At 44.8% G+C, this 144,179-nt stretch overlaps 3 protein-coding genes and 1 pseudogene across 4 annotated transcripts; 2 read left to right on the top strand and 2 right to left on the bottom strand.

The window, feature by feature from the left end:
- Nucleotides 1–9,582: 9,582 nt before the first annotated feature.
- Nucleotides 9,583–15,294, bottom strand: HSBP1 (heat shock factor binding protein 1). The gene is made up of 4 exons (XM_035120574.3): nucleotides 15,211–15,294; nucleotides 13,745–13,811; nucleotides 11,728–11,844; nucleotides 9,583–9,956 (listed from the first exon to the last, which is right to left on the bottom strand). Exons 1-4 carry the CDS (start codon nucleotides 15,253–15,255, stop codon nucleotides 9,946–9,948), a joined length of 240 nt encoding a protein of 79 aa, XP_034976465.1. The 5' UTR covers nucleotides 15,256–15,294; the 3' UTR covers nucleotides 9,583–9,945.
- Nucleotides 15,295–51,242: 35,948 nt separating this feature from the next.
- KCNG4 (potassium voltage-gated channel modifier subfamily G member 4) lies at nucleotides 51,243–62,655 on the bottom strand. The gene is made up of 2 exons (XM_035120403.3): nucleotides 61,893–62,655; nucleotides 51,243–52,025 (listed from the first exon to the last, which is right to left on the bottom strand). The coding sequence occupies exons 1-2, from the start codon at nucleotides 62,634–62,636 to the stop codon at nucleotides 51,243–51,245; spliced, it is 1,527 nt and encodes a 508-aa protein (XP_034976294.1). The 5' UTR covers nucleotides 62,637–62,655.
- Nucleotides 62,656–92,778: 30,123 nt separating this feature from the next.
- LOC118089943 (endogenous retrovirus group PABLB member 1 Env polyprotein-like) lies at nucleotides 92,779–98,339 on the top strand (annotated as a pseudogene). Its single transcript, XR_015950512.1, has 2 exons — nucleotides 92,779–93,252; nucleotides 96,079–98,339. The product of XR_015950512.1 is annotated as an endogenous retrovirus group PABLB member 1 Env polyprotein-like (transcript).
- A 21,704-nt stretch (nucleotides 98,340–120,043) lies between these two features.
- On the top strand, nucleotides 120,044–138,749 carry WFDC1 (WAP four-disulfide core domain 1). The gene is made up of 6 exons (XM_035119172.3): nucleotides 120,044–120,535; nucleotides 131,697–131,892; nucleotides 133,204–133,287; nucleotides 135,596–135,736; nucleotides 136,410–136,451; nucleotides 138,040–138,749. The coding sequence occupies exons 1-6, from the start codon at nucleotides 120,410–120,412 to the stop codon at nucleotides 138,096–138,098; spliced, it is 648 nt and encodes a 215-aa protein (XP_034975063.1). The 5' UTR covers nucleotides 120,044–120,409; the 3' UTR covers nucleotides 138,099–138,749.
- Nucleotides 138,750–144,179: the final 5,430 nt, after the last annotated feature.

The raw sequence follows: 144,179 nt of genomic DNA, 5'->3' as shown, positions 1-144,179 counted from the left end.
TGGCCGTGGTCCAATCCGCAACAAATTGCTTTTGTTCTTCCAATTAATTTCGCCTTCCGCTTAGTGTGCAGCACATGTATAATTAGCTCTCCGAAATGAGAGGGAAATGTTGTTCTGGAAAAAAGCGTATGAAATACCCCAAAGAGACCGTCCAGCCGGCTCTCCCCAGTGTTCTCCATCATATCTGTTACCACTTTAATTACCAGTGAGCTGCCTTGTTTAAACTTATTTTATGGATGAGGCCTTCCCCACTTATTAGGAAAGCAGCAATGTAGAAAAGTGGTGGGAAGTGTCACAGAAACTGCATTTTTTGTATGGATCTGACATTGTGCACATGCTCCCTTTAGCTGGGTCAGAAAACCCTGAGGTGTGAATGTCTGGATATAACATCCTTGCAGTGGGCGGGCATGGGGAAAGAAATAAAAACATAAAACGTTTCTATTTGGAAAACCTTGGCTGGCGTTTCCAAGTGTTTTACTTGAAAACTCAAGCAGACCAGTTATTCCCTACCTTTTAACATGCAGAATGTCTGCTATATAGACACTGTGGTGTAGTAGTTGGACTAGGATCTGGGAGAACAGGGTTCGAATCCTCACTCAGTCATGAAGCTCATTCAGTGACCTTGGGTCAGTCACTGTCCTTCAGTCTAACCTGCCTCATGGGATTTATGTGAGGGTAAAATGAGGATAAGGAGAACCATGTACACCACCTTGAGTTTGTCCTCCTCTCTCCTCCCCATCAGAATGCCAAGTTAACCCAGTTTCTGCACCAATGAAAGCTGCATTCTAACAGCCACAGACTTTGCCTGTAATTCTGGGAGATATGTGCTGCTCATGTCTCCTAATCTGAGACTCCAACTGTTTCAGTTTCCTTGATTCAATTTTCTCAGTTGCAGCAAGCTCTAGAGAACATTTCAGAAACATCAATTCTTCCCCCACTTCTGCTCTCATTGTCAATTGTCAGTCTAGCAACTGTTTTAAACACAAACACACTCCCCCATATCCAACTGGTACAAATTTATGGGAATTTAGAACTAATGTTAGCTTTTTCTCATATTCCTTTTTGTCCTCTTATGTAAAAGTTTTCAGAATTTTCAGCACTGGACAGTTCCCTCTCGACTACATCTTTGTTAATAACCTCACTTCTGATTTTATCCTGCCTGCTTTTAAGCTGGCTGGATACATATTTACTACAGCCGTCCTCAACCTGGTGCACTCCATATATTTAAGGGTAGCACTCTCATCAGCCTGGGACAGCTCAGCTTAGGTGACTGGGACTGATGGGAGTTGGAATGGGGGTTACCAATGTTGTGACTTCCAGATGCTGTTGAACTACAGCTCTCATGTTCGCTGGGGCTGATGGGAGCTGGAGTCCAGCATCTGGAGGGCATCACATTGTCTACCTCCAACTAGAAGATGACAAATTAGATGAGGTTTCGTTTGCTACATATATATTTCGCCTTCATCCAATGCCATTCAGAGTTACTAAAGCAAACACAATTTTTAAAGAGTAGATTGCTGGCCTCTTTAGATATAGATGTTGTGGGACTCCAACTTGTATCAGCTCCAGCTACCATGGCCAATGATCAGGAATGATGAGAACTAGGGGTTCAACAATGTCTGGAGGGCACAGCGTTGGATACCCTAGTTTTAGATACTGATGCAGCCTACTCTAGTGATTCCCTCTCGCAATGGAACACCCACAAGTTCTTTTTAAGCTCCTGATCATTCCTGTACCACCACATCCTTACCTCCCCCATGTCACATGTGATGTCAGATATGGGGTGGGTAGATGTGATTGTGGGGAAACAGCTACAGATCAGGATCCGTGCCAGGCCTGATTAGGTCCACTGTCTGGAGGCTCCCCATCTTTATCCTAGAGCTCTATGGCCTGGCTCCTATTTGAAGATTATTGACTTACAGCACAATTGTTGCCAAGGTGTTTATTCCAGAATCCATTACAATGCCCACATGTAGATCAGACTGCAGGTTACACAATTCAGAAGTTCATAGCAGAGCTCTAGGACACATGGCTAGTGTTAGACATTGTCTCAGCATTTGACATGCCCCCTGAGCTCCCCCTTTGGAGAGTGGGGTGGGCTCAGTAATTCACATTATTATCATCCCAAGCCTTGGAAGTCCCAAGCACTCCTGCAAGTAGGCTAGACTTGCTCATGCTGGCACAGCCAGCACTGCATTGTTGGATATGAAGGAAAAGTTGATAAAATTGGTTCACTGTCTGATCCAACCTCAGAGCCTCCTCAGAGGTGTGGAGCACTTCTATGATGAGAGGCAGTGCCAAAGACAAGTCAGGTGGCTGCTCCTCAGTTCTCAGGATGTCTGATGGTATGGGGCCAGGACCTTTATTTGACAACTGGTTCAGTCCCTCCCTGGTGTACAGATCAATATCTCCCAAACCACTGGGCCCCACTTCAGGATCCACTTCCATGGCCTCATTGTTCTGCTCACCGCTATGAAGTTATTTCCATGGGACTAATGACACCCAAATCTTTGAGTTACCCCTGGAAAATTGGTTGCCATGACAGTATTTTCTGTCCTTTGGTGGGCTTATCGGGAGCTGATAGCATAAGCTAAGTTGATGTACATCGATACCTTCCTGATTTTTCCTACTAAAATTAGGTTCACGTGCCATTATTATTGTTTTGCCACTTTGCAGAATTCATTCTGCTTCTGTAAGCTGCTGAAGAGCATAACAATTTATGCAAAATAACAACAGCCCCAAAGCAAAGCAAAGCAACAACAAAGAGAATCCACCTCTCCATGCCATTATAATATGAGTATCCTTGGACTAGTTTTTTTATGACAGCACAGACCACAAAATGGAAAGGAAGAGTGGAAGAGACATAATTACGCACTATCATTACTGAGCGCTAAATGAGCCCCATGGAGCATAATGCAGAGGAGCATGCTTCCTCATGGTGCCTTTAGTTCCCCAGGGGGGTCTGTTAAGTACTTTGTAGTTTCTCTCCGCCAGCCTGAAAAGCAGCCACCACTGGGAGTAGAGCTTAATGTCCAAATTCCCAAATCATTTAGAGCAAGAAATATGTTCATGCTTGACTCATGGGGAAGCAGAAATGTACATATCAGAATTCAGGATGGGATGCCTGATAAACAGATAACAACTAAAGAGTCTCCAGTGCCTTTTATCAACCAGGCTGCACATATGATTTATGGATAACTAGTGATAAAACGTTAAGGGAGTTTTGCTCTGGAAGCAAAGGTATGTTGGCCAAGGAGGAGCTGTCCAGTGCTGAAATTCAGGCAATTGTTTATAGCCTAAACTAAAGCAGGTGGCGCAGGACGCAGTAAACCACAGAGCCTGGGGCTTGCCGATCAGAAGATTGGCGGTTCAAATCCCCATGACGGGGTGAGCTCCCATTGTTTGATCGCAGCTCCTGCCCACCTAGCAGTTCAAAAGCACGTCAAAGTGCAAGTAGATAAATAGGTACTGCTACAGCGGGAAGGTAAACGGCGTTTCCGTGTGCTGCTCTGGTTCACCAGAAGTGGCTTTGTCATGCTGGCCACATGACCTGGAAGCTGTACGACGGCTCCCTTGGCCAATAACGTGAGATGAGCGCTGCAACCCCAGAGTCTGTCACGACTGGACCTAATGGTCAGGGGTCCTTTTACCCTTTACCTAAAGCAACCTCACTCTGCTTGTGGCCCTCCACGTTTTGTGGGACTACAACACTCATCAGCCCCAGGCAGCATAGCTAATGGCAATATATTATGGGAGGTGTAGCCCAACATCATATGGAAGAAATCTGACCTAGAGCATTGGCACTGAAGAAAAAGGGCCAGTTTAAAGGCAATGGCTGTGTGCTCCTCTTCTGCCTCCTATTGTATACATGGCTTAGTGGAGAGGGGAGGTAGGAGACAATGCAGCTCTGAGACTTTTTCATCTGCCAGAGCTCCAGGATAATTGATGAGCCCCTTTTCTTGTGGCAAATGATCCATGACCCATTATCACCCCCACAAAGAGCAGCAGTGTGTGTGTGTGTGTGTGTGTGTGTGTGTGTGTGTGATGATATGAAATGTATTAGGATCTGTGTAACTGCTATCCAATGCCTACTGTGAGTCAGCTCAACTGAACTCAGTGATGTTTATGTCTGATAGGTCATAGCTTGAACGAGAGATCTGTGGCTTGCCCAGATCCAATATAATCTATCTCGTAAACACGTTACCATTTACATGGTTAGGGTGAAAGCAGGGACCCCATTAAAAAAAAGGAAAGAAACAACCAGCCTATGTTTGATTTCTCCCCTCATTCTTTGACAGCTCTGCTTTCCTATGCCTTACCCTGCTGCCCATCCGCAGTATCTGCTGCCTTTGGCAGCTGCCTCACTCTTCCTAATGGTTGGGTCGGCTCTGCTCTGCTCTGCTCAGAGTTCAGGCAAATTGTTTCAAGTTCAGAGGCTAGTAGCCCATCCGCTGCTCCTTGGAAAGCTTTGCACAGAGGCCTTTCTCATTTTGCCTGGAGGGAGGGTTTCATCACAGCTGTGCAAGGCCCACTCATGGTTGCTGCAGGAAACATCTAAGAGGTAGGGTTATAATCTCGTCCTGAGTGTCTGCTGTTGCCTCCTTTGAATCGCAGCCCAGATATGGCGGCTGCTTCGTTTTCAGTCCTCTTCTTCCCCTGTCCTTCATCTTTCACATGATTTAATTTCAAAAGAGCCACAGAAAGAGAGAGAGAGATCACAGCAAGCCCCGAGCCCCTTCGGAGCAAAGCAGAGGTTCAAACGGTGGTGTACAGAAGAATTTGTTGAGCCCTGTTCACTTCCTTAATGGTAAACACACTGCCTAGTTTAATGATCACATTTCAAATCCACATGTGGCCCATTAAAGTGGTAACATCAAAGCTTCAGAGTAAGAAGGCAACAAGATAAATAATTGGAACAGACTCTGGTTTTTTTATTAAAAACAAAAAAAACAGGGACATTGTGCACTAGAGGGCAGTATCTGCCATAAAACTGCAATCTGGATTTATGCTTCTAGAGAGGATGAGAGACATAAAATCAGCTATGGCCAAACTCCAAGGAGAGGAAAACAGGTGTCCCTTTGTGCCAGGAACCAGAACTGTCATAGGAAGATAGGAAACTGCCTCAGCCCAAGTCACCTGGCTTGTATTGTCTACATCAGGGGTGGCCAACTCCCAAGAGACTCTGATCTACTCACAGAGTTAGAAACTGGGAGTGATCTACCCCCTTTGGGGGGTTCAGGTCAAAGCTGTTGAGGTTTTTTAAGGAATGGAAGCCCTGTTTTGGGAGGTTTAGGTCAAACTTGTTGAGCTTCTTTTAGGAAGGAGGGAGGCCCATTTTTGTTTAGGGCTTCAGGTCATAGTTCAGCTTTTTTTTAGGGAGGAGGAAAATTTTGGGTGAGCTTTTTTTAGGGGTGCCAGTGATCTAGCAGTGATCTACCACAGACATCCAGTGATCTACTGGTAGATCACAATCTACCTGTTGGATGTGCCTGGTCTACATTGACTCACAATGGTCCTCCAGGATTTTGGGCAGGGATCTCTCCAAGCCCTACTTGGAGATCACAAAGGGTAGATCAGGTCACTATGTCAACAGAGCTGGATCACCCATCAGGGATTACTTGGGTGAGCAGGTGAGTTTTAAGCAGGTAACTAAATGTCAGTCCTGAAGGCTTCTGCCTGCTGTTCATTGGAAACACATTCCAGGAACGGGTGCTGCCACACTAAAGGTCCTACTCTTAGTGGAGCATACAAATTTGCTAATGAGAAAGGATGGCAACCAGTCATGAAAGAACAAGGCCAAGGGATTTTGAGTGCAATTAAAAAACAAACGAACAAAATAAAATCTATCTATGCTTTCCAAATCAAGGGTTTAGAAGACTCTCTCTCCCCCCCCCAGTTGTACTTGCTTTCCAATGTAGGAATGTTAAAACAAAAGCTGCCAGTGTGGTGTAGTGGCTAGAGTGTTGGACTAGGACCAGGGATGCCAGGATTCAAATTCTTACTCAACCATGCAGCTCATTTGGTGAGCCAGATTCTTAAGTTTAACCTCCCATGGTTCTTGTGAGCATAAAATGGGGGTGGAGAAAGCAAAGCATACCACCTTGAGCTCCTTGAACGAAAAGTGGGATATAAATACAGTAAAACAAAAACAACTCCGCTTTAGAAGTCCAAATTACTCAGATTCACAAACGAGTTTTGTATTTTCAGTTGTAGCTCAGTGGGATTTCATTGCAAAGAGCTGGTGCACCCAGCTGGGTGTCATGGAGCGCTGAGTAATCAGAGATCAAGTGGTGTGTTTGTGTTTGTGGATCAGGGCTGACTGTAATCATGGAGTACATTGTTTTTGGTGTGGGCTGATTACCATCAGTTCTGTGCAATCACTTTTTTACTTCAACTGATGAACTGCAAAAGAAAGAAACATCAATTGCAAACTTGATCTTTCCAGGCACAATTCAAAGTGTTGGTGCTGACCTTTAAAGTCCTAAACAGCCTCAGCCCAGTATACCTGAAGGAGCTTCTCCACCATCGTTCTGCCCACCCCACTCTGCCCCACTTTAGCTAAGGAATGAGGAACCTGTGCTCCTACAGATGCTGTTTGGACTCCAAGTCCCATCATTCCCAGCCAGCATGTTAAAAGATTTGGGGTGATGTGAGATGTCATCAGTAGCAGGCAGTGTAGTGATAGTGGTGCTCACCTGACCCGGCAGTCACATCTGCTTACTGGGGAGGTGGAGGGAGGTCATTGCAGTGCAAACACATTGGCAGAATCAATCTGGCACTCCTACTGATGTGTTTGCACTGCATGAAATTCCACACTACCTTACCCTTCCTTCTCTAGTTCCTGGTAACCATCAGAGGCTCAACTGTCAGGAGGTCAGGTGAGCACCGTTGCCCCACCATGCCATCTGCTATTGGGTATGGAATCCTTCAGGCAAACCAAGAGCAAACATTGGTTAGTTTATGGTTTGTCTCCAGTGAGACAAACCATGGGCCTAACTTTGGACAGCACAATAAGCCAAACCCTGATTTAGCTCACAGTAGCACTGGAGGAGCAATGTGGCCACAATCTCCTCTCCAGAAATCAGTGTGCTCACATAAAGCTGGCTTACTGCTATTTGTGAACTGGGGCACTGTCACAGCATTCCTGCCTCACATAAGCATTTAAGAGTAATCAATCCCTTTTGTCTCAGACCAAAGGCCTATCCAGCTCAGCACTCTGGTCAACAGTGGCCAGCAAGATGCTCCTGAAATGCTCAGAATCAGAATGACAAAGCAACAGCCCTTCCCTGCTGTTTGCCGCCAGCAACAGGTTAAGAGGTATAGCGCCTCTAAACATTGAGTTTCCATTTAGCTATTATAGCTAATAATATAACGCAGGAGCATTGCTGGATCAGAAAAAGGGCCTATCTTGTCCAGCATCCTGCAGCCCATACTGGCTGACCAGATCCCCCTGGCCACCCCAGACCCCATGGCAGAATAATTATTCACTCTGCAAAGACTTCCAACCAAATGTTATTCACTAAAGACACAAGATCCGCAGCGTGCATGTCCTACACACAGATCTAGCCTTATTTTAGAGGAATTTCAGCATTTTTATTAGACAGTTCTAACAACAGGACTGGAAAGTCTAAGGCTGGTGGTACACGATGCATTTTCTCCTATCTCCTTTTGTTTTGTTAATACAGCTTAAGAGGAGTTCCTTGGCACCTTGAGTAATAATAGTGTCCACCTTATCACCAAAACAGACATGAGATGTTTTATGAGTGGCACAAACAGATGATGAACAACGGCTGATGTTGAGGGGTGGAGAAGTATCTTGCATGTTTTAGACAAGGTGGGGGTTATTACAACTTCCAGCTATTTACCCCAAAGAATCCTATCTTCATCTCTTTATTTTTTGGTGCCTATTAAGAAATGTTCAACTCCTAATGAAATGTTCAACCCCTAAAGGGGTTCTACTGCTGGGAAAAATATATAAATGAAAAGGTTCACAATGTATTTTAGAGCCCTCTACAGCTATTACCTTGAGTGGATAAAGAAGACCTCTTACGGACCATATTTTCAGTTACACTATGTAGATGGAAACCCACCTGGTTCTCATCAGGCTTGCTGAGCCATTTCACAAGCAAGCAGTTAAATGGAGAGGGGCTAACCAGCAAGAACAATTGACATATAACCTGACCTGTCATGGGAGGGGTCCTCTCTGTGCTATCAGCAGCTAAGATTCAAAGCAAGCAAGCATAGGAGCTTATCATATGCCCCATCTGCACAAATATGTTTAAAGCAGAATCATGCCACTTTAAACAGTCAGGGATCCCCCCAAAGAATCCAGGGGATCACAGCATTCCAGTTGTTATGAGACCCCTTTTCCCCTCCCAGAGCTGCAATTCCCAGCATGGTTTATCAATCAATCTCTCTTCCCATGGAACTCTGAGGCTATACTGTGTAAGTAGGTTGCCACAAAGTGTCCCAGGAAGTGGATTCTTAGGCTGCAATTCTAATACACTTGTTTAGTAGCAAGCCCCACTAAACAGCGGGATTTTCTTCTGAGTAAATATGTATAGGATTACACTGTTTAAGAGTTATAGTCTTCCAGCTGTTGTTGGGAACTCCAGCCAGCATGACCAATGGTCAGGGACAATGCAAGTATGTGGTGAGGCCAGAGCTTCCCAATCTCTAGCATAAGCAAATGTTATATTTGCATTTACGTTTACCCTGGTGCAAATGACATTTGCTTTGTAGAATGCTGGATTGGGGTTGCGGCTATCTTGTGCTAGAGCACCTACCTGCAGCAATAGGCCCCGTCTCCTTTGCTGCACTCTGCTGGGATATAAAATCAATCAACAGCAAGATCCTTGACTAGATTAAGTGTGACTGGTGAAATTCCCTTGGAGGGCACAAGACACATGGAAAAGAGGGGGTAGTGATTGAAGGTGCATGAAAGGATAGAATCCTGAAGCAGGCGGGGCTATTTTTCAGTCACCAAGCCAGGAACAAGGTAGGCCCATTAAGCACAGGATCTTCACTGATTCACATTGGATTTGGGATGGTCTTCACATCCTGCACCCTAATTAAGGAAGAAGGGAGCCCAAGATGAGCTGCTGGGATGTCCCAGTAATACTTCCCTTTTATTTTATGAGGAAGGCAGAACCACCCACCCCCAAGTTAATAACAGGTCTAAACAGGTAATCTCCATACCTGGGAATAAACTAGAGGGATATCTCCCAACTGCAGAAGCCCATTTCCAGGGCAGCAATGCCTGCAGCTTACTGAAATATGACCTTAATATATCATTTGCCCCAAACCACAAGCTGGTATCATGAAGAACACTGACTGATAATAAGAAAACTAAAAAGAAGAGTTATGGTTCATGCAGCCCAATTCCCCCAGAGCAGATTGCTTGTTGTATTAAATCCATTACTAACAGGGCAACATACTGGCACAATGACAGATTTTAGAACACGGTGTTTTCATTCTTGTACTCCACTCCACAAAAGTGCCTCACATGACAAATTTGTTGTGCAAGCTGATGGAAAGGACCACAGTCTTTAGCCACATCATTGAAAATAATTACAAAAAGGCCACAAGTAAAAATGTTTTCTTTTTCTTTTTAAAAGTGCAACCTCACAAAAGCCCACTCACAATGTTAGTATTTTCAATTCAGCTCTTATCAAATTCTGCAATGCCATCAAATTCTGCTTAAATTACTGAAGTTTATAGAACGTGTTACATTGAAAAACTGTGTGAAACCCACAAATACACAAGAAACCAGAATAGAAATTGTTCCAAATCTAGCTATACAAGGTACATTAAGAATGCAAGTTCTACAGCAGTAGAAAAATGCGTTTACATATTAGCAGTTGAAAGAAAAGGAAACAAAACAAAAAGGCTGTCTTCAAATCCCTGTAGGCTTGTAAAACGCTTCCTTCCAGCACCCATCGTAGATTATTGGCAAGCTGTTGAGGGGATTAAAAAGTAAGACACATTTATTAACAAGAATGCTACCAGAGAAAACTATCAATGTTCATAAGCAGTGTTAACAATGTCTGCATCTAAAAATACTTTTAACTGAAAAAATAATGTAACAAGTAGAGTCCAAGATTAGGAACGAGGATCAAAAACACCACTCAGCTATGAAGTTGCCAGTCCTTGACCTTGTCCCAGTCACTTCCTCCCAACCCATCCTATCTCTTAGGGCTGTAATGAAAACAAAAAATAGGCAGAGAACTACATATGCGACCTTGGGGTTATTGGAGGAAAGAACACAAGGAGAGCCTGGCTGCTGACGCAGGCCCAAATCCCATGAGCTCCCACATTCTGTTCTCCCAGTGGCCAACCAGATGCCCCAATGGGAAACCCACAAGCAGCACCTGAGAGCAAGACAACTCTCCCTGGCTGCAATTCCCAGCAACTGGCATATAAAAAGCAGGATAAACACTATAAAAAAGCAAGCAAGCAAATGTTCTGACCATGCAGCCCTTAATGTGGGAGGCAGGCAGGCAGTGTTAAATCTGAAAGGAAGTGTGGTTACGTGCTAGCAGTAAACACATTTTCTGAATGTGGATTATTCTTGTGTAGCCAAAACAGAGCCATCCAAAATAATCCAGAGGCAGGGGGGAATTCTCAAGAAAACCTTGGGGGAGGGAAGAAATATGGAAGGAAGGAGAGGCTCCCAAAACAGCCCAGAAAGGACTAAGTATGCTCAGTAGTCATGGAATGCCAGCTGATTTTGTGGATGGTGAGGGGAGAAAATCAGGGAGAGAAATGTAATGGAATATCCTGGAGGTGGCCATGGGTGGCTGGCACACTGCAACAGTTTGTGGTAGGTTACGCTTGTTTAAGAACCTTATTAACTAACTTGTTGGACCACTAAGACAGGCCCAACACTGGCCAGTGTGATTTCTCTGTAGCTTGCAAGCAGGGCATGAGGTGACAGCTGTATTCTGCCAGCTGGTATTCAAAGAAATATAGCTCTATGGGCTGTATAGCGCACAAGTGACTACTGTTACTATCAGCTGTTGCTATCCACAAGACTCTTCTCCACGCAGCCACAGCTACACCTGGTGGCAAGAAGTGTTATCCATTTATTTCTTCTATTTACAACCTACTGCCAATAATACTCCAGGAAGTATTATTCTATTAAACTTAAGATACTCTGGAAAACTGGGGCATGGCACCCGTCCAGATGTTTAGCAAGCCAAGGCCTATTTAGCTTTAGTACTGTATGCATCTGGTCTGTGAATCAGCTCCTGTTCAGAGGGGTAAAATATTCCAACCTTTGAAAACAGACATTCCAAGCCTAGCACTTTGATACTTTCAGACCCAATTCAAATACAGGACTACTTTTAGTCCTTTCTGGTAAAGAGGTGGTGAATTAGTAGCTCACCAGATGCTGTTGGGTGCCAACTCAACCCCAGCATCATGGCCAATCATCAGGGACAATGAGAGTTGGGAGTCCAGCAACATCTGGAGGTTCATGGGTTCCCTATCCATTTTAGCAGGTATTTCCCCTCTCTCTTACAAGAAGAAGAAAACAAAGCAATATAAGATTGTGGTGTTGGTGCAACCCATCTTGTCCCCTTCATCTGGGTTCCCAATCCACCAGCTGAAAGCCACTCTGCTTAGCCTGCCTGCTTCCACAGTCCCAAAAGATAGTCTCAGCTCTCAACATGCAGCCCTGCTTAACTTGTTCTGCAGACACTGAACTCATTTGAACATGATTCTCACTTGATGTTTTGGTAGCAGGCGCCTTGTTCTCGCCTTCCAGCTCCTCCACTCCAGCTTGCGTCATGAGATCTGCGATGTTCTTCTCCAGGTCGTCGATACGGCAGCTCATGTCATCAAGTGAATCCGAGTTAAAGAAAACAGACTGGAGAAATGCAAAAGTGGAGAGACACCACCTGACCCTCAGAAAGCATAGTCCCTGGTGTTTTTATAACTAAGTAAATTGAGCCTCAATATAAAAATCAATAATGAAGGTTTCAATGTTATGTGTAACTGGCACTGGTACAGTGGCCACATATAACACATCCCACACTTGGAAGAAATTGGTATTTTAGCGTGGCAGCACCTATGCTTTGGAAGTCTTGCTTATTGAGATCAGGCAGACGCCTTCACAGTACTCTTTTCGGTCCCTGCAAAAAATGTCTTTGTTTAGATGTGCCTACCCAGATATTTAAAATGTGGTGCGTTTTTAGTCTATTGCTTGTTTTTTTTTAAAAAAACCATGTTTTTAATTGTTTTTACTAATAATTTTATTGTTTTATTCTCTTGTAAACTGCTTTGAGGGTTGTTGTTTTACAATCAAGCAGTATATAAAAGTAAGAACTGCTCAGCACCTGCTGAAGCGCTAACAGCTTTAGAATACAGCCCACAAGCAGGACATGAGGCGTCTTCTAGTTGCTCCCAGATGACTGGTACTCATCAAGTTGTTATGACTAGTAGCTATATGCCAAGAATTCATCATTCACTTCCTGCAATCCTGCCAGAAAAGACAATCCTGGGCTAGGGGGAGAAATAATATATTATCTGGTATATGGCAGCCCTCTACCTTCCCTTCCTTTGTCTTCAAAACTTAGGCTCCATCACATAGTGGTTTAACCATCACTCACTCTTCCCAGGGAACTCTGGAAAATGTAGCTCTGTGAGGAGAGATGGTGTAGTGCAAGAGGAATTCTGGAAAAAAGTTTAACTTTGGGTCCCTGTTCTGTTCAGCTTGGGGAGAGAAGCCAAGGTTGGTATTTTGGGAAGGTGCCTGGCTTTCGTGTCTGGCGCTCCTTTAAGATAAGCTTTTCTCCTCTTCCCTTAATTGCCTTGGGAAGGTAGGGAGTGACCTAAACTCCTCGGATGGTTGCTAATCAGCTGTTGCCCAGCTGCAGTGAATAGTTGACAATTGATTTATAGTTTTGGTCTTTAATCATTGGGTCTTTACTGATTAAAGTATCCCTTCAATTGGTTTAAAATCACACTACCTTGTGGGGTTAAGAGGGATATATACTCAGCGTCTAGAGGTGCAAGGGGCCCTCCTTTGGCCACCTTTGTCGATGTAAATGCCTGCCATTGAGAAGATTGCTGGAAGTCTGCCAGAGTGTTCGTCATGCCCTTGTTGGAGTGCAGGGACCTGATGGAGAGACTTTGTACTTTAATCTTAAGATTGAACTTTTATGCGTAAGTACATTAGAAAGTAATGCCAATTTAGGTTTTGTTTTATTTGTATGCTTATAAGAAATGTGCACCCTGTTTATAAGTATTTTAGTTACAATAAATACTGAAAAGTAATTCTTGGTTGGTCTTACTTGCCTTTGAATGAGTGAAGCTGAATCCAGAGCCAGACCATTCGACCGCTACTAGGTATTTTGTGAGCTAAACCGTGCAACCCATATAAGGGGCAGAAGGAGTCTCCCTAAACCTTCTAAGTAATAGCACAACTGGGAGTGGTGACAGCCTACTGTAACTGTATTGCTAAGCTCTAAACCAGCCCCTGGCTTTATTTAAGTTCCCGCTGGGGTAGAAGGGGCGGCTAAGGAGTTCTACAGATGGAGTCTCCGAATACTTCTCAGCACTTTTAACAAACTACAGTTCCCAGGATTATTTGGGAGAAGCCATGACTGTTGAAAGTGGTATGATACTGCTTTAAATATACAGCCTTTGGAGGGGCCAAGTCATTTGGGGGATTTATAGAATTCATCCATTTTGTACATCACACAAAGAGCTCCATTTAAAAGATGGAAAACCCAAAGGATATTCCGGCCAATAATCTGGTCAGACATGGTTTGAAACTTGTCCTGCATTTGCTGCAGCAGTGTCTGCACCTGATGAGGGAGAAAAAATAGTTTTGTTTTAAACAGGAAATATCTGGGTCCACAGGATTTTAATTTCTTAGCCCCCACGTGCAGTATTTAACCCAAGGGAGGCCCAATACTAAGCTCTACATGTGAAATGTTTCCATCACAATGTCTGAAAGTGAACACTGGGTTCGGACAAAGGTCCCAAGCATACTTGAGCTACGTATTAAAGTTTTGAAGCGTTAGTTATGTGAAAATATCTCTTCTCATGGAAACTGCCAGGCTGGTAAATAGCAAATTATTATTTGGGGGGTGCTGGCTTGTCAATCCAACAAACATAAAATTGCAAAGAGCGTCACCACTGATAAAATATTATATATGGATGTTTCAATTTATCTTGCTAGGGTGGGATCCCAATGATTAATGATACAAAATGCATCCTGAATAATGCTTCTATAATGCTCTGGGCCCAATTCAACGTTTTGTAGCCTGAGGTGGCCGAGCCTACTCCACATACAAAAGCTGACTGGACTACTGGACTGCAGCTGAATCCATCACTGGTGACAAGACAGCAATGCTAACACTGGTATGAGGGCAGAGCACCAACTTAGCAAGCCAAGGGGTAGGGCATGCAGCATACACCCAGCCTTGCCCTCAAAAATCCTACACTGTAAAGGCTTCCTGCCCCTCAGCATCTGCCCCTACCAACTGCACTGTAGGAAGTACCCTAATGGATTGTTGTATTCTAAATATTGGTATTAGTGAATCTTTGTTACTTCCAAACTGCCTGAGAAGGATCTGCTTTCTGAAAGGCAGGATGTAAATAAATTTGTTGTGTACATGGTGTATACAGTATAAAAGAAAGGGGGGGCGGGCAGAATGTGTGTATGTCTTAGGGCATTTCACAACAACTAAAACAGAATATTAAGATATATACATTATATAATATCCATCACATATACATTTCTCTCTGGAGTAGTCATGAAAATAAACTACACAGCGCAGCCCCCACCCCAAATATCCATAGTAACCCCATCCCACCCCATTGCTACCCCAATCTCTATAACAGGCATCCCCAAACTGCGGCCTTCCAGATGTTTTGGAGTACAACTCCCATGATCCTTAGCTAACAGTGGTCAGAGAAGATGGGAATTGTAGTCCAAAACATCTGGAGGGCCGAATTTTGGGGATGTCTGCTCTATAACAAGCAGAGCCCCCCTCGGTTTCCATGGCAATCAGACCCACCCTGAACACCCCTGCCCTCGTCTCCATGGCAACCCCCCACTGCTAGGTAGGCCCCGCTTCTCTCTTCTCCATGACAACCCTCGGCCCCACTTGAGTGGCCCCAGTCGGTCTCCATAGCAACCGAGATCCTTGCCCGCCCGCTCCCGGCATTCCCCTTTCTCTGCCTTTCTTGCCGCCTCACCACGGCGGTGAGGTCTTGCACGGTCTTGGGGTCCGTCTCGGCCATGTCGGTCCTCTCCGGTTCCAGCCTCTTTTCCCTCTCCAGGCAACGACTCCAGAAGGCGCTTCCGGCCTCGCCTACGAGATTTCTCCGCCCTCTTTCGCTGCTCCGAATCCGGCTTCCCTGCCCCAGGCCTCGCGAGACAAAACGGACAGGACGAGGTCGAGAGATTACAATGCATTGTGGGAGACGTAGTTCACCCCGTTGGATGCCCTGACAGGTTTGTTTGCGTGTCTTTTGTTAATATAAATTATTTTCTTGTATGTGGTTGTGCTTAATTATTATTTTAGAATTGGGTTTTGGAACCCGTTCTGGCCAAGAAGAAGGATTAAAAACCACAACAACCTTTCATAAGCAGGAAGGGGGGGAGAGAGGCAGAGCCTTATGGGAACTGGAGTGTTTTTAAACATCCAACGGAGTGGCATCATAAGGGGAGAATAGCATTGTGGGGAATGTAGTCTCTCTGATTCCTAGAGGAAGGAACGTTTAGGGCACTCACAGTCTCAACATAGGAAACACTTGAAAGGTCGCGCCGCTCTAAACCTTTCATTTCGTTGTTGACCTATCTTTATCTTTTGCATTAGGAATCTAGAAAGTCTTTAGAGTTGAGATCAGAAACGATCAGAGGGACTCCAGCCATGTGTGACTCTACACTTTTCGCTATCTCTGTGGGACCAAGAGCTACCATAGGATATGAGCACTGTGGGAAATGGAGTCATGGGTGTACTGAAGGTATTATCAGGTGCAGGCAGGTGTTAACTCAGAAGTGATATTTATATTCATAGATGCAGATTTTAAAATAAGTTCTACAATTGCTAGAGAAATAAAATATGTTTTAAATAGAAATGCAATCATTTAACTTTAAACTAGACTTGGACCAGAAAGCCCTTGAAATAGTGGACACCACCACACAGAGAAATGTCTGTAAAGCAGGGTTGCCAAATTAGAAACATCCCAGCTGCAAATAAAACATTTTGAATGTGTTGTAAAGTGCAATATACAATTGTGACACTAGTTGGCGACTGTGAGCTATAGCAAATCTGATGCATTTTTCAAAACGATTTTTTTAAAAAAGCATTTTCACAATGTTTTAACGTGTGTAGATTCCACCCCAGACTGAGATTTCAGGACCCAAACCTGAGACTTAAGGGTACCCCCTCATGAAGTCATGGGGTGGTATCTGGAGATAGAGGTTAATTGAGAGATGGGGACAGAGGATAGGAGACCCCCCACCCCACCCCCACCCTTGGAGTACCTGTGCTATAATTTGCAGCCAGCTCCTGTAACTTTCCACCCATAACTCAAATGCTGGGTATAAGTTTCCAGTCGGTTGAGATTGTTTTTCCTTTATCGTTTCCACCATCATTTTATTTTCGCCTTCTCTATTAGATCATATGTCACAGATGCAGAACCTGTGACCCTCCAGATGTTGTTGGACTGCAACTCCCATCAGCTCCGGCAAGCATGGCCAAAGGTCAGAGAATGATGAGAGTGGTAGTGCAACAGCATTTGGAAGGCCATGGGATCCCTGTCCTTGGTATATGACATTGTTACAGGAAATTGCCTTGATGCCATCCTGGCGCTGATTAGAATAGGTGCTCCCTCTTCATCCTTACACAGATGGCACCAGCTGGCAGAAGTATGTGCACCATCTAAAAGCAAGCAAGTACTGTCCTAGACGGATATGCAGAGCAATCAATTTATTTGATTGAAATTATAGAGATAGGAGGTACACCTGAGATCATCTAATCCAATCCCATGCTGATAACGTTAATCAGCTGCTATGACATCCCTCAATGGTAGCCATCCAGCCTCTGTTTAAACATCTCTGACAATGAATCTGTTTTAGATTTATTTTCCTTGGGGAATCTTCTCACGCTTGGTTAGTCAAAGAAGCATTGTCAGTCCATTCTTATTTGACTGCAGCACATGAAAGTTTGGAAATGTAATCCTGCTGCTTATTTTGATGCTTTGAGCATAGTCTTTCATGCTGTGCAGGTAATCTGGAATCAAAAGGGGAAGCCATCTGTACAAACAGTAGATTCTGCGGTGAAAGATTATCTGAGTAAGGTTATGCAGAGGTTGGGCACTCAAAACAATATATGTGATTAATGTGCAGTAGGGACTTTCCTTCAGTGTTATCTTTTATTATTTCTAATGCAAAGAGGCCAGTTGATTAAAGAGTTTCTGTTTTTAATAGAACTGCTACCTGCGTAAAAAAAAAAGTTGTGTTGCAATTGCTTTGGAAGGCAATCTGCTGAATCCATTGATTCCTTTGAACTCATCTGCTGATATCATGTAGTCAATTGCCAACTAAGGCTACCACACATTTGTTGGAGGCTGTACATGTTTTTCCATAGCTCATCGAAGCAGCCTCTTTCATTGGGTTGCTTACTAAGCCCCTTTGTCTCTCCTACTTTATATCCTTTTAGTTAAAACTTAATTGCCACTTGCCTTGTATTGATCTTTCTTAATACAGTTTGCTGCTTTGGGGATGCTGTTGTGCTCAACAAACCTATTCTGCACATTAACCTATAATCTATTGTCTTCACTTAATTGCACCCCTGCAATAACAGGCTGGAGAAACAACTGTTAGCATTCACTGCAGAGATGCGAGTAGTCTAGATTTACACCCACTATAATCAATGCATACCATCCAATATTTCTCCAATGAAAGTAGGGACGTCCCATTCCATAATGATAATTTTACTACAGTATTTATACCCCACACATCTTACTGGGTTGCCCCAGCCACTCTGGGCAGCTTCCAACATATATAAAAACATAATAAAACATTAAACATTAAAAAACTTCCCTATACAGGTTACAGGTAGGTAGCCGTGTTGGTCTGGATCGAAGTAAAATAAAAAAAAATCCTTCAGTAGCACCTTAAAAACCAACTAAGTTTTTATTTTGGTATGAGCTTTCGTGTGCATGCACACTTCTTCAGATACCTGAAGTGTGTATCTTCAGATACCAGAAGTGTGTATCTGAAGAAGTGTGCATGCACACGAAAGCTCATACCAAAATAAAAACTTAGTTGGTCTTTAAGGTGCTACTGAAGGAATTTTTTTTATTTCCCTATACAGGATTGCCTTCAGATGGCTTGGGGCTCAAATAATTCCATACCTTCCAACATTTCTCCAATGAAAATAGAGACATCCTAAGGAAAAGTGGGACATTCCAGGATCAAATAAGAAATTGTGACGGCTTTCCTAAATCAGGGACGCCCCTGGAAAATAGGAACACTTGGAGGGACTGTCAATGGAGTTATATTTCTTGCATGTGGAGGAGCAAATAGTAATCAGAACTCAATTTGGCTACTATCTATTCCAGAAGCATCACCACCTTTGTCATCTTTCTTATAATGTGCCTTATCTGCTTAAGTGTGCACAGGACACAATTCAATGTGGCCTACAAATCCAGAATCCGATAAGGCTAACTCATTCTGTGTGTGTGGACCCTTTTGTAGCCAAAACAGCACACTCTTTGCACAAAAGAAAGGTATCAGTGGGTGTGAGGGACAGGGGATATCGCGAAGTCCCTCCCCTCCTGAGTTCAAGCCCGTCCCCGAGCAAAGGGGAAAGCAGGGAGAGTTCCGATTCCAGTGGGGAAGCAGGAAGTCGTGTCCGAGGCTCAGGCAAGGTAGAGGAGCCAGGGTCCCAGGTGGGACAGGAAGGGGCAAGTAAGGGGGGAAGACCCATCCCCCCAACTCCAGAATTACGCAGGAAGAGGAGGGGCAAGAGGATGGGTCTGCCAAAGCTTTTGTGTTGGAGAAAGACGCGCCAAAAGCCATTAGGAGGTTCTGAAACCGACTGACAACATCGCTCCGTGTAAATAGCAATGACTTGAGCACTGTAAATACGCAGCACCAATAAAAGAATAAAATGCAGAGCTGCGTAGCGTCGTTACTCTGAAGTAGTCCACTCCGGCCACTGTGACAGCAACCTCCTAATCATTTTTGGGCTACTTTGGAGTTGCCGGGATGAGCGTGTCAGAGGCGGAGAAGTGGCGGCAGATCGCTGAGCAAGCCCAGCTAGAACTGCAACAGCTGTCGCTGCAGGCGCAGGGAGAATTGAAGGCAGCTAAAGAGGAGACTAAGAAGGTCCAGGACGACCGGCTACAACTTGCGGAACAGGTGAGAGAGCTCCAGGAAAAAGAGCAGCATTTAAGGGCGGTGGCGGTAGACCTCCAAAACAAGCTGGATGCAGAGAAAAACAAGGCGGGAGGGGCACCCCAAGTCCAAGTGCTGCCAGGAAGGAGAGCCGGGACCCTAGTAAGCAAGTTCAATGGAGACCCGAAGGAGTTTCAGGGCTTTGAGACTGAGATTGTGTATGCTCTTGAGCTGCACCACGATGAGTTCCCTGATGATGAGCACAGAGTAGCGTTTATTGTGGAGCACCTTACAGGGGCGGCCAGGGAGTGGCTAAGACCGTTAATTGCAACAAGGAATCCTTGCATGAAGAATGTCAAACTATTTCTAGAAGGTTTGAAAACGATGTATTCGTCCGATAGTCATATGGACCAGACTAAGGAGGAACTTCATAATTTACGCCAAGGAAATATGACAGTTCGCGCGTATTGGGCGAAATTCACCATGCTGGTGCACAGATTGGGGTGGGATCTGGAGTCTGCCCCAATGCAAGCGGCGTTTTACTTGGGGTTGCATGAGGAGGTGAAGGATGAGCTCTCGAGAGGTCCAAAGCCCAGTAATATGGATCAACTGAGCAAAGCGGCTCTGGCGGTGGGGGTGAGGCAGGAATCCAGATGGAGCGACAAGCAAGCAACGCGCGCAAAGCGGGCTTGGTTCCCACGGTCGCAGGAGAAGCCACTCCCTCAACAACCCTTTCAAGCCACGCCTGGGGCCAGTCAGGACCAGGAACCCATGCAGATTGATAGCGCGCGCGCGCGGGCTTTTCAAACCCCAGCGGCGCCAAGACGCAAGGAGGGAAGGGGTGGGAATTGCTTTCTCTGCAACTCCCCCCAGCATCTCGTCAGAGACTGCCCACATCGCAGGGAGTGGCAAGGAAAGGCGGGAACGGTTGTGCCCTCCCCCACTGACGCAGCACCACAGCAGGGAAACGGGAAAGCCTGGCTGCAGGAGACAAGGGGCGGCAGCCAGGCACAGTCAGCAGACAACAGCCCCAGCCCACCCACCCGCACAGAGAGGAGCAGAGCCAGCCCACCCCTCCCAGAGCAGGAGTGGTTCTAGAAGTGACGCTCACGCTCCCAAATGGCTATCCATTGACGGTCCTCGCCCTAATTGACAGTGGTGCCTCAGCCAACTTCTTCTCGAGAAACTTTGCAGAAGAGCACCAGATCCAGCTTCTGCAGCTGGATTTTCCTCTGCACGTGGCAACCATTGACGGCAGAGAGCTGCTGGGAGGGGCCATCACTCATCAAACCCCCCCCATGAGAATGACGGTTGGAAGGCACTCAGAGACACTGGCATTCAACGTCACCACCATCTCAGACCCCCCAATCGTTTTGGGCATGAGCTGGCTGGCGCGCCACGACCCCTCCATAAGTTGGCATCAGAGATGCATCACTTTTGGATCGGACTTTTGCCTGGAACATTGCATGCAGCACCAACCAGGGGAGGGGCCTCCGATAGCCACGGTGGCCACCATGCACGTCAAAGGGGGTGAGGCGATACCCAAACCATACTGGGACCTGCAGGAGGTCTTCAGTGAAGCGGAGTCCGACCACCTGCCCCCACACAGGCCTTTTGACTGCCAGATCAACCTGGTGCCTGGGGCAACTATACCCCCAGCCAAGCTGTACGCCATGTCAGACCAGGAACTGGAGGATCTGCGCGCTTTTATCGACAAGAACCTCAAGCGGGGGTTCATCAGAGAAAGCAAGGCAGCAGGGGGCAGCCCGGTCTTCTGGGTGGACAAGAAAGACACGCAACAGCGCCGTCTGGTGGTGGATTTTAGACGGCTGAATTCGGTGACAGAGCCAGTGGCTTTCCCCATGCCCAGAGTGGATGATCTCCTGACAGCGGCACGCAGAGGCAAGATTTTCACCAAGCTAGACCTGAGGGGGGCGTACAACTTGATCAGGATCCGGGAAGGCGATGAGTGGAAAACCACGATGTTCACGCCTCTGGGCTCTTTTGAATATCTGGTGATGCCCTTCGGGTTGCAAGGGGGCTCAGCATGCTTCCAGGCCTTCATGCACCACGTCCTGGGGTCCCTACTCTTCAGGAAATGCTTGGTCTTTCTGGATGACATCCTTATTTACTCCAACGACCCAGTGCAGCACGTGAAGGACGTCAGGGAGGTGTTACAGCGCCTGAAGGAGAACCACCTGTATGTGAAGCTGGAGAAGTGCAAGTTTCACACCAAGGAGGTGGACTTCCTGGGCTACAAGCTGTCAGACAAGGGGCTGGCAATGGACAAGGACAAGGTGCAGACCGTCCTGGACTGGCACAGCCCCAGGACGCGCAAAGATGCCCAACGCCTACTAGGCTTTGCCAACTTCTACAGGAAGTTCATCAAGAACTTCTCTCGAGTTACGGCTCCCATCACTGACTGCCTGAGAGGCAAGCAGAAGTTCAGGTGGACACCAGAGGCGCAAGCAGCGTTCGAAAGCCTCAAGAGGGTGTTCGCCTCAGACCAGAACCTGTTCCACGTGGTTCAGGACGCGCCCCTACGCATTGAAACAGATGCTTCTGATAAGGCTGTGGGCGCCATTTTGTTGCAACTGGACGCCAACAGAGAGTGGAGACCCTGTGCCTTCTTCTCCAGGAAGTTGACCCAGCCCGAGCGAAACTACACAGTTTTTGATCGGGAACTTCTTGCGATCCACGCGGCGTTCCAGCACTGGAGACACTTCCTGGTGGGCGCCAAGCACCCCATCCAGGTGTGCACAGACCACAAGAACCTGGAGTTCTGGAGAACTGCCAGGGTGCTCAACCAGCGGCAGATACGGTGGGCGGAGTTCTTCTCGAACTTCAACTTCTCCATACACTACATCCCAGGAGAGCAGAATGTCAGGGCGGATGCCCTCTCCCGCAAGCCAGAGTACATGGAGGAGGAGGCGCCACCAGCCCCAAGGCACATTTTCCCCCCGTCGGCATGGTCCTGCGGAGCAGCAGTGGTGAGCGAGGCAGAACTCACAGCACTGACGGCAGCGGATGAATTTGCCAACCGCATCTTCAGAGAACTGAGAGGGGGGAGGGAGCAGGCAAAAGACTTTGCAGAACGCAGAGGGCTGCTTTTCTACAAGGGTGCGCTGTACCTACCCACCACCCAGCTTCGACGTACGGTCCTCAAGCAGATGCACGACAACCCTACAGCGGGGCATTTTGGAAGGGACAAGACCACTCACCTAGTCATGAGACACTTCTGGTGGCCAGGGGTGAGGGAAGATGTTCGAGACTATGTAAGGGGCTGTACCACCTGCCAGCGGGCGAAGGTGGTCAGAGCAGCGCCACCAGGGTTGCTGGAGCCCTTAGCCACACCACACAGGCCGTGGGAAGTGGTGTCCATGGACTTCATCACAGATCTGCCTTCGTCCAGGGGTAAGACTGCAGTGTTGGTGGTGGTGGACCTCATGTCCAAAATGTGTCACTTTATACCGTGTGCCAGGGCAGTCTCGGCAGAAGAGACAGCCAAACTGTTTGTTGATCACATTTTCAGACTGCATGGATTACCTTTAAGGGTTATTTCGGATCGTGGCCGCCAATTTGTTTCCAGGTTCTGGCGGCGGCTCATGAACCTCCTGCAGGTGGAGGTCAGCTTGTCGACGGCTAGACACCCGCAGACCAACGGACAAGCGGAGAGGGTCAACGCCATTCTGCAGCAGTACCTGAGATGCTACGTCAGCCAGCGGCAAACGGACTGGGTGGATCGCTTGCCACTAGCAGAATTTGCCTACAACAATGCAGTGCACGTCTCCACAGGGGTGTCGCCCTTTAAGGCCAATTACGGGCGCGACCTCAGATCTTTCCCAGAGAGGGAGAGGGAGGAGGAGGAGGAGGGCCCACAGGCTGAGGATTGGGCAGAGGAACTGGAGACGGTGCACCAGCAGCTCAGAGAACACTTGGAGAGGGCCAAGGAAGCGTACAAAAAGGGGGCAGATCGCCACAGGCGACAAGGGGAGGTCATCAGGGTGGGGGACAAGGTGTGGTTGTCCTCGGAGGGCCTTCCCACCAGAGGGAGGTGCAAAAAGCTGGCACCCAAATGGCTGGGCCCCTTCACGGTCACGCAACAGGTCAACCCGGTGGCATACAGGCTGGCACTGCCAGAGGACATGAGGGTGCATCCAGTGTTTCATAGATCGCTGCTGTCGCCGTACAGGGAAAGCAGCAGGCTCAGAGACAGCGAACAAACCCCCGAGGGAGGGGGGGAGAGGGAAAGCAGGGAGCAACTCAATGAGGCCACGGCCATCCTGGATTCAAGGTGGGGGGTGGGGGGCCTGGAGTACCTCATGGCATGGGAGGATGCTCCACCGTCCCAGAATGAATGGGTTCCCGCCACTCAGATACAGGAGGAATTCTTGGTGGAAGAATTTCACGCCCTCTTTCCCCACAGACCCAAGCCCTGGCACATGGAAAGGGAGGGGGAGGAGGAGGAGGCACGGGAGAACAGCTCACCATGGCGCTGGGAAGCGGAGTTTGAGGAACCAGAGGATGAGGTATGGGTGTCGCCAAGATCCACCCAGTCAGAGGAAGGAGCAGCTTGGCAAAACATTTTTACCCCCACCAGCTCTGACGCCACGGACTTTTTGGGATTCCCGTCCTCCCAGGCGGAAGGGGGGGGCTCGCAGGACTGGGGGGAGGTGTTCACACCAACGGGCTCGGAGAGCACCGAGTTTTTAGGCTTCCAGTCGTCACCGACACATGGGGGGGGCCTGGGGAGGGGTGAAGGAGAGCTTGGGAGGGGGGTGGATGTGAGGGACAGGGGATATCGCGAAGTCCCTCCCCTCCTGAGTTCAAGCCCGTCCCCGAGCAAAGGGGAAAGCAGGGAGAGTTCCGATTCCAGTGGGGAAGCAGGAAGTCGTGTCCGAGGCTCAGGCAAGGTAGAGGAGCCAGGGTCCCAGGTGGGACAGGAAGGGGCAAGTAAGGGGGGAAGACCCATCCCCCCAACTCCAGAATTACGCAGGAAGAGGAGGGGCAAGAGGATGGGTCTGCCAAAGCTTTTGTGTTGGAGAAAGACGCGCCAAAAGCCATTAGGAGGTTCTGAAACCGACTGACAACATCGCTCCGTGTAAATAGCAATGACTTGAGCACTGTAAATACGCAGCACCAATAAAAGAATAAAATGCAGAGCTGCGTAGCGTCGTTACTCTGAAGTAGTCCACTCCGGCCACTGTGACAGTGGGTTTGTGGGAACCCCTAGTATAGCACAGGTTTAAAAAGAAATTGGAGAAGAAACTTTGCAGAGGGGAATCTGAAGAGCTCAATAAGAACCAAACATGCTCATTAGGCACAGAATGCTGACTGGCAGTGGTGGGTGGTATGGAAATCACAGGAGAAGGGAAATGGAATGGAGTATCTTGGCAGGGGGGCTGGCTGGCTAACAGACAGGCTGGCACACTGATCTGGAGCACTGCACATTGCAGCTTTTTGTTGCAGGCCCCACTTATAAACCATTAACAATCAATTCCCCAAAGTCAGACTGAGACCCAGAGAACTAGGTAAATCCAGGAAAGGGAAACAGGAAAAAATAACATCCCTGGAATGCTCTAGAAATAAGGCAAATTTTGACTTGATGTGTGCATAAGAAGAAATGTGCAGAAGCCAGATGAATATTTTTGAGGAGGTGTCATACTGTACTCCAGGTGATGCCCCCAGGGGCTCAGTTACAGCATTTTTAATACTTTACCAAACTACTCACCAATGAGGACAGGGTTGCTGGTGCAGCACAGTCCAAACCGCAATGCTGAGCGGCAAATAAGGTAGCTCCTGGTTCAAATCTCATATCCGCTGTAAGTAGGCTTAAGCAAGCTTCTCTCTCTCATCCTCCCATCTGCAATATATTACAGTACTTTATAGCAGGGGTAGCCAATGTGGTGCCCTCCAGATGTTGTTGGATTCCAACTCCCATCAGCTCTGAGCTAATGGGAGCTGTAGTCCAACGACATCTGGAGGGCACAATGTTGATTACTCCCATGTGTAAGGCTTATAAGCAGATGAGGTGTGTGCTTGGAACACTTGAAAATGCAATGTAGATTGTAAGCATCACCATTATCACCATCTATGCTGAAGGTGGGCAAAAGGATATACACGAACCTTGGCTAATACTGACATTCACGAACCTAAATGCTGTCCAGGTTTGCTCTGTATTCATCTAAGAAGGTCTCTGAGAAAAGCAGAGCATCCATAAATGTAATTTAGGATAGTGTTGAGCTGGGGAGGGGGAAGGAGAGATCATCGGCTGAATGTTACCCTGTTCCTGAGCTCTTAAAACCCTGTCCCAGATGGAATTAACCTGGGTCGACATGACATTTGAGCAATGCCGCATTCTTTATCACTTCAGTTAGTTTCCTATATGTTGCTGCTGCTGCTGCTGCAGTAGCAGCTGTCCTCAGATGGGCACCTGGGAATTTGCCGTCTCCTGATGCCCAAAGGCACCCTGAAGGAAAGAGAGAGAGATAAAAAGCAGCAGCAGCATATATGCATATATTTATTTTGTAAAAATTAGCACCATCAATATCATTTCCACCAGTGATCATATGCGGGAGGTAGGGGTGGGGGCAAGGACTACTATCCACAATGGCTATGTTTTGCCTTCACTGCCATATGCGTCTGAATACCAGCTGCTGGGAACCACAAGTGGGGAAAGCGTTGTTGATTTGTGGACCTGTTTTCAGGCTTCCTATTGGAGTATCTGACTGGCCACTATGGGAACAGAACACTGGACTAGATGGGCTCTTGATCATGATCCAGAAGGGCTCTTCTTATGTTGTTATGACCCAACAGGATTCATTCTGTGTCTAGAGGACTGCTTTAATCACTCTAAACAGAAAATAGATTTGCACACCACCAAAAAGTGCACGTTCTTTCAAAATGTAGTTATCTTAAGGGTATGTGGGAGGCGGGCAGAGATGTTAGTGATTTGAGTTTGCAGGATTGCATGGCTCACTCTGTGCTATCTCTCTCCCTACCTACCACACTTTTTATTCCCCACCACCACCACAGTATGATTTCCCCCTTCAGGGCTTACCATGGACCACAAGGTTGGGGGAATCTTTGACCCACAAGCCCAATTGGGCCCAGCACAGGTCCGGGTTTGGCCCACAGATCCATTTCCCCCAAACCATAAAAACCTAAAACCTGCAGTGTTGCAAGTCACCACCCATCAGCTCTCTTGTTCTAAGGCAGGCTTCCTCAACCTCAGCCCTCCAGATGTTTTTGGCCTACACCTCCCATGATCCCTAGCTAGCAGGACCAGTGGACAGGGATGATGGGAATTGTAGTCTCAAAACATCTGGAGGGCCAAGGTTGAGGAAGCCTGTTCTAAGGGATGCTAATTGGAATGCTCTTATTGCCAGAGAAATGTTTATATTAAGAGTCATGCGGCACAGTTCTAAAGCCGGACAGTTTGTTCGATACTAGCATCTCAAAAGGGAAATTACATTACTGCATTTTGTGCAAGAGAAGCAGCATTTTGGTGATTACTTTTAGATCTGCTAGATGCCATTGGCACGTAATTTATCTGTGCTTTGTGTAGTTGGTGCTGCGTGTCTTGTGTAGCAACTAAACTGCAGAGTCTGTGAGCTGCTGTTTATGATTCCTGCATAAGAGTAAGATCTAGCAATTCAGAAGGTTTCTTTAAAACAAGAATCCTGCTGTGAAACTGTGTTTTACATAAGAACCTCTCCAGGGAGGCGCATTGGTGCACAAGGAGATTGGAACCAGAGGAAAAAGTTCTGCAAGGTCATTCCTTTCCTAGAAGCCTTGATTCCCAACATTGTGCCAGCGGGTTCAGTGGTGCCTTAGAAGTCATCCTTGGGAGACTTAGAATACTCTAACCCAGGCATAGGCAACCTTGGCTCTCCAGATGTTTTGGAACTACAACTCCCATGATCCCTAGTTAACAGGGCCAGTGGTCAGTGATCATGGGAGTTGTAATTCCAAAATATCTGGAGAGCCAAGGTTGCCTATGCCTGCTCTAACCTCTTCTACTCGCTGCCCCCTTGGTCATGAGGTGGTGAATGTGGTTACGTTTTTCTTCCTTGAATAGTACATAGAATTGAAGGAGAAAGTTGGAAGAGTGGTGTCCACTTCCAGCTCTATGTGCTTTTCATGACCCAGATAAATGGTGCTGGATCTGACTTTTGCCCATAACTCTTGGGAAAGCTGAATGGGGTGCTGTGTGTGTGTGTGTGTGTGTGTGTGTGTGTGTGTGTGTGTGTGCGCTTTCTCTCTTAGTGTCTCATGGCATGAAGGCTGATCTGAGGTAGTGGGGGGTAAGTGAGCAGAGCTAGCTAGGGCTGGGAATGTCCCTAGCTAGGGCTGGGAAACCCTGGAGACCTACTTCTAGTCAATGTGGACAATACTGAGCTACATGAACTAATGGTCTGATTCAGAGTAAGCCAGCTTCCTGTGTCTTGGTGGTGGTTTCTTGGGGTTTTGTTTTTTGCCACTTCAGGTATTTCTATCAACATTTTTTTTGGTACCTTTGCAAGCATCAAGGTTGTCCCAGTACCTTCCTTCATATCCCAGTGGTCACATTTTAGCTCCATTTCTGAGTTTGCTGTTAGAGAAGGTGATCTCCTATTCTATCATGAAAAAGCTGAGAAAGGTCAAGGTGTCTGAAGGTGCACAAAGCTTGTGGCAGGGGAGATATTTGGAAGTGGCGCTTGCAAATATTTCAAGTTCTGTTTTAACTGCAGGACATGCCATCAAACCCTGGGAAGGCATTTTAAGATCACACTCACAATTTTCTTTGTTTCGCCTTGGCGACTTGAATCAAAGGAATCCAAAACTTCTTGGAAGCATGAAAATGAATTTTTAATACATCAATTACGATGTGGGTAGTCAAGGGTGCAAAGTATTAAGGAGAAAGCATGTAGAACGCATCCATAAGCCTAGAAGGAAGGAGGGGTGTTCCTTGAGGGCTTTCAAATATAAATGAAGTTGTCAGAGTAATATTAACGAAAAGGATATAATTAGAAATCAACAGGCACAGAGGAGAAGGGGAAACAACAAGCTAGACGCAGCCTTTTCATGAATCACATAGCGCTGAAATGAAAAGCTCAGGGGCAGGAGATGGCACACAAGACTAAGGCCAAAATAAATGGTGATGTCTAGGGGAAAAAGAAACACTACTCTTATTTTTTTCTTCAAATCCTACAAATATTTCAAGCTTTACAGTTGGTTTTCAGTAGGGATGGGTGAATTGGTCAATTTTAGTTTCTCTCTGTCTCTCATTTTCCCCATCTTATTTATTTACGAACACAATTTCTATACCACTTAGTATATTTAAAAAATAAATATCTAAGCAGTGTATAGAAAACCAATGCAACAACTGACAACATAAACAACTACCGGTACCAATGTACACAGATATAAAACTGTTACATTACAAATTTAGTAATAAATATAAGCCAATATCAATTCATTTACATTCTGACACATCCTCGCCTCTCAGCCTCCTGGCTCTCACTCAGGACTCCACCCACCTAACTTGGCTCTCACCCAAGAACCAATCAAACTCTTAGCTCACTCACAAAAGTCTTGCAAAGAGGAAGGATCCTGGAAACTGCTGGTGTCACCCTTGTCTCTCACTCTAGGTTTGCTAGAGTGGATGGAGGTTTCTTAGTCTGCCCACAATTGTATCCCATTCAGCAGTCAACTGCACTCTCTAAAGTCCCCTACATGCGAAGACAGCCTCCAGTAGTAACCAATAGTGGGTCGAACGGTCAAGAAGGCAGTTAATGCACATGCTGCAGAGGGAAATGAGGGGCAGATGGGGCTCATCAACCTGGGAATGTAGCCCATCTAAAAGAAGGAAATCTCTTATCCTAAACCTCCACTGTCTTGCAGGACAACTTTGGGAGAAGGAAAGGCTAAGGAGTAAAGCCTCCACAAATCTGGAGTGCAGTCCCTAAGATGGTTGGATGGCTCCTTGTGTGCCTCCTTTCGGGAACTCTTGCTGGTGCCAAATGTATTGCTCAGTTTTCCTTTGGAGGGGTCCCTCTCAGCAAGGCCCAGGACCTCCATACACATTGCCCAGGCTTGTGCCCTGAGAGGTCACTACTGCTAATGCAGCAAAAACAACACAGAAGGCAGCAGTTATGAACTCAGCCACAGCAGGCACTGTAATTCTCCAACAGTTTGACTCACCCCCAGAGGTACATTCCATTGTCTCTTGAGACAGATGGATGCCAACAAGGATGATACAAATGAACGTGAACTTCTTCCCCATCATTAATTTTCAAGTTATGTTCTTGGAAGCTGAAGCTGATGTATTTTTCTGCTGGGGCTTGTTAGCATAACAATGCTAACGAACGATGGAATTATACTCGATTTATTATCATCTCCTCTCTACATCCATGCATTGTGATATCCATGGTAAGGTTACAATGTGTCATTAAAAGTGATGGGAGCGATGCAAGCTTTCAGCATGCCTAATGATATCAAGGGGAATTTCAGGTATAAATGCAGACTAATTAAAGGCAGGAAAGGGGTTTGACTGTGAATCACAGGCCAGCAATTCTAGGCTCAGGGATGGGTAACCTCATACCTGGGGGCTAAAGGTGGCCATCCAGACTTTTCTTTGTGGTTCTCAGGACTCTCCCCAGACCTTACTGTCTGCTTAAGGGCTTTTACCTGGCCAGAATGTGTCCTTGAGCTGTGATAATGCTTCTTGACTGCCTGGATGGATAAATGTGTGTGTTTGACCATTGACTTGTACATGGCTGGAAGGCAGCCTACCATACGAAGGTAAGAGTCACAAGCATTGCTCCAAATAGTTTTTTGCCTCTGGCCCCACCTACCACTGGCCTTTGGTCCCTGCAAGGTTACCTACAGAAGGAGAAGTTCATCATCCCTGCTGTGGCCCCGGCAGAGAGAGATCCCTGGTCTTAGAAAGGGAGATGTGATGACAGCGTCTCCTTCTCTGCTGCTGCCACAGTCTCTGTTCTCCTGGCCCTACCAGTGACAGAGCTTTGATGTCCAAAATGGCAGCATACGGGGCAGATTATGGAAAATAGAAGATTGAGGGATCACTGAAAGTCTGCCATACAGAATATGGAGCAAGCTTGTTCTCTCTTGCTCCGCAGAGGAGGACTGGAACTAATAGGACTGGAAATGATAGGGATCCTGATTTCAGTAAACCATCGGGGAACATTCCCAGAGTTGTTTACCAGTGGAACAGGCTGCCTCTGGAAGGCTGTGCTGTCATTCACTAGAAACCATTTGTAAGGGGTGCTGTAGTTGCATCCTAGATGGGGAAATTGCACCCACTGGGGGAAATGGCAGGAGATGCAAAGCCAAAAGATATATAGCTGGGATATTTTTTTTAAACAACTCACATCATTCCTGACCATTCGCCATGCCATCTGGGGCTGATGGGACTTGGAGCCTCCCATCCCTGGTATGAGCGCAGTGATGAGCACAATGACTGTTTGCTACAATGGCAATGAGTGATAAAACAATCTTCCTGGCTTTGCTCTGCTAATTTAACACCGGTAGGAGGGCATGATAAAACCCTGGTCCCAATTATTCCTAAATGAACAGGAGAAAGTTATCAATAAATTCTAGTGCTGCAATTTCACGCTGCAGTCCCCCTTTGATATTTCTTTCTTTTTTATTTTTAAACTGTTTAATAACATTGACCTTCATTCAACTGAAAGTCATCATCTAGTCCTGGAGGTGTCACAACATCTTTTGTCAATCTTCTTGAAGCAGGTGAAATATATGGAGAAAGTGTATAGACAGAAGGTGTCCTGTTGCTCTCATAATATAGAATCCTTGGGATAATCCAAAGCATCTGAACAGATTCAAGACAGACTAAAGGAAGGACACCTCCAATGGCACATATTTAAACTATGGAATTCTCTTGTACAAGGCGTACTGATGGCCTCTAGCTTGGGTGGCTTTAAAAGATGATTAGACAAAACGCAGGATGAGGCTATCGGTGGCTACTATCCACAGTGACTAGGTTCTACCTCCACTGTCAGAGGCAATATGTTTCTGAATACAGTACCAGTTACTGGGAATTGCAGGTGGAGAGAGGGCTATTGTGCTCCAGTTTTGCTTTAGGGCTTCCCATAGGCATCTGGTTGCCCACCATGGGTGGCATTCCACTACGTTTTACTCAGAGTAGAGCTACTGAAACTAATGGGCCTAACTTAGTTGTGCTCATTAATTTAAGTGGGCCTACTTTGAGTAAAATTCCACCCTGTGGAAACAGGATGTTGGACTAGATGGGCCTTTGACCTGACTCAGCAGCCAAACTTGTCTTATGTAACAGGAGGAATCAGCCTGCAAAGATAGGACTCATGATGCTAAACTTCCTCACAGGAGCTGGTCTTTGACATATCTGTCAGCTTTGTGTAATGAACGTCCCACTCTGGGGTTAAGAGATTTTATGGTGCTGATGGTGGTTTTGGAAATAGCAGGTGTTTTGGAAATTAGATTTCTGATAACAAAAAAGGTGCAAATGAGTGGATCCTACAGATTGCATCACCCCCCCCCTTTTTAAAAAAAACATAGGACCTCAGTGGTTTCTTGGTCTAAAACCCGCAGGGTATAAAATAATGCAACTTTGCCTTCCTGAATGTGTCGAAGTAATTCTGAGGCCCGAACATGTTGTCCCCTTTCTCTCCCGACAGCAATTAGCTCTTGTAAAATCTCTCACATGTGCTCAGAATTTGTAAGGGGATTTAATTCTTGCGTTCCTGCTGTGAGACCTACTGCGAGTTCTTCCCTCAGCCACTCTGAAGACTCTCAAGGTCAGCCGAACCTAGAATTGCTGTGCTGAGGCAAAATGTCCACTCTACTCTGTTTACAGAGGCTGCAAAAATTGGGGAGGTTTGGATTTCAGCAATGATGGGGGAGGGAGTGAACAGGCATAAAACATGGAGACTGGACCATTAGGGCAAATGGGGCACTGCCCCTCCAACCTGAGTCTGCATTTAGCCAGCACTCATTTGCCTTGCCTTCTTGCTTACAGCCTGTCCATAGGGTAACCCTGCCTATCAGTTTCTGCCGCCTCCTCCTCAGTCTCAGTGTTGCCCAGTGTTGTAGAGCTCAGCAAGGAGGACAATGGAGGCAAAGCTACAATAGAGGAAGATTTAGGGGAGCGAGACCAGTTCACCTGCACAGGGCACTGATCGGAAAAGGCACTGCAGGAGGCACCACTACAATGACTTAGAACAGAAGACAAGAGGTGGGGGGCAAATGTTGGCATCACACATGGCACCACTGAAATTTGAAAGCCCAAGGACTGCCACTGCCACCTGTCTGTCCCCTCCCACCACCTGGTGGTCAGGTGGACCAGTGTTGGAAGTTTGAATGCAACTCAGCTTGCAGAAGAGGGGTTTGCATGGGTTAAAACAATAGGGTTTGGGACTGCCAGATTCCCAGGCAATCTCTTGCTCCTCCTTAGACTGATACTCTCAGATTGCATCCTGTTTTACAACTTCCTCCTCTTCCTCCTCACACTTCTCTCTCAGATCTCAGGATCCAAAAATCCAATCTTGCCCACCGGAAACTTTCTGAAAAGAGGTTGTATTAAAAGGACTCGTGATTTCTAGTGGTGGCAGTGGAAAGTGTAAGTAGTTGTCTTGTAAGTGGAGGAAGGGCAAGAAGAGTACAGTGGTACCTCGAATTACAAACACCTCGGGTTACAAACGCTTCAGGTTATAAACTCCGCTAATCTGGAAGAGTTACCTCGAGTTGAGAATAGAAATCGTGTGCCGGCGGCACAGCGGCAGCAAGAGGCCCCATTAGCGAAAGCACGCCTGTAGTTAAGAACAGTTTCAGGTTAAGAATGGACCTCTGGAGGGGGAGGCTCAGGAGTCACAAGCGAGCAGTCCACTGTTGCCCAGTTTTTAAAAACTCAGAGCATTTATGTTTCACAGGGTGCGAAAGAAGGGCTTTGCACCTTTATACAATATGCACGTGTGCTTGGGCCCAGGGTCTTTTGCCTCACCATCCCCACTACTAGCTCCCTGTTGCTACTCAGCTTCAAAAAGAAAAGAAAAGAAAAGAAAAAAGTGTCCCCGGATTCATTGGAAAAAAATCTGGTAACCATAGTCTATATACAACTAGGTTTTACTCAGAGTAGACCCATTGAAATTAACGGGCCTAATTAATTTCAGTGGCCTATTCTTGCATAGCAGGGGTTGGACTAGATGACTCTTGGTCCTCCCAACTCTACAATTCTCTATGATTCTATTCTGAGAAGCTTTGTGTTAATCTGACATTAGGAAAATGATCTCACCTTTACTGATCTCCGTATGGAGGTACTGATAAGGTTTTGAACCCCAGAATTTCAGAGTACGCTGTGAACTATAAATTTGTCGAAGCATAAATCTCCATGGAATCATTACTGTTAAAGTCACAAAACTTCAGTTTGGTCCAAAGGGGAAACTTAGAGACAGCTGAAAAAGTTCTGCTGTTATTTCCATTGGATATTCAGCCTACAGGGAGATTTTCTAGGTGCCATCTGTGCCGTGCTATGCAAAGGATCAGGAGGCATTGATCAAATGCTATAGGAGCATCAGGCACAAAGCTCATTTGCTAGCATTCTGTTCGATGCGATAATTGCTTTTCAAACTTCATTAACAGGAAAGGGCAAATTACCAAAAAGTTCCTTACAAACTCAAGGGAAAGAATTTTCTGCTTGCGGTTTAGTCTTCAATGGCAATCCAAAATTGCCAAAGACAGATTACTGCTAGGTAGTGTGTTGGGGTGGGTGTTGGAAAGAGTAAGAAGGAACTAATGGAGCTACCGTATCAATTGGTGATCCCTCAAAGCAGCCTTCCCCAACCTGGTGCCCTCGAGACCATTGGTTCCCAAACCATCCCCCCACCCCTCATCTCCCACTTGAACATTTCTGAGGGTCTTGGTGGAGCACTTAATGATTTTTCCACCTGTTGCAGTAGTTCTAATTCCATAGTAGTAATGCAATAAAATGTAAAATAAGAAATAAAAGGAGCAAATTAAATACAATTAAAAATCAATATGAATTTTCAATGTGATGGATGTGCCATTGTTCATCTTCAACGACAAATCCGCAGACGTAGACCACAGATTGGAAACTCTGCTGTAGATATTGTTGGGCTACAACTCCCATCAACCTGACTACTGGCCTCCTGTTTCCCTGGATGGTGAATAGAGAATAGTGTGTGTTGAAACGAGGCTTCTGTACAAAAAAATAAAATTTGCATTCATTGATTTGCCACTTTTGCTTCCGGCCCCAGGGAGCTTACATTCTCTGATCTAATATTTTTCCTCTTTCTTAATCATCATAATAATTATTAGCATTTGTATGGCTGTTTCAAGTATACAAAGCACTTCCTGTGCACTATCTGGTTGCAATCCTTACAATTTTATAAGTCTGTACTATTATTCCCATATTTCAGATGGGAGGGGGACACAACTGAGGCTGAGAGCAAGGGGCTTGTGGAAGGGAGTGCATGGCAGAGATGAAATATGAGCCGTCTCTGGTTCTTCACGATTCATAACTCAGCCAATATGCTGCCCCATATCCTGCTGTTGTTTTGAGTAACAATAATGTGGCTTTTTAGAAATGTACCTTGGTCCCCCATCTCCCAGCTAGGAAATCTAAGAAAGGAGGTGGGGAAGAGAGAAAAGAGTTTGCTACAATACCATACAAATAAGTCACCACATAAATCTGTTATATGATGCAGACCAGTGTGATAGCAGGGCATAACTTTTTAAAGCTGAGAGCCTTTCCTAATTAATTATTTCCTTTCCAGAGGGCATCTCATTGAAGTTGCAAGAAAGTCACAATTTGGCAGGTTTAATTAAAAGCTTCTGCTCTCCCTTCCCCCTTCCCCCTCCCCTCCCCTCTCTTTCCCTCTCTCCACCTCCCCAACTAGAGTAATGAGTGAAAATTTTATCCTGCAAGCTTAAAGCAGACAATGATCAGGATTCCTGGGCAATGTGTAAGTCCAGAATTCTGAATCTGAATCATCCACAGTTCAAGATCACAAGCCTGGTTGGGGGGGGCACATCTGGTGTGTGTGTGTGTGTGTGTGTGTGTTGTGTGTTGCAAGTGAAAAGACAGGACTACATTGGGTGAATACATGGAGGGAGGGTGAAATGAAGCTCCTACTATGGTTTTGTTTTATATTTTAGGTAAGCAATGGAGAACCTTCGTCTCTCCAGTTGTCATCAAACTCCAGCTCCTATCCGCCCCAGCCAATGATCAGGGCTGATGGTATTTGTAGTCCAACAATGGGCTCATCGATAGTTCCACTTGTCCCGAGCCTAGAATACATGGGTCTGAACAGTTTTGCATTTATCCTGTGCTTTCTTGGCACAGGTCCACGTGGTTTTCTGTTTGCCCCACTGCTTTCCCCAGGAAAGTGCTGAATTGGCTCAAACATCTGTTTGTGGAAAAGCCAATTGACATTTGCTCCAATTCAGCTGTAAATATTGGGTTTTCCTGGTGGAAAGTAGCAGGACAAGTGGAAGTCTGAATGAGCCCAATGTCTAGAGGGCACTTCATTGGCTACCTCTATGTCAGGAAATGGATTGTAGGAAACTGATTCAATGCCACAAAGCAGCCTTCTCCAAACTGGTGCCTTCCAAGTGTTACTAAACTTATCAGCTCCAGCCAGCACAGACAATGTTTGGAGATGATGGGTTGTAGTTCTGTAACATCTGGAGGGCTACAGGTTCCTCATCCCTGTTTCAGATGAACACATATATTCTTTCTAAAGTGCAATGAAGTCATTCTAAATTGGCATTAACCTTCCCAGAAATATTTGTGGGAAGTATATACTATTAAAACTTGCAGTTCTGTGTTAATATACAGATGATAAGCTGTCGTGATTGATGAGTATGTGGAGCAATCAACCCCCCCTCTCCCTCCCCCCTCTTTCTTTGCAGTCCTTGCATTTGGGGTTTAATAAGTCACACCAGGAGAAAAGACCCATATCCCAGAATGTGGATACAATGATGTTATTAGGCCCTGACTGATAAAGCTAAGAAGATTCAACCTTATCTCATTAATTAGCTGAGTGTCCTTAGCCCCAACGTTTGGCACATGTAAGGGCCTCAATCCTGAGAGATGCTGAATGCCCTTGATTTCCATGTTGCTTCAGATTTCCAGGAACCGACATTGCTCAGGTTTTCCAGGAATTGTTCAGGAGTAGACCCACACCTGCATTTAAACACCATTGAAATGAAGATATGAGTAAGAATATATAGTAGCTCTATATAAAATAATCTTGATCTCCTTTGTGGATTTTTTTTCTTTCTGTTGCTGGGGGTTGTAGGTTCCATACTCTGCTGCATACTAATTAAGTACCCAAGTTGCAAATTCTAAATGCTGTTCGGCAGTGACCGAAACAGCTCCAGGATGTTCTGGGGACAAAGTGAGAAAATAATGTGTCCAAATAAGAAGAATTACAAGGTGAAGGACATCACTTTAAAGGTAGTCTGTAGTAAACTAGCCCTTTCTTTAGAAGCTCAGTCATTTCACTCATTCTCTTTCTATGGATCATTCTAACATTATTTTGAGCATCAATGAAAGGCAAAAATGAAATTGCCAAACTCGTACCAACACTGACCAGAGTGGCACTCTAGTGTAGGCCATTTCCAGAAGGTGTTTTTATGGTGGACACTGATCTTTACTACGGAAATATTCTTATACATCACCCACAACCATTACCAGTAGAAATAAATTATTGCACCAAGTTATGATGCAGTTACCCGTCTTCCTATCCTTACATAAACTCTTAATCTTTTTATTTTAAAAAATGTTATTCTGGTCCAGTCCTTGAGAATACAGAATGTCACAGTCATTTTGCTTGAAATAATCCTGCTTTTCAATAACAAAAAAAATTCCTAAACTTTTCTTGCTCATTTGCTAATTGCAGGTGCCCACTGGAAGAATCTGGGTTGAGTATTTCATCTGATATGAGTGATAAAAATAGAATACATGAATCATTCCAGTACTTTAAATTCACAGGAGCATCGGGTTTTTTTTTTCCTTCCTTGAAGAGCTCTGAAAGGATTCATTGGCATTTCCGTTGCTCCTGACAGACAAAGCTGAATGCATTTAATTATAAGAAATAATTTGTCTTTGTGTGTGGAGGCGAATAGCTAATTCCCCCCCCCCAAAAAAATTGCTACTCTTGTCAATGTGGGCCCTCTTCAATAATGTTTCCGTGAAAGAACTTGCAAATAAAAAGGTATTTATTTGTGGCATTCAAAATATGTATTTGTATTTAAAAATAATAAAAGCCAAATGGTAAAGCTGTGCTGCAACAAACAAACAAACAAACCATAATCAGTTTAGGTTCAGAAAATAGTGGCGAAAATGATCAAGGGAGTGGAGCAACTCCCCTACGAGGAAAGATTGCAGCATTTGGGACATTTAGTTTAGAGAAAAGGCAAATTTGTGCATTTCTCTTAATATGTGCATTTTTGCAAGCAATCCCCCCCCCCCCATAATTCATCTTTGGTATATTAGTTTCACTAATGTGTGTTTTTGTTCCCAGTCTCCCCTAATAAAGTCTTCTCCTGCACCTTCTCCTTCATTGCTAAGTTTGGAGAAGTGAGAAATTTCCAAGGATAGCTGTGCTTCCATTTGCGTATTAGTTCAAGAACCGTAATTTAGATTCATGTTAAAATGTAAATTGAGCCTCATCCCTGACAGGCAAGTTGTCCAGAACCCAGAAAAGCAAGGAGGTGGCTGCACAGGAAGAGGGAGGGCAAAGACATCTGGAAGACCCTGTCCTGCTCTGCAGAAGTGCAGCTACCCCCACTGTAGGGGTTGTGACATTGCAGGAACAATTTACGGAGGGAAGATCAATATTGTGTGCAAGTCAAAAATTAACTCACAAACCTATTCCCCCCTGGGGAATTGCATCCCCACTCAACACCACTCTGAAGGCCTTTTGGTCTCAGTGGGAAAGTATGGTTCTTACGAACTACATATCGTACAGATGTTGGGTAGAGCCCACTGGGACTGAGTATAGGTGGCAGCTGAACGTGCCTACAGAAGGAAGTGAGGATGCTACCGTATGCCATGCTTGAACTGAAACTTTTGAGACCAAAAACATCATCAACTTGGTCTTTGCTGGCCTTACCATCATTTATTTAACTGCATTTATACCCCATCTCTCCTCCAATGAACTCATTCCTCCTCCCCAATTTGTCCTCACAACAACCCTGCGGGTAGATTAGTCTGAGAGGCAGTGACTGGCCTAAGGCCACCCAGTGAGTTCCATGGCTGAGTGTGGATTTCGATCCTGGTCTCCCAGGTCCTAGTCCCACACTCTATAACCAGTACACGAAACTGGCTCTGCCCAATCTTCCTAGTCTGCATTTCCAAGGGCACTGCTTTTGTCCTTTCGCTCGCATACAATGTTTGATTTAGATGCAGATGCCACTCTCTCCTGAGTTGGGCTGTCTGCAAGGCCCAGGCCCAAAGCAGCCATATCCATTAAGAGCCTTACTGAAGAGTCATGATTGTTGGCTCACATTGCCAGTTGGAGGGAAACTGTTGTTCCTTGGAAGAACAACGAAAGTAGTTTGCCTTTCCACCTTCCTCCATTAAAAAAAAAATCACTATTTACAATCACCAGGGGTGTTGTTACAGGGATAACTACCAGTGAAGAATGCTAGTAAATGTTAGATTAACACCTGCAGGAAGCAGCTGGAATGCATGCCGTGTACCAAGCGGTCTTAGAGTATTAAATCTCCCACCTATGTTCTGAAAAATCAAGACTGAAAAAACTTGTCAGAAATGTACAGAGTATCTCATTTTATCTAGAAAAACAAATTAGTTCCTGCTTCTTCATTTGGGATTTACCCATGGGCCCAGCTTGTATTTGGATAAAACTACCCAAACTCTGCTAGGATTTCATAAACCCAGCAATGGAAAACCTTGGAAAAATCTAAATTTGTCATTGTGGCATAAGAATAGTAGCTTTCTTGTGGTTAGGTGAATGGGGGCCCTTCCAATGGTACAGCCACAATATAGAAATGTACATCAAAAAGTTGATTGCACACCAATGGATTGGAGGAGAGAACAGCAGCAAGAATTTAATATTGGTTTTAAACCCTTGCTATACAACCTGGGAAATGTTTTGTTTGTTTGTTTGTTTGTTTTGTTCCTGGCTGAATGACTATGCTTTCCATAGAGATTAGCTTATGTGCTGTTATTAGGAATGCACTGATTCAGTTTTTCAGATGACTGGAAGATTAAAATCGGCATAATCTGCACAAAAAAGTAGGACACTGTTCTTTGCTTCTCATTAAGAGAGAAATAGTAAAAGGGAAAAATCAGTAAAGTCTTGGTTTTGCAATCTAGCTAAATGGGAAAGATCCTCAAGTTCACAGTCCTGCTCAGGTGCCCCCCACTAAGTATATGTCATTTTCATATTGCAGATGTACCATTGGAAGGGCAGATATCAGCCATGTTTTTATAGATGTTGAATGGGCAGGGTAGGCATAGGGTAAGATATATTCAGAAGGCAAGTCAATTTTCACCAGTGCAGCCAGTGTCAAGCTCCTTGGTTGGGGGGGGGGGGGTCACTCTGGATGATTCTCTGAGTCCCTTCCAATTCTTTAGATCCTATGCCCAATAGGGGTTGAAAGCTGATGGAGAATTATTAAGTGCCTTCATCAGTATCCTAAAAGAACGGGCTAGGCTGCAAGAGCCTACAACTAAATGATGTTGCTCTCCGGACAAATGTGTAGGCCTTCCCCCCTCACCTAACAGCCACGGGGTGAGAACAATAGGAACTTAGTTGTTGTGAATTGAATAGAAAACAAGCTGAGAATTTGTGGACATCCATTGTTGGAAGATTCAGGACTGATACTTCTTCATGCAGTGCATAAAGTAGTTAAAGCTATGAAACTCTCTCCCACAGGAGGCAATGATGGCCACCAACTGGGTTGGCTTTAAAAGAGAATTAGACAACTTCATGGAGGAGAGGACTATCAGTGGCTACCAGCAATGACTGACATGCTCTGCCTCCACAGTTGGAGGAAGCAATGCTTCTGATCCCAGTTGCCAGAAACCACAAGAGGGGAGAGGGACCTTGTGCTCAGGTCCTGCTTATGAGGCTCCCACATGCATCTCAATGGCTACTTCAAGAACAGAATGCTGAAGTTGATGGGCCATTGGCCTGATCCAGTAGGCTCCTATTATGTTCCTATGTGGAGCTGGACACAAAGACATGCATTGCTCTGTGCTGGATCCAAGGCTGTGACTCGCGGAGAAGCATGATCTTTCAGCGTGTTAATGCTGTGAGCCCCTCCATTCTGCGTTCAGGTTATATATCGGTGTAAATAAAAACCACATATCCTAAAGAGAGCACAGCCTCTGCTGACCTCCATTCCAAGAAAATCAAACTCTGAGTAAGCACCTGGAACCTCTGGAGTCCTTCGCTGCTCAGAGTTTGGGGCAGCATGTAGCAATATTTTCATGGTATTAATTCAAAGCATTCTTGTGTGTACACAGCACTTTTGTAGCAGTAAGATATTACACCTATCCTTTAAGGCAGGGGGGATTTTCTTTTGAGTTTTGTATCTGGAGGGTGCCAGGTTGGGGGAGGCTGGATTGGGCGGGCCATGGGAATTCCTACACAATAATTTCATCCCAATCAGGCTCTGCCAGGCTGCACTAACTGAACTTTTGAGTCAGAACAAAGGCAAACAGTTTACCATCAGGGAAATATAAAATACCAAGATAAAAATCAAAAGCTCAATTGATTTCATTATCTAGGATTTCAGGCTACTTTAAAACTCATGAATTTGGGGGATTAAATTCTGACCTTCCCCTTTACTTCTCCTGAGGCTTAGATTGGCAGCAGCGTGCATGAATTTACTCCTGACCCACTTCTCTAGGAGTTTTGCAGGATATGGTTTTGTTTAATTTTCCTACTTTCAAAGACATATTTCCCCCCTACTGAAAAAAACCACAGTATCTCATCTATTGTACAGGACATAGTTGTGTATTTTGTGTTCTCATTTTGTATATTTATGTTGTGAACTGCTCTGTGATCTTCGGATGAAGGGTGAGATGCAAATTCAATATGAATAAAAATAAATAAATAAACTTAATACTGCATTTATGAACATAAGAATCTGCCCTATACTGAGTCAGATTGGTGATCCATTCTAGCTCAGTGTTGCCTACACTGACTGGCAGCTGTTCTCCATGGTTTCAGACAGGGAGTCTTTCCTAGCCCTACCTGGAGGTGCCGGGGATTAAACCTGGGACCTTCTGGCATGCAAAGCAGATGCTCTACCACCGAGTCACAGGGTTCCCCCACATTCTACTCCCCCACATTCTACTAAGAACCTATCTTGGCAGGTCGGGTAAACTATCGTAGTAAACAGTAAACTAACCACCTGAAAATAGACTTTGCATTTTGAGGGTTGCATAGGAACAAAGGACCTGAGTGTAAGTCACTTGTTTTTCCCAGCAGCTGGCTTTCTGCCTCCAACAGAAGAGGTAAAACATAGTCATTGTGACTAGTAATTTCTCATTGACTGTGCCTTGTTAGGGTGGAACAAGCTACATTTCCTGGTACAGATTCTGGTTTCTCTATGCTGTTTGCACTAGGGAAGAGCAAAGTATAACAAGGAGGAGGGGCAGGTTGGGGAGAATGCAGCAAATTACATGCAAATACAGCCACAGGGCTCTAGAAATCCCCCCCCCCGGGGGGTACAGAATAAAAAGATACCATAGGGTATACAGCACTAGTAGCACGCTACCAGCCTGATAGCTGCTACTGTAAAAATGCTATTGCTGTGAAACCTCCATGATTCAAGGCAGGTACGCTTAATAGCAAGCCCGGGTGATGCTTTGGTTCCTTTGGGAGACAATTTAAAGCTGATCTACCTTTTGTTCTTCCTTCCCCAACTTTAAATGAGGTAGCTCAATCCAGCACTATATATTGGCCAGTTTTACAACTTGGCAATGCTTCGCTGCGCCTTTCAAGAGGCTGGATTTTGCTACTTTAGTCACAGGATAACAATCCTGTTCAGAAATGCAGTCAAAAGTTTTTACCCTGTCATCAAGGACGTTTCATTCAGTCTCGCACCTCCCCCTCTTCACTCAATCTCCTCTAGTCTGCAGTTTCCTATCAACTGCACCTTATCTAGCTCTGAAATTAGATGTCATCCTTTTAATTTCAGTACTTATACTTGTGAAGTAGGTATCATAATTTAACCATATTAGAATCTCTGCATCGATTGTATTCAGTTGGCCATAGATTTGCCTACTATTAGGGGGTTCCGGTTTCCGCCTGCAGGAATGGCGGACCTGTTTTCCATCTCTCTGACCTTCGTAAGGAATTTGGCGGTTGCTAGGGGAGTAAATGGCAACCCCCTACCCTCTCCGGGGGTTACGGAGAGGGGCCGCTGGCCCGCGATGCCCCCAGACCCACTCCGACTGTTTTTGGAGTGGGGGGAGCTTGGGCTGAGCACTTACGACGGCCAGGACTCCCGGACGCTAATCTGCATGGCGGGGATTTCCATGGTTAAAGAAGATAATTAGGCTTAAATCTATGGACATACTTCAGAAGGAGGGGAAGAAGCGCTGTTTACTGCTGAGAATTTTATGCTGCTGAGCGAGAGGAGTCAAAGAATGTACGGCATCTGGAAGAAGGATTGATGGGGACGGAGCGATAAGGGAAGCAAGTTTTTATTTTTTCTTCATATTGTTGCCTCGTATCTTCCCGGACGCGATGTCCTGGCTTGTTTGGAGTGAAAGAGAAGCAAAAGACTGTGTGAGTTGAACTCTATAGCTGTTGTTATTGAGCATATTTCTTAAAGATGTGAAGTTGCCGATGAGAAAAGCCCCCCCCTAGTCAGACGGAAGGAGTCCTGGACGCGTTCGGAGGATTTATGAGCTGTGACGCACTTTAAATTGGAGCAGCGACCTGAAGCTAAGTTCAGCTATAGGGCAAGGAGATCCATTAATTTACCAAGAGTTCATGGTTGGATGTTTGGGTCTCCTGCCTGAAAAAGCTGTAAATTCTATAAAGATAAATAAATCGTAAATCTTCATGGCTATGAGAGAAAATGAAAGTGATTTGAGCCTTTTAAGATGGCGCTGCTACTCCGTCGCAACAGGGAGCTCCACTAAGAAGATTTATGGGGAGGCTGGACTGATTAACTCACACAGGAGAAAGAACATCTGTGAAACTTCGTTTGACATTTATCTCAGCAGCTGGAACAATTGGATGAAAGTGGAAAACATCTAGGTGACTGTAAGGGGAAGATTTGGAATATTATGAGCTTGGAGGACGATTTGAACTTTAGAAATAAGACGGCAGTGGACAGTTGCGAGGAATTCCCAATTTCTTGAAGCATGGGAACCCAAAAATAAATTATTTAGATGATTTGGCATAACATTCGGTTTGATTGATATATATATGTGTATAATTTGAAATATTGAATGTGATATAATTGGTTTTAATTGGAAAATTAATAAAAATATTTTTTTAAAAAAAAAAGATTTGCCTACTATTAAAGAGTCTTGGTAGAGAGTTGGGTCAAATAATTGGTTCCAAGGTCTGAGCAGATGTTATAAAATAATCAATGAGATCTCTTCAGTGTCCTCAATGTTCAAGCATGAAAGATGTCTACACTGCTCCTAACATGTGTAGGTGGAAATTGTAAGATTCGTGCACCCCAAAATCTGTGGTAAATGGATTATGCAATCCCACTCTTCATTTATTGGAACGGACATCCATAGGTTCCACTCCTATATAGATATTATAATCAATTTGCATTCAGGTAGGTGGCCGTGTTGGTCTGACGCAGTCGAAATGAATAAAAAAATTGTCCAGTAGCACCTTAGAGACCAACTAAGTTTGTTCTGGGTATATCTGAAGAAATGTGCATGCACACAGAAGCTTATACCCAGAACAACTTAGTTGGTCTCTAAGGTGCTACTGGACAATCAATTTGCAGATACTGGACATGCCAAAGGGGTGGGGAGCACAGTCAGATGATGACCCCCCCCATACACACATTGATTATAGCAACTGCACAGGGCTAAAGTAAAGCTTTATTGAATTGAGTATCATGTTGTACTAGGACTTTGCTGGGGAAGGGGTAGCAGTTGCAAGAGTCTCTTAAGGCAAGAATAGGCAAATCAAAACCATGGTCAGCTCCCAGTGGTTCCTGGTGCCTGAGATATTGACCATACCTATTGGCTGTATTGGGACGTGGGTGCCGCTGTGGGTTAAACCACAGAGGCTAGGGCTTGTCGATCAGAAGGTAGGCAGTTCGAATCCCTGCAACAGGGCGAGCTCCCATTGTTCAGTCCCAGCTCCTGCCAACCTAGCAGTTCAAAATCACGTCAAAGTGCAAGTAGATAAATAGGTACTGCTACAGCAGGAAGGTAAACGTTGTTTCCGTGTGCTGCTCTGGTTCGCCAGAAGTGACTTTGTCATGCTGGCCAGATAACCTGGAAGCTATACGCCGGCTCCCTCAGCCAATAAAGCGAGATGAGTGCCGCAACCCCAGAGTCGGTCACAACTGGACCTAATGGTCAGGGGTCCCTTTACCTTTTTATTGGCTGTACACCCTGGGACTGCTGCCTTTAAAGAGGCTGTAGCCAGTTCTGCATATGTGTGTTCCTCTGTGGTTGTAGAGCAGGAGAAGCTGCAGGGGACTCACCCACAGAGACTGAGGATGATCTAAGAGCCACTCCCTCAGACTGAGATGGTGCAGGAGGGGCAGGCAAAGGCTAAGGAATGTGCAGGCACAATAAGCAAATGATGGCTCCCTTCCAAAAGCAGGGTTTGCAGGTGCCACTGAACAGCTGATCAGTCCTGCTATCGATCACCCCTGCCACCACCAATCAGTCCTGCTACCATTATGCATACAGTTAAAATCAAACTGCACAGGCAAAAACCAGACACTGCCAATCAACTGATCAACAGCACCTGAAAACCCTACTTTTGGACAGGGAGTTGTGTCTTTACCTGCATTGCACTTGGCATCATATATTACATCAAATACGCAGCAGGTGGGTGTGGTTTGGAGGAAATGACATTATGGGCCAAATTAGGTCTAATTACACCCTCAGGCCACAACTTTCCAACCACTACATTGCATTGGCATTTTGTCAGTGATTTCAGGTCAAACTCAGGATATAAGGTAGACTTTGAGGCATGCAGGATCAAAGTTGTTTAAGTCAACTCTATTCCCACTCTCCAAATTAAGATGTTGTAGAAACTTTTGGGAGGCCTTCATTGGCTTAAAAAATATGGGGAAAGCATCCCTGAAGTTGATGCAACAAAGAGTGCCTTTAAGCTAAGTGAGGCCGCTTGCCAGGCACCTAAACTGCTCTTTTAATTAAAAATGGTCATGAAATTATGTGAGCAGTGGTACTTGGCCGATCCAATATCTGCCAACGATAACTGCCTGTACCAGGCAGAATTAAATTACACATGAAGAACTAAATGTTCCTTTCAACATATTGCTTCTTTCTGGAAGAAGAAAAGGGAAACAGCATGAAAGAGGGAATCTAAGAAAAGAAGCACCAGAGCACAGTCTGAACTCACCAAATGGAGGCTGATGGAATCAACATATTGTAAAGAAGCCAGAAACTCTTGTACAATGCTTTTAGCCCCATTGAGATGTTTTCCTTCTGACACCATTCATGCTTATTTCTTGTTGGGGGCAAACTACATGCCATATTGATTGCATGTGTGCAATTAACTTGCACATTTTCTTTAATTTACATAACTGCTGCACATTTTCAGTAAGTGATAAGAACAGAAGAAGAGCCCAGCTGGATCAGGGCAGTGTCCCGTCTACTCCAGCATCCTGTTCTTAAAGTGGCCAGCTGGATGCCTGTGGGAAACTCACAAGCAGGACTTGAGCCCAAGAGCACTCTCCCCTCCTGTGATTTCCAGCAACTAGTATTCAGAAGCATTACTGCCTCCAAATGTGAAAGGCAGAGCATAGTCATTATGGCTAGTAGCCATAGACAGACTTCTTCTCCATGAATTCATCTAATCCATTTTCAAAGTCATCCAAGTTGGTGGCCTTCACAGCCTCCTGTGACCCACTCACCATTATCTCCCCCAGTGCTTCTCAGCTGACAGAAGAAGGCTGGATTGCAGGGGGGGGGGGAGACATTTGGAGGGTGAGTATCTTCTTCATCATGAGATGGGACTGCATTACTATGAGCGAGTCAACAGCCTCCAACACACCACAGATGAAAATAGAGACCCACTTGTGTAACACTCCTGTTTCCATGCCAAGGAGACTGGCTGAAACCCCCACACCCTTACTCATTGCTGAAGTCGCTGTGTTCATTTCCTCTGCAATAGCCTGCTCTCTTTGCTAGCTTAAAAGCCAAGAGGCTGTTTGTTCTTTTGATTAAAGATATGCCAGAAAAACAAAATGGCTCAACAATCTGTTATCAAAAAAGAAAGAAAGAAAGAAAGAAAGAAAGAAAGAAAGAAAGAAAGAAAGAAGAGATTCAAACAACATGTGAAATGGCAGACTGTGTGCTGTCTACCACCTTGATGTTCATGCACTGTACATGAGTGTGCTTTGGAGAAAAGATGCATCATTTCCCAGGAAAGAAGTCTTAGATAAGTCACTCTCTGCCTTATTCCCCCATCTGCAGTATGGTGACACTTACTTTACAGCAGAGCTGGGAAACCTGTGCCTCTCCAGAAATTGTTGTACTAGAACTCCCATCATCTCTGGCCATTAGCCACACTGGCAGAGGCTGATGGGAGTTGGAGTCCAATAACATGTGGAGGGCAGCAGTTTCCCCAAACATATGTTATGGAGTTGCTGTAAAGATTCTAAGAAGAAAATGCAAGCGATTGAAAGCATGGTACTAAATGTTAATATTATTGAAAAGCCTTAATCTGGGACATTTATTTTCTTTACAAAATACTTCCTTTACCATGCAAGATGTTATCACAGTTCAGATAAACAAGACATTTCTTTCTAAAATTCTTTCTTCATTATCTCAACAAATTATATGTAAGAAAAATTGTTTGCTAGTGTGAAAAGTTGATGGAGGGCAGGCGGCATGTCAAAGCGCTCCCTATTATTTTCTTCCTTGAACCCGAGTGCTAAGCAAGTCATTTGTAGTGCAGTCCTTGTACAGATACAGATCAGTAGACTGCAGGAGGTTTAAAAGCTTCCGCAGATGGGTGTTTTTTGCCTTTGGCTTCTAGGATGCAGAAATGCATCATCGAAAGCTCTTTGATATGCTCAGCGCTCAGCATTTTATAAATGGCCAAGATATATAAGTTCTATGTGAACCTGTTCCAGTGCTTTGATGTCACGGATGGCTGTAAAGGGCACTGGAAAGTCAGAGGCAACTACAAAGAGCCTGTACAGCTGAAATAAGCAAAAGTGTCCTCCTGCTGCCCCTTTCTGTCTTTCCCAGAATGGGGGCCTTGTTGTAGTTTGTCACTCATTTAATCAACATGATGTGAAAGTTGGCGGAGGGCTTAGGGTGCCATCCGCCAAATACTCCTGCTGCATGCATGCTCTTCATTGGGTTTGGGCAGGACTCTTGTGCCATCGACAATGGAACTGGAATCAACTGAGATGTCAACTGCCAACTATCAGAGAAGAGTCAAGAGCTGAGGAACTGTAAAGTCAGGAAGGGGAGCCTGTGGTCTCCCAGGGGCTGTTGGGCAACAACATGCATGCCCATTGGCCATGCTGGCTGGGGTGAGTGAGAGTTGGAGTTCAACAATATCTGCTTAGGAAGATATACCTAGGAAGTTGCCATATCCCAAGTCAGTCCAATGGCCCATCTTAGCTCAGTTTTGTCTATACTGAGTGGCAGAGGATTTCAGGCTTAGAGGTCTTCCCTAGCCCTACTTGGAGATGCCAGGGACTAAACCTGGCACCTTCTGTATATGTCAAGATATTTGCCCTTGAACTGTGACCACTTTCCCAGGGCCATGGATATCCCTATTCCTGCTGTAAAAGATTTCCTGCCTTCTCCTCCTGGGCTTTCTGGGGCTTTGTAGATGACATAAGATCTGTAGAACACAAGCTTTGCATTCAGCTTCAGTCTCTAGTATCATTAGTTAAAGCAGGGGTTGTCAACCTGGTCCCTGGTAGGGGGTTCTACAGCACAAGCTGAATCCTTCCATCGAGCACTGGTGGGCAGTAAGGAAATTTTACCATCAAGAAAGATGCATTAGTGGGTGGTAGGTATAAAAAGGTTGACTACCGCTGAGTTAAAGGATGGTAGGAAGCTGAGCTGACCTTGGAAATCCTCTGCCAGTCAGAGCCAGGGCTGACCCAATACATTTTGCCATCTGAGATGAATGGCAAGAAAGCAGTCCTCCACTGCTGAAGTCCATGTTACAAAGCCAACTAGACTGGTAGTTAAATCCTATTTCAGCACTGATGACCGGACAGCACCCACCACAGCAGTAGGCTAGCTGTGAACTGCAGTGCAAGACATGTAGCACACAACATTTATGCCACCTGAGCAGCTACCCCCTTCAGCCTAATGGTAGGGATGCCTCTATCAATGAAGACATGACTGGACTAGATGGAACAATGATTTGACTTGCAATAAGGCAGGCATCATTGTATGATTGGTGTCTGATCTAGCTCTTGGATAGAAGTTCTGTGTAAAGCCTTCTTAACCAGAGTGACTGCTGGTAAAATTTACAAATTGGTGCCTGGTGCAGTGTAAATTTTTCTCCCTCTCCCCAGGACTGGCTCCAGACATTAAGTCAAGGCGCATAGTACCCAAGGCTAGCCAAGTTATTTTGGCATTTGGGGCAGGAAATCCTACAAGCTCATCTCCCTTTCCTGGCACTAATAAAACAAATGAAACAACTAATCATTTGCTGCCCTTCCCTGACAGCCAAAACCAGCTGCTTCAGGTGGCCGCCTCATTCTGCCTAATGGAAGGACTGGCCTTCCATAAAAAATGGAATTTTGGTTCAGCCAATGATGTTGATTGGCAGCAGGTTCAGGACAGGATGAAGAAAGGACTTCTTTACATGGCATGGCATTAATTTATGGGCAATTGGACAAATTATTCGAGACTAAGCTATCAATCAAAGGGTGTTAGCCACGATAGACTCTCTAGTTAGTATGCCACTGAATAACAATTGGGGTGTGAGAGCAGAAAAAGGAGATGGCTTCTGGGCTTCTCAGAGCCTCTGGTGGTCCACACTGGGCAACAGAATGCAAGACTGGATAGACCTTTGGTATGATCCAACAGGACCCGTCTTGCATTCTTATGTAACCTCTCTCTGACTCACGGATGGAAAATCTCAGGCCTGGGAGTCAAATGCATCACCCCTCTCTGTCTAGCACTTGGTATTCTTCCCAGGTCACACACCCCTCCCTAACAACAACTCCCTACAGCAGGCATCCCCAAACTTCGGCCCTCCAGATGTTTTGGACTACAGTTCCCATCTGTGTTTGCCTGACCAGAATGTATCCTTGAATTCTGAACATGCTTCCCACTTGCCTGGATGGAGGGGTGCACATGTGTGTGTAAAAATTAGCCTGCTATACCAAGTCAAAATTTCCATTTATGCTTATGCCTTCTTTTGCACCTGGCCCCACCCACCTATGGCATGGTTGCCCACCAGAGAATGTGGCTTCTGGGCTATGTTCACCACTCCAATTCTAACTGCACATGTTTAGCCTCTTTACAGTGCTATCCTGCATGTGTCCACTCAGGAGTAAGTCCCATTCAGTTAAATGGGGCTTACTCCCAGGAAAGTGGGTCAGGATAGCTTACTTTTACTGCTCTGTGGGCTGCCTATCCTGTGATACAAATGGTACCTCGTGTACTAACCTAGCAATGGAGTGTCTTTCCCTCCATGTCTATTTGGTTGGCATGATGTTTCCACTTGCCTTGATTACTGGACTTTGCAACTCTTGAGACTGGAAACTCTGATAATGTGCATACATATTTTTGGGAAAGTGAGATCTGTGTGATTCTGTGCACTCATTTTAAACATGAAACACAATCTCTGGTGTGCAGGGAAAGGTCAAAAGTCAATATCCAAAAAGTCTTTCAAGGTATTCCAGGGTCTTGTTCATTTGGTTTGCTCATTATCATCCTCCCTTAATGTAAGGAAGCCTTTCATGAAGAGTGCCTTCTTGCTCAGCTAGCCTTCATAATGGGTTAAGTTATCTCACTCTTATACCTGGTAAAAAGATGCATCACCACCTATCCTTCGGGTAGGGGATACCTCTCTATCTGATCCTCAAAATTCTCCCCTCTCTGTCCCTAACACACCCCACACCAGCCCTGCTCCACACACCCCTGAAGTGCTTTTACCTGGCCAAAATATGCCCTTTAACTTTGATAATGCCTCTAGTTTCTCCTGGTAGAGATGGGCACATGTAGAAACCTTTGGCTTTTGCATGATTGGAACATGGCCTGTTGTTCCATCCACTATTGCACCCGGCCCTGTTCGCCTTTGTCTCTGTCTCCACCCACTTTTTGCCCTGGCCCCGCCCACCCCTGGCACATAGCTTCCAGGAGGTCTCCTATGAAGGAACATGACCCCTGGGATGAAAAAATGGTTTTCCACCCCTGATCTAGTCTAGAGTCACAGCTTGGTGTATGTCTCACTCAGCCTATAAGCCAGACTCCTACGTGGGGCTCCTAACACCATCAGCACTCTTTAGTACCCCAGACCCTCCCTGCTATTGCTGGCACTGCCTGAGCATTGTTTGTTACTGTTCTCAGCAATGTGCTTTAAGCTTCACCCGGGCAGACTTTTGCAGAAGCAATTGCATTTGAAAATGGCGAATTGCAAGCCTTGGGCTAACTGCTTTGCTTTGTGCATTACAGTACACAGGTTATTATTATTTTGCAGCAGGTTGTTCATTATCCTTTGTAGATGTACTTGATGGGTGAGCCAGTTGCATCCGTAGTGAAGCTTTCGCTCTCGTTCAGTGTGTCACTCTCACCAGAAGTGTTGGCGTTCTTTAGCCTCATGATTCGGGACTGTAGCCGCTCATGCTCCCTCCTCAGCTCGGAGTAGGAGTGGGAGAATGTGTGGAATATGGAAGTGGCTGGGAAAGCCATAATGAGTATCCCACTCAGGATGCTGCTTAGGGCAACCATCTGGCCCGGGACGCTCCTGGGTACCATGTCCCCGTAGCCCACTGTTGTCATGGAGATGATAGCCCACCAGTAAGAGGCAGGGATGCTGGTAAACTCCAGGATCTTCCCAGATTCGTTCTCTGCAAGGTAGACCAGGGGGGCAAAGAGGGTGACAGCCACACACAGGAAGAGCAAGAGCAGGCCAAACTCTCTTGCGCTCCTTCGGACGGTGAGGCCCAAAGTCTGCAATCCCAAAGAGTGCCTAGCAAGGCGCATGACATACAATATCCTCAAGGCACGTAAGACCCGTAGCACCAAGCCCACCTTCTCGAGGTACGAGCTCCCGCTCGGCCTGCTGTCCTTCTCAGTGGGCTCGTCGTCCAGCACAATGAGGGATGCATAATATGGGGAGATGGCCAAGAAGTCGATGATGTTCAAAGGACCTTTGAAAAACTGGCATTTGCTCTTGGCCTGGATGAATCGGAGGCAGAACTCCAGGGAGAACCAAGCCACGCAGATGGTCTCAATGATGAAGATGTAATAGCACTTTTGGGAACATTCACCCTGCGTATGGAAGGGGGAAAGAAAGAGGTCAGAATGAATGGACGTCACTCTCAGTTAAAAAATATAAATCCGAAAAATACAACAGAGGCTGTAATGTATACCGTGTGTGTTACCCAGTCCTAGTGATGAGGGAGAAGTTTTGTTTGCATCTTAATGAGAAGCTATCTCATTCACATTTCTTGAACCACAAGAACATAGATATCCTTTGGAATTCACACTTCTCAGAATATTATGGCACAGTTCTTCAACACAACAATGTGTGCAAAAATACACTATATTAGAGGGGAATGTGTATAATATCAGTTCCTAGGGCTCCCCAATTCCCAGGGCTCCCAAGACTCAGAGTAGATAATAAACATCTCTTGATCTCATGACTCACCCTCCTACCAGCCATCTGCTACATTTGGATCTTTACATGACTCTTCTGGGAAAACGCTTGCACATAAAAGGGATATAGGAACCACCCATTTTACCTTGTTATTATTTATTATAGATTTATTAGGCCACCAGTTCAGCAGCTTCCCATGTGCTGTGATCCCTGCCACTTCCTATGAGTCTCAGTAGCCACCATTGCTCATACAACCCACAATCTGACAGCACCTTTTGTTGGTATATATTGGATGTTTTATTTCTATTAGTTGTGGATGTTGATGTGGCCCTTGTCTTTAAGGCAATGAAGTTGTGTGCATGCACGTAATACAGAAATAATTTTCAAAAGGTGCAAGTGGTTGGATGATTTATGGAAGGCACTTTGTGACTAACCAATGTTTGTAACTGACCAGCTACAACTTTGGTGAAGTTGCAAACCCATTGAATCCAGCTTCCAACAAGAGGTGGCTTGTGATAATTCCTTGCCTAGAAGAAAAGGCGGGGGGGGGGGAAGGAACCTTCTACCATTTACGCATTTTGTAATTTTGTATCTGCCTTGTCCTCAACCCTCTTACAAGCTGGAGCTTTTCAAATCCCCCGACTGCACTGCTGCCATGAGGATTGCTGAGTCACTTTTCCTGCATTGCTGCTTTTGTTTGAATACTTAAACCAGGCTCCAGTTAAATCAAACTGTCCAAGGTGAGAACTTGAGAATAGAAATGGAAAAAATTAAGTACCTCCAATAGGTCACTTTGGCCTTGGAATATGTGGTCGTAAGGCAATATCATTAAACCACAAAGGCTTTTGTGGGCAACCCTGAATCCCTCCTCTTCATTGAATAATGAATCTGTATATGCTCGGAGAGAATTCCAACATTTCCTTATGGATCACTGAGAAGGTATTGTTCAGCCATATCATTTAAAAGCAAAGGTTATTCAGTAGCGCTGTGGCAAGAATGTCTCCTGCAGTTTTTGGTTGTCCCCAACCCCCCCCCCCCAAAAAAAATCTCCATCAGATTAATGAGAAAAGAAATTGCATTCGGAAATTATCAATGGGGAGAGAACATTTTGGTGAAATTCTCAAGGGTGGGGTGGGGTGGGGGGGTTCTCTTTGTGTGTGTGTGCATTCGTGTGCATGTGCACTGACCTTACTTTTGAGGTGGCCAGGTGGTGCCTGTGAGCATCCTCTCTCTTTTGTTCTACAAATCATGGCACCAGGGGTTTTTGCTCTGCAACCTTCCCTGCTTCCTTCACTTTCAATCAAAGCCCACAAGAAGGCATCGTAAAGGAGCTCACAGGGCTTTTTCAGATCAGGAAATGTGGGAAGCTGGGGAGGGTGCAGAGCACTGGGGAAATGGGTAGAAATGGGAGGAAAGAAAACACACTCACACATACCACCCTTGCTCATCTTGAGGTTCTAAAGAAACTCTTAAGAGAATGAGGCAGAAAAATGGAAACCTCTTTTAGAGATGAAAATCTCTGAGAAATGGGTGTTACAGATTTCAGCATATATATACAGTCATACCTCGGGTTACAGACGCTTCAGGTTGTGCGGTTTCGGGTTGCACACCGTGTTGAACCTGGAAGTACTGGAACGGGTTACTGTACTTCTGGGTTTCGGCACTTGCGCATGCACAGAAGCGCTAAATCACGCTTTGCACATGCGCAGAAGCACCAAACCATGACCCGTGCATGTGCAGACGCAGCGCTGCAGGTTGTGAATGCTGCGGGTTGTGAACGTGCCTCCCGCACTGATCACGTTCACAACCCGAGTGTCCACTGTGTACACACACACACACACACACACACACACACACACACACAAAAGATTCACTTAGGAAAAACAATATTATGAGCACTCTTCTTCAGTGGGCATTTTTGGGTGGTGGCAGTGATAGAGATATGAGTAAGTAGGTAAGGCCAGAAGGGCAGATATTTCAAAGATACATGAGAGACCTTGTTGTGTAGCAACTAGCATGCTTGACTAGATAGACTTGGCTTCAAATCCCCACACTACCAGGACACCTGCTAGACGATCGTGGACCAGTCAATGTCTCTCTAAGACTAGTAACAAGTCCACCTTACAGGACTGTTGGCTAAAGTCCAAAGGACTGTGTGCGCTGCCCTGAGATCCTTGGAGAGGGTCAGCAGTGCTACACATCACTGACAGCAAGCCCCCAATGATGCTCACCTGGAATGCAATCCCTGAGCAATACAGTAGCCACCTCAGCAGTCTCAATACAGATGTGTTTCTGACCTTCATAACTACCCTCTGAACATAAAACAAATGTCTTTTGTAAGCAAGGAAGAAAGGGTTTGGTTTTGAAACTTAACAAGTATCTTCCTCCCCAACCCCCGGTCACCAAGACTGTTTTGGAAGGCTCTTCCAGAATTTCACAGGTTTTGTAATAGCAGCACATGCTAAGATCCAAAAAATATATTTAAAAAAATGCCTGATGGAGATTTGGCATAGCACCAGCCAATATGTTACTAAACGGTGATTACAAGAGCAGGATGAGACTGGATGGTTTAACCATCTGTGACCAAAGATAGTAGAGAGGCAAAATCAACTTTCCATTCATTTTATGGTCTCATCCTCATGTACAAGCTGGAATGTGTGCAGAGAAGGGCGACCAAAATGATCAAGGGTCTGGAAATCAAGCCTTATGAGGAACGGTTGAAGGCAATTTGTTTAGCCTGTTAGGAGACTGAGAGGAGATTTGATAGCCATCTTCAAATATCTAAGGGGCTGTCACATGGAGGATGGAGAAAACTTATTTTCTCCTGCTCTAGAGGCTAGGACCTGCACCAATCCCACCAAAAGATCCAATTCCCTCAACCATTCCTGAAACAGAATAAAATAGAGAAACCATAACAATAAAACCATTAGTAACTGTGTCATGCTATAAAATGCCAGGCATAGAAAGCACAATTATAAGTTTGCTTAAATTAGTCCCCAGTGCAGTATCACAATATTTAGCCACCCTGGAAGAGGTGGAAGCTTTCTGATCTGAAAGGAGTAAAAAGGCATAAAATGCATCCAATCGTCCTGGGACTTCCGTAAAAGGGATTCAGAAAAATCTTATGTACGTTGCAATAAAAGGAACAGTACATAAGAACCAGATATATTGATTCTCCCTCTTCAGATTCACAGGGGCATTTACATTGACAAGAGGTTATTTTTTGGAACCTCCCCTCCAGAACTACTGATGGAAGAACATTTAAATGCATCAAAGTAAACGCATGCTGGAGAGCCACTGCCAGTCAATGTAGATCAGGGGTAGGCAACCTAAGGCCCATGGGCCACAAGTGACCCATGGGGGTCGTTTAAGTGGTCCACGAGCTGCCCCCGAACCGAGCTGCCCGCTCGGTGAGTCCCCGCGCTAAACCGGCATAGCGCGGCGGCACGGGGACTCGCTTCCGCAGTGCTGAAAATCCTGTCCTGCACAGACGGCAGAAATTGTGGGACTCTTCTTATGTTCTTAAAACCTCACTGTGGCAAATTTCAACTCCCAATAAGCAGTGAAATTGGGTCTTTGGTTGTTTCATTTGGGATGCATTCCAGTCAGAGGACCAAGGGAAGGTGCTAAACCATTTCCTCTGTGCTATTTTCCCCTTTCCCCTGTTTGTTAGTTGCCCCATTAAGGGAAACTTATGTGTACTACGCTTAATCCAACTATGGTCTCAGTTTAAACAATCAAAGATAAGCGTTTCAATCTTAAAAGTAATGTGCTGTTTCTGATTATTTTGCTATGGTGGTGGTGGTGATGATGATGATGAATCATTCCTCTTCTCTCTCATTTTAAAATTACCCTGTGCATTTGGGATAACAATCCAGAAATATTATGCGTGGGTGGGAATGCTGGGGGAGACGCAAAACATGGTGCTAAAGCCCCTGGATTAAAAGGATTCTGACCTGCTCAACGAATTGACCCATGGCACTGCACAAATATCCTGGGTGCTTGTTTGCACTTTTCCCTTTTGTAAAAGGAAGTTATTCACTTCTTCCACAGCAGAAGACATGTTGCAGATGGCTTGCTCAGTTTTAAACACTTCCCCCAACCACCCCAGAAGAAAATCAGACCCAAGACATATGTGTTTGCATTGAAAAACAGCCTTATTACAACCTAATTTTTTGTGGGGAGAGAATTAAAAGACTGAATAGTGGGTGGTGGGGATTTACAGTTCAGGAGCTCTGGGTCTTCCTTCCCTCAGTCTGAAAAGAAAAGCTGCACACCCAATGAAATTTGTGCTTCTGTGCAAACTTAATCTGATGGTGCAAGTTGTTATGCAGCATGGAAATTTGATTGCTTAGTCACCATATGATTAACCAACTTTTTTAATAAAACAAAAACAGAAGCAAAGAAACAATCAGTTCATAGCCCTAAAGTGAAGTGTATTAACATCTCATTTGACACATTCTGGGGTTAAGGCCTGACATTTGAAATAAGTTCCATCCTAATGCTCTAGGGAGGTCTGGCACAAGTGAAGCCATTTTCCTAGCTCTTACCACTGAACTTAATTCATGTAAGAATATAAGAGCCCTGATAGATCAGAGCAGAAGCCCATCTAGTCCAGCACTGTCCTTCCTGCAGCTGGCAACCACATAATTTGCATAAGCCCTTCAACAGAACATGAAGGTAAAAGCCACTCCCTAGGTCAGAGGTTTTCAACCTTTGGGGTCCCCGGCTCCCTTGACCAGCAACAGTTGTTCTGCAGCACCCCTGTGGGGCTCAGGAGCCCAGTTATGTCACCCCTTGCCTGCAGAGCTGGCAGCCTCTCATCCCTTTTCAAACACCCTCCCTTGTTTCCTCAGCCTCCTTTCCTCTTCCCTCTCCTTGGGTGTGCTCTGGGCAGCTGCTGCTGCCATCCCAGGTCTCTGAGCTCCCCCCCCCCGCCCCCAAGACAGGTGCTACCTCACACTCCCCCACAAGGGCCTGGAAAGCACCCCCTGGCTAGCCCCAGAGACACCCAACGCCTGGGGAGCTTGTAGCCAGGGCTGTTGCAATGAACAGCTATGCAAGCCTTTAGGAAGCAGAGATACAAGAGGGCATAAGAGGAGGGAGGAAAGGAAAGAGGGACAGAGAACATGGCACCCCTGACCCCTGACCACTATTCAAGGCACCCCAGGGTGTCACAACACACTAGTTGAAAACCACTTCCCTAGGTTGTTTCCCAGCCTCTGCTATTCAGAGATATACCATTCCAAGTAACAGACAGGGAATTGTCACCCAGTTCTTTGAAAACCAGCCTGCTTCTGGTCCACAGTTTTCACTGAGAGATGCCAAACTCCATTGCAGGCCATTGGTGCAGTTACATCCAGCATCCCTATGAATGACTTGTCAGGCAATCAAGTGGCCTTTTTTTCTTTTTCACACCTCCCACAGTGTGCTAAAATGTGGAAACAGTTGTACCGGTTGTACCGCATGATGCATAGTAAAAGCGGGGAGAAGTAAATTAATCACATATACAGTGAGGCTATGTTCTCCTTTATTTTGTTTCTGCTAACACAGTCATCCCACACACGTTTAGTCTGCTTGAGTTCCACAAGGCTTTCCACCTCTTGGGCTGATCCGACATGGGCTACAAAACAGCATACATTGGCCATAAACTGACATGCCCCATTTGTCCTTAGGATGTCACAAGCAGGCTAGGCATCTAACTGATCTGAATCATATGCTAGGAAAAAGCTTTGCAAAGGATTTTTGTGCCTCTTTGGTGTTATAATTCATCTTTAGAGCAGTGCACAGATTTCAGCCTCATTGGGTTCACGATTAGTTGCTTTACTGAGACAGACCTCCGCAAAGCTCAGCATTTTACAGCCTAAGGGCCACATTTCCTTCTGAGCAGCCTTCCAGGGGCCACATGCCAGGAGTGGGGCTACCCACCTTTTTGCCTTGGCTCTCCTCTGCAGGATGCTCCCCCCACCAGGTTGCCCAGGTTTCAGGAATGCAACTGAAAAATCTTACCCACTCCAGCTTTAGAGGGTGGGGACTTCCTGACAGTATGAGCTATTTGACAGTGGAATAAACTGTCTCAAAAGGTGATGGACTCTGCTTCATTTGAGGTTTTTTAACCAGGGGCTGGAAGGCCACCCAGCAGGATTGTTGTAGCAAGGGACTCCCTGCATCAGCACGGGATAGACGATGACCTTGAGGTTCTTTTATGATTCTCCGATTCAAACACACAAAGCGACAGAAGGCTGGCAAAAAGAAGCATGATATTTTTAAACCAGCTTTCTAGAGTTCTTTGTGAAGTACAGTTTCTAGATTTTGAATCTTAGCTCAGTGGTTGAGCATCTGCTTTGCATGTAGGAGGTTCCGGGTTCAATCCCCGGTGGCATATCCTGCTAGAGCTGGGGGAGTTTCCTATCTGAAACCCTGGAGAGTCACTGCCAGTCAGTGTGGGCTCTGCTGTGCTAGAGGGAACAGTGGTGTAAGGCAGCTTCCAAGGTGCCTATGAACCAGCTGCTACAGCTCTGCCTTCAACCATTGTTTGATCTGAGGACATTAGGATGTGATGATGCTTTCCCCAAAATTTGCATCTTAGGCTGATCTTAACCAGCCCTGGTCTTGTGCTTTTGTGGGGTTGGGGAGGGTTTGTGATCAGCTGGCTACCTTAGGAAGGTGATTCTGATTTGCTTGTCTGTGGTTTTAAGTACAGGTTGGTGCAATGGGAGTGGGATATTAACTGTTCTGCATTAATTCACATGATGCAGCAATAGTGTGATCTCGCATAGGTGGCAGCTCATTTTCTCCTCTCTCTTTATCACCAATTTTGTGCATTTGACACAGGTATTATTATGCATGCCTTGTAGGAAGAAGGTGTAGATATCTTTATGTGCACATCTTTATAGACACTGTTTTGGTGGTAGTGGTGGTGTCAATGTGGTTATTTTGATACATATTGCACCAATGTATTCGCACATTAATGATGACTTCAGTGTATCTCATAAGATTGCTCTCTCCAGGTACCTTAAAGGCAGATGGTGAGGGTCAGAATTGTTCTTCTTATTAATGCTACTCCTCTGCTGCTGTTACTACCACTAAAGTCTATTTCAAAATACTCAAGTGATAAAGAGAGAGACCAGATTCTCTGTTGGAAACAGAGTGGCCTTCCAGATGTTGTTGGACTACATCTCTCATCAACCCTGCCCCTTGGGACATGCTGGTTGCAGGCTGATGGGAGCTGGAGCCCAACAACTGCTGGATTTTCACAGATTCTCCATGGTGGAGGTTTGTTTGCCAAAGCTAAACCACTGCACCACATAGGTATGTTAGAGAACCTTGTGGGCATTCTTTGCTCAGCCTCCCAGAAAGTCTCCATAATACTAACTTCTCAGCAAATGTGCTTTGGATCAAACTGAAAAAACAACACTGATTGAACTACAAAAGAAAATTCTGGCACTTTAACAGGCAAAGCTTGCATTCCTAAATATGCTTTACTGAGAGTAGGTGCATTGAAATAGGATTGCCATATTTTGGGCAAAGTTATTGAGCTTTTTTTTTTGTTTTGCCCAAAGTTGTTTCCAACAGCCAATTGCTGGCTATGTCTGGGCCTGGCAACCCTAACTGAACAGAAAGGGACTTACGTCTGAGTAAACATGTGCTGTTCTGTAAGAAAGAAAGAAAGTTTGTGCCAAAACTTTAATTGACTTACTTTAGTTTTTTATTTATTTTAAAAATACATTTTTGCAGAAAAGATTAGTGAATACTACTGGCTTTAAAAGAATCAATGTAACATTAAATACAATCAAAGGGAAAGACAGTCAACTGTAGCCTTTTTCATTCCTTTTAATACAAAGAACATGCATTATTTTTTTTTGAAATTGTTTTCTAAAAATATATATTGGCAATATAGCCAGTAGTGAATGGACTGGCTTCCTTTCCATTTAACATTTATTTGCAAACAATCAATCAAATGCAAAACCAATAATTGCTTAAGGCATCCACAAGCCCTGTCTAAGGAATCTTGCCCAATTTCAGTGGCTTGACGGATTCATTGGTGATGAAAGGGCACCCTATACATACTCAGAGGCACTTTTGTGTGAATATAGATTTGTTCTCCAAGGAGTGGTTTATAGGTTCGGTAGTTCTATTCTGTGTTCCTGTACAATTAAAATGGTGTCTGTGAAAAGGTGTTTAGCAGAGGCAGGAATGATTTCCTTCCACACCAGCCAGTTAGAATATGCAAAAGTGTTACTCTCTCATTTCACAGTTTCTGAGCTTGCTCTAAACTGAGCTTATTGGCAACCTTCATTTCAAATTAAACCCTGTTGCTAATCTGGGAAAGTTCTAACATACATTGATGAACCATTTGATTATTTTCTCCCTGGACCACCTCATTCCCCCACCCCCTAAAAAAACTAGATTTGTCTTCATGCTGGACATAATTCTGCCCACACACACACACACACACACACACACACACACGAGCCACTCTTGACAGATAGGGCAGTTTCCCAAGAAGTACTTTACCACAACAAACACATAAAATTAGCAGAGAACCAGCCTGGTGCAGTGGCTAGAGTATTGAACCAGGACCAAGAAACCTGTGTTTGTTCATTTGCTTGTTTTTGTATTTATACCCCAACTTCTCACAGCCCTTTAAGGCAGGTTAGAGTGAGAGTTGGTGAGTGGCTCAAGGTGACTCAGTGAAAAAAGAAGCCGGGAACCCAATCATCTAGAGAAATCCCCTACCCCCATATATGTAGTTATATGCAAGTGGAGCGTGCTAACACAATGCCCCTCCCCATCCATATGCATATTCATTAGACACAGCATTGTATTCACATGGGGACAGGTGAACCTGTGTGCATAGGGATCAAGCGTACAACATTCAAAAACAAAAGAGAGGAAAATACATGAGTGAATTAGTCCAAACGTAGGCATGCAGTGCAGAATATCATGGTGCAACTAGTGATGTTGATGGCAATAGGAACAGAAGAAGAGCCCTGCTGGATCAGGCCAAAGGCCCTTCTAGTCCAGCATCCTGCTTTCACAGTGGCCAGGCAGATGCCTGCAGGAAACCCGCAAGCAGGACCTGAACACAAGAGCACACTCTCATCCTGTGGTTTCCAGCAACCGGCACGCAGACGCATTACTCCCTCTGACCATGGAGGCATAATAGAGGCTAGTGGCCATTGATAGCTTCATCCCTCCATTAATTTATCCAGTCCTCTTTAAAAACCATCCAAGTTGGTGAGCATCATTCCCTTCTGTGGGAGGGAGTTCTATGCATGGAACCGGCTTTGGACCATATAGCTCAGTACTGCCTATCACTGGCCAGAAACAGCTCTTGTGGTTCCAAGCAGAGGCCTCTTCCTGCCATACCTGGAAATGGAAAGAATTGAAACTGCAAGCAAAACCGATACTCTACCACTGAGCTATGATCCTTCTGAGTGGAACAACACTTTCCCCACTTATGAAACCCAAGAACTCCCAGCATCTGCCTGTGACAGTGGAGAGAGAGCATGAATACAAAACAGGGGCTTACTCACCCTGTCTTCTTCTTCCCTTAAGTCCGGCATGGTGCTGACACAAAGGCTTATTGCTGTGGTGGCCACAAAGAGGATGGAGAGGCAAGCAAAGATTTTCCCCGGGAGGCCCGACCGGGGGTTTTCCACCATGTCCCTCAGCTTGCTCATAAACTGGCCGGATTTGGTCTCCTCTTCCAGGACGCAGGCTGTCACTTTGGTCATCTGCATTTCCTCCTCTCTGCGCACCTCGGCCAGCTCCTCAGCCTTCTGGAAGAGCTTCCGGAAGCAGCAGTTCTCCAAGTTGGACTCCTCAATCCCCCAGTACTTCAGCTCCTCCTGGAAGGACAAGGCACAGGTGTCATGGAGGAGCATCAGTTTCCCTGCTGTGAGGAAGCTGACAATCACCCCAAAAGCATTGGGGTTCCGGTCAAAGAAAAACTCTTGCGTGTCTTCATCATAGTCATCACACAGCTGGATTATCTCTTCGTAGCTGCTGCAGAACTTCAGCTTGCTCAGCCGGGATGCGGGGAACTCGTCCAAGGTGCTCCAGGGCAACAGGTACTTGATGCCGCCAACGTTGACCATGATCTCCCTCTTCAGATCGACTGTCCGGAGCTGATCTGGGTGGTAAATCCTCTGGGCCCGTTGGTAGTGAACCCCTTTGGCGGGGGGAGTCTCAACCACTGAGATGGGAAACAGGTGGTTCAAGGAAGTGCAGGAATTGTAGCTGTAGTCATGGTCACTGCCTCCAGAGAGAATAGGCATCTCTGAGGGTTGTCACTGGAGCTCCAGCACAGAAGCAGCATCAGAGCCAAGCTGGCTAGGGAGGTGGAAGTGGGAGGGAAAACAGAGACAGGATCATGACCATTGTGAGATGAGGAACATAGTAACATAAGAAGACCCCTGCAGGATCAGGCTAATGGCCCATCTAGTCCAGCATCCTGTTCACCCAGGTCTCTGTGGACAACCTATAAGCAGGACCCAAGCACAAGAGCACTCTCCACTCCTGTGATTTCCAGCAACTTGTATTCAGAGGCATACCACCTCTGACAACAGAAGCACAACATAGCCATAGTAGCTAGCAGCCCAAATTTGTCGAATCTTCTGTTAAAACTACCCTAGCTGGTGGCCATCTTTTCTTCCTGTGGAAGTGAGTTCCACAGTTCGGCTATGTGCTGCATGAGCAAAAGCATCTGTCTCTCCCAACCAGTTGTTGTTGTTAGAATGTTAATACTGTACCAGCTTTCTTTTCAACAAGAAATGCCAGGACAGTTTGCAAACAAATAAAATCCAACAACAAAACATCCCTTTACAGTGGTACCTTGGGTTACAGACGCTTCAGGTTACAGATGCTTCAGGTTACAGACTCCGCTAACCTGGAAGTAGTACCTCGGGTTAAGAACTTTACTTTACAGGATGAGAACAGAAATTGCACAGCGGTGCAGCGGCAGCGGGAGGCCCCATTAGCTAAAGTGGTACCTCAGACTAAGAACAGTTTCAGGTTAAGAATGGACCTCCAGAACAAATTAAGTTCTTAACCTGAGGTACCACTGTATTTGCAAGGAGCGATTGGGGCTCTCAGGCCCTCCTGGGCCTCTCTATCAGGCTCTCGGGACTCTCCACAGACCACACACGAGCCATACCCTCTCACTGGCCTGGTTTTACATCCTCAAGTGCTTTTGTCTGGCTGGAGTGTGTCCTCTGGACGGAGAATAGAGAGGGATATGTGGGTGTGTCCAGAAACTAGCCTTCTGCACTGAGGTAAATTTCACCTCCATTGCTCCGCCCACTTTTGCCTTTGACCCCACCCACCACTGGCAAGTGGCCCTTAGGAGGTTGCCCAGAAGCTACCTTCAGAATGCAGGGAATGCATCCCTCGGGCTGAAAAAGGTCCCACACCCTTTGTTTGTGGCACACCTTAGCTGTTTCTGCTGACACATTATATTATTGTTTTGTTTTTGTTTTCTAAAAAGAGGGGTAGCCGCTGGATTCAATCAAAGCTCATTCCTGGGAAAACTTGGTGTATAACCTTCAAATCTGCTTATATATTGAAGTCCTCCTCAGTGACACCCTGGTGGAGAAGCCACTCCTGTAGTGTGAACAGAAATGTCACAGTGAAAACAATGCTGGGGTCAAGCCCAAAGTCTTGTTTGGGTCCAGGATATAGACAAGCTGGAATGTATGCAGTGGAGGAGAACCAAGATGGCAAAGGGTCTGGAAACCAAGGCTTATGAGGAAAGGCTGAGGGAGCTGGGGATGTTTAACCTGGAGGAGAGAAGGCTGACAGGTGATATGATAGCCATCTGAAGGGCTGTCCCGTGGAAGATGGAGCAAGCTTGTCTTCTGCTACTCTAGAGGGGAGGACCCGAACCAAAGGGTTCAAATTACAAGAAAGGATTACCTTTTTAATGGTATGAGCTATTTGACAATGGAATAGACTACCCTAGGAGGTGGTAGACTCTCCTTCAATGGAAGGCCATCTGCTAGGAATTCTTTAGTTGTGATTCCTGTATTGCAAGGGGTTGGACTAAATGACCCCTGGGGTACCTTCCAACGTTACAATCCTGTACTTTCCAGCAGAGACCAGCCAGATGCCTCCAGCAGGACATGAAGGTGATGTCTTCTTCTTTGGCTTCATGCTTTCATATTCAGAGACATGGTGTCTCTGGATGTGAAAGTTCTATTTAACTATCAAGCTCAAAAGCTTTTGGCAGACCAACTCAGCCTGAGTTTGTCTAATCCTAATAAAATAAAATAAATCTAAGCACTTTCCCCCCACCTCACTAGACCCCAATTCCATAAGTTAATCATGTTTATATGGGCAGGATTTATTTTTGCCTGCCCTGAATCTGCTGCAAATCAACTTCATTGAGTGATGGCATTTCAGCAAGAAATCCTTCTAGGTAGTACAGAGGTACCTAGGATACTCTCAGGGATTAATTAACACGATGGCAGTTTGTCTGTCCTAAGAGAACAGGTGACAGGGCTTACAAAGGCTGCCCATCTTAGCTGGAAGTTCTAAATGTTGCCCTTCTGTTGGTGATGTTTTAAAGTTATACACATTTGCACACCCTGAAAAGAGAGAGAAGCAGAAATGGCAATAACATATAAGTGAATAACTTCTCAAGGGTTTGACAAGTGTCTAACAGGATTCTCTTGAGCATCCACAGACTGGTTCCATTTTACATTCACAGGGAGACAGGAAGCTTCCTTTATACTGAGTCAGACCATTTGTCCATCTAGCTCAGTATTGTTGACACTGACTGGCAGCTGCTCTCCAGGATTTCAGTCCAGAAGGTCCCTACCACAGCTCTACCTGGAGATGCCCGAGATTGAACCTGGGACCTTCTGCATGCAAAGCAGATGCTCTGTCATTGAGCTACAACATGCCCCTTCCACATTTTACCATGGATGGAACAAAAGCAAATAGAAAATCAGGGAAGCCTGAAGTTTTACAGTTTCTGAGCTGCTGTGAATCATGAAAAGCATAGGAGGAAGCTGAAAGTTAGCTTATGTTCCCCACCATAAGCTGAAACAGCAACGATGTATGGTAGGGCTTTCTGTGCATTTGATTTCTTCACATAAAGTATCTTATAACCTTTACAACAGCCCTGTAAGGTAGGCCAAATATCAATAGCCCCATATTGCAGACTGTGAGGCTGAGGTTGATGTTCATCCTCTCCTTTACACAGACACCGTGTGCAGCTGGAATTCTGTCTCATTATTGCTAAATACATACACGTCCCCCCTCCCCTTCAAGTAGACATTGCACAAAAGCAATTACACATACAATGCTGAGAAGCAAACCCCCTTGTTGGGAAGTAAGCACAAAACCCCTCCAGTCTTATTCCTCTCTGCCTCTGGCTTGCCATCCCTCCCGGCGCAGGCTGACAGCATTCCAGAATGAAGTTTCGCAAAGTTACTTACTGCGCTAAACACAGGCTGCGTCCAGGTCAACTGTCTCCCCAGCAGCAAGAGCAGAACACATTGCAAGGACTTATTGCCATTCCTGGGTGATGGAGAAGCATCAAAGCACATTTGTTGCCCTGATTCCATAGATGTAATAAAATTGCTCTTTGCCAGCATCTGCTTCTTGATATTCTCTGTCTCCTTTATAGACTGACCCCCTCACTCAAAGACCCTTTCAAAAACTTGGAAGGCATGCCTGAATCTTCTTCGGGAACTGAAAAGAGAGACAAAGTCTGTATTCTCCCTCTCTCCGCTTTTCCTCCCTGGAGGGCTGTCAGTGTGGTCCTCCTGACAGAAGGAGGAGGGAGGGAAGAGGGAAGGGCTTAGACATAATCTCTCCCTTGTTCTCGCTATCCAGCATCCTCCAGCCCTTCATCCTTAGAGCAGACTGCAGGGCATACCAGCAATTCAGCAGCAGTCTGGAGTGGAAGCGGAGAGACCCAACACATGCTCAATAATAAATTGATGCTGACAAAGACAGTTTCCAGCTCTGTAACACTCACCAGTGTTTTTATTCTCTATATCCTGTCTTCCTTTCACCATGGAATTCAAGCTGGCATACATAGAATCATAGAATTGGAAGGGACCCTCAAGGGTCATCTTATCCAACCCCCTACAATTGAAGAATCACAACTAAATAATCCCTGACATCCAACTTCTGTTTAAAAACCTCCACTGATGGAGAGCCCACCATCTTCTGAGTAGTCAATTCCACTATCAAACAGCTCTTATCATCCGAAAGTTATTCCTAATGGTTAGTCAGAATCAACTAGAGAGTTCACACAAGCAGTTGTTCACATCATCAGTGTACATCCAAGATGACTAAATTGTGCAAGATTGTCCCTTCTTTTCAATAATAGCCACTAATACGTAGAAGATGGTTAGGTTTATGAGCAATGATGACTGGTGGCTACAAACTATTGAACACACACACAAGGTCTCTAATTTGGCGAGGGCTGGAGAAATACAATTTGATTGTAATTAGAAAAGGAGACATTGATGATGATGATGATGTCAATCTGACTGGGTTGCCCCAGTCACTCTGGATGGCTTCCACCAAAATATATGTGTGTGTTTGAGTTCAGCCTGTTGGAAATCCCAAGACTCTAGACACTACATTATACCATGTTTCAAAATAGCCAGCACATAGGCTGTATCATATCTACATTTGCCTGTCTGATTATGTGATATGGCTCAATAGTAATTTGATTTTCTTTGAAAGAGGAATCCTTCTGAAAGGGATGTTGTGAAATCTGCACAATTAACATTCTTTGGGGCTTGCACCCCTTAGGCAAAAACAGTTGCATAATTTCATAAAGAGACATTATTTATCAAATACAACACTCTCTCATGCCTACCACCTAACCAACATCCTCACCAGTTACATTTGTACAGTAAATGATTTAACAATAATACATGTGTAATTGGTTTCCCCGTTCTCCATTGCAAGCAGAGACATTTTTCAAGCTTATGTCATCACAGAGAAGGCTAAGTATGAATGAAATTAAATTTGGGAAGGCTAAGGGGCAGGCATGGTCTCAGGCAAGACAGAAAACCTGACTTGGTTAAAAATCCAATCTTCTCTATGATCACCTCCAGGCCCTCAGTGTTTTGCAGAAGGGATTCTTCAAGCACATACCAGAACAGTGTTTGGGACTTTTTACTTTAGAGAAAAGGTAAGTCAGAGATGGCATGATAGAACTTTATAAAATTATGCATGGCATGGAGAAAGTGAATAGGAAAAAAAGGTTTTCTCCCTCTCTCATAATACAAGAACTCATGGAAATCCAATGAAACAATGAAATGTTGGGAGATGAAAGAAAGCAATTCTTTATGCAGTACATAGTTAAAATAAGAAGCTTGCTCCCACAGGAGGCCATGATGGTCATCAACCTAGATGGAAGAATAGAAAAATTAATGAAGAAGAAGTCTATCAATGACAATGGCTATATTCTGCCCCGACAGTTGGAAAGAGCAATGTTTCTGAATACCATTACTAGAAACCACAGGAGGGGGAAGTGCTCAAATTCTGCTTCCAGGTTTCCCACAGGCATTTGGTTGGCCACTGGAAGAACCAGATGCTGGGCTAGATGGGTCATTGGCTCTTCTTGTCTTCCTAATTCCCAAAGCAGTTTAACAGTCCCCCTTCCCAGGGAACTCTGGGAATTGTAGTTCTGTGAGGCGAATGGGGTTTCCTAACAGCTCTCAGTACCATTAACAAGCTACAGTTCCCAGGATTCTCAGGGGAAAGTGATGACTGTTGAAAGAGGTATGATACTGCTTTAAATGTATGGTGCAGATATGGGTCTAATTTTCTATAGTCTTCCCACCACCACCACAATCACCAAGGCAATTCACTTGAAGTTCCCCTCTCCACCTATTTGAATACCAAGTAGTTTTGTTCATAGTCAATAAGAAAAACATCAAGAGGGTTGATAGCAAGTATACATTGGCTGCTTGCTTTTTCTTCTTCTCAGCATGCACATCCAAACTTTCATTTACTCTTAATAGCATTAGTATAGATTTTGCACTCTATATGCTTTGACCTGCTCGTTGATGCAGGAGATGTTTCCGAGCTATAAATCTTTAGCGTGGACACAGCCCCCCCTTTTCCAAATCAAGTGTAAAGCACACTGCGGCTGCCAACATGCCATACATTTAAAGCACATTTTCCCTCTACACACACACACACACACACACACACACACACACACACACACACACAGAATACTGGGAACTGTAGCTGGTTATAAGGGTGCTGGGAATCGTAACTCATGTGGCTAAACTATAGTTTGCAGGATTCTCTTTTGTAGGGAAAATATGCTTTTGATGTGCTTCAAATTTACGGTGTGTGCACAGCCTGTGATTGCAGGGCTTAACTTGTAGGATTTGCAACTAAATGTTGCAGTGTGGAGCCTTCCCTGGTCAGGATTCCAGCTACTCCATTTAAACTCCCCTCCTCCCCAATTCTTAACCCTTCCCAAACATTCCATCAGCATTCCCTGACTACTGAGGATGCTCAGACCTCAGTCAACACTTTATGGATTTCCCCTTTTTTGATTGGGGCTTTATTTCTCTCTTTTTTTAAAAAAAATGGGGGAGCTCTGCTAGCAGACAACATGGAATATTTAAAAGGTTTAATAGCCTATATTCCCATGCTATACTGCTGCTTGCTTTTGTGACTTTAAAACTCTGCGGCAGAGTGTGCTTTAGCCATTCACTTCTGATTTAGGGATCCAGCCAAGTCTTTTATTAAGTACCCCACATGGGTGAGCTATACATCTGTTTCCTCACACATTTCTGATATCATGAAATCTTCTGAAACACTACCTGAGGAGTACATTCCTAGAGTTTTTATTGGAGGAAAATTGATTGCTTTTGTCTACTTGCTCCTAATACTGGACTGTAAAACAATTACTATACAAATTCAGCTCTGTGTTTATGATGCATTAAATGTCAGGCAAAGAATTATTCTAATCCTTAGAGAATTCAGAGGTGATCTGTTTGAAAGGAGCACTAATAAAAGAGAGGCCTGGTTAACAAGAGGTGCATCACAAAATTCAGGGAAGTGTGAATTATAAAGGTATTCCTTTAAAAGTTTTTGTTTAGGGAAGTGGATTCAGCCTAGTGGTCCATTAATTGAATGGGGAACTGCCCCACCAAACTCAGTCTGCCTTCAGTCAACCCTTGCCCTTCCTTCCTTCCTTCCTTCCTTCCTTCCTTCCTTCCTTCCTTCCTTCCTTCCTTCCTTCCTTCCTTCCTTCTTACAACTAGTCCAGGAGGTGACAGTGACTAACCACACTGAGGCCTGTGGATATAGGGCAGTATACAAATTTAATAAATAAAAATAATCAGTGCCTTTCCCCCCCCCCCAGGGGGTACTCAAGGCTATGCAATACCGACACCTCTTTTGTTTTTGGTGTTGTTGTTGTTTTGTTAAAAAGTGTGGTACTTACTGTAACAACTTCATGGTGACTACTGGCATCTATTTTTCTAGAAAAAAGAGCACTGAAAAAATAATAAAAATAAAGCTGCCTTCTCCTTAGTCTCAGCGTTGCCCCTTGTAGAACTCATCAGGGAGGAGGATGGGGACAAAACTAGAATTTGTTGGCTCTGCCTCCTCCTTCTGTGATTCTCTCTGCCTTTTGCCCCCATCAGTCACAAGGGGCACCAGCACCTTGCTTCGCCCCACTGTAGAACAAATCAAGTGATGATGCTGATTCCCAGGTCTTAAGAATAAGGGTTTGTCCACACTTCCACTTGCTATCTAGACATGTATCCAAGCAGTTTTGATCCACTGCTTTCCCCTGGAAAATCCACTCTTTAGTGATAAATTGGAGCAAACGTAAGTCTGGAGAAAAGCTGATTGATGTTTGCTTCAATATTCCATGCTAAAGATTGGGTTTTCCTGGGGTAAAGTACCAGGACAATGACAAGTCTGGATAAGCCCTAAAAACAATGATGCCGATGATGCTGCTGATGATAGATGATTCTGTTGGTTTTGGTCAGCTGAGTTGTCCTGAGCTTGTTCCTGAAAATATGGGTTTATGGTTCTGTAATTTCAAGGCTGAGAATGTGTGCATGGTTTGTGTTTCACATCGGTACATCTCATCATATTTTGACAATTTTAACACCCATTGTGGTGCTATTAGGGAAGGAATTTGGGGCCGATACCTAGGGCCCACTCAGTAGAATGAGCAGAACAGCTTCCAAATGCAGCAGAGGTAGCTCACTCAATTGTGGAGTGATGCAATACACATTATCCTCTATAGAGGGGGGTTTCATAAGACCAATGAATTATCTCATTATCTACTATCTCCTCGAAACTAGAGATGCCAGGGACTGAACTTTGAACCTTCTGCAAGCAAAGCATGTATGATGCCACTGAGCCGAAGGTCCCTGAGATCAGCAGAAGCTTTGGAAACCAGTGTCTGAATGTACAGGAAGTAAAAGGCACCTCTCAATTGATGCTTCTTGGCCAAAGAATCCTCGGGAAAGCACTATTAACATAGAAAATAACTCTCCAGTTACAGCAGCTTGCTTTGGGGTGACAGATGTGGCTAATTCCCTTTCCTCCGTATGAGAAATCAAAACAAGTCATTCTACATTTAGGAAACATTGCATCTGCAAGGATGGACTGCAGCCAGCCAAATCGACCTTTGTGGTCCCTCCATTGATTTCACAGTCTACAAGTTCTCTGAGTTGTCTCTGAGATCAGTAAGTGGCAACCTAGGTAAGGCTCTCGCAACCTCTCGCACCATCAGCCAAGGTCTCTAAACTCTGGGTCCTTAACTTCTCCTCCTAGCTACAAAAGAGAATCAGTTTCTTAAGTCTCCATGATATGCTCAAGGCTGCCCTGTGAGCTTCAGGGCTGAGCTTCAACCCCAGAGCCATCTGACTCTCTGGGGCAGAGTTACCCATGCAGTTTGCAACTGACCTAGAAAATTACTTGATCTGAAAGCATCCTCATTGCAGGGGGTCCTCCTTTCATGATTCATCTGGCTCAGTCATTCCTGCTCAGTTGAAAAGGATTCCCCCTTTGCCCCCTTCTGAGAGGCCTGTTTTTGAGGAATCCCTTATGAGTAGCAAGCAGTTTGTGAAGACAGCTAGACCAACAGCAGAGCCTTAGAAGCCTGTTTTCAAAGACCCCCTCTCCTCAAGGATATCATGTTTGTTTTGAAAATCGATCTGCTTGGCTCTATCTGCCTGGTAGGGAAGCTGTTAGGAGCTCTAGTTACATCCAATTCATTTCTCTTACTCTGAATCCACCTTAATGATACCTGCAGCCAAGTTGTCTGCAGTTCTAGCACCCATTAAGTGGTTCATCTCCACCTTATTCTGTTATCCATCCCCAGGAGTTCACAATGGCCAGCAGTTCCTGCTGAAAGCTGCTTTACTGCTTTGAATGTGTAGTGCAGCTGGGGCCTCAATATTTACAAACCCCCTACTTGCTCCATGTGTACATAGACCTGCAACTCAGGATAAAACTTTGTGAATCTGATTAAGTGCGCTGCAGTCCATGAAAACTATGGTCACAATAAACGTGTTTATCTGTGAAGAGCAATAACACTCTGTTGGTGGTGGTGGTGCAATGGATTAACACCAAAAACCTCTGATGGGACATCTCAGGCCATCTCACAGCTGAGAAGAGCAGAGTTCTCCCTCAATCACCAGCTTACTGGGTACTTACCCAGATGCTTAGGGTTTGAATTTAAATGTGACTATTCATTTTTCTGTCCCATAATTATCTTACGAAACTAGAAGATTAAGCAATCATATGAATGCACAGATGCAGTTGCTTGTTGTGCTAAGTGAGGCAAACATATTGGACTCTTGCAGAGAGTTATCCATAGGGGGGAGTGGGGACCTCCCTAGTTTCATGATTTGACAACAGAGCAAGTTGTGGGGAGTACAATAAAGCAAAATAAAATATATACCCAAGGTTGGAAAAATAGGCCAAGACATATGACCCATTTTACAGAAAGAGAAGTAAGAGACTCAGACTTGGCATTTAGTGCAGAGGTGTTGTTGCTTTCAAAAAAATGTATATAGCTTCAGCTTGTGTGTGTGAGGGGGGGAGGGAGAGAGATTTATCAAGATTACATCAGGTACTAAGGGAAGAGGTAACTCCTTTCCTTTGCCACAGACTTCAGAACAGGCAAATGTGTCAGTTTCATTTTTTTCTCAATTTCTCACTTTTCCACTCTTCAGGTAACATCCCCTCATCAGTTTGTGATGATGATTATTATTATTCCTATTAAAAATGTCCTCATGAAATTTCATCAGCGTTTCAGTAGGAACCTCAACTGATATGCCCATTTCTGTATACAATTGTGCCAAATATAACTTTTGACCAGAAGATAATGTTATTTCTTTCTGAACAGCTGTCCTAGTGGTGTACATAACTTCTCTGCTATCATTCTTAAGGTTTCCTGGTTCTAGTCCTCATGGTGCCTGAGTCCATTGTGCACATTGCTATAAAGCCATCCATAGGAAAGGAAAAGCCAGCTTCCTCATCCTATCTTCCCAGTTGCTGTTTTTCATTCCCAGCCTCCTGATGCATGGACCTGGAATGTGGTGAGTTTTGATAAGCTGACTCTGAAAGTTGATTTACAAGTTCCTTCCAGCAGCACCTTAGAGACCAACTAAGTTTGTCATAGGTATGAGCTTTCATGTGCATGCACACTTCTTCTGATACCTGAAGAAGTGTGCATGCACACGAAAGCTCATACCAAAATAAAAACTTAGTTGGTCTTTAAGGTGCTGCTGGAAGGAATTTTTTTATTTTGTTTCGACTATGTCAGACCAACACGGCTACCTACCTGTAGCTTGATTTACAAGGAATTGGTTGTTGTCTGCACTTTTGCTAAGAAATTATATATGCAATAAAATGGGTAAAGCACACAAAGAATGTAAAACTCCAATTTGTTTTTCTTCAGGGAGAAAGTCAACATCTGCAGGGCTAATAATTAAGATCTTTCTAATAGCTCTGGGGCTTTGGAGCAAAAAACAAAACAAAACAAAACAAGTGTTCTTCACCTCACTTGCTCTGGAGCACTGCTGTTGATGTGTTTTAATCAAGTTCAGAGAGTTGAAAACAAGGTGGCATGCCAAGGTTTGAAGAACGGGTATTTGAGCTAATCCTTGTCAGCTTTTTCAAACATAAATCTGCCCTTTGACAAAAGCTAGCTTTCCTGCTTGCCTCTCATTGCCCCCAGCCTTTGTGCCCAGGCGCATGAGATACTGAGCAATGCAAATCAGAAAGCAGCAGGGGCAAAATTTGGAATTGGGAGCCTTGTTGAATCGATGTGGACTTTTAGAAGACATCTGAACACAGCCCTGTTTAGGGAAGTTTTTAATGTTTGAAGTTTTATTCTGTTTTTAATGTTCTGTTGAAAGTCGCCCAGAGTGGCTGGGGAAACCCAGCCAGATGGGTGAGGTATAAATAAATTATTACTATTATTATTATGGCCATATCTCCTGCTTTGCATAGTGCAGTCCTCTGTTTCAATGTATCCTCTATCTGAAGGGTTGACTGGTCCAAGTCCAGTTTAAAGGCAAATAACCCTAAGGAGAACCTCAAAGCTGCCCATCCACAACTGACACCTGCAGATTGTGCAGGCAGACAAGTCACCTGGTTAGAGGTTCCCTAATGTAGTGATGGGACCCAGGTGGTGCTGTGGGTTAAACCACAGAGCCAAGGGCTTGCTGATCAGAAGGTCGGCGGTTCAAATCCCTGCAATGGGGTGAGCTCCCATTGCTCAGTCCCAGCTCCTGCCCACCTAGCAGTTCGAAAGCACATCAAAGTGCAAGTAGATAAATAGGGACTGCTCCGGCTGGAAGGTAAATGGCATTCCGTGCGCTGCTCTGGTTCGCCAGAAGCGGCTTAGTCATGCTGGCCACATGACCCGGAAGCTGTCTGCGGACAAACGCTGGCTCCCTCGGCCTATAGAGCGAGATGAGCGCCGCAACCCCAGAGTCGGACACGACTGGACCTGATGGTCAGGGGGCCCTTTACCTTTACCTTTTAATGTAGTGATATGTATTGCATTTAAATTTATAGCAGTTATTTCTAAATTTACTGGAAACCACAGGAAGGGAGATTACTGTTGCACTCAGGTTCCTGCTTGCAGGGTTCCCACAGGCATCTGTTTGGCCGATGTGAGAATAGGCTGCAAGACTAGATGGGCCATTGGCCTGATATAGCAGGTTCTCCTTGTGTTTGCATGTTCTTAAGACTTCCTGCAAACACCATGCACTTCAAGGTGTGAGTTACGTGGAGGTACATCAGTTACATAGGCTGCAATCCTGTATACTAGGGATGAGGAACCTGTGGCCTTCCAAATGTTGCTGGACTCCAGTTCCCACCACCCCTGACTACTGGCCATGCTGGCTGGGGCTGATGGGAGTTGAAGTCCAACAGCAGGTTCCTGCTTGGATATACACTTATCTGGCAGGAAGTCCCAAGGGAGTAGAAAGCAGAGCCATCCAAAGGATTGTACTGTAAATCAGAGGTGTAGTGGTCCGGATTTGTGGGGGAATTGAAGACTCATTACTCCCTCTACAGCATGGCCCAGAGCTGCCCAATCAGCATGAAAGGGGAGCTTTTTAGCCATTCTAAAAAGCCATCCCTTTGTGCTGATTGGAGCTAGTCAGAGTGAAAAGAGGTTATAGTCAACCACTGATGATTGGCTCCTAGCATCACTCTGGAGAAGGTGCATGGGAGCAACAATGAGAAGGAGTTGTTCTCTGTGCTCCAAAGCTAAACATTTAGGAGCACCAGAAACACTTGGTGCTTCGGTTTCAAGAGAATGGTGCGCAAGTTCTGTTATGTACAATGCAGCTTCAAGGAAAACACAAATTAAGTCACTCTGAAAAGAATATATTGGAGCACTCCAAATCATTTTTTCGTGTACGTGAACAGAAAACAGAATATCTGGTTGGAAGGCAGCACATGGAGATCGGCATTGATCATTGCCATGCATCCCTAATTGTTATTATTATTGTATAAGTATAAGATTGTTATATGCTCTTTGAAGGAGGTATGGCTGTGAGGGGACGGCTGTGAGGGGGCATAGCTTTGCTTACCATGAAGGCACCCTGCACTTCTGAATTTGCCACTACACTGCTGCCATTAATGAACAAGACATCCATGTGTTAGAGACCTGAAGAAGGCTAAGCCTCAAATACCTCACCACAACAGATATGGTGTATGACCTTGAAATGTTTTTGGGATGACTGTAATTCTACCGAGTTCACAGTTCTGTAAACTTTGAAGATGAATGAGAAGGGGAAAGGCGCACATCAGCTCAAATGAGGGGAAAAATGGAAACGATAATTGAAAATTAAATGAGTTGGAAAAGAAGAACAGATGACTAGTTGGGGAGGGGGCAGAAAATAAAAGCAATACAGAAACTCGGGGGTTAAAATGCCAAAGGATCAAAGCAAACAGAACAAAAGAAATATGGAAAATAACATAAAAAACCAGTAGAACCAAGGGGGGAAATATCCGCTTAAGAGGAGGGGGAAATCAAAACCAATTCTGCTGTAATTATATCTATTGATAGAAAGTTATAGCGAATCATGATAGGATGCATTAACATGGCAATTTATTCAATTTCCCTGACATTTCTCTAACTGTTAGTTTCCACAGTATATCTGGGCTTTCACATGATGTAAAGGCCACTTCTGGATAACTAATGAAACATAGTTCGTGTTCAGTGCTCATTTCCATGTTATTTGATTCCGGGGGGGGGGGGATCTTTTTGCAGCCCCCTTAACCTGGAAAATTGGAGGATTGAAGTGAAGAAATTTGGGGTGATATTCTTTTCAGTTCTTCATGTGGTTGTCAGGGGAAAACAGAGGCACACATGTAAAAAAAAGGGGTGGGGGAATTGTCCAATGGCATTTGTTGTGTCACACCACACCCACTGTTGTAAATGAAATTGCACATGACATGCCAGTATTGGTCAAAAACCCACAGCAGATAGTGCAGTGTGGAAGGAACGTAAGGAAATGGGATAGAAGCACCAGGGCTACATTCATGCCATACATTTAATAAACTATCACACCACATTAAACAGTCATGGCTTCCCCCCAAAGAATTCTGGGAGCTGCAGTTTGTGTTGTGCTGAGAGTTGTTAAGAGGCCTATTTCCCTACAATTTGCAGAGTGGTTTAAAAACCAATCCCTTTTTACAGGAAACTCAAGAGATTTATGGCTCTGGCAGGGGAAGAGGGGCCTCCTAACAACTCCCAGCACCCTTAGCAAACTACAGTTTGTTAATCAGAAAATGAGCTTTCAGAAGGGAGAACCCTCATCGCTGCAGATTGTACATTCATTCCAGGAGCCCGATTCAAAACTATGCCCATTGCAGCTTTGTACGTGGCAAAAACTGAAGGGAGGTTGCAGCTATGGGTTGTTGTTTATAAAAATGCAATTGGCCCTACATGTAAGGAAGATCTCTTTCTTCACTAACAAGAGTAAAGCTCTCCAGAGCAGAGCGGTGCAGGACATCTAAATATTTTATACAATGAATATTTAATACTTGGAAGATTACCCCTGAATTTAAGATGGCTAAAAAAAGAAGTCATCTGTTTTTTTGCTGCCACCCCTTAAACTGTGGAGGCATCAGGATTCCACGATAACAGATTACTTGAGAAAATCATTTGTGTTGATGGAGGGTGTGTTTTTTTTAATTGGGAAATTAAAATAATGTTGTTTTTAATACATGTTTCAGTTGACACTAAAGACCAGTTGCTTTAGAACTCTAGATACTGAAACTCCCTGTGGTTTTATCAGGAGTTCCGGCATAAGAAATTCAGAACGGCAAACAAATTTCCCTGAAAGACAGATTGCTCAGCACTGCCATAGAAAGTAGCCTTATACGGAGAACGATCATTGCTTCATCTGGTCAAGCCTGGACGTGAAATGGCATTGAAACAACTCTCAACCAGCTTACCTGAAAGACCAGTTTCCCCTCCATTTCCTGGTAAGGGCACTGAAATAAACAAATGGAATATGGTTATCAGCTTGTGGTGATATGGAGGTGGTCTTTTCCACTGGTGACACCAGTGTTATGGAATACGCTCCCTGCTGAAATATGAGAAGCTTCATCTGTGTTGGCATGCCATTGGCTTTCGATGGTTCACCTGTTTTCATTGGCCCTTCCTCAACCTGGGTCTCCTGTTTTAACTGCTGTGCTGCCTTGATGGGATTGTTTTATTCTATAGTTTAATCATGCATGTTTATATCTTGTAATGCTGCCTAATTGGTTTCTAGACTTTGTAAACCACTTAGAAGCCTATACTGGCATTCGGTGGTATGTAAATTAAGAAATGATCATAAAATAAACCATGTCTCAGATTCCACAACGCAAGAAAGGTAGGATATAACTATACAAAAATACAAATATAAAACAGTACTTCCTCCTCCAGCAGACTTCTAGTACTCTGAATTATAACCTCCATTACTTATTGAAGTTAGCTTTCTAGACATACTATGCAGGCAGAACACTGTTGCATTTGATAAAATAAAGAAAACTAACCCTTCCTAACTCATCTTCATTTCCAGTACAAGCATCTCACAGTTCTCTGCCATCCATAATTAAAATGCAAGAGTCTTCCTTTCATTAATAGCTAGGAAAGAGACACAGAGTGCCTTTGTACCTGCCTGTAATGTAATCAGTCCAAAGTCTTGAGTAGATAGCATTGGTTTCTAGGCTGTTATTGGGCCCAATTTGCAACACTCATTTTAAAGAAAGCTAGTGTGGTATACAGTATTGTAGTAGTTAGACTGTGGGACTAGGACTTGAGAGACTGTCCTGTGTATATCACACAGAAGGAAGGAAGGAAGGAAGGAAGGAAGGAAGGAAGGAAGGAAGGAAGGAAGGAAGGAAGGAAGGAAGGAAGGATACTTTGTGGAGTGTCATGTGTCGTGTTGTGCTGTGTTGCTGTTGACTTTACATAGCTTTTGGTCTTATGGTTTTATGACTTATTTTGTTTTTGTTTTTCTTATTGTAAGCAACCTGGAAAACTATGTTATGGGGTGGCATAGATAGATAGATAGATAGATAGATAGATAGATAGATAGATAGATAGATAGATAGATAGATATAGATAGATGATAGATAGATAGACAGACAGACAGACAGTATCTAAGAATCACAGGTAAATCCAATATGGTGCCTGATTTCACCTGCCAACCTGCTTTTTCATACACTTCCTCAGAGTATGGTCTGCTAATGTTTCTTCATTGCAAAATACTTGGTGTAACCTGTCTGTTTTATAGGAGGGAGGAGTAAAGCAACATATACCTCTGGCCTTTGCAATAGCACTTCCTCTCCTCTGATCAAAGTCACAGATCCTTTTCATGGGTGGCATCATTTCCCCCAACTTTCCCAAGTTCCACTTGAAATTTCAGTTCAGAGACCTGAGAAAGTGACACCTGCTTTACTTTCCTGCTGTCCTGGCTGGCGGTGACTTTTATTTCTTTGTCACCTCTATTGGAAGGGAGAAAATGGCCAACAACAGCCCAGAAATAGCCTGACCTCCTTTCCAATGAAATGCCAGTTGCCTGATCAGGCTAATAGGCCCCAGGGGTCCTACCACTGGCACTTTCTATTGCAGACCTAAAGGAGATATATAGCAGGAGCATTAGGAACAGCCATCTGTTCCCTGTACACAGCGGTGGTGATTTGGAACCTAAGCCAACTTCGCTTAAGGAAGACATGGAACAAGTAGCTCATCAATAAGAGATGGGGCTGAGTAAAGAGAAGGGACTAGGTAGGTTGCTTGGATCGCTCAGGTGGTTTGTGATACACTGATGTATCAAATTGTTGCTCTCTTTTATTGCTCTCTGACAATGTTGATGATTGCTGCTGCTTACTATGATTGCTTTGTTGCTATTACTGCTGCTACTAGCACCATTATTATTATTATTATTATTATTATTATTATTATTAGATTTGAAAAGAAACCAGAGTTGGTGCTGGTGGTTGTTATATTGAATGAATACCCTGCCCTCCCAAACGAGTCCAAGGTGACAAACACATTAAGAACAAAACAATATTTGTCAAAGCATTCTAAAAACAATTTTAGTTAAAACTTTCTAAAAACAGTGAAAAGCATTCTCTCATCCCGTGATCTCAGAGTTGCCAGGAACACTGTTCTTAAGCCGTCAAGCAATTGGCAGACAAGAACACAACTTCCATCCCCCTTGACCAATTGCCATGCTGGCTGGGGCTCATGGGAGCTGAAATCCAAAAATGTCTGGAGCACCACAGGTTCACCACCCTCTGCTATTAGCTATAAAACAGGAATGGGGAACCTGGTGCCTTTCAGATCGCTTGAACTACAACTCCCATCATTCCTGACCATTGGCCAAGTTGGCTGGGGTTGATGGGATTTGGAGTTCAACAACATTTAGAGGGCCATAGGCTGCCCACATGACATGACAATGTCCACTGACCCAATCAGGGGTGGGCAGCAGTTGCGGTCCATCGCATGAGGCTCCAAGACCCTGGGAGCAACGTTTATTAAGGTACCTAGTGGTTGGGGAAATCCCTGGGCCAGCCACATGGCGCATTGGAAGTTCCCGCTGGTCAGCAATTTGAATTCTCACCAATCCAGGCTGTCCTAGGGGGTAGGACCTGGTTAAAAACTGCCACAGTAAGCTTTGCTCCCTGGGGTGGGGTCACCGTGACTGGGATTGCAACCAGCTAACTGAGATCCATTTAAGGCATACCCAAAGTGATGCATGTGTTCCGATGGAATTTCCCAAGGCTCTTACTTGAGAAATACATCTGCCTGCTTCTAGAGTGAAGGGAAGGACTCAGTGGCAGAGCATCTGCTTGGCATTCATAAGGTCTCGGGTTCATTTCCTGGCATCTCCAGGTAGGGCTTGGAATCTCCCCTGCGAAATCCTGGAGAGGCACAGTGCTGAGCCTGGTGGGTCAAGGGATCTAACTTGGTATAAGGCATGTGGTTCTTTTGGTGCTGGTCAAAAGTGCAATTAACAGGCACCACCATCCATGCCAAAGCCCCAATGTTGTATGCTTGATAGACACAAGAAGATTTTGCTGCTGTCCTGTGCTCAGGGCTCTCTCTCTCTTTTATGTAACTTTTTCTCAGTGGTGAGCAGAGCATCTGTTATGGGGACACATGGCTGCCCCTGGCAGTGCTTTGCATCCACATATTAGCAGCAGCATAAAACATTTATGGTCAACACTTTGCTTTTTCAGATGGCTCTTAGCAGAGCCGCCACATTGCCATTAATTTTTCTGCTCCCTCCCCACTGCCCCAACTCTGCTTTCATTTGTCTTGATGAAATGTGAAGCTGTTGCTATGCTTTGCTGTAATCCTCTTACACTCTGTGTGTGTGTGTGTGTGTGTGTGTGAGAGAGAGCGAGAGAGAGAGAGAGAGAGAGAGCGCAATGGGGAAATTCCGTGTGTGTGTGTGTGTGTGTGTGTGTGTGTGTGTGTGTCCGTGTCCACACCCAATATGCTTCTGCAGTGAAGGAAAAGATTTTCAGCCTTACAGCTTTGGCACCTCAAGGCTCTTGGGTGTTCTTGAGGCTAAGAAGTGCTGAGAAATCTCAACCCATCCTCTGGAACAGACTCAGCCACGCAATCCTGCAAAATGCATCTGTGAAACATTATTTATTTGCTGGTGTGTTCTCTCGGTTCATACCCCTTCCCTTTCGGACACAACAGGGCCCTTATGGCTGGTGGCTTATAACACTCTTCGCAAGCAGCCTCTCCAGATGTCCTTGTAATTGCGTGTTCCTGTGGATTTGTGCTCGCGGTGATATCAGGGCAGTTTTTCGTGATCCTGCATTCAATACTGTTTGTGCCTGCAAAAGTTTTGTGGTGACCATACCGCTTCATTTCTGACCAGTGCTCATGCCAAAGCTTCCTGTAGAAGTTCTGTCCCTTTTCATACCCCAAATGTTCTGGTGTGCTTGTGTGTGCTTGTTCTGTTTTGGCAAGAGGGCCCTTCCAGACAGCAAAAATGCTATAATGTTGGGGAAGCATTGCAGAACTGCTAATAAAGTGGAATGATGTACAGTATTGATTGTCCAGTATAGCTCTACCACTGATGCTTTATTATTGCATCAATGACATGTTGCGGAATATACACCCCTCCCCACAAAAAACCTCAGCAACCTGGAGAGTCCGTAAATCATTAAAATCCTGCTCAACAGCTCCCTTTAAATTCAACAGGTATGGTCACACAGACAGTGCAAGGAAAATAAATCCCCATCACAGTAATTAAAAGCAGGTTGGGGGAGGGGGGGAGAGAGGGAGAGAGGTGGCAACCTCAAAAAGTCTCCAGGGAAAGAAAAACAGGGCAAGCAAAATGTTCTAGCTTCTAATCTTGCAAATCAAACCCAATAATCTTCTTAGCTGTTCAGCAGATCTATTTTAAATGAGCCCCCACTCCTCCCAGCTGCCCCAGCCACCTGATCTCTGACTCCAGATGTGAAGCTATTGGCTAATACAGCACTTCCAGGAAGGTTTTATAATCCAGATCTAGGCACGATGTAGTTCCCTCTCATTATTACATAAATGAGATGGGAACAACCTCCTTTGGCCACTTTGCACCGCATCCGGCAAAGAAAACTGCTGTTTTCCCAATCATCAACATTTAGTCAAACTTTATAAAAGATTTGTGGGGCTGAATCTTGTCAGAAGAGCATCTCTATCTTGAGCTGTGAGCCTTGCATCATGACTGCTTAGTGTGTTGGCATCCTGCTGTAGTTACCCAGTGGCAGCAAACACAATCTCTGCATGCTCAGAGTTATTCTCATATTTATTTTTCACATTAGATGAATAGCTCAGTTGTGAGATGAGCCCTAACCTCAGTAAATATACTGTTGAAATCAAGGCTGCTAAGGATCAGTGCTTTGAGCTGTTTTGGAGATTCTCTGAGAGATATACAGTGGTACCTCGGGTTAAGAACTTAATTCATTCTGGAGGTCCGTTCTCAACCTGAAACTGTTCTTAACCTGAGGTACCACTTTAGCTAATGGGGCCTCCCACTGCCGCCACACAATTTCTGTTCTCATCCTGAGGTAAAGTTCTTAACCCGAGGTACTATTTCTGGGTTAGCGGAGTCTGTAACCTGAAGCGTCTGTAACCCAAGGTACCACTGTATTTTCAAACCTAATTGGAAAGGATTTTCTTCCATACCTTTGAAATGAACTGTGAGATTTATTGTTTCAACTGAGACCACACCATTTCTGCTACCGTATTTTCCAGCATATAAGATGACTGGGTGTATAAGACGACCCCCAACTTTTCCAGTTAAAATATAGAGTTTGGGATATACTCGCCGTATAAGAAATACGACCCGGTGTATAAGACGACTCCCGACTCGAGAAGATTTTCCTGGGTTAAAAAGTAGTCTTATACACAGGAAAATACATTTATAGGTAAAGGTTGGAATCCTATATAGTGGTACCTCGGGTTACAGACGCTTCAGTTTACAGACTCCGCTAACCCAGAAATAGTACCTCGGGTTAAGAACTTCATTTATTTTATTTTAAAAACCCATTTTATTGATTTTTTTTTCAAATGTACAGAATTCCATGCTCTCCTATGTTGGGTTGATGCCTGTTCTAGATTGTATTAATCCCACGTGAATAACTGTCAGAATAAACAATTATGAAACGCAGTGAGAGATTACAGCTGGCTTGGGAAGTGTGGACAGCAGACGCTACAACACCTGTTGTTGTGGTGGTGCGGTCTGAACATGAGATTCTTGGCAAGAGCATCCATCCCTAATGGACCAGTTCATTCCATTGCCAGGTAATCTGCTTTTTTCTTTCTTTCAGAGAGGGGAGATTAGGAAAAAGGTTGCAAACAGCTGTTGCAGCACCAGCTGGGGTGGCTTTTCCAAATTACTACACACTCACCAGGATGGAGGGCAGCAGCCCACACACCCATCTGTCTGGAATGATGTCACAAGTTCCCACCCACACAGGCAAAGAGGAAAATCTCTGTCATTTTGTGCTAGGCGTATATTCCCTTCCACGGGATTGCCAGTCCTGCTTTGGCTGATCCCTTAATTATTGCTATTCTTCCTTCCTTCCTTCTTTATTTATTAAAGTTTTCTTGGTTTTCATGGTATGCACAATGTCTCTTTTTTCAAGTTGCATTTTCCATTCTTGAGACATTAGGGTTACATTAGGAAGAAAAAAGGGGGGGAGAGGTGGAGGGAGCCATGGTGGGTGGGGGTGGGGTCAGGAGGTGATGTTTCTATTTTACTTAATGTATGTGTGGGGTTTTGTGTCAGCGTCGCTTGTGCGGGTTCTCTTTACTATTCACTTGTGTTCCTTTGGTGGTGAGAGAAGTTGGGGTTGGCCTAGGGTGGTTGCTTGTTTGTCATAGGCTGTGGTGAAATTTGTTTTCGTGTGTGAGTGGGGGGGGGGTTGGGTGTTTTTGGATCAGGTTAGCCATATTGATTTGTATGCTGTTGATGGATTTTTGTCGTTGTCTTGATGGGCTCTGTATGTGATAAAGGGGAGCCATACCGAGGTGAAGGCATCTTCTTCTCTTTTTCCCCATGAGTTTGACCAAACTGCGGGAGGCAGTGGAAGACAGGAGTGCCTGCTGTGCTCTGGTCCATGGGGTCACGAAGAGTCGGACACGACTAAACAGCTAAACAACAACAACAACAACAACAACAGTTTCAGTTTATTGGTTAATTTTTCTAGTAGGGCTGTTTTCCATACTATTTGGTACCATTGGTCCATGCTTACTCCTGACAGGTCTCTTCAGTGTCTGGTGATGTTTCGGGTTGCTGAGAGTAGGTGGGTTATAAGTTATTTGTGATGTGAGTAGGCATTATTGTCTTGGAAGATGTTTAGTAAGGCCAATTCTGGGGTGATTTCTAATACTTGCTTAGTTATTTTACATATTTCTCATATGGCTGTTGTCCAGAATAGTTGGATTTTGGGGCATTCCCACCACATGTGGAGGTATGTGCCTGTGGAGGTACCCCCTCTCCAGCATTTTGGTAAGGTTCCGGGCGTATTAGCGCTAATTTCCTTGGTGTTAGGTACTACCTATAGGTGAGTTTCAGAGTGAGTTCTTTCCTTTTTGTTAATATGGATTTAAAGTGGGGTTTAGACCACATTCTGGTCCATTGAGTGGGGTTAATCTTATAGCCTGGTCCATTGGTCCAATCTGGTCCATTAAGTGGGGTTAATCTTATCCCATAGGTTTCTTTTTACTACGTCTAGGGGGTTCATGGGATTTTTGAATAGTATTTTGTATATTGCGGATACCATCCCTTTGCCATGTCCCTTTGTTGTTAGGAGGAGGTTTTCAAAGGTTCTCAGGGGCCTAGTTGCTGCTGATTTTACTACTGGATTGTTTAAGAGGGCATGTAATTGGTGGAATTATTGCTAGTCTTGATTTTCACTGTGAAAAGTTATCGTGACAAAGCCCATGGAAATGTTCACGACAACAAACACCTCTGTTTTCATGCATTCTGTCACTACTGGTTTGCAGCAATACTTCTTCCCACTTTGTCATTGTGGCAGGGAAAGGAAATTTATCCCCACTGTGAGGCCACTGACACAGTGCTTCCTCATATTGGAAAATACTGCAGACTGCCTTATATTGTCTGAGCCAATGGCTGCTGAAGAGAACAAGTTCCTTTTAACTGTAAAAGGCTGTTCCCAGAGGAAGACTGAGCTAAAGTCCGATTTGTATCTCAGTATAGGGTTGTCTATACTGAGAGGACAAAAGTGGTAAGGACCTAACAGAAGCAGAAGACATCAAGAAGAGGTGGCAGGAATACACAGAGGAATTATACCAGAAAGATATGGAGGTCTCGTACACCCCAGGTAGTGTGGTTGCTGACCTTGAGCCAGACATCTTGGAGAGTGAAGTCAAATGGGCCTTAGAAAGCACTGCTAATAACAAGGCCAGTGGAAGTGATGATATTCCAGCTGAACTATTTAAAATTTTAAAAGATGATGCTGTTAAGGTACTACACCCAATATGCCAGCAAGTTTGGAAAACTCAGCAATGGCCAGAGGATTGGAGAAGATCAGTCTACATCCCAATTCCAAAGAAGGGCAGTGCCAAAGAATGCTCCAACAACCGCACAATTGCGCTCATTTCACACGCTAGCAAGGTTATGCTTAAAATTCTACAAGGCAGGCTTAGGCAGTATGTGGACCGAGAACTCCCAGAAGTGCAAGCTGGATTTCGAAAGGGCAGAGGAACCAGAGACCAAATAGCAAACATGTGCTGGATTATGGAGAAAGCTAGAGAGTTCCAGAAAAACGTCTACTTCTGCTTCATTGACTATGCAAAAGCCTTTGACTGTGTCGACCACAGCAAACTTTGGCAAGTTCTTAAAGAAATGGGAGTGCCTGATCACCTCATCTGTCTCCTGAGAAATCTCTATGTGGGACAAGAAGCTACAGTTAGAACTGGATATGGAACAACTGATTGGTTCCAAATTGGGAAAGGAGTACGACAAGGTTGTATATTGTCTCCCTGCTTATTTAACTTATATGCAGAATTCATCATGCGAAAGGCTGGACTAGATGAATCCCAAGCCGGAATTAAGATTGCCGGAAGAAATATCAACAACCTCAGATATGCAGATGACACAACCTTGATGGCAGAAAGCGAGGAGGAATTAAAGAACCTTTTAATGAGGGTGAAAGAGGAGAGCGCAAAATATGGTCTGAAGCTCAACATCAAAAAAACCAAGATCATGGCCACTGGTCCCATCACCTCCTGGCAAATAGAAGGGGAAGAAATGGAGGCAGTGAGAGATTTTACTTTCTTGGGCTCCTTGATCACTGCAGATGGTGACAGCAGTCACGAAATTAAAAGACGCCTGCTTCTTGGGAGAAAAGCAATGACAAACCTAGACAGCATCTTAAAAAGCAGAGACATCACCTTGCCGACAAAGGTCCGTATAGTTAAAGCTATGGTTTTCCCAGTAGTGATGTATGGAAGTGAGAGCTGGACCATAAAGAAGGCTGATCGCCGAAGAATTGATGCTTTTGAATTATGGTGCTGGAGGAGACTCTTGAGAGTCCCATGGACTGCTAGAAGATCAAACCTATCCATTCTTAAGGAAATCAGCGCTGAGTGCTCACTGGAAGGACAGATCGTGAAGCTGAGGCTCCAATACTTTGGCCACCTCATGAGAAGAGAAGAATCCTTGGAAAAGACCCTGATGTTGGGAAAGATTGAGGGCACTAGGAGAAGGGGGCGACAGAGGACGAGATGGTTGGACAGTGTTCTCGAAGCTACGAACATGAGTTTGACCAAACTGCGGGAGGCAGTGCAAGACAGGAGTGCCTGGCGTGCTATGGTCCATGGGGTCACGAAGAGTCGGACACGACTAAACGACTAAACAACAACAACAACATAGGGTTGTCTGTTGCTGAAGCAACACTTGAAGATACTTACATGAATCTCCAGTCATAGCTCAACAGGGAGCTCTCCACAGGGCTACCTGGAACTTGATTTTTGCCTTGTTTTGCCTTGCCTTGCCTGAAACTGGACTTTGCCTGCCTTTACATGGCAGGGGGTAAAACTCTTTATGAAAGGTACCCACCTCAGTTTTGTCCCAGCACACTCACTCCACCTTTTGAGATGGCAGTTCTACATCACACCTGCTTGTTCAGAAACAATCTCACTCAGAACAACATTTTTACTATTTTACCTTACCTGCGCCTACGTCTCTGAAATGACCTTGATCTATAGAAGTTAACAGGTGGTGAATGCTTCTTTCTCTTTGCCATGGAAAACTTTGCTTGCTCGTTTCTGCAGAGCCAACTGCTGTGAAAGGCAGAGCAGGCCTGGCCGATCGTTTTCTGGTCAGTTGGCAATCCCAACTCCTGCCAATAAGAAGATACCAGTCATAGATCTGAAAGCAGCAACGTCACTGCTGCAAATCTGGGGCAATCTTCATTTAGGGAGCTTGTAGTCTAGAGGAATTTCTTTTGTTACATAACATGATTTGTAAGCCAGGCTTTGCTTTGCGTCCTCGGGCTTTCTCCCCTATTACTCTAATAACATTTGTATTCCTGGTATGAATACAAAGTTAGGGCATCTTGGGACAGTATGCCTCAAAGGCCCTATCTGCACTATACATTTAAAGCATGATCATACCACTTTAAACCGCCTTGGCTTCCCTTGTAGTATTCTGGGAAGTGCAGCTTGTTAAGGATGATCAGTTGTTAGGAGGCCACTGTTCATGTCATAAGGCTACAATTCCCAGTGTGGCTCAGCAACCAGTGCCTCTTCCCAATGAACTCTGGGAATTGAAGGGTGGTCTAAAAGTCTAACAAATTGATTAAAAATAATTGTGTCACCCACAGCCCCACTTCCCATTTGAAAATGGCAGTGTTTATGGCAAGGCTATAATACATATTGAAGGGAGGAAATACTTTCTATAGAGCAAGCTCCTTCTAGCTGTCATTGTTGATCATCACCCCATCAGCTTCGTTCCACTGGAAACAGGAAGTGTCAATCCAATTGTGCTGCGATAGAGACTCCTTTGCAAAAGGTGGACTCCCCAAAACCACCAGGTACTCTGTATTTTAAAACTTGAACTTTTCCCAGAAGGTAACCGTTTGTCACCAATGATCATGCTTTGTCTTTTTGTACTGGGATCTAGTGCACTTAGCACGATGCAGAGCTGTTTAATAATGAATCTCCTTGATTCCCATATGTTCAGAGGCAAATGCTTTGACAACAGCAAGGCCAGTTCCTCAAATGACCCCCAGCTAGGGGTGTGGGTGCAACATCTAACCCTGAAAAAGTAATAGCCTTCAAAATTCTCTGTTCTCCAAGATTTTGTGGTGCCCTTTTCAAAAAGAAAAAGCGTACACGGATGCATGTATTAGAGGAAAGTGTGTATATACCGAGGAAAATAAGGTGCAAAGATAATGAAAGTGGGCAGATTGCTTGCAAAGTTATATGTTAGGAAAGCTGCATATGCAAAATGTAAATAATAGGGGAATGTAAGAAGAGCCTTGCTGGATCAGGCCAATGCCTTGTCTAGCCTAGCATCCTGTTCTCACAAGATGCCTGTGGGAAAGCAGCAAGCAGGATTAAAGAACAAGAGCACTCTCCCCTAATGTGGTCTCCAGTGGTTTGTTTGCAGAAGATTAACTGCCTCTGACTGTGGAGACAGAACAAAGCCATCATGGCTAGTAGCCATTGGTTGCCCTCTCCTCCGTGAATTTGTCCAGTTCTCTTTTAAACCCATCCATGTTGGTGGCCATCGCTCCTCCTGTGGATGTGAGTTCAACAGTTTAACTATGTACTGCATGAAGAAGTCCTTTCATTTATCTGTCCTGAATCTTCCAAAATTCAGCTTCATTGGATGCCCGTGAATTCTTTTGTTATGAGAGAGGAGGGGGAACCTTTTCTCCATGAGAAAAAAATGAGAAACATAGAGAAACCAAAATAGACATATTCATCCCTTCTTAAATCCCCACCATCACTCCAAGGGGAATGTATGTATTATGAATCACAACACAACCTTCTCCTTCAAGTGGCTGTACCAGATCTAGCCAGACTCTGCAGCTTCCTGCACATAGGATCACCTGGTCAAGGCTGCCTGTGAGCCATGCTGTGAAATCAGTGTAAAAGAGTCCCACAGCCAGAATATACATGGCTCAATCCCTGCTATTCTTGTTAAAGGAGTTGGACAGCTGATGAGTAGATGCCACTGGTGGCTAGATGGACCTATGATCTACAAGGTAGCTTTCTACATCATTGGAGCTTCATTCCAGCTTCTTGTGTTCATTTTAAATTAAGTGTAGCTCAGTAGACCCAGAAGGTCCTGGGTTCAATCCCTGGCTGGTGGATACCTGTGTCTGAAACCCTGGAAAGCTGGAGCCAGTCAGTGTGGACAATACTGAGCTCGATGGATCAATGGCCTGACTTGTTACCAGGCAGCTTCTTATGCTCCTAACCTCCCTTCCCCAGGCTTCTTTCTCAACTGTGGAGAGAGGGGGATCAGATAGGGGTGTATCTTTTCCCCTGTGGGTTGAAAAGCATCTGGGTGTGGGTGACTTTGAGCAAAGAGCAGGAAGCCCCTCCTGTTGCCGATCTTCCTACTTGCAACTGCAAAGTCCAAAAAAACAAATAAACAAGTGGTGGGAAGGAACTCGGTGCTGAGTGTCATATTACAAAGCTGCATCTATGAAGATTTACACCCACATAGGGCTGAAGTTATTTTCCAGCCCCCAAATTATTATTATTATTATTATTATTATTATTATTATTATTATTATTATTGGTTTCAAAAATTGGAGCTCAAAACAGCCCCCCCCCTTTTGGGGAAAATGATACATTTTTTAAAAAAAAAATCAGTGTGAACATTAAGTAGTTCCCAAATCACTATTGACAGCTTCTACTTTCTTTGATTCAAGTGTGCAGAAGTGTCAAAACAAGACCCTTGGATTTTGATTCTCCAAAGTAAGCATTTGGTCATTTACAAATAGGGAAAAAGAAGAAATTTGATTTCTCATTTAAAGCTGTACTAGGTCTGTGCACCGGCTGCGGTTGAATCCCCACTTCCCAGCCCAGTTGAGCCAATTTGGGTCAGCCCAGAACTCAGAGTGGGTAAAGGCAGCTCCTAGGTGCTGGTAAGTTTAGGTTATCCAGACCTTTCCACCACTGTGTGATGTTAAAAAGGTAAAGGACCCCAGACAGTGAGGTCCAGTCACGAACGACTCTGGGGTTGCAGCGCTCATCTCGCTTTACTGGCCGAGGGAGCCGGCGTTTGTCTGCAGACAGTTTTTCCGGGTCATGTGGCCAGCATGACTAAGCCACTTCTGGTGAACCAGAGCAGCGCACGGAAACGCCGTTTACCTTCCCGCCGGAGCGGTACCTACTTATCTACTTGCACTTTGATGTGCTTTCAAACTGCTAGGTTGGCAGAAGCTGGGACCGAGCAACGGGAGCTCACCCCGTCGTGGGGATTCAAACCGCCAACCAATTGGCAAGCCCTAGGCTCAGTGGTTTAGACCACAGCGCCACCCGCATCCCCTTGTGTGATGTTAGCAATTTTGAAAGTCTTTAATCTTGATATCCTTATTGTGTCTTGTACAGTGGCGGAGAAAGGGGGTGCAGTGGGGGTGGTCCGCCCTCAGTTTCATCGGGGGGGGGGGACGACGACGACAAAATCTCCCCTTAGTGGATTGCCACCACACTGATAGGGTCGCCCATAGGGACACAGCATGACATGGGGCCTCAGCCGTCCATCCACAGGGGATCAATATCTGTTGGAATTCTTCATACAATGGGATAGTGCTTCTGCAACCAGGACAGATTCAGGTCACCTACACATACTCTCAGTTGTTCAGTGGTGACCCTAAGTTCACCTTTTTATAGGGCTTTTAAAGGAAAGAAGCAGTGAATAATTTGTTATTTGCCACTGTATTTCCAATGAAATCAGTTACGGTTATATCCAAGTCTGATGGAGGAGAGCCATTGGGTGGTATTCACTGCTAGATTAGTCCTGCTTAAGTTCAGTGACATGACAAATTTAGGGCCATTCATTTCAATGGGTCTGCTTTGAGCATGACTTAGTTTGATAGAATACACTAAATTCAAATTTAAAACTAGCCAAGGAAAGAAGAGCAGCACATACAAAACAGTTTGGTTCTGTTTTTATACAAGTAACTCAAAACACATTTATATACTCTCTGCCTCTCTTTTTCTTGCTGCCCTCATTGATATCTGGGGACCAATTTTTTCCCATTTTGTCAAATTGTTTTCTAATGCTTCTTATGGCTCCTGAGTAGATTATGGCTTTGAGCTTGGGAAATCTCTTTCAGAGCTTTCTGCGTGCCTGACATGGACTCAGTCAATTTAATCAGAATCTGTTTTCTTCTCTTCCCCCCCCCCCCCCCCGGGCAACTTTGTCCGTTCACAGACTCTTCTCCCATATTTGGTTTGCTGCCCCCTTGCCCTGTACTGTATGTTTAAGGAGAGTAATTATGTGATGTATCCTTGGAAGGTGGCAGGTGGTGAGGGTGGCTCTGTGGTCTAAACCACTGAGCCTCTTGGGCTTGCTGATCAGAAGGTTGGCAGTTCGAATCCACACAACGGGGTGCGCTCCTGTTGTTCTGTCCCAGCTCCTGCCAACCTAGCAGTTTGAAAGCATACCAGTGCAAGTAGATGAATAGGTACCGCTGCGGCGGGAAGGTAAATGGCATTTCCGTGTGCTCTGGTTTCAGTCACGGTGTTCTGTTGCACCAAAAGTGCTTTAGTCATGCTGGCCACATGACCTGGAAAGCTGTCTGCAGACAAATGCCAGCTCCCTTGGCCTGAAAGCGAGATGAGCCCCACACCCATAGTTGAATTCGACTGGATTTAACCGTCCAGGGGTCCTCTCCCTTTACCTTTTGCCTTTACCTTGGAAGGTTATCAACAAAGTGACAAAATTCCCACTAGTCTGGAAAAGGAACAAGGAAGAATTTCAATTCAGTTCACACTGAAAGCAAGCCTCCCTAATTCACTCTTTCTGAAAGAATGCACTAACCAGAATACAGCCTTTTTCCAAAATTTGCTCTTCTTTTAATTTTGCTATGCAATTCTCCCACCAAGTAAAATGTGCATACAAGTTCATTGTTCCAGGGAAAATAAGGGGAACTCAGATCAACTGAAAAACTGTTAGATGAATTAAGAAAAATGAAATTCGGATCTAATCAATCATTCGTAGCTTTAACTAATTAAATTAGACAGAATATTATTTACCCTTCATGAATGAGCAGGGATTTGAACCTGGATCTCCCAGGTCTGCTCTAGCCACTACACCATGCTGTCTCATGCTGGAAAAAATATGTTCAGCAGCTGCCAAAAAGAGGACAGTGTTAAAAGTGGGTGCCGCCACACTAAAAGACTGATGTCTTACAAATGCGGAAAGTAGTTGACATTTAGTGTGCTACATAAAGGTTAGCCTTGAAACCACTCTCCAGAGCAGTGGTTCCCAACAGGTGGTCCGCGGACCCCCAGGGGTCCGCGAGCTATGCCAGAGGGGTCCGCAAGATGCTATTAGAATAAAAAATATATTAAATATATTTCGTATGATAACAGATTTTTTGTTTTGACCGCTTCCTGCATGAGCAGAGTCTAGCGCAAAACTTGAATTAGATAGAGGCAGTAGTTCTGCTGTATGCCGTTAGGTGGCGCTTTACAAACACTATATTCTACTAACGCTCACCTCCCCAAGATGCTTTGCGTGCGTCGGCTTCATTTGTGCGCTACTGCGCAGGTATCCTGTCTTCTCCATTCCCCTCCCTCCTCCCTGGCGCGCACTGCCTTTTTGCAAAACAGTAGTGTTTGTAAACAAACCTAATATTTCAGAAATAATGGACTCAAAGGACAGATTTAACTCATCTCATTAAGAACTGAAAATTAAAACTAACTGTATATGTGGGAATGTACACAGGAAATACTCTGTGGGAATGTACACAGGAAATACTCTGTGGGAATGTACAAATGGAGTTCTCTGTGTAAGGCACAGGTTTATTGGGGGGTAATCAATCAAGTGATTTACCACAGGACCACTGGCGCCAGCCTGTCTGTTTACACATCTTCCTTGTTTGCATGAGTCATGTATAGGTTAAAAGGTTAATGTATTTTACGAGGAAATGATCCTTAATAAAGGAGCTGAGGCTGAGAGGCAGGCAGCACTTCGCTCAGCACTCTGCTCATGCTCTCTATCTGAAACTCTTGACTCTCGTCTCATGATTTCCTCGCACCTAAGAGTCGGCTGGTTCTCCGACAAGTGGTGCCCCGTGTGAGGCTGAAAAGTTCTACGCCATTGTTGAAAGGACGCACGTCGTGGTCCTGCATCAGCTACTCACCCGCCCGGCAAGGGTTCAGACGTCTACCTCATCTTCGGATCCCCGGTGAGTTTGGCTCCCAGCTATTGCTTATCTTTCTCTTCCTGCATTTACAATGGGCTCTTCGCTTTCCGTGCCACAGGAACGTTTTCTTAAAGACTTAAAATACCTGCTGACTTCTAACAACCAGCATGCCTCAGAAGACGATCTTATTGCTTTTATTCATACTGCTTATGAGCACTGTCCATGGTTTCCGGAGGATGGAACTTGGGAATTAGATTTTTGGGACAAACTTGGTGAACATTTTCATGCTCATCCCAGCATTGGAGTACGTGTCTTAATTACGTGGGGAAAAATAAGAGCATGCTTGGCACTAGTCGTGCCAAAGAATATCTTTCTGGCAGCTGCTTCAAGCCTCCCCTCTGCACCGCCCGCATGCACGCCTCCCCCACTGAAGCCTTCTGTTTATCCAGCATTGCCTCCCCCCATGCCCCCTGGTCCGGACCCACCTAATTTAACTCCGCCAGGAAAACAGCAACTTTCTTTGTCTGCCACCCCACCCCCTCCAGCCTATGTCTCTCAGGTTTTGCCTGCATTTCAAAGTACCATGCCCACTGTGAAGCAGGAGGGGGGGAATACTACAAAGCTCCAGGAATCTCTTAAAGCAGCAGCTCCTTTGCTGGCTTTTGAGTCTACTGTGATTGTGCCTGCGGGACCTGGGGGAGGGGCACCACGGCACGAGCAATTTGAACTCCGATACATCAAAGAATTGTATCAGTCAGTAAGAGACAATGGATTGCATTCCCCGTATACTCTTGGTCTCTTTGGCACTATTTTTCAGCAGCAATTATTGCCAGAGGATATTAAATTACTGGCTAGAACAGTGCTCAAACCAAATCAAATGATAATTTTTATGCAAAGTTGGACCTGGGCTTGTCAACGCCGAGTCCATGATATCCAAACATATTTGAATAATGCTACACTGGCAGCACATGCCAATGCCTTTGCAGCTCTGGCAGCAGGCGCACCTCCCCCTGTCCTGTTAACTCCTGCAGACGTCCTGGATGGTCTCACAGGAGCTGGGAATTTTTTAACAACTGCGCAGCAATTGGCTCTGGATCCTCAGTACTGGGACGCCACAAATTCAGCTGCCCAGGAGGCTTTGATGTCTGTTCCTCCTGTGAAGTTAGAAAAAGGGGGGCGATGGGGGAGCGTGCAGCAAGGACCCACTGAACCTTATGGCGCTTTCATAGATAGACTGTACAATACCCTTAAACGCCAGGTTCAAGATACAGCAGCACAAGAAGTAATTATCAGACAATTAGCCTTTGATAATGCCAATGAAGACTGTAAACAAGCTTTGCGCCCGCTGGTGGCTACACCTAATGTGGCAATAGCCGACATGTTAAAAGCCTGTCAATCAATCGGCTCTGAATCCCACACAGCAAAATTGCTTGCCGCTAAAGACATTCCTGAAACATGGGTGCACCAGCTGACAGAGGATCTCACCTCTGCAGGGCTTAAAATCGCCCCGGAAAAAATTCAACGCACCCTGCCTATCACATACCTGGAACACAAGGATACGCAACAAGCAGCACCCCCCCTGATACTGCAGCTGCATTTTCCAGCGGTACTCTGGCTGGTGGATCTACAACTGCTGTTAGGACATTCAAATTGGGCAAAATCATACATAGACTTGCCAACGTGTGTACTATCACCTCTGTACACTGCCCTGAAAGGACATAAGCAACCGGCAGACATCATACTGGATATGGAATCAGCCCTGGCAACGATTAATCACCATTTGCAAAAATTTATGGTGGATCGCCTGGATTCCACAGGACTATTGTCATTGGCTGTTTTTGCCACAAAATTGCTGCCCACAGCTGTTCTCTACAGGCCTGCAGAATTTTCTCAGTCTCGCGTTTGTCTTGTTGAATGGCTACACCTGCCCCATACACCACTGCGAAATGTCTATACTTCTCCAGCAGCTGTTATGGACGTTGTTATCAAGGGAAGACAATGTGCTGTGGCATTGATCTTTCTTTCCTCTGTCTCCTATTCCCTCCGTTCCCTGTGCTCCCCCTCCCCTATCCCCTTTGCTCTCACCCTCTTCACAGATGGGACAAAGACGAGGGGGGTGGTTGTGTGGAGGGAGGAGGGGGCCTGGAAGACAAGATTTACAACGGAGCAGAAATCTGCTCAGCGTTCTGAATTGGCTGTGGTGATTTTGGCATTTGATTTTTTTCAGGATGTGAAGTTTAACCTGATTGTTTGTATTCAGTATGTCTCCAGATTTTTAACATTCTTGTCAGTGGCATACATTTCCCTGCTTTGGATGACGATTTTGTTGCAATTGTTTCTCTCTTTGCAGCGTCTGCTACAAGATGCTGTAGCAGATGCTGCTTTGAAGCAAGAGCAGGTCTTTTCTTTGTTTTTTGACCCTCTGCTGAGCCATGCCACCTTTCACCAATCTGCCAAGGTTCTAGCCAAGTCTTTTCAAATACCAATTTCTCAGGCACGAGACGTTGTCTCGCAATGTTCTTCTTGTTCTAAAGCCCCTACCATGTTTCCTTTTGATGCTGTCAATCCCAGAGGGATTGCCCCTCTCTCAATTTGGCAAATGGATGTCACTCTCACCCCGTTGTTAGCCTCTTTTTTCAAGACTGCACCTCACGGTGGACATGTCTTTGGGCTTCATCTGGGCGACGCCCTTAAAAGGGGAGACAGCCAGGCACGTAATACAGCACACTCTGCGCTGTTTTTCAGTCATGGGAAAGCCTAGCAGCATCAAAACGGATAATGGCCCAGCGTACATTTCTAAGCGATTTTCTGATTTCTGTAAATTGTGGAATGTGAACTTAACTCATGGTATTCCTTTTAATTCTACAGGACAAGCAATTGTTGAGCGAGCGCATTCAACTTTTAAATCTCTGCTTTTTCCACAACTAAGTGGAAAGCACGCTCCTATTGCTGAAATATCTTATATTGTGCATCAAGTGCTTTTTAATCTTTTATATCCACATAATAAGCAGCTTCCTCCAGCAGAATTACATTTTAGAAAAGAGGAGGAGCTGCCTCGCTCCCTTGTGTCTTTCAGGAAACATCCGGATCCAGCATGGCGTGGCCTTGTACCGCTGATTACCTGGGGACGTGGATATGCCATCGATGGGGACCCTCTGTGGGTGCCAGCACGCTGTGTGCGACCCTGGCAATCATCTACAGCCTCTTCTTCAGCCCATTCAGTCGCAGATGCCGCTGAGGGAGGAGGCAGACCTTTCTACACTCTTTCTGGAGGACAGCGCCTGTCACCCGGTCTGAAACACCATGGCACCTGGCGGCATCGTGCTCTAAATATGGCTGCACTCCGTTAAGATCACCTTCCATTTATTCGATCTGCAAGCCATAATCACTCTAGGCGTGCTGCCATTTTACAGAAGTATCAAAGACATGACTCTTATCATTCCATATGGAATAATAATACCTATGTACAGGATATTTCTCAGTTTGCGAAATTGCTTAACTATTCTGATTGTTGGATTTGCTTACATATTCCCTCATAGTCAAGACATCGGGTATATTACTGCATGGTATTCCTATTAATGATTCTTTTAGAATTAGTAATAATATGAGAGATAATCGTATTAGTTCACCCCCTGTTATATTATCATTATTAGAAGTAGCTCCACGATGTTTTCGTTTTAATCACGATAGTAGCAGATTTTTAGGTCCTTATCCTTATTGTAATTGGACTTATATATTAATGGTAGCTCTTGTTTTCTTAACATCACTACCCAAAGCGGCAGGCCCAAGGCAACAATTACTAATGTTACCAGATACATGACATATTGCCAACAGGCTACATGCCGTGATTTTCATTCATGGTTTGATTGGATGAAGAAGAGTTGGAGATCCACATGCGTGTTACAATCAAATCTGTGGCTTTTGTGTGGTAAGAAAGCACACAAAGAGATTCCCTCTGCTTTTTCAGGGACTTGCACTCTAGGGGTAGTGATGCCACTGGTGTATAAGTTAGATGCTCTTCCTCACACCCGCTTGCGCAATAAACACGAAGTCAATGCCCCTATAACACAATATATTGATACTCAGATAGCTCGTAGTATTTTGCCATTATTAGGAGTAGCAAAATGAATTATAGAGATTTGCATCACTTAGCTAACTGGACAGAGGCTTTGTTCAATGACACAGTTAAAGGCATGAAACTGATCAATACAGAATTACAGGATGTGATTTTAGCCTCGAAAAGAGGTGTATGTGCCTTAATACATAGTCATTGTTGCATGTATGTGCAAGATAATGGTCCTAACATTACTCATACTATACAAGAAATGGAGAACTTGGTGGCTGCACGGCCCTTGCAACCTGCCGTGGGTTTTGATCCATGGGAATGGCTGTTGTCTTGGTTGCCTAACGGTGCCTGGGTCAGGAAAACACTTTTGATGCTTATAGGATTAGCCTGTGGCTTGGTTATGTTATGTTGCTGCATTCAATGTTTACCCTCCCTCTTTGGTCAATGTATGACCTGGTTTCAGGCTGCACGCCCCTCCACTGGAATTTCACGTGGAGCCTTCGTTGCGAGGTATCAGCGACTCCCTATCGAGGCTTCCGATGAGTTGATTAACCCTGTTGCTTAAAAATAAAAAGAAAGAGGTGATGTGGGAATGTACACAGGAAATACTCTGTGGGAATGTACACAGGAAATACTCTGTGGGAATGTACAAATGGAGTTCTCTGTGTAAGGCACAGGTTTATTGGGGGGTAATCAATCAAGTGATTTACCACAGGACCACTGGCGCCAGCCTGTCTGTTTACACATCTTCCTTGTTTGCATGAGTCATGTATAGGTTAAAAGGTTAATGTATTTTACGAGGAAATGATCCTTAATAAAGGAGCTGAGGCTGAGAGGCAGGCAGCACTTCGCTCAGCACTCTGCTCATGCTCTCTATCTGAAACTCTTGACTCTCGTCTCATGATTTCCTCGCACCTAAGAGTCGGCTGGTTCTCCGACATGTATACTGATGGAGTACTCTGTTGTAACTGTAAAAAACGTATAAATATAAAATATAAAAAGACTCTTAATTTGGCTCTCACTTTTTAATTTTAGGATTAGGAATTAATGGGGGTCCTTGTCACAATAGCGGCTCGATGAGGGGTCCTCGAGAAAATTTTGTTCGGAACCCCTGCTCCAGAGTATTTCAGCCTAAGCATAATAAAAACACTGCCTCTGCATACTTTTAAAAATGAAAAGGGGCATATCTTACATTTCAAATGTGTATTTTATGTTTTAAAAACCATGTAGAATTCATGCAATTTTGATGCGCCTCTTTCAAAAATAAAAATAAAAACCAGTACCAAACAGCACAGATTAGAGCTATGAATGAGGGCCAGCAAGATTGAAATGGCACTGAATTAAGCCACACAGAGCATCCCTATTTCCCTGTAACCTACAAAAATGCAGATCCTGAGCAAATGTTCTCCTCCCACCTCATCAAGCCTTCTTATAAACTCTTGTCTACCGCTTTCAATCTGGCACCTCCAAAATTAGAATGCGTGTTCTTTCAGAAATGGGACCAGATCTTCTTTTCCATACTGTAGAAGCCTCTCTCACACTTTTTGGAAAAGGAGATCTGAAATGAAATACCTCTCCCTCTTTCCTATCAGATATACATTTGCTTCCATCCGAATGCTTTATTTATTTCAGCCTGGTGTTTTCCGTTCAATGTATCAATGCTGGTCAAGAACTCCAAAAGACAGGACTTCTGTCTACACAGCCACCTTTTATATGGCACAATTCTAAAATAAAATAAGCATCTCATGTGAATGTGCAATGATGGATATTAAAAGCTACATGCCAGGATGCTCATTCTTTTTTTAAGGACCAAATGTGTTTTACTGTAATGTAATTTTACATTACTTTTAAAGTTTTCTCCTGGTCCACAGCTATGTTTATTTAGAGAAATAATGAAAATTGAAAAGTTTGGTTTGATGGCCGCTGTTGAAACACTTTGAGGAAAACTTGTTGGAGTCACAGAAGTGACCTGGGGTGACCTGTAGATGGCAACAGACCAAGAAAAAATGGTATAGCTGGTTTTAAAATGACCTATCCTGCAGGAATTAGCTGGTGAAGCTTTTTACAAGGATGAATGCTGTCGGCTGCTAATTGCTACAGAAGCTAAGAGAAAAGTTGACAAGCCTAGCCAGGCAGTGGGTGGTGAGTAGCAAGCTGGAAATGCATTCATTAGGAGAGAAAGGGTGGTCAGCAGCGAGAACAAGAGAGGGGGAGAGAGAGAAAAAAATTAGCTTTAAACAAATAGAACCTGCAACAAAATGTTGCAGAATGGAACATTGTCAGAACACTCCACTGCCCAGGAGTGCCAACTTGGCCCCGGGACCATGAGTGCCCAGGGCCATGGGTGCTATGCAGCATGCATGGCCCTGGCACCAAAATTTGTGGGTGCCCAGTCCCTTCATAGGGAATTTTCTGGGTGCTCAAGCACCCAGGGCCCCAGGGAGTTGGCACCTATGCCATTGCCCCTCCCTTGGTTTTCCACTCCTATACTCTCAACAAGGTCCCCTTCTACTGAAGGATTGTTTTTTGGGGGGGCAGGGGCTTGATTCCTAAACACCTCCCTGTTGCATACTGATGTTGACATTTCAGCTACATCAGCAACAGCACTCAAAGCCTGCACATTGGGGGCAGAGGAAATGCTTCCAAAGCTTTTTGCAATTGTATATGGGAAAAGGCTGTGGCCTATTAAGACTCAAAGCCTTAATTCTCACTGAGGTAGGAAGCATATCTCTTTAAAATGTACCACTTTGGATTGCAAGGCTTGGGGGGGGGCAGGGCGGGCAGCCCCACATAGCATGACCCATAATAAAAGATTCTAGGAGATGTAGTAAAAACCTGTGGAGAGAACCATATTGGCCACTCATGGTCTATATCAGAAGAGCCTATCTATTGGATTAGGCCCATTTTTCACAGTGTCCAACCAGATGCCCATGGGGAGCCTGCAAGCAGGACCTGAGCATAACAGCACTCTCCCCACTTGCAACTCGTATTCAGAGGCATATTGCCTCCAACAGTGGAGGTGGATCCTAGTCATCGTGGGTAGTAAAAGTAAAGGGTAAAGGGGCCCTTGACCATTAGGTCCAGCCGTGACCGACTCTGGGGTTGCGGCGCTCATCATTGTGGCTAGTAGCCAACAATACCCTTATTCTCTTTCAAAGTCATACAAGTTGGTGGCTGAAACTACAATATGCCTTTTTAAGGTGAGATGACCAGGACTGTACACAGTATTCCAAGTGTGGTTGCATTATGCCACTGACAGTTTTATTCTGAATTCTAGCATGGAATTGACCTTTTACACAGCTGCTGCACACTGGGTATTCAGTGCATGAAATCCAATGCAGGTAGCCTGCATTTCCCCAGATAAATCTCGCAATTCACTGTGCATACCCATATTTGAAGGTTAGGGGGGCATGTGTGGTGTCACTGCCATCCATGCATGGATCAGGCTGAAGAACCGTTCAAGTTATCTGTAAAAACTGAACCAATTGAATCAAGAAAGACTTCTCTTGCTAGATCAATGGTTTTCAATCCTTGAGATTGAACTCAGATGCTGATTATAGGAACTGGTGCCCTCTTGTGGGATTCCCACAGGAAATCACCAGGTTTAAATGTGCTGAATGGGATTGGACTAGAGATTAAATGAAGGCTGCCTCTTGTCCTGATAGTATTCATTTGCTAGTCTAAGCAATGCTGACACTCAGCAGACAAGGACACACTACCCACAATTGAACTTCCTAAAATGCAATTCTAATCTGTCAACAGCAGAAGGGGCACATTTTCTCCACTACTATCCCAGATGTCTACAGTTCAGAAAGGTCACAATGAAAAGGCAAACCTAGTGCCCTCAGGATATTTAAGACTACAACTTCAGTCAGCCTAGTCAGCATGGCCAATGGTCAGGGATGATGAGAGTTGTAGTCCGACAACAACTGGAAGACACTAGGTTGGGTAGCAGTAGCGGCTGCAGCTGAGATGAAATCTATTTCATCATTCTAAATTAGGGTTGAAGAAGGCCAATGGTTGTACTCTAAGTCCTCCTCAGAGTAGACCCATTGAAATAAATGGATCTAAGTTAGTCATGTAACTAACTTGAATACAACCCAATATTTTTTCATGTGGTGCTGTTTATTTGTGGCCCCTCCATATTTAGTGCTGAGAAACCAAATAATTTTTCTAAGGTACTGATCTCTCTTGGAGGGCAATGATTTTACTTGGGTCCTGCTTCTGGCCTTCCTGTTGGGGCACCTGGTTCTCAACTGTGAGGACAGTCTGCTGGGCTGAATGGGCCTTTGGTCTGATCCAACAGGGCATTTCTTACGTTCTTATCGTTTTCAGCTGGGGACCCCAAGTGAGTTTGACATGCATTTGCTCTTGATAACTAGCCCTGCTGTGTTTATGCCTCCACTCATTTCCCTTTGATTACATTTCTCATTGCCTTGTGTAAGACCTGTTGTTAATTTGTAATCTTATGTAAAGTGCCATATGTGAAGTGATTTAACTTCCAACTCAATCGGAAATGAGAAGCCTAAGTCTGGTTTCTGTTTCACTCGTCTGCAAATCAGTTTCGCAGGCATGCTCGCATGGCATAGCTGCCAAGTTTTCCCTTTTCTCGCGAGGAAGCCTATTCATCATAAGGGAATTTCCCTTAAAAAAAGGGAGAACTTGGCAGCTATGTGCCATGGCCTCCTCAAATTGTTCATGACCCTGGCAACTATTTGAGGGGTTGAATTTAAAGGCACTGTAGTGAGTCAGACAGACAACTATATTGGATCAATAGACCAAGGAGAACCCGTAGGCTAGAGTGTAGCTGTGTTGTGAATCTTTATACAAGAATAGGGTTGCCAGGTGAGGAACATCCCAGACCCTGAGCTTTCCAAACCTGAGACCTTAGGGCAGTCCCTGGTGATGTCATAGGGTTGCCCTAGCTCAGAACTTTCCAAACTGTTTGTTGCAACACGTTAGTGTGTCAGCTACAGTGTGTAGGTGTGTCGCACAAACTCTCCCCGCACTCCTCCAGGAGCTGGAAAAGGGACTAGTTTAACCTCTGCTTTGCTAGTAAAACTGAATTACTGTGTCGCAAAAATGATGCATGTCTAAAAAGTGTGTCACCAACATGAAAAGTTTGTAAAACTCTCCCTAGCTTATGGCCCATGTGCTGGCCCCAGAGACAGAGTTTAATTGGGAGAGGGGGACATAGGAAGGCAGACCCCACCAAGGGTCTGTGCTATTTTTTGCAGCCAGCTCCTATTGGGTTGAAGCTTGCACAGTCCTCTTAATATGTATTATTATAATAATTATTATTTTTTATTATTAATTTATTAGCACTCTCACCCATTATATATTAATATTATATTAAATTATTAAATATTATATTAAATTATTATTATTATTATTATTATTATTATTATTTATACCCCACCCATCTGGCTGGGTTTCCCCAGCCTCTCTGGGCGGCTTCCAACAGAAGTACTAAAATACAATAATTTATTAAACATTAAAAGCTTCCCTAAACAGGGCTGCCTAGAGAGTCAATTCCTCTGCCTGCCACTTGGATGTATAAGACTGTGGTCTAACATTCTTCTTTCCAACAGTCTCTAGGTCTTGTGTGATCTCTTCCACATTTTTGCTGTTCCTCCATTCAACTGGTCCCTTTCTCACATACTACACAATCTTCTGTTGCTGGGCATCCATCTCTCTCGGGAGACTATGGAGGAGTGCACCTTCGTGGGTGAAATCAAGTCACTGGAGAGTTACAGCGCTTGCTGTGGCTGTAGAGGCCAATACAGGAGAGACCTGTTTTGTTGCAACTGGGGCAGATGAATGCATCCGGTTGTGCTGATGCACGGTGCATCTGAGCGGTCATGCCTCCTCTACTCATTGCTACATGACCTGACTGATTGTCTCCAGGTACTGTGGTCATCTGCAAGGGATTCCCACACGTCGGGTTTAATGTTGCCAACCTTTATGTCACGTTTGGAAACATATTTGTAGCACAGAATTGGTCTCTTATAGAGATACATACACAGTATTTTCCTCAGACAAAAGGCTGCTTCCTGCGGAGAATGATAGAATTTGCTGATGCTCAGCAAAATGTACGTAGTCGCTCTGAAGGGAACTGGAAATACAAAAGCACATCATTGTCATTCCTGCCAGCAAGGAAGTCCTTCCGCACACTGTTCCTCACCTTTATTAGGACTGATTCGTAAAATATTAATGGTTTCATCAGAACAAAAAAAAACTCCTGGGGAAAATGAGTCAATTAGTACTCTATGTATCATTTCCACCATGACGTAGAAATATTTCATCCTGAGCACCCAGGCACTGTGAATTAACTATGAGCTGTCCCCTTCAATGCAACCCAGATTCTCTTCTCCCTCTTTTCCTTTAGCCTACCAGAAGAAGATGGGAGGACATAACTGATGCAGGTTCGTGTTAAGAAGCCTGCCAGGGAATTGTATAAGCCAGGCATCCCCAAACTGCGGCCCTCCAGATGTTTTGGCCTACAACTCCCATGATCCCTACCTAAGAGGACCAGTGGTCAGGGATGATGGGAATTGTAGTCCAAAACATATGGAGGGCTGAAGTTTGGGGATGCCTAGTATAAGCCCTGTTCATAATTAACCAGCTCCTGGTAGAGCTTGAATTAATTTTACAGATAACACACTGCATAGCACCAGTTCACTGCTGTAAAGTTCTCCCTTTCTTTCTTTCTTTTACCATTCTCCTTTAATAGGTGAGAAAAGAAATTGAAAATATGAAAATTAGCAAAGGGAAAAGAACATTGGCAACAGAATTTGGGGGCTGTTGGTTTTTTTTTTTTTAAAAAGCATAGAGTATAACATATGCAGCTGTTTGGCCTAGTTCCTGGGACCAGCTGCTGAGATGCTTGTTTGAAGGTCAGGGCTATCCCAAATTCCTGAAGTGTTTATAAGTGAGGGCTGAAGTCCGGCTCCAGCCAAGAAGGCTGAAATGCTGTGACAAAAGGCCATTGGTTCCAGATGCCTTCTCTGAGTCAGATACACTAAGAGGAACAGTACTGTACCTTCCTTCAAAACTGGATTATTACAACCATGGACTGATTTGCTGCCTCACAGAGTTTATGTGCTAGTATGCTGCAGTGCGATGAAGAACACTTTCAGTATGCTAGATAAATATGCTAACTATACTTGCAACTATACAAGTATGCATTCCTTTGCATTGTTAAACTGTTAAAGCACATCTAAATGGTGCTGCTTCCACAAGAGGGAGCTACAATCTAATTTTATTTATCATCAAAAAAATGAGTTTTCAGAAGAAACACTGTGCTTAATTTCTAACAGAAGACATTTCATGGCTCAAATGCATTTAGAAGCCATGGATTAAACCTAAAGACTTTTGTTTTGGTTAGTGGTAAGAGGATGGTTCACTGTACATGCTCAGATGCACTCTTCTGAATCATATTCTGCATCACTACAGAAAAGAGGTTGTGGCTCTAATAGTAGTTTAGTTTAGGACGGCGCCTAAACCTCTCCAAGGAGAATTTCGGTCTGAATTTGGGAAGGAGTGGGGAAAGAGAACAAGGGTGAAGGGAAGGGAATTTCTTCTTAATTTTTTTTCTGGCAAGTGGTTGATACAAGAAGAATATTTATGGTCTGCTTTTTCTGGACAAAATCTTCTCAAGACCCTTTGAGATGATTCAAATTTAACTTGGTACTGTAGACTGGTTTCCTACCTTCCAGAGTTGCCAGAGCTCAGGGACACATCATGCAATGCATAGTGAAGCTATGGAACTCACTCCCACAGGAGGTACTAATAGCCAGCAACCTGGATAGTTTTAAAAGACTATTAGAAAAATTAAGAGAGGACTATTGTAAGCCAAAATAGCTTATCTCCTGAGTTTATGCCAATAAAAAACTCGGAAAAGCGAGGAGTTGGGATTCCAACGTTTATCGTAAAGCAACAGGTTACAGTCGGATAGTTCTGCGAAACTGCAACCCCACCCAGTGGTCCAGGCGGTGGTATTTATAACATTTCAAACAAAGCATTTCAATTTTCACCATTCATATACTTCATTACCTCATTTCATGTTTTACACGTGCACAATAAGCTCTGGCAATTTGTGCTGATTCAGGTTTGATTCTCACCGTGTTTTTTTACATTGTACATCTGAAGAAGTGTGCATGCACACGAAACCTCATACCAATGACAAACTTAGTTGGTCTCTAAGGTGCTGCTGGAAGGATTTTTTTAAATTTTGTTTAGACTACGGCAGACCAACACGGCTACCTACCTGTAACTTGTTACAGTGTGCATGCACAAGAAAGCTCATACCAAAATAAAAACTTAGTTGGTCTTTAAGGTGCTACTGAAGGAATTTTTTTATTTTGTTACAGTGTGTTACCTGTGCAAGTTGGGAACCTGTGTTACTTGTAGCCATTTGCACCATGTAGCAACTTAAGTTCTAGCTTTGAGCTGTATCTTTGTGATTCACATATTAGCTGTATTTCTGCCCCAATTTGGGGGCGGGGCAGCAAGTTGCAAAATAATCAGTTTCATAAAGCAACAGGTTAACATAACGTCTCTATTAGAAGTGCACTCAGGGATTTCCAGGGGTACACATTATCACATTTATTGTGGCCCTTTGGTTTGTTATGTAGGCATACTCATGCCTAAGTTCTTTTTCCTCCCCAGTGAAGTAGGAGGTCAGCTGGCTGTCCTGCTGTACGATGACCGATTGCTTGAAATCATCTCAGTCTGCTGCCTAGGAAAAGAAGAGGACATTCTTCTGAGTGTCCCAGCACCACTGGGTGCTGCTGAGCCCGATGGCATTTTGGTGGAGGGCTTCAGCCAGGAAGAACTCCATGTCCAGCTAGCTTCTGTCCTAGCTGGCCTGCAGAGCTGGAAGAAAGTGGTCCGCACCAAGGCTCTTCAGAAGTTTTCAGGCCTCCTGTTGGAAGCTAATAAACACCCTTCTGTGGAGCTTCTGGAATCCATCCTGGGCAAGATGGTGGCAGTCCTGGGTCTTTGTGTGCTAGATCCAGATGCCGGCTGTTATCGTGAAGCAGCAGAGACACTCTGCAACCTCCTGTCTGTCATGCGGCACAAGGAAGCCATGCCGAAGGAAACAACCTGGGGCTGGGAGGCAATCCTTAGGGCTCGGTAGATCCTCAACCCAACTGGAGGACCTTCCCCAGTGTTATTCCTGCATAATGGCTATGTTCTTGCCTTTGGTGCATACCTGCCTCCAGAGCAGCTCCTAGAGGCAGTGTGTTACCTGGCCACTGAAAATGCCACTGAAAATCCATGCCCTGCTCCACCAATTTTTGGACGAATTCAGTGGGAAAGCTGTGCAGGTCGAGCTGCTGCTGGAGGCCTTTCTCCAAAATGCCAAGGGGCCCTCCATGGAGCAGCGGAAAGTGGCACTCTTTGCCTTTTCTGTGTTGGCAAAGCAGTGCCTGGAGACCATGGTGGGATACCTGCTGCAGTTCCCTTTGAGTGACAGTGGCAAGATCTGGAAGGTGGTCCTTAGTTCTGCGGATCGCCCTCACTTGATCCATCTGCTGATCCGATGAAGGGCCACCTTCAAGGAGTCCACCACCACACTATCAATGGCTATTTAGCCAGGGTGAATATGCTGTGCCTCCAGTAAATGCTGCTGAATGTTGCTGGAAACCACAGGAGGGGAGAGTGCTTGGATCCTGCTAGAGGGTTTCCCACAGGAGCGTGGTTGACCACTGTGAGAACAAGATGCTGGTTTGAGGGACCTTTGGCCTGATCCAGCAGGCTCTTCTTATGTTCTTCCATTCCAGGAGGGTGTTGAGCAGGTCTGATGGTGTGTGAATTAGACTCTAGATTCCATTTGCTAGGGAATGTGGAAGATGGCCCTGGGTCGTTTGACCCTTAAATTAGTTCTCTTTTCCCCTCCTATAAAAACTATGCAAGACACTCTCTTTGGAAGTTTATAGAACCAATAACTTGTACTTGCAGATGCGGATTAAAAACACAAAGCAGGTGGATGTTTCTTAAATGTCAGGAATGCTTTGATGGTGTTTCCTGCTTGGCAGGGGGTTGGACTGGATGGCCCTTGTGATTCTCCAACTCTATGATTCTATGATTCTAAATATGTCTTACATAGGTCAAACTGTTACAGACTTACTCTCTCTGAGGCTGACAGCGGCACAACACAGTGTACCTGCTGTTCTTAACTGTTAACACTGCCCTGCTAACTGCCATAACTGCCTCAGATATATGACATCGCAGAGTTCTGTAGTTCTTGCTATTGACATAGCTGTCAAGTTTTCCCTTTTCTCACAAGGGAGCCTATTCAACATAAGGGAATTTCCCTTTTAAAAAGGGAGAACTTGACAGCTATGGCAATTGGCCCTTTACTTATGGATTTTGGATGCTAGCATCCTACAGCTGAGGAATGAGGAGGGATGGCTGTCTGAGAGTGCCAAGGGCCAAATGGATAGGACTTGAGGGTCACATCTGGCCCATTGCTCTGTGGGGCCACAACCATGTATTAAGGCCTGCATTTGTTCACCAGCGAGTTCTTTAGACCTGGTTCCCGTTAGCATTTCAGCCGGAGCCTGCCAAGGATCTGGCAGCTTCTCACTTGAAGCCTGGCCTGTGTTTTCTTACCACCTGGCCAATCTAACCCTGCTCAGTCATGCAGAGTGGCAGTGCACAGGGCGGACTGGAGCCTTCCAGTTTACATCTTGTTTAGTCTGTTCCTTCAGCTCTGCTGCTTAGCCTTCCTTGATGGATGCCTCGTTCCCAGGCAGACTCCGCTGTGCCTAATTGGAAGATCTCGCAACAGGCAGGCAACAGAGGAAGAAACTGACAAGGCAGCCGAGCATCAGAGTAATGAGCCTACGGGACTGCGGGCTGCTGAGCCGGCTCATGAGAAGTCGGGATAAGGAACGAGTGCAAGCGAGTTTTGGAAAATTATGTGGGAAAATATAACAGAAGATTTTGAAAAATCACATCCCTATCTCAAAGCCATATACCAAAAGACTGCATATTTTAAACAATCAAATGGTGTGTTGTGTTTTTTTTATTAAAAAAGACCCTATTACACATATAAAAGCAATTGCATACACAGTATAAAACAATTTAAGATTCACATATATATTTTTTAAAAATCTCCACTTCAAAAGCTTGTTGAAATAGGAAAGTCACTGAGTGAGTGCTGGAAAGACAATAGTTTGTAGGTTCCTTTGACTTATTTTATGAGTAAAGTGATGTAGTAGTAGTAGTAGTAGTAGTAGTAGTAGTAATGTCTGATCAAAGGGTTGATGCCTACATGATGTGGAATGGACCTCTTAAAGAGACAATATCTGCAGGATGCCCTCTTCTGCAGAGGTTTGAGTGTACAAGGGATGAGAATATCTTTCAGGTATCTTTGTCCCAAGCTGTGTAGTCCTTTGCATGCCAGTACCACCAGCTAGAACCTAGCCCAGTGACATAGCCTCCTGTGAATAAACAACACTGTGTTTACTAAATGTATTTTGACCACATGAGAAATAACAATAGGGAGATTAGTTGCTTCAAAGTGGATCCAGATTTCAGTGTTTCAGGCTTCTTTATACCACGGCTTCTGCTTATATAATCTTTAATTAAAGAAAACAGCGTAAGAAAACCCTCAAACTACCAGACTCTGTGGGTCAGAATGAAAAATGCCCTGATTAAGACCGTTTCATGGTGAAACATCCACCAAGAGCCCCACCTGGTACCTTCCAGATGTTTTAGACTCCAGCACCCATCAGTCCCATCCAACATGGCCAATGGTCAGACCTGATGGGCGTTATAAACCAGCCACATCTGCAGAAGGCTGTTCCAAGGCAGCCAAACATAATCGTCAATGTAGCCTGTGCTAAGTTCTTTGTGGATAAATAAATGCAATCTATACTACTGAACATTAGAAACAACAAACCCCCACTTTGGTTTCACTTTAGAGAAACAACATTCTCATTGGTTTGTCCCTTAATCACATTTCCAAAGCAGAAAGAGGAAAAGAAGGAAGTTTAGGAATGCTTTTTCGTGGTCAGCCAATACATTCCCCCAGTGTCCTTCCCTCTCTTTTCCTAATGCACAGGCTCTGTTCCTTAAAAGGTACAGTGGAACCTTGGTTTTCGAACATAATCCATTCCGGAAGACCGTTCGACTTCTGAAACGTTCGAAAACCAAGGCGCAAAGGGCGGTCAGCAAATTTACAGAGAAAATTGAGAAAAATATTTACAGTGGTACCTTGGCAGAAGCCATTTGGCTTCTGAGACACATTGAAAAATGGAAGCATTTATTTCTGGGTTTTTGGTGTTTGAGTTCCGAAACGTTCGTCAACAAAGGCATTCGAAAGCCGAGGTAGTACTGTATATTTATAGTGTTTGGGTGTAACTCAGTTTCTTGAGAGGGGCTTGCATGGAGGAGAGGACTGTTGATGGTTACTAGCCATCATGGCACAGTCAGAGGCAGGGGTGATTCTTAATGCCTCTGAATGCCAGTTGCTGGGAACCACAGGGGAGGAGAGAACTGCTTGCAAACTTCTCATAGGTATCTGGTTGGCCACTCTGAGCTAGACGAGTCTTTGGCCGGATCACACAAAATTTCCGTATGTTACTTATTGGCATAGATATTGAAAATCTAGCAAGCAGGTTCTTTATCACTCTTCTCTTTTAAAAAAAAAAAGCAACAACCAACATATATCAAGCTGGGTTGGAAACCTCAATTATGATAGGAAATCTTGCAATGATACAGTTCAGACATTTACTGACCTCCTGGCCCCTGAGCTGCTGTAAGGTCCTGTCTGAGATGTTTTCTTGTTGATTGATGCATTTCCCCACAAAAGCTGAGGTTACAGGGAGGGCAATGGAAAGAGAGGCCTCCACACACACAACCTTCTACTCCACCCCTTGTGCTGAAAACAGATGACATTTGGTTGCAGCTTTCTAATTCGTCACCTTGACGTGTGGAAGCATTTCCCTGACTGCTCTTCCCTCTCTTCCTTTAAATTCCTTCTTGAGCCCCACTTCTCTTTTAGAGAAGTCTTCTCTGGCCCCACCTTCCATTCCTCTCCTTTCCAGGTTCTCTACACACAGTGCAACCTGTGCAAATCTACTCTAGAAGCCATATTATGATGAACGGGAGGGTGAGTTAAGTGTGATACGAGATTGCAGTCTAACTTGCTCTCCTCTTCAGATTTCTACTATTAATATTCCCTCAGTTCTGAACTCAGCTGCTTTGTATTTGCTAGTGACTGTTAAACATTAAATGCTGCATTAGCCTATAGAAGCATTAACATAAACCCATTTCCTACTTTCTAGAAAGGAAATTATATTACTTTGTCCACAGTTTTAAATGTGGAAGCGGGGGTCGGGTGGCAGCTATTGGTTTGTTTTGTTCTGTAATTTTTATTACATATTTTGTGTCTTTTGTCTCATATTTTTTATGCTGTGAACCACCCTAAGATATTTGGAGGATGAAGGTATACAAAATTTAAAAAATAAATATCGGTCTAAGCATGGAGATCAAGTGATGGAAGTCTGCTGCACCTGTTGTACTTCTGACTGCCAGGCATACTGGAGCTCTGCTGCACATGGGTTAAAGAGATGTTTGTGTGAACCAGTCTTATTTGCCAGTCCTGGGTTTATACATTAATTGAAATGCACTTCTCAATGGATCGCACACATCTCCAAACTCTGCAATATAGTTTCAGGGTGTTGTGTATTTTATGTATTGAAAAGCATTTCCGGTATTTGAAAATGCCAAGTATTTGAGGCAAATAATGCATGAAAAATGAAAAACAAAATGGATACAATTTAAATGTGCATTTTTCATGTATTCCCCCCCCCAAAAAAAGGAACAGAACAGTCCTATGATTGAGCACATGAGAAACTAACATGGAAATGGGCTGATCTACCAATTATTGCTACTGGGAGGTAGCGGGTTGGAGTGGCAAATATTGTTGTTGTTTAGTCGTTTAGTCGTGTCCGACTCTTCGTGACCCCATGGACCATAGCACGCCAGGCACTCCTGTCTTGCACAGTGGCAAATATACCACCACTCAATTACATACGTAAAATAAAAACATAATATTTGCTGCCATTAACAGCATTGCTGGAATGTCCTTGGCTTTTTAAACAGTTCTACACATTTGCTCCCTCCTCTGTTTTCCAACCACAACCATGAAAGGGTTGCTTCCTAAATTATACATACTGTGGGTGCAGTCAGGAGTGATTAAGGGCACTGGGCAACCTCCTCCACCCCCTTCCTGTCTTTTTTTTAAAAAAGGAGGGGGAAGCTTTCCTGGGGAATCAACGCTTGCTAATCTTTAGAAAATTACTCTAACAAGCTCCAGGCCTGAACAGCTGGAGTCTAGCTCACTGGCTTCTGAAAGCACGCACAGGCCATTAGTAGAACAGGACTTTAATGAACGAAAAAATCTGTCCCAAGCCATGGCTTTCAGGCCTCTGCATCTGACATTCTGATTAAATGTCAAGCAGCCAAAGAGGAAAAGATAAGCAATGCTCTGGGCTCAGGCAAGAGGAGGTGCAGCAGACTTCAGAAATCAACAGGTGCTAGATTATCTCTAACCCCAACCCAACAGTCAACAAGGGAGGGATGGGGGACAACAGAATTGCTTTCTGGGATAGGGACCCTCCGGACTGTGGGTTGTATGTGGGAGCTCATGGGACATCTTCACCTGACCCTCAGCCTCCCTTCCTCACACTTTAGTGGTTTCTTGCACATTATATAGATAAAAAAAATTCTTACATTTATATTCTACCTTTTCTCCGAGGAGTGCAAGGTGGTGTATGTGATTCTCCCCCATCTTTTTCCTCACAACAACCCTGTGAGGTAGGTTAGGCTGGGAGAGGGCGACTGGCCCAAGGTTACCCAGAGAGCTTCATGGCCAACTGGGGACTAGAACCCCAGACTCTCAGGTTTTAGTTCAGCACTCTAACTCCTACACCTCTTGGGCTTTCTCTAACCCACTACATCACACCGCCAAAGAGGACACATTTTGCTGATGTGCATGTATGGATGCAAATTTAGAAATATTTACTTTAACTTAAATAGAAGTACAGTATAGTGCAGGGGTGGCCAACTCCCAAGTGACTGTGATCTACTCACAAAGTTAAGAACTGGCAGAACCTCCTTTTTAGGGGTTCAGGTCAAAGTTGTTGAACTTTTTTTAGGGAGGGGGAAAGCCACATTTTTAGGGGTGCAGGGCAAAAATGATGAGCTTCTTTTAGGGGAGCCAGTGATCTACCACAGACATCCAGTGATCTACCGGTAGATCACGATCTACCTGTTGGACGTGCTTGGTATAGTGTATATCTCCATTGTGGGGAATGTGATGACCAGCTGAGCTATTTGGCAGTTCAGCCTGCTTCTCAGCTGCTAGCTGTTTCTTTCTTTGTTTGTTTAACAAAATGTATACACCATTTTATTGCATTCAAGACGCTAAACAAGTTTTACAAAAGTATAAAATAAAACATTACAATTCTTGACTAAATACAACCCCAGTTAGAAACATGTACTTAAGAGATAAAACACACATAACTTCTACATATCTGGAGAAGTGTGCCTAAAGAAAAATGTTTTAAGCAGGTGCTGAAAAGAGTGCAGCAAAGGCACCTGGTCAGAATCAAAAGGCAAGGGGTTCCAAAGTGTAGGTGCTGCCACACTAAAAGATGGATTTCTTACAGGCACAGAATGGGTATTATGTGGTAACTGCAAAAGTGCTAGTTCCTCAGATTGAAACAGTTGAGTGGGCATATATGAAATAAGGTGATCCTGCTAGTAAACTGGATCCAAACCACTTATATACCAACAGTAACCCCCTGGAATTGACCTGGTTAGCAAATGAGTGACCAGTGCAGATCTTTGAGCAGAGTTCTTACATGTAGACAGCGTCTCACTCCTGTCAACAGCATTCTGCACTAACTGCAGTTTCCAGATCAGGTGCAAGGGAAGCCCCACACAGAGTGCATTGCAGCAATCCAGCCTTGAAGTCAGTAACTCCCATGTGGTCAAGCTCTCCTGGTCCAGGAATAGTCGTAGCTTCAGCACCAGGTGCAGCTGGTATAAAGCACTCTATTGATGAGTGATTTCAAGGCTCCTGCTCTCTGTGCTTTCGGCTGTATCTACCTTCAGTCATGTTTAGAGTAAACTCATTGAAATTAATGGACATGCTGACCAACCTTTGTCATTAAAGCAGATTTTGATGGGACAGTCCTTCAAAAAGAGAGCTCCTATAGAGAACTGTTCTCTGTAAAGCAGGACATTATCAGGAGAGAGAGAGAGAGAGAGATTTGCTTTAAAGCCATATCCGAAAGAATTTGTATTCCTTGGCTTGCACAATTTCCATATGGAGTCTTTTCTCAGAGGACTTTCAGGAATCCTGCCCTCTCAAGCTATGGTCACTCCACAGTCTTTATACTTGGCAGTAGATGGAAAAGAAAGAAACAAAGCACACACACAATCTTGCGTTTGATTTTGGGATGGTGGCGTTACAACGTTTAGTTGTCTAATCTTTCAAGGAAGTTCTGGCAGAAGGTAAGGCCTCCCCCTGTCACTCTGGCAGCCAGCTCAGCTGTCCTAGAGTGAGAATTATGCTTTCATGTTTGGAAGCAACTCCACAGCCATAGCAGCAATGTCAGTTTTGACACACACACCCCGCCATGCAGACATACAACAAAGAAAAAGGAGGAGGAGGTATTTGAAGAATTTACCAAAAGATATGTCTACTGGCCATAAGCCATGACAGCTAAAACAATGCACCTTGTAAAAAAAAGCAAGGTTGCCAAATGATCTGCAGGGAAATGGTCTGGCCTGATCCTGTGCTTTTGACCGTGGTTTGATCTGTCAATATGATGCTTTTTGCAGCACAAACGTCACCTGTATCCTTGACTAACCTCTGGACATTAAGCCGATGTTAAAGGCTCAGCTACAGAGGCTGGCTAGGATGGATGCCAGAAGCAAAAGGTGTATCGTATTCAGGAGCCTTGGCAACCCATCCTCATTCGATCCCCCTGTTAGACTATAAGAAAGTTGTTTCAGGCCTTTGTTGGGAGCCCTGATAGGGAACTGTATAAAGTCTTGCAGATAAAAACCTTCCATAGTTTAACAATGTGCTGTTTGAATATGTGCTGTTGGTATCTGAAGAAGTATGCATGCACACGAAAGCTCATACCAATGACAAACTTAGTTGGTCTCTAAGATGTTACTGGAAGGAATTTTTCTATTTTATTTTTATTCTGTTTGAATATGTTCTGTCTTTTATCTGCCCTGAATCTACCAACATTCAGCTTTCTTGGATGTCCACAAGCTTTAATGTTCTGAGAGAGGAGAAAAAAACTTTTCCCTATCCACTTTCTCCATGTCATACATAATTTTATAAGCTTCTATCATGTCTCTTCTTGCTCAACCAGAAGGCATGAGACAGGCCACATTTGACAGGAGAAATTGAACTTGATGGAACTCTTGATCTGAGCCAGCAGTGCCCTTGTATTGTTTTGAGGAACCTGCTTGTCTCCAGGATGAGCAGAAGGCTCCACCCAGCACAAGACAGCGTTTCATCTGGAGATCTTGGAAATTCCCATCTGCCAGTTTTATGACTTTCCAGACCTGGTCTCCAGCAGTAGCCTGACTATAACCAACACTATAAATCAACTAAATACACACAGGGAACTCATTCTTTTAGCAGAAACCATTCTTAAAATAGAGAGTAAATTTAGTTACTGGTTAGAAAATCCCAGAGGCCAAGATCTTCTCTTCCTGACAGTTCAAAACATACCTCAGCAGCTGCAGTGTGTCAAATGTTAGGCTTTGTGCAAGGCACGGAGCTTTAATGCTCATGCATGCAAATTAACATGTATGCACAGGGTCGGATTTAGGTTTGATGAGGCCCAAAGCTACTAAAGGTAATGGGGCCATTATATGTCCAGCTATCCTTTGTCAATGACAAATTGTCGCTGTTTTTTGTGTTGAATATATGCTATATGGTAATTTATGGACCTGATAGGTATCTAAAGCCATTTGCACGTAACAAAATATGTACATCATAAGAGCCTACACAACACAAAACACTGTTGTTGTATGTAGGTTTTATTTTATTTGTTTTTATCTTATATTTTGGAAATGCACATCCAGGTTTTTTTTCCTTTCCTTTTTTGGGGGCCCCCAAGAGAGTAGGGCCCTAAGCTATAGCTTGTTTAGCTTATACGTACGGTAAATCCGGCACTGTTGCATGTTAGAAACAAGATAGTGGGAAGAGATCGTCTCATGTAGTGTAGTGGTCAGAATGCTGGATAAGAACTTGGGAGACCAGGCTCAAATCCACACTCAGCCAGAAAATTCACTGAGTGGGTAACCTTTGGGCCGGTCATCGTCTCCCAGTTCAACCTACCTCACAGGGGGTTGGGATGACAAAATAGGGAGGAGCAGAACCATGTTTTCCTCCATGAGCTCCTTGGAAGATATATCTAATAAATAAATGGAAACATCTGTCTGTCCACTCACAAATTTTAATTTCTAGAGGTGCCAGAAAGGGAGTTAATTCCTGAAGGATGATGTTTGGAGCTCATGTTAATATTTTCAATAAGGCATCCACAAATGAAGACAAAAAAAAAGAAGATTCAACAATGCAAGACCTGAACATGGGAAGAAAGGCTATCAATGACCACTAGCCATAATGGCTATGATCTTTCTCCATGGTTAGAGGTGGTATGCATTTGAATAGCAGTTGCTCGGAATCATAGAAGGAAGGGGAGAGAGCTGTTGCACTCAGGGCATTTGTTGACCACTGTGTAAACTAAACAGGCTATTTGCAGTCTTTCCTGACCTTCAGTTTCTAGATGTTGGTGGGCTACAACTCCCAACATCCTTGGCTAGCAGGACCAGTGATCAGGGATGATGGGAGTTATAGTTCAGAAACATCTGGGGACCCAAGGTTGAGAAAGGCTGCCTGGAGGGGGGGGGGAAGCTGTGCCTGTTAAATGACCATGAAACTGATGTTGGTTTATATGCAGAAGAAGAAATTAACTTTAGTTAAATGGTGCCTTGCATAGAGCAAGCATCTAGTTGACTTTGTATAAAATAAGAACGCTTATATTTATTAAGGGAAGTACATTATTGAAAGGAAAGAGTTCTATCCTAATCAATTATCTAATTGGACAAACAAAAATGCCATGCTTGCCTCTTTGTTTTCAAAAGATAGATCCACAGAAAAGTGTGTGAGAGGAAGGAGGAAGTTGAGACAGGATGCAACCTAAGACGTATCAGTCTAAACATCAAAGACACAGAGAGAAATCAGCATAGGGATAGGGGATAGTCTGGGAAACTGGCTATCTGTCTTAATCTATCTGTCTTAACCCATGCAAATCTCTCTCAGCAAACTGAGTTGTGCTCTGTGGTGTAGATATGCTCTTACTGCCTCAATCTGTCTCCCTTATTCTCAAATAAATTCTGGGTGATTATATTACCCATGCATGGAATAAACAGAAAAATTCCAAAGTTAATTCTAAATTTAGATAAGTTGAAATGTTTGCCTGTAAGCATCTTTAAAAGGAAAAGAATCAGGCATGTGTTGGTGACAAATGTTTAAAAACATGTGCATTGATAAAGCTTGGCTGAGTGCTCCGGAGTGGATGAAATTCACATGGCGTGAGAGGAATGAATGGCTTAATGGAGAGGCTGGAGTTTGCGTTCCTATTGTGGGCTTTTATAAGTGAGGATATGGGGTGCTTCCAGGCCGTCACTATGTTTGTGCAGGATTCAATCACGTGCTGATTTGGAGCTGTTGCGGAACAAACTCTCAAAGATCGTAGAAGCTCCCTGCAGATGCATAAAGAGTGGATAATCATTAAATAGCCAACATTATACAATCTCTCTGTACATGCTCAATAGACAAGTCATCTGCAACAACCCTCAATCACACATTGGCAATTACAAGTTGCACAAATCCCAGAGTGGTTTAACAATCAGTCCCTCTTCCCAAGGGACTTTGGGAGTTGTAGTTCTTGGAGGGGAATATGGGTCTCCTAACAGCTCTCAGCACCCTTAACAAACTACCCTTCCCAGAATTCTTTGAGGGAAGCCATGATTGTTTAAAGGGGCATGTTATGGCTTTGAATGTGCCTACTGTGTGAAGAACTTGCAGCATAGCACACCCATGAGAAAATGCCTGTTTGCAGGGACACTTAGGAAGAACGCTAACAGAACTAAATAAATATGAAACAATACTAAGATTATTCAGTTTTACAGTGGTTATCTTGGTTATTTTTATTGGTTATATTTTATTGGTACTGCCATTCATTCATTGGTTTATTTATATGCTGTTTGGTCCAAAGGCTCCCAAAGCAGTGGACAGATTAACACAATAGTACCACAAGAAAATTACAGCAGATACAAATGCAAGAGTACAATAAATCAATAAAATATGTAAAATAGAAAAGAAAAAAAAAACCCGACAAGCACCATCTATCACACTTAATACATTCATGAGCTTCATATGTGCTCACAAGTGCTGTGTGTTTGCTTGTTTGTTACTACTACAATTTCTGTTAAAATATAGTTGTTAGTCACCCTGGGCTCCCTTTTTGTGAGGAAAGTTGGGATATAAATGTGTGGAAATGAATAAGCAAATAAAAAATTATTATGGCAGTAATTACGTGGAATGTTTGAAAATTTCTTCCTGAAGACTCTGGAAAGCTTTTTTTTTTGCTAAGATAGAAATATTAGCGAAACAACAATGTTGTAAAAAAAATGGGTTGCCTTCAGAGATGCATTGGCAAGCCTTGGCAGGAGTGGAACGTGGCAGTGAGGACATTTTCATAACGCTCTGAGGAAATGTCAGGGCAGGAAGGAAGATGAGAAGATGGATGAGGCAGTTAACGCCAAGGCAGCCTTTGCTCCCATTGAGCAACTCCATGGTCGGACATGACCTCTGGACCCTTGGATGCCCTCGGAGCAAAACCCTCAACAGGCATCATTGACAGAACATTTTTGTCTTCTATTCTGGGTGATCGACTGCAGTGATGTCCCCATTCCTGACAGGACCAGGCTTCTTTTGTGACTTGCTACTGTTGGGTCAGTGGTGTAGTGTACTGTACCACCAATGCCATGTTCCACTTAGGTTATTTGAGGTATGCGGTTTTTAATGCTTCAGCACAGACGTTTCAGAACATTGGGCTGTATACTTTAGTGGTATCCTTGTTCCACTGGTGAAAACTTTTGTACCAATAGAATAGGGTTGCTCAAGAGCAGGCATCCCCAAGCTGCGGCCCTCCAGATGTTTTGGCCTACAACTCCCATGATCCCTAGCTAACAGGACCAGTGGTCAGGGAAGATGGGAACTGTAGTCCAAAACTTCTGGAGGGCCAAAGTTTGGGGGTGCCTGCTCCAGAGAATGCATAAGCAAGTTGCTGGTAACAGGTGAGTGCTGGCTCACCTGACTAAAAGATGAGCATCACAGTAGAGGCTAACTACCAAAGGCCTGGGTGGGTACAAATGTCTTAGCCCGATGCCTAAAAACTGGCAATGATGGCACCAGGCACGTTTCACTGGGGAGGGCATTCCACAAACGGGAGGCCAACACTGAAAAAGCCTGTTCTCATATGTCGACCCTCTGCATCTCCCTTGGCTGAGGCTCACAGAGAAGGGACTCTGATGAAGACCGCAGGGTCTGGGCTAGTTCATGTGGGGAGAAGTGGGCCTCAGATGGATACGGCTTTGAATAATTGAATAAGCCCAAAGCATCCATTCCACAAGGCGTCTTTTTACTGCTTGACATCTGTCCTTGCTTCCTTCCTGGCAGCCCAAAGGGAAAACAAGCTCATTGGCTGGCTCTAGTCTGGTGTTCTTGGGTTGTTGGTTTGGTGGGGGGGGGGCAGCTTGAAATCCTTCCTTCTACTTTTGAGACAGCTTCCTTTTTTTCAGAAGAATAATGCATTGCCCTATTCAACATCTTTGTGCTAATTTAACCCACTAGGCACTTTCTGGGTTTATGAGAATGCCTCCTTAATAAGACACATATGGCTTAATTCGTTCACTGCAGGGCTGCATAAGTAGAGACAGGCAAAGGCTCTAAACTTTTCAGTCTGGTCCTACTACACATTTACTGAGTAGCATCACTGACTTTTCGCCAAGAGTGATGGTGGTGGGGTAACTCTGTGTCTGGGCTGTGCCACATGTGACGGGGTCAAGATGGAGGAGAACTTTTGGAGTCAGATCACATTTGAAGGTGAACCTAGCTAATCGGCACTTTCTGAAACAATGCAGGCACCCTTTGAAATTTGGACTTCTATGAGTTTTTGCAATGCGGTTCTCTCCCACTCCCCCAGCCAAGTGATGTGTTCAAAAATGCATGTACGGGAGTAAAAATGCATATACGTCCATGAGAAACAACATCCAAAAATGCATGATCCTAGAAATTGCTTTGCAAAACAGGTATATTCGAAGAAATTGTGTACGAATATGTGCATATCAGGAGAAAAATACAGAAAAATGCTTACGAATTTTATTCAGGACTTTTTTAAAAAATCCATTAAAAAACAGATGCAGAGAACCAAATACAAGATTGGAAAAATGAGAAACTGATCCAAAGAGAAATGGACAGAGTTGCCTCTACACTAGTCATAGCAAGGGGAAGACTTGAGAGATTTTGCTTGCGCTTGCCCTGCCTATTCCTTGGAGACCTTTAAAAAACAAAAAACAAATTCGGCTACCCCCCCCCCCCCCTTACAGCAGCTGTCATCTGATCCTCTCGTTCTCTCTGGCTTTGAATGGGCCTCTCTCTCTCTAGGAGTGCCAGATGTTGAAACAAAGGTCTAAAAATAATCTTTCCATCTTTCCAGGGAGGTGGGGGGCACAGCCGTTGGAGCAGCTGCGAGATCGGACAACCTGATCAAACTTGGGAGCACGAAACTTCTCCGACAACGTTCACGACCGTCGTTTAGGACTAATAGCTGTGTGTGTGCTTGCATGCAAGGGGCTGGCTGAGCTGGACTTTTGCCTGACCAAAAACCAACCTCCTCTTTCTGCTCTAAAGAAATCTGAAGCCAGCCTCGTCCTTGCTGAATTTGGAGTCGGGGAGTTTTTAATAGTTCGCGGTGTAAGGAGGAGAAGAGACGGGTCTGTGCGTGTGTCAGAATGGGGTGCAGACAGCATTTCTTGGTGGTCACCTTGTGCTTGACGCTTCTCCTATCCCCACAATGCTGCTGTGGGAAAAAGCGCTGGAGAAGAGCCTCACACCTGAAGCTGGCAGAGAAATATGATGTAAGTAGATTTGGCTTGGAAGGTGGAGGGCAGGGAAACCAGAGGTGCGGGGTGGGGCGGCATAGTCTGGTGGTAGAATATGCAGAAGGGCCCATGTTTAATCCTTGGCTTTTCCGCCTGAAATCCTTGAGAGCCACTGCCGGCCCGTGTAGTACTGAGCTAGATGGATTTAGTGGGCTGACTTACCGTAGTGCAAGGCAGCTTCCTGTGTCCTGAAGAAGTGTGTTGGATTTGGGGATGGATAATGCATTGGGTCTTCCTTAAAGGTAAAATCAGAGGTGCACAGGCAAAAGAAAGAGGTTACCCAGTCATATGCAGAGTAGATCAATGGAATTGGGTCTACTCTATGAGTATTATTTGCCAGGAAATCACTCCCCGCCCCCTTTTAAAATCTTGTAAACCACCTCCGCTTCAGTTTCTGCAGCTCTCCTCTATGCAAATAAGTGAATAAAGGGGAGAAATAATCTAAAACACAGGGCTAAATAACCAAGAATCAGAAGTTTGATTGGGAATATGCAGACAGGGGGTAAACTCACACCCTAAAGGTGCCTGTTCAATTCTAAGGGACACATAAGACATAATTGGTCCCTTAGAATTATTTTTTATAACCTGCCTTTCATAAAGAGGATCCCAGCACAAGGTAGAAGATACAGATTCCACAAAATTACCGGTACTCTCTGCCTCTCAGTGGCAGTAATGCTTTATGAATGACAGTTGCTGGGAACCACAGGAGGGGAGAGGGCTCTTGTGCTCAGATCCTGCCTGTGGGCTTTCCATGGGCATCTGGTTGACCACTGTGAGAACAGGATGCTGGACTAGAGGGGCCAATGGCTCTTATGTCCTTACATAAAAATAGCTACAAATCATTTTAAAAGTCTAAGATTGCAACCTTACCCCTTTTACCTGGGAGTAAACCCCATTGAATTCAATGGGATCTATATACATAGTGCAGCTGATTTCACTTTCAAGAACATTTAAAAACAGCGATAATTAAGAGGGACATATGTTTATAATTTTACTAAAAAGCCAGGAAATTATATGAGCTGCTCTGCTCAGATTCAATGCAGCCATATAAGTGAAAATAAAGTGTAAGGTCAGATGTTGTCTTGAAATGGAATACACATTTCTTTAAATTTATTAGGGGTTTGCCTTCTCTGATGATTTCTTGTTTGTTTAATTGGGAATGCTTATATGAAGCATTGATTATTTTGTGCCTGCACATGTGATCAATTGTTTTCAAATTATTGTGATTTACATTCTTCAGGGTGACTGCATCCCTAGCATTTCTCCTCTGTGCTTTTGATGTGACACTAATATGGATGTCTTGATCATTATATTAACTGAATGAGTATTTATGTATGCTAGGCAGTTCTGACTGCCAGCTAGATGCTGGAATAGATGGGCCTTTAGATGGGCCCCAGAAGGGCTCATCTTACTTTTGGTCTTGCCTTCTGGTGTATATATATTATTCTTATTTTAAAATTAGAGAGAGGGCTCCTGCAGTGACTCTTTTATTTCCTTTGTTTCTAACCCACCTGTCCTCCAAGGAGCTCAAGGTGGAATCCATGGTTCTTCCAGTGCTTGCTATTTCATCCACAAACAAGCCTGCAAGGCAGGTTAGAGTGCTGGACTGTGATTGACCCAAGGCCAACTAGTTTCATGGCCCAGTGGGGATTTGAACCCTGGTCTCCCAGCTTCTGGTCTGACACTCTAACTTGCCGTCTTCTCTCTCTTCTCTTGCATTCTGGAGATCTCTCTGGATTGGTGTGTGTGTGTGTGTGTGTGTGTGTGTGTGTGTGTAGGAAGCTTGCTGTTACTTGCCTCTTCTCTTCCAACGATGCCTTCATGGTATTAGCACTTTGGGCAAGCTGCCAATCATGTGATATGCTGAGCTGGTAAGGTTCAGGATTCCCCTCCCCTGCCGCCCACCCTCCTGCATGTTGAAGGATCACTGTCTTTGAATATGCCCCAAGGAGAAATGTAGACAGGTCTTCTCCAGAGGGTGGGCTCATCGCTGGGACTTGGTTTCAGTGTAGGAGGTACACTGATGGTTGCCTCTTTTTGACCCAAAGGTCTAGGTCCAGTTGTGACCGGCTCTGGGGTTGCGGCGCTCATCTCGCATTATTGGATGAGGGAGCCAGCGTGCAGCTTCCAGGCCATGTGGCCAGCATGACAAAACTGCTTCTGGCGAACCAGAGCAGCGCACGGAAACGGCGTTTACCTTCCCGCTGTAGCGGTACCTATTTATCTACTTGCACTTTGATGTGCTTTCGATTTGCGAGGTTGGCAGGAGCAGGGACCGAGCAACGGGAGCTCACCCCATCGCGGGGGTTCGAACCGCCGACCTTCTGATCGGCAAACCCTAGGCTCTGTGGTTTAACCCACAGCACAACCCGCGTCCCTAACTGAGTCTACTTGGAAGTAAATCCTATTGAATTCCATGGGGTTTGCTCCAGGAAAGTGAGGCTAGACTTGTAACCTAAAGTCAATTATCAGACTCGCATAACAATACATCAGCTCCAAGCATGACATGCACAACCCCACATCCCATTCCCAGAAGTGGGAGGACTCCTAGCCACATCCATCCGGATCCACAGTTGCACCCTTTCTGTCATCCATCAAAACAGCAAGAACACTGGAGGTTTCTATGCCTGCAACAGAGAGGCTTGAGAAGATGGGCTTAGGGACATCAGAAGTGGTGTTCTATTGAGCATTCATCCATCTAGCTCAGAATTCTGGCCCTGACTAGCCAGGCTTTGATATTGCAGAGAGAGGCGGGATAATGACCACAGAGTTGAAAGAAAGTGGCTGGGTAGAGAGAGCCAATCCTAGGTTAGTCCCCATCTGCAGTGGCAGAGCTTCATGCTCCGGCACCAGGGGGAGCTGAGAGCAGGCGGGGCGGGGTGGGGCTGGCGTGCGTCCTGGGGGCGGGGCATGCCACCTGCAGGGGCGGGGCACCCAGCGCGGGGGGGGGAGCAGCCACGATGGCACCCCACCGGGATCGTGCTGCGGGGGCTGTGCGCTCCCCCCCACTCCTCTTCCTCCGCCAGTGCCCATCTGCACCATTCCCCCCCCAAAAAAATCACCCCAGTTTCACAAGTCATGGCTTCCCAGAAAGAATCTTGGGAACCGTTGTTTGTTAAGGGTGCTGAGAGCTGTTAGGAGAACCCAATCTCCCCACCCCCACCCCAAAGTTGCCTTTTTTAGAGTTCCCTGGGACGAGGGAGTGGTTGCTAAACCACTCTGGGAACTGAGGGGAATAGGGATGCTTGGGTTCTGGTTGTGGGTTTCTCTCAGGCACCCGGTTAGTCACTTTGAGAACTGATGAACACTGTATTAGATGGGCCACTGGCCTGATCCAGTAGGCTCTTGTGTTCTTATGTGCATGCCTAAATGGCTGGTAAAGAACAGATGTGTTGCAATAGAGACAACTGGGTGGTGTGATGCTTTCTTAGGAGATGGGTAGCCCTCCACCCTCCACCCTCTCAGCTGGCTGGAAACTAGCTTTTAGTCTGGCTGGAGCTGAAAGCTGGAAAGAGATGCAAAGGTTTGCCTTGCTGTGTGTGCTTAATCCAAAACTATGACTTTGGGGATCCCAAACTTAATGGGGAAGCATGATATGATGGAGTGTTACAGATTGGGGTGTGTGCAGTGGTATATACTGACAGGAGCAGTGCTTTTTTCCTTAAAAATGTTTAGGGGTACTCTCATTTTGACTCAAGAAAATCACCATTTTATAGTCCAAATCGGGGGGGGGGGATACAGTAAATGGGCAAAAGTACAAAGATTCACAAAATGTTTAGGGGTATGCATACCCCTGCGTCCCCCCAGTAAAAAAAAAAAAAGCACTGGACAGGAGCTAAGAGGTATTGGGGTGGGATTGAGCTTCTTCAGAGAGGAAATCTACTGTAGGTCAGGTGGAAGTCAAAAGGGCCCCCAAGTATTGTTTGAGGTTGAAAAGACAAGGCGTTTTTAATCGCAGTTTCCTTGAAAGCTCATTTCCTATTATTGTTAGCAGGAACTCTCTAGGATTACTAAGAACAGAAAGTGATCAAAAGGCAGCAGAGAGGGCTCTCTTTGAAAAAGGAAAGCGTTAAAAGGGGTGATTTCAGGGGGACTTAGGTCAGGGAATGGATGAGTTTTAAAGTCCACTCATAAATTAAGATTGGAAGGAAAGGGGGTTGTTATTAGTAGACAGGTTCTGCACAGTTTCACTTATATGTGGTTTATTAGGTCAAGAACAGACACACTCAGTTCTGGAACACACTTACTCAGAAGTAGGTGGGAGAATCTGTCAATTTCCGTTTCTCAGGTCTCCTCGGTCACCACCACCCTGGAAAACAAAAACAAAAAAAAAACATCTGAATTTCAGTTATCCAAATTTCCCTATCATTTTGTGATTTGTTTATTTTTAAAAGGTCCTCTCAATTTTAAAAGGTCCTCACATTTTAGTGGTCATTCCATAGAGACCCAGGTGGTGCTGTGGGTTAAACCACAGAGCCAAGGGCTTGCTGATCAGAAGGTTGGCGGTTCGAATCCCTGCGACGGGGTGAGCTCCCGTTGCTCGGTCCCAGCTCCTGCCCACCTAGCAGTTCGAAAGCACATCAAAGTGCAAGTAGATAAATAGGGACCGCTCCGGCGGGAAGGTAAACAGCTTTTCTGTGAGCTGCTCTGGTTCGCCAGAAGCAGCTTTGTCATGCTGGCCACATGACCCGGAAACTGTCTGCGGACAAACACCGGCTCCCTCGGCTTATAGAGCGAGATGAGCACCGCAACCCCAGAGTTGGACACGACTGGACCTGATGGTTAGGGGCCCCTTTACCTTTTACCTCTTAATAGACATGCTTCTGTAAGCAATATTGTCTAAAATGCATGCATTTTGGCAAGTGCTTTTCTCTAATATCCATTTCAGTAAGTTGTTTTCATTATTATATGGATTTTTATGCACACTTTTCTCTACTATGCGTATTTTTGCACATGACTCGGCTGGAGAACTGTGCTGCAAATTCAGAAATGTGCCAATAAAGGATGGCTGTCTTTCAGTTTGCATATTGTTTTGGAAGCTGTGAATTAAGTAGGTTCATGCTGAAATGCAAGTCAACAGGTCCCAATGGGTTCAATACGTTATTACTAAGTATATGGTCGGGTAGCTTTTTAAAAAATTAATAATCCAACAAGAATGATATAGATAATTTCCATGAATTTAGATACATGCAGATAACATGGATCTGAAAGCATTGCACGAACTACCATCTGTTCTACGGATGTGTTGAATTGTGAGTTCAACAGCCAGAATGTGGCTGGCCACTTCTTCAAATAAATTTTATTGGTCCTCAACATCACACTATTATGATCATTTTGTTGAAAGGATTCAAAAAATTGTGCATGTAAGGGCTGTGAAAATGTTAGCATGTTTTATAAATGCATGTACCTTTCCACTCCATCATATCCTCCCCAAAACCCCACATTACACACACACACACACACACACACACACACATTTTATTTGGCGAAGAAAGAGTCAGAAGGCCCACTTTCAAATCAGAACTCAACCATGGATTCACACAGAGGCCTCTTTTCTAAAACATGAATTCTGTCTGCATGGGTAAACACATGGGAGACTACCTGGAGCAAAGTATTAACCATAATGAAGCAAAGCAATTTGTCAAACAGTGACCCCCTAGTGGCAGAATGCAACAATAACCTTCTTATGCTGGGAGAAACCATACAGAGTGACACCTAGTGGCAGAACATGGTATTAGCCCTCCTATGATAAAGTCAGAGGTGGAAATGAGGGTGCTTACCTCCAGATTTATTGATGATAAGGAATGGAAGAAACCTAGCTGGTACCGTAAGAACAGACAGATTGAAGATATTCAATACAAAGGAGCAATCCTGGGAGAAACTGAGAAAGGATTAAAGTTGCAACAGAATATTCTGGGAACTGCAGGGACCTACAATAAGATACAAGTGAACAGACAGGCATCTTCTAGAGGTGTTGTTTGCATAGTGGAACAATAAGGCTTTGTCTCATAAACATAATGGCAATCAGATATAGTTTGTCAACATCATTTATATCATGTACTATGATAAAAATAGAGCTTGGTGTGTCTGTGGATGTTTTTGTGTGTGTAGCTGCATAATCGCAGCCCAGAGGGATGACACGGTGGAACAGGAACAATGTTAACAGTACGGTAATACATTACAATTAGGCACGGTGCCCAATCCCTCCAGGATATGTTTTTTTTTTCATTTTACCTGTCATCCAGGTGCTACTGAACTGGCAAAGACCCCAGATGTTCTTAGATTAAAAGGAACTGTGAGCAGAAGCGGGTCTACCAGGAGGTAAAAAATGAAATACCTGCCTCAGGGGTGTGGGGCAAGGAGCTGGTTGCCATTAAGGTGAGGGATGGAGAGGCTAGATGCAAGAGACTCAGTCTAGAGATCATCTCTCTCTCTCTCTCTCTCTCTCTCTCTCTCTCTCTCTCTCTCTCTCTCTCTCTCTCTCTCTCTCTCTCTCACACACACACACACACACACACACACACACACCTTCCCACATAAAAGTGTTGCCTCCCCCCCCCCAACCATTATCTGTCCATTAATAGGATAAGAAATTGCATCAGAAAAGTATTAAGAAGAGAAGAAGAAGAGTTTGGATTTGATATCCCGCTTTATCACTAACCGAAGGAGTCTCAAAGTGGCTAACAATCTCCTTTCCCCTCCTCCCCCACAACAGACACCCCTGTGAGGTGGGTGGGGCTGAGAGAGACTTCAAAGAAGTGTGACTAGCCCAAGGTCACCCAGCAGCTGCATGTGGAGGAGTGGAGACACGAACCCGGCTTCCCAGATTACGAGTCTACCGCTCTTAACCACTACACCACACTTCCCTTAAAGGGAAGACAACATTGCAAAGGGCCACAGGTCAGTGGAAAGTCTTCTGCCTTGCATGCAGAAGGTCTTAGGTTTAATCCCCAGCACTTCAAGGTAGGGCTGAGACTCGCAGGCACCCCCAAACTTCGGCCCTCCAGTTGTTTTGGACTACAATTCCCATCTTCCCCAACCACTGGTCCTGTTAGCTAGGGATCATGGGAGTTGTAGGCCAAAACATCTGGAGGGCTGCAGTTTGGGGATGCCTGGCTGAGGGAGACCCCTGTTGAAACCCCAGGGGTCAGCAAACTTTTCCAGCAGGGGCTGGTCCACTGTCCCTCAGACCATGTTGGGGGCCGGACTATATTTTGGGGGAAAAAATGAACTAATTCCTATGCCCCACAAATAACCCAGAGATGCATTTTAAATAAAAGGACACATTCTACTCATGTAAAAACACCAGGCAAGCCCCACAAATAACCCAGAGATGCATTTTAAAGAAAAGGATACATTCTACTCATGTAAAAACATGCTGATTCCCGGGCCATCTGCGGGCCGGATTGAGAAGGCGATTGGGCCGCATCCGGCCCCGGGTTTTAGTTTGGGAACCCTGCCCTAGACAACTGTCAGTGTGGAAAATACTGAGCTAAATGGTCAGGTGCTCTGGCTTCCTCCATTCCTGTTTCATTGAAATGTTAATTGGTGGGACTCTGGGGTTTTGTTGCTCTTAAGGCAGCCAAGGGGTGTTTGTGAGTGTGCTTTTTCTAGTGGCATCCAAACAAACAAACAAACAAACAAATGAGCCATGCTATTCTTGGGCAAGATTTTTTCAGGCTCAGTATGGAGTGACCCCTGGTTCATTCTGATCAATGAGCGTATCTCAGGTATGCTTTTTGTATTTGACTAGAACTGGTTGGGGGGAGATAGTGATTGCTGGGCATATGAGACATGGCTGGGGCAGGAGGGGAACAAGGCCTGTCATCACAAAGAAGAGACAATTAAATTCATTTGTGATATAAACTTGCATGGACTTCTTCTAGGCTCAGCATCTGACTCCATTGCCTGCTTTCAGAATCCACGCCACACCAATACTTTTATCCAAAGGGAGATTTTAAAAAGCATGGGGGTGGGGGCGCGTTGCAAAGAGTTTGTGCCCCCTTGCAAAAAGTTTATTAGGACTATTAAATGTTCTTCTTTTTTAAACAAATGCACTTCATTTCCACGAGATGTGGGAATGACTGTTAACTTTGATGACTTAAATAGCATTAGAGTCGACACATTCCTGGAAGATTAGACTATAAATGGCTATGAGCCATGATTGTTACAGAGGCAAAAGATCTAGAAATGTCTTGGCTAATTTTCAAATGAAAGGGTGGCTTCCATAACCACAACCTAAAGAGACTCGAAAAATTCAGGCAGCTGTGCTGATTTCTATCTTTATACCCCACAAAGAAGAACACATCATAGCATAAAATCCAGATTATTACAATCAGTTTACAGTCCCAGATCAGGGGAATGGACTATGTCAGAAGGTAGTGCGCTCTCCTTCATCATTGGATGTTGTTAAACAGATTGTCACCTGTCGGGGATTCCTTAGCTGTGATTCCTGCATTACAGGGGCTTGGGCTGGATGACTCTGGGTGCCCCTTCCATTTCTGAAATTCTATGAGGGGGTGAGAAAACTTTTCTGGCAGGCAGGCCAGATCTTCATCTCTCCACCCTCAGAGGCCCAATTGGACAGGTGGTTGGGGCTGCCCACCTCTCAGTCACCAGGCATCATAGTGATGTCAAGTGATGCAATGAGTACTTGGAAGCCCTGACTTTTGACACATCAGAGCACAGTGTGGGGCTGTTTGAATGCCCTTTTGCAAACAGCCCCATGCTGTTTTTTTGAACTGCCTGTTTTTTAGGTTTAAGGAGCAGCATGGGGTTGATAGGTGGATCTACACTGATCTGTTTAGTGGCGTTGTTAGAACTATATTAGATATATTGTTCTAAAACATAACAGGGCATACTTGTAAAATGAAGAGTTCCTTACCTTTTTTTCCCCATGAAAAAGCTGTTTCCCTGCTGCCGGTTGCTGGTTGCTATGCAGCGCCTTCAGGTGTCATATTTTAATAACACATTATGAAGCTTAAACGTTGGACGCCATGTGTCCATATGGTTATCAAAACCATTCCTTAACGTTAAAAACCATGGGTGTAGGTTCGCCCCAAGGCTGCATGTGCCCTTTCCATTGGGGTAGGCTTTCTCAACCTTGGGTCCCCAAATGTTTTTGGACTACAACTCCCATCGTCCCTAACCTGGCTAGCTAGGGATGATGGGAGTTGTAGTCCAACAACTTTGGGAGAAGTTGAGAAAGGCAGTGATACAAGAGGGAAGCAGCACCCTGTAGGAATGAACTCTGCTCATCAGCTGATGGGTGGGGGCTTCAAACCTGCTGGCTGCACAGGTCTGCTTTGCCAGCCTGTTCCCCACACAGAATGCACAGACAAATCAAATCCTACCAGGATTCAACCCTTCCCTCCGTATCCAGTAGCCGATCTCCACCTGTGACATCAGCTGCATGGCCTTTATGCAGCAATCTGGACTCCCCGATGACCCAACATTGGCCTAGGAGCTGGATTTCACCACCTCTGGAGTAGATAATCAAGGCATAAAAATAAATACACATTGGAAAAACACATTGAGCTATAACAAAATCTTCAGCCAGCTGACGTGCAACTTTAGCTTTCGACTAGAGGTGCAAACAATCTTTCACTAGAAACAAAATGCATCCCACACCTCCCACATAGAGATTTAAAAGGGTGACCCAAGGTGTGACAAAGGAAGAAGGAAGGAAGTGTCGGTTTAAAATGTAGCAAAGTGTAATGGGAGGATTAAGAAAAGTTTTTGAAAGCATAATGCAGTGGATGGTTCCTAAGGGCTCTTCATAGCTGTTATTGCTGCCAGTTAGCGCCATCTGCTGGACCATCTGAGTAATGCAGACAACCCTCAAAACGGTAGCTGAAATTAAAGCTGTATAGTTTATGGGGGGGATTACATTTCTAATTCAAATGTTTAACAACATCCCAGTAATATTCAGTTGGTAGGTTTGGAAGTAGTTGCAGGGGAGTAACATCTAAAATCCTGAACTGGGAAGTTTCTACCTTGGATGATTATCTTAAAAAATTAGGAATTCCTGCCTCTATTTTACAGTCCTCTGAAGCAGTCCTCTGTTTTAAGGGTCGTTTGGTCCAAGTCTGGTTGAAAGATAAAACTTGCCAGGAAGAGAGAACAGGAGCTTACAGCTCACCTAGACAGAGTCGTCTCTACTTTGGAGAGATGTATTATATTTCTGTTTAAATTATAGTCATTATTTTTAAATTTACATGTACCGGTATACCTATACATTAACTAGCACATGCAGTGCAAATCTGTGTCCTCTTTTATCTTTCTTTCTTGGCAATACTTAAGGAGCCACCCTACCCCCCCCCCAAAAAAAGTGTCTCTCTTTCAAAGTAAAAAATAAAAAAATTAAGCATGGTATTTGAACATGAGACTCAGTGTGGCTTCCCTGGACTTTCCAGAACTGAAATTATTTTGGAACCAAAAACATATATCAGAATTCCACATGATTATTGATACATTTTGTTCTAAGGCCACCTCCAGACCGCCTGTATTTTGCAGGAGGGATTCAGGAAGATAAGAGGAAAACTGAGTTTGTGAATGAATATGTTCTGTCATCCAAACACAAGAAATCCACTTAAACAAAAATCAACAATGGGCTTTTGCAGTTGGGAAAGTGATGGGGAAATGGATTGAAAAATGTGGAATGAAAAAACGATGAACAGGAAGCTGTATTGTCGCCCCCACAAGCAAATCAGGATGAGTGCACAATAGATGATGTCCCCATAATAGTGCCCATCAGGACTGGCAGGTTGGAAAGGAGGAAGATCAACAGTAGGTGGCGCCAGAGCCAATGCTAGCCAAAGCCAATGAGTAGCAGAGCCAATTGATTCCAGTTTTGAGACTAGGGAGGAGGAAGTTAGCAGGCAGTGCCAACCCCTTGGACTGCTTGTAAGTCTGAAATCACACAAGTGAGGAGTGGCTGGGGGCAGAATGAGACTGGTGGGGCAATGCCCTATTTCCCCCAAGTACTCCCTGCAAATGAATCAAAAGTGTGCATGCACACGAAAGCTCATACCAAAATAAAAACTTAGTTGGGCTTTAAGGTGCTACTGAAGGAATTTTTTTATTTTGAATCAGAATAAATACTCAATAAAGACTGGATATGTTCTAACTCTTTTAGGACTACGAGTACCCCCTTCATTCCCATGGAACGCCTTACCAGAAGAACGACCGCTGCCCCCCTCCACCGCAGACGCTGCCTGACCGAGCGTGCGAGGTGCCCAGCTGTCGCTCAGACTCCGAGTGTGAGAGACACAAGCGCTGCTGCTACAACGGGTGCATCTATGCTTGCCTGGAGTCGGTGCCCCCACCTCCAGGTATGCCAGCCCATAATAGGTCATGCTGGACCAGATGAGGGATGAGAGAGACAAAGGGTGTTATTGATCTCTGGCATAAAATATTCGACCAGAGAAATACATGGAGGTCTGCCTTTGGCAGATCGAAATATGGTAAGTGCTGCTTCCAGGTTCAGCTGCATGGTATCAGGTGTTGAGTGTTAAGGCTGCATTCCCTCAGCAGTTTATTCCATTTCCCCAGTGTTTCCCTAACTGTTAATTTCCACTTTGTATTTAACCCTGGATAGGTAAGTTTCTTAGGGACCCAGGTGGTGCTGTGGTTAAACCACTGAGCCTAGGGCATTTCCATGTGCTGCTCTGGTTTGCCAGAAGTGGCTTTGTCATGCTGGCCACATGACCTGGAAGCTATACGCCGGCTCCCTCAGCCAATAATGCGAGATGAGCGCACAACCCCAGAGTTGGTCACGACTGATCCTAATGGTCAGGGGTCCCTTTACCTTTACCTTAGGTCAGTTTCTTAGCGTGTGGTGCTAATAATGCCAAGGTTGCAGGTTTAATCTCTGTAAGAAGCAGCTGCATATTCCTACATTGCAGGGGGTGGGACTAGAAGATTTTCAGGGTCCCTTCCAACTCTATGATTCTATGATCTATGAGATTTCAAATGACATAAAAGTCACTTCTGGACATAGCTGCCAAGTTATCCCTTTTTTAAAGGGATTTTCCCTTATGCTGAATAGGCTTCCTCGCGAGAAAAGGGAAAACTTGGCAGCTATGCTTCTGGAAAACTAGCAGAACATAGTGGAAGCTTATCGCTCAGTTCTGTGTTGATTGCTTCCAGAAAATATCCATTTGGAAGTTGATTAACCCAGAAAACTTTCCTGCTGTTTTCATGGGGGAATAATGGAGGAACAGAAGCACACATGTGCTGAAAGGGTGTGGGAGAAGCCACGTTGTCCAACAGTGTGTGTCAACATGGTTCGTCACCATGTGAATGACATTTAGCATGACTTCCAGGTATATTGATCAAAAAGCCACAGTTCCCTAATGCTACAGGTACTGCCATGTGAAAGCAACGTTAGAAACCAGAACAGAAGCACTAGCATTAAAATCAGGAAAAGTAGTGCAATGTTCAACATGTCTGAATGCACCCAAGGAGGAAAATGCCACCACCCTGCTTATGAACTTCCCTCGAGTATCTATCTGCCCCAGTCAATTGACATATTACTGAGCGGCATCGGCCACTGATCCATCGTAGCAAAGCAACCCTTGAGTTCTTCTATTCACTTTTCAGTGTTCTCATTCTTCATAACAATGTCTGGTTTTTTCGAACAGTTTTGGATTGGTTGGTTCAGCCCAAGCCACGCTGGCTGGGGGGAAATGGCTGGCTTCTCGACGGACCAGAAGAAGTTTTACAAGGTCAGAAAAATGTGTGCGTCATTTGGAAGGTGTCAGAATATTGATACTGCTCTACAAATATGCTTCCCCATTTGGATATAGCATTGTAGGACGGGCAAGGATGTAGGTGTGGGGCAGAATTGATCTGGATTTCATCTTTTGGTCCCCCTCTGAGCCTGTGCTTTTATATCTGTAAGATCTGTAGAAAGCAAAATTCTGATAAAATGGTCAGACCAGTCTCTTTGTTAAGTTAAGGACTCTAGCTAGGCCTAGTATTTCTTTGCATGCCTAGGCCTTTGCATTTCTTTGCAGTATTTCTTTGCATGTCTAAACAGTACAAATACTACTAGCTAGAGATGCTTCCAGGAGACAGGGCTTCTCCCCTCACCTTTCTGGAGGTGATGCAATAAACAACTCTAAGAGGACAGACCTGAGCTGGTCTTGACTGGAGCTAGGAAGACACAGAGGTCTGGCTTGCTCTCTGTGGCTTTGGGGCACAGACACACACCCCGCAAGAAACCTGATGTAGAAGCAAAATCTGTTAGAGTTTTAATACTATGAGCTCTTCCATCATATGCCCAGCTTGTGCATATGTGTAAACCAATAAAAATACACCACCATCTCTGGTGACCTTCATTCCAAGGAAACCCAAATTGACCTATGTGCTGGAACCCCTGAAATCTCCCTGGAGAGTGGAATGTGTGTAACAATAGGAAGTTGCATCCCATCCAGACCAGTAATGTCTACTCTGACTGGCAGTGGCTTTCCAGAGTCTCAGGCAAAGACTCTGTCTGCTCTCTGGTCCTTTTAAGTGGAGACACTCTGACACTGAGTGAGGGTTCTCTGCTCTGGCTCCCCAGAGAAAGGCAACAAAAGGTAGCTAAACCTGGTCTCTTTTCTAGCAAGATTCTCTCTCTCTCTCTCTCTCTCTCTTTCTCTCTCTCTCTCTCTCTCTCTCTCTCTCTCTCTCTCTGTGTGTGTGTGTGTGTGTGTGTGTGTGTGTGTGTGTATGTCTCCCTCTCTGATGTTGCCTCGGTCCTGTATACCTGAAGGAGCATCTCCACCCACATTGTTCAGCCCAGTCACTGAGGTCCAGCGCCGAGGGCCTTCTGTCGGTTCCCTCGCTGTGAGAAGCCAAGTTACAGGGAACCAGGCAGAGGGACTTCTTGGTAGTGGCGCCCACCCTGTGGAACGCCCTCCCATCAGATGTCAAGGAAATAAGCAACTATCTTACTTTTTAAAAAACCATCTGAATGCTGCCCTGTTTAGGGAAGTTTTTAATGTTTAATGCTGTATTGTGTTTTTAATATTTGATTGGGAGTGGCTGGGGAAACCCAGCCAGATGGGTGGGGTATTAATAATAATGCAAGAGCATGCAAATTCAGTTTTTCATGATTAGCTGGCCATTATTATTATTATTATTATTATTATTATTATTATTATTATTATTATTGCCAGCTGATCATGCAAAACTGAATTGACATGCTCTTGTGCTTTAAAGCACACTTCAGTTTGCAACTCACAAAACTTTTCACAGCACCGAGAGAAATGTGATCACTGTACACCAAGTAGCTGTTAAAAAGCAGAAGAGGCTGGAGCAGGGTGAAAGCGGGCAACCTTGTACTCTTGGGCCAAGGCTTTGGACTTCTTTTGGAAAAGCTGCTTTAATTCACACAGCCTAATAGAGATGAACAATCAGGGTTATCTAACGCTAAGAAAAATGCACCCCCCTCCCCACAAAGCCGATTGATTTGCAACTGTTCCCAGTAGAGATCTGAGTTCAAGGCCCAAGGGAGGAACATTGAAAGACATAGTGGGCCACTAACTGAGCAGCGAGGTTTTGTGAGCACATAACTGTGTCCATGTCATGTTCTTGTCACCTTTGGGCTGAGAAGGCAACCAGCAAACCAAGCCAGTAGGGAGGATCCTTGAGCATGGCTTGGTCAACTCAGCAACCTCAACATGCTAAGCCAGATGGACCTTTGTCCTGGCTTGGTGCATAGCTGTCAACTTTCGGATTTGTAAATAAGGGATCAGCAGCCTCACCTGTCCCAGGGACAGTCTACGGCAGGCACAGGCAACCTTGGCTCTCCAGATGTTTTGGAACTGCAACTCCCATGATCCCTGACCACTGGCCCTGTTAGCTAGGGATCATGGGAGTTGTAGTTCCAAAACATCTGGAGAGCCAAGGTGCCTATGCCTGGTCTACGGTATATCTAACAATCCAGGATAGCAGTGGGAAACGGCGCTGGGATAAGAGAATTTCCAGCAAAAATAAAGGCTGTGGCTGGGTGGGGGCCTTCTTATGTCTTCCTATGACTTTCCGCAGCTGAAGCATGCAGCACCACAGAAGATGGAGACGAGCCTCTGCACTGCCCAACAGGATATGAATGCCACATCATTAATCCTGGCAATGCTGCTGAGGGCATTCCCAACAGGGGCCAGTGTATCAAGCTTCGTGGGAACTCTGGTAGGTCTACACCTTCTGGGGGCTGCATACCCATGACCTTCTGAGGGTCAAGAGGTGGAACTCTTGTGTACAGCAGGGTACATTTATGCCACACACAAATCAGAGGTTTCTATGCACACACCTCTCCATTTGGGCAAGCAGGATTGAAGACACATTCCAGCAAAAGTGCTTGAGAAGAGCACAAATGGGGGGTGGGGTGGCCTGGGGGCCACATGGCCTGAGGTTCCCCACCTCTGATCCATACACATAATGTGCGAGTCGATGCTGATCTGTTCTGATTCTTCTGCACTTCTGGCTTCCAGACACTAGGTATGACTGTAAGTGTTCTGCAGATCATTGAGAAGGAAAAGCCAACATGGTGCCCTTCAGATTTTTTGGGACTGCAGCTTCCATCATTCCCAGCCAGCATGACCAATATTCAGGGATATTGGGAGTTGTGGTCCACAACTTCTGGAGTCCACTGCATTGGCTACACACTGGTATAGAGGAAACTGGGTAAGCTCCCTATATTGTCTGGAGTTCAGATTTGTTACTGCCTCATTTCCAAAGGGCTGTGCAACATAATGGTTTCAGCAAAGTCAGGAGAACACCCAGCCAGCATGTTGTGGTCAATGCAAGATAGTCATTCCAATTTTACTATCTGGAGCTCATTTTCATTTGTTTTTCTCCCCAGATGGGTGGAATCTAAGGCCTAAATATTACAAGGAATATTTTGGTAAGACTCCACCATTGCGATTTGGATCGTGACAAATTCAGCTTAAATGCATATTGCTGTTTGTTTGTGTTTCAAAATGTATATATATATATTGCTTTTTTGGTCCTGAAAAGTGCCCCCAAAGTCGGTTACAATAGAATAATTAATGCGTAATAAAAGTCACTTTAAACAGAATTATATATATAAAAAAACAAGAGCAGAATGAGATAACCCAATGAGATAACTGCAGAGAGGCCTGGGGCACTGCTGCTGCCTGTGAGTGCCTGGGGGACCGCTCCCTTGTCTTGCCAACTCCACCTGGCCTGGGGGCGGGGCCTGCACCCACCAACACAGCTCATCCGCATACTGATGAACCCCCAGCCCAAACCCCCTGATGATCTCTCCCATTGGCTGCATGTAGATGTTAAAAAGCATGGGGGAGAGGACGGAACCCTGAGGCACCCCACAAGTGAGAGCCCAGGGGTCTGAACACTCATCCCCCACCACCACTTTCTGAACACAGCCCAGGAGGAATGAGCGGAACCACTGTATAACAGTGCCCCCAGCTCTACCTCTCTTTCAAATCAGAACCAGCTCTACCTCTCTTTCAAATCAGAACCAGTGAAGGCGGTGAAGGTTCTGGTGGTTCCCTCGTTGCGAGAAGCCAACTTGCAGGGAACTAGGCAGAGGGCCTTCTCGGTGGTGTAGCCTGCCCTGTGGAATGCCCTCCAAGGGATGTCAAAGATGAAAACAACTACTAGACTTTTAGAAGACATCTGAAGGCAGCCCTGTTCAGGGAGGCTTTTTAATGTTTAATAGATTACTGTGTTTTATTTTTCTGTTGGAAGCCACCCAGAGTGGCTGGGGAAACCCAGCCAGATGAGCGGGGTATAAATATATTATTATTATTATTATTATTATTATTATTATTATTATTATTATTATTACCCAGACATATTAACAATCACCCAATGGTCCACTTGAACCACCATGAATTCCTTCCTAGGATTCCAAGCCAGTTGCTGGAAATCACAAGCGGGGAGAGGGCTGCTGCTTATAGAGTTTCCAAAGACTGGGCCCTATGAGAACAGGTTGTTGGACCAGGTGGGCCTTTGGCCTGATCCAGCAGGCTCTTCTTCATGTATTGCATGGTTAAACTATGGAACTCATTCCAGGGTAGGCAGCAATGGCCACTAACTTGGATGGCTTTAAATGAGGATTAGGAATTTATGCAGGAGAGGGCTATCATTGGCTATTAGTCACGGTAGCTATGCTCTGCCTCCACAGGTGGAGGCAGCAATGGTTCTGAATACCAGTTGCTGGAAACCACAGGCAGGTGCTTGAATCCTGCTTGTGGGTTCCCCACAGGCACTTGGATGGCCACTGTGAGAACAGGATGCTGGACTGGATGGGCCATTGGCCTGATCCAACAGGGCTCTACATATGTAAACAGCTGCTATTCTCTTCCTATCCCACTGTCCTGCCCACGAAGCGGGTCTTCACCTTGTAATTCTACAGTATAACCCCATTACACCATGATATTCTTGAATGGATTCGCATTCTTAAATGATCATGTTTAACATCTCTTCTGCCCATTGTTGTTTTACAGGAGGCAGTTCCAATAACGTGGTGGGCTATGTCAAACAACAGCAGAAACACCTTGGTTAATTCCGGCAAAGCCTTTGGGGGGATTCTCCCAATAAATGGAGACACGGCGTGAAAATGTGTGACGATGCCTCTGCTTTCTGCTGCAACTCTCAGGTCTCCCCCACAATCTAAGATCCAGAACAAACAACATGGCACCTTCGAGATGTTGTTGCACTAAAGCTCCCATCAAACCCCAGGTAGCGTGGTCAGTGGCCAAGGACCATGGGAGTCGTATTCCAACAACTTATTGAGGGAACTGCATTAGATACCCCTGTCCTGAATTCCTCGTGGTGCCATAACATTGTTAGACTCCAACTCCCATCAGCCCTGCTGGCCAGCATGGCCAATAGTCAAGGATGATGGCAGCTGTAGTCCAAGTACATCTGGAGGGTCCATCGCTTTGGCTACCGCTGGCCCAGACCAGTGATAAGACTCAGATAGGAAACCATGTCTTAGAGAGAAATGCTGAATAAACACAGACCTTAACTCCCAGTTACCTGGATCACACTTTCACCTGTCACTTTGCATTGCATTCTTAAAAGTCACTGTATTCTTCTCTGTTTTCTGAGCTTGACCCTTTGCTACCATTCATATTTCGATAATAGAGTTTCTGACTGGCAGTAACGTCTTCTCATTTGCACACACAAAATAAATGCATCTTGTCCAGGGGAACTGCCCTGTCTATTTATTTATTTTTGGCGTATTTCAAATGGAGCAGCTCTGTATGATATATGTGAACAGGTTTCCATCCCCCTGCCCTTGCCCAGATACCACCTGCTTTGGAAATACATATGCACATGTCAAGTGCTTTATCACCATTCCTTCTACAGCATTTCCAGTGTCCAGGCTGTGATAGCAATATAGGAACAGGTGGTATGGTGTTATGGACTAGGACTAGAAGAACAGGGTTCAAATTCTGCTCACAGGGTGATTGTGGGCCAGTTGTTGTCTCTCAGCTGAACCTACCTGACAGGGTTGTGAGGATGAGATGGGGAGAGGGAGGACGAGCTCCTTGGGGGGAAAGGTAGGGCAATGAATGTTGAAATAAATGCAAATAAAATCAGCAGCATTTGCACAGAAGAAAGAAGTTATCAGCAAGCTTGCGGAAATTCCAGATTTATGTAAACACACACATAACCCTTAGGAAAGGTTGGGGGTAGGAATAATAGCCCAATGAGGACTGAGCATGCTCAGTAGCCTCCATGCTGATGGACTGTTGGGGCAGGGCAATGAAAAATGGTGGTGAGAATGGAATGGAATGGAAGGATGAAATCCTGAACAGCATCATGCCCCACTGACACATTTTGTGTCGATGACCTGTTTACAAATTCAATCTATTTGTATGCAGATGATTCATATATAAATGAGGTGGATGCATAGCTGCCAAGTTATCCCTTTTTTAAGGGATTTTCCCTTATGCTGAATAGGCTTCCTCGCGAGAAAAGGGAAAACTTGGCAGCTATGGGTGGATGTCAGGCACCCACTTTGCTTTGTCCCAGCACCTGCCAACCTAGCAGTTTGAAAGCATACCAGTGCAAGTAGATAAATAGGTACCACTGTGGTGGGAAGGTAAATGGCATTTCCGTGTGCTCTGGTTTCCATCATGGTGTTCCATTGTGCCAGAAGCAGTTTAGTCATGCTGGTCACATGACCTGGAAAGCTGTCTGTGGACAAACGCCGGCTCCCTCGGCCTGAAAGCAGAGATGAGCGCCGCACCACATAGTCAAACTTTATTGGACTTAACTGTCCAGGGAGCCTTTATCTTTACCTTTTCCCCAACCAAGGACCCTCCAGTGGTGGCTGGTGTCCATTGAGGCTGGTGGGGTGGCAGGCAGGGAGCTGAACAGTAGGTGGCGCCAGAACAAATGAGAGGCAGAACCACTTAATTCTAGTTTTTGTTTCCATTCTCCCTGCTGAGTTCTATGAGGGCAATGCTGAGACTAGGAGGAGGAGGAGGAGGAAGCTGGCAGGTAGTGGTGCCTTCTAGATTGGGTGTAAATAAGAAGGCAGACAGGAGGGGGCTGCCCAAGGACCCACTGCTCACTGATGGCTAGGGTGGCTGTGTGTCCTACTTTGCAGAGGACACTCCTCCATGGGAAGACATCTCTATTTGAAGGGCTGTTTGATGCCCAGTGCGTTTAAAGATAAGCCTAAGAAGGGAGCACAGAGGCCATGAAGCTGGCTATCAAGAGTTAGGAGCTGGATTGGAGACTGATAGCACAAATCTCCTGGTCCCTCTGTCCCATCATGGGGAGAGGCACTACAGTTAAATCCTAGCAATCCATTTTGAATTTGCACATACTGTATAGATATAAATTGGCACTCGCAAATGTCTGTGTCGTCATTTATCCTCTCTTCTGGGGATGCATTTCCTGTTTCTTGGCAATACATGAGCAGACACCATGACCATGCCTGCCATCACTTCCTGTTGCCCACTGAAGGGCTGCAGCTCAGCAGTAGAGCATCTGCTTTGCATGCAGAAATTCCCAGGTTCAATCCACAGCATTTACAGGGAGAACGAAGAGAGATTCTTGGAGACAACATTGAGCTAGATGTACCATAGTTCTGATTCAGTATAAAGGCAGCTTTCTGCTTTTCTTCTAAGGGAAGACAGAAGCTTGGCTGGATCAATGCTGGATAAAGTTTCCCACAGAAACCTTTCAAGAGGATTTTTTATGACCCATTCTGCTGCATGGCTCATCATTTTATGGAATGACTTTCCCTCGTTAGATAATCTTCTCTTCTGTGTCCAGGGGGAAAATGCCTTTGGAGCAGATATAAAGGAAAATGAGGGCAGTGACCTTTCCCGACCCGCTCTGCAGCTCAGAAAACCTGGTGAAGTCTTGTGGCATCTTGTTCGGGTTCTTAACTAGGAATACAACCTAGTTTAGCCAATGAATTGATCAAATATGTTTGTAGTCAACTAAAAATTATGAGGATCATTTATTAAATCTGTTAGTTGATTGATATGCAAAAAGGTCTCCAAGAGTTGTACACAATGAAATACACAATTACCAGAAACACATGCAATTCATAAAAATAAATAAATCCTAAAGCAACCTCCAAATAATGGCTACTAGCCTTGTGGGTTAAACCACAGAGCCTAGGGCTTGCCAATCAGAAGGTTGGTGGTTCGAATCCCTGCGACGGGGTGAGCTCCCGTTGTTCGGTCCCAGCTCCTGCCAACCTAGCAGTTCGAAAGCATGTCAAAGTGCAAGAGATAAATAGGTACTGCTCTGGCGGGAAGGTAAACGGCGTTTCCGTGTGCTGCTCTGGTTCGCCAGAAGCGGCTTAGTCATGCTGGCCACATGACCCGGAAGCTGTACGCCAGCTCCCTCGGCCAGTAAAGTGAGATGAGCACCGCAACCCCAGAGTCATCCAGGACTCGACCTAATGGTCAGGTCAGGGGTCCCTTTACTTTTATCTAGCCTTGCTGGCCATGCTCCACCTCTGCTCATTCCTCAGTCCAATGGACACACAAATTGCTGGAGAAAGGAGAGCTGCTTTAACCTATGTATTGAGAGTGTAAAGGCAGCCCATGCTCCTTGGGTCTCACCCAGAGCCCAGAAGAGCATGCTGGTCTCGAACAACTCTGATCCTAGACTTCCAGCAGTATGAATGCCAAACGTCTAACCCCGAAGTTGGCAATCACACACACTTCAGCGCTTCAATCAGGAAATGTTATTAAAAATAAAAGATACGAGGAAAAGCAGGGAATAGTTCAAAACAGAATGCAAAATAGGCCAAAGAACTGCGGCTCTAAAAATCTACTAATGCTAGCCCATTTTGTTGTTTAGTCGTGTCCGACTCTTCGTGACCCCATGGACCATAGCACGCCAGGCACTCCTGTCTTGCACTGCCTCCCGCAGTTTGGTCAAACTCATGTTCGTAGCTTCGAGAACACTGTCCAACCATCTTTTCCTCTGTCGTCCCCTTCTCCTAGTGCCCTCAATCTTTCCCAACATCAGGGTCTTTTCCAAGGATTCTTCTCTTCTCATGAGGTGGCCAAAGTATTGGAGCCTCAGCTTCATGATCTGTCCTTCCAGGGAGCACTCAGGGCTGATTTCCTTAAGAATTGATAGGTTTGATCTTCTTGCAGTCCATGGGACTCTCAAGAGTCTCCTCCAGCACCATAATTCAAAAGCATCAATTCTTCGGCGATCAGCCTTCTTTATGGTCCAGCTCTCACTAGCCCATCCAGCTAGCCCATTTACCACACCCTAGTTCAGGGGTAGGCAACCTAAGGCCTGGGGGCCAAATGTGGCCCAATCACCTTCTCAATCCGGCCCACGGTCGGTCGATTAATCAGTGTGTTTTTACACAAATAGAATGTGTCCTTTTATTTTAAATGCATCTATGGGTTATTTGTGGGGCATAGGAATTCGTTCATCCCCCCCAAAAAAATAGTCCGGCTCGCCACATGGTCTGAGGGATGGTGGACTGGCCCACGGCTGAAAAAGGTTGCTGACCCCTGTCCTAGTTGGTCTGGTTTACTCTCAAGGAAACAGTGAGGATAGTCAGCTTCTTACAAAGTCCATTCTGGATCCCTGATGGTGGTGGGAAAGGCAGCTATGATATGGGAGAAGTGCCCCTTGGCTATTTCTGACCAATAGGATCCAGACTCGGGTGCTCAGGTCCCTCACGTTTCTCAGGTAGGCATCTTAGGTTCCCTTTTTTCTTTGAAGAGGATGCCTGGAAGATATTTGACAGCTTAACTTGGAGGACAACAAATTCCTGTGTGACAGTAACCACAGCCTTTTCCTCTGACATTTTCCCCCTCTCTCTTTCTGTTAAGTGAGTAAAATACCTGCTTTCTCCTGAAACAACATTCTGCTACCACCTAGTGACAAAATGTTGTAAATGCAGCCTCTTTTTACCTACTGCTGCTGCCCTGTGACCCATTACAGTACAGTACAGTAATGTACAGTATTGCAAAATTGCTTTCTCTGTTTACATACTGCTTCCACCTGGTGGTACAGCCTCTTTTTACCCAGAGCTGCCATCTAGTGGCATAATAGTACAAACTGCAACCTCTGTCTAACATGCTGGTTCCAGTTGGTGCTTGCAGGACAGGTTCCCCCGAAATGAGCAAAATGTGGCCCACCAGCCAGGACTTCAAATAATGAGCAAAAATGTGACCCATGATTTTGTTTGTTTTTCAGCACTCATTTTCCACTTACCCATGAGTCATATTTTTGGATGAGTTTATTGCTGTTTTTATGTTTGATCTCAACACCTTTGCTCTTTCTATTTTTATTGTGTAAGTTGCTTTGAGACACCAAATAAATACTTATTTTTATTATTTGGGTTGGTTTTTTAAATTGTAGCAGTGTGATTGCTAATAATCACTTCCCTGCCCATGAATGGATGGAAGTTTTGCAATCTGCTCACATAACTGCAATGGAAGACCATGGACAGCTAAAACACTTGACTCAGCAAGGATTTCTGCCTGAGAGCCAGTGAAGCACACTTCAATGGTCAAAAAGTGGTATATTTAACTGCTAGTGATTAAGTGTCCAAGCCTGGATTTAAAGTGTCCCCACTAGGGCCGTACTTATCAGTAAATAGGTAGGGGTTTCAAATCTACTCTGCTCTCACCTTGAAAATCAACATGCCTGTAGTTGAACTAAAAAGGTAACGATATCTAGGGTTGCCATACGTCTGGAATTTCCCAGACATAGCCGGTATTCGGCCCTCGTAAATGGCATCCGGGTGGAAAATCAGTGAATGTCCAGTAAAATCCCGACATATGACAGCCCATACATGACGGAAGTGTTGAAAGTCCATGACGGAAGATGAACAACGAAAAGCTCAATAACTTTTGTGTCCAGATTATCACTCTTTCAAATATGGAATAAAACTCATTATCTCAAATTTAAGTTTAAATTTAAGTAGCATTGACCTAGTCTTGCCAGCTGTTCTTCATGTCAAAGATATAAATACTTCAGCCAACATGCTGTCCTATGAGTAAAAATCACAGAACCCAATGGGGCTGCTGTTCTGAGTAAACATGCAGAAGATTGTGCTTCTCATGAATATTTTAAACTGCGATTTAATCAACCTAAAGTAGGGTGGAGGGGAACTTCTGGCCTTGGGGCCTAA

This window comes from Zootoca vivipara, chromosome 6 (genome assembly GCF_965207765.1).
Source record: "Zootoca vivipara chromosome 6, rZooViv2.hap1.1, whole genome shotgun sequence".
In the NCBI taxonomy this organism is placed as follows: Eukaryota; Metazoa; Chordata; class Lepidosauria; order Squamata; family Lacertidae; genus Zootoca; species Zootoca vivipara.
Note: the sequence above shows the minus strand (reverse complement) of the source record. Positions and strands in the feature narration are given on the sequence as shown.

What these genes read in the sequence shown, in the direction of transcription:
- WFDC1 (XM_035119172.3), top strand. Translation starts at nt 120,410, where the DNA reads ATGGGGTGCAGACAGCATTTCTTGGTGGTCACCTTGTGCTTGACGCTT. An exon ending in GTCGGTGCCCCCACCTCCAG is followed by an intron (nt 131,893 to 133,203) that starts GTATGCCAGCCC and finishes TTTTTCGAACAG; the next exon opens with TTTTGGATTGGTTGGTTCAG. An exon ending in CAAGCTTCGTGGGAACTCTG is followed by an intron (nt 135,737 to 136,409) that starts GTAGGTCTACAC and finishes TTTTCTCCCCAG; the next exon opens with ATGGGTGGAATCTAAGGCCT.
- KCNG4 (XM_035120403.3), bottom strand. Translation starts at nt 62,636, where the DNA reads ATGCCTATTCTCTCTGGAGGCAGTGACCATGACTACAGCTACAATTCC. An exon ending in TAAGGGAAGAAGAAGACAGG is followed by an intron (nt 52,026 to 61,892) that starts GTGAGTAAGCCC and finishes TTCCATACGCAG; the next exon opens with GGTGAATGTTCCCAAAAGTG.
- HSBP1 (XM_035120574.3), bottom strand. Translation starts at nt 15,255, where the DNA reads ATGGCCGAGACGGACCCCAAGACCGTGCAAGACCTCACCGCCGTG. An exon ending in TGCAAGACCTCACCGCCGTG is followed by an intron (nt 13,812 to 15,210) that starts GTGAGGCGGCAA and finishes CTCCCTCATCAG; the next exon opens with GTGCAGACACTGCTGCAGCA. An exon ending in TGACCAGATTATTGGCCGGA is followed by an intron (nt 11,845 to 13,744) that starts ATATCCTTTGGG and finishes ACTCGGATTCAC; the next exon opens with TTGATGACATGAGCTGCCGT.